This window comes from Papio anubis, chromosome 10 (genome assembly GCF_008728515.1).
Source record: "Papio anubis isolate 15944 chromosome 10, Panubis1.0, whole genome shotgun sequence".
NCBI lineage: Eukaryota > Metazoa > Chordata > Mammalia > Primates > Cercopithecidae > Papio > Papio anubis.
Genome location: NC_044985.1, coordinates 59,332,472 through 59,476,650, shown reverse-complemented (window position 1 = coordinate 59,476,650; position 144,179 = coordinate 59,332,472). Strand labels below are relative to the sequence as shown.

The following is a 144,179-nucleotide window of genomic DNA, read 5'->3' as shown; positions in this document are numbered from 1 at the left end:
CTAAAGAGAATGCCTTCTCATGCTCTAGTGCTGGCAGTGGACGGGAACATTGGTGAAAGAAAAAAACAACCTTCAACTTGAGGAATTCCCCTGGCAGCTTTGTCCAGCTGTGTTGTCCAAACCTTTGGGAAAAGGCTGAAAACATTAGGAAAAGCATGGGTCTGGCTGGTACCTGAAGGCACGCACCCCATAAACTGTGTCAGCACCCCATAAACATGCCACTTTTAATGACAAGTGCATGTCCCTATTCACCACCATCATTTATTCTACCACAAAATCTCCTGGAACTTTGTTTCCAGAATTCCTTTTATCTTAACCATTAAACCAGCCTTGGAGAGATATTGAGGTCAGTTGTCGTGGACCTGAGTCATATCTCCCCCTGACCTCACCTGAGCAGTAATCGAAATAGCCACAAAGACTGTTGAATAATGAGAACAGCCTTGTGGCAGGTTTCCTGATCGGCTGGCATATATGGAAACCTGGACCCATCAATCATCCTGTAATGGTTTGTAAATGTTCACTCTGGAATAAGGGTACCTTGAAACATCTGCTTTGGTGAGATAATGAACATAGGTAGGTGCCTAGAAGTTAGAGGTCTATTAAAAAGACAGGCACACAAAATGGGAAGAGGGTTGCATAGCCAAAGGTACACTTAAAAATGTGATGATGCTATGGGAATTGTGTCGGATGACTAAAGTTGGGAGTGGATCTAGGGTTTGCAAAACCAACACAAAACAAAGAAAAACCCAACTAAATCAATAATACCTCAGTACAGTCCTTAAGGGAAAAAAAGAAACCCAAAACAGAAAGAACAATGAAAAGGGATTTTTTGGGGGGAGGGGGTGGAGATGGAGGGGGAACAAAAAGTATGGTTCCCTGACTGAGTGGGAAGACCTGCTCCAGAGCAAACAGAGTCTTGTCCTATGAGGCTTCCAAGTTCCTGATAAGGAGAATGGTCTTCAGACAGGCAAGCCCAGCAGGCTGCTAAATGTTGTGAGAGGCAAGTCAGTCAGCTCTCAGATAAACTGCACTGGCTCAGTCAGAGCACCCAGTACTGAGTGGGAATAATTTGCAACTGTGAGATGGAGGTAATAGAAGCAGTCAGCCATTTTTGAGAAATGGTGGAGAATGGCAGATGGTCCATACATTGTAGGACCATTCTGTCTTGATTTCAAAAAAGAGAATTCTGACAAATATAGAAGACTAAGATTGATGATCTTCTGCTTAATTTTGGAGTGGATTCTAACATGGTATATGAACCCTAGAAGTAGACAAAGTCTTGTTGATTTTGGAATCACATGGACTCATAATAATAATTCATTTCAGTGCAACCAACTCTTCACCTTTCACTCTGTCTCTCTTTCTTTCTCAAGTTAGACAGATAAGGGAATTTCAGAGGTAAAGTATGCCAACTTCCTTTAAAGGCTTTTGGTATCTCTCGTTTTGTGACTAAGATGAAAATTATGAGAAATAAATTTACATGTAATCATTAGATCAATGTATTCATGTAATATATTAATATATGGTTATATTTATAATAAATAATATATTAGAACATATTGATGATAATTTAATACTATATATTTATATAAAACAATGAAAAATATTTGAATTAGACGGAAAAATATATATATAGTTAAGTGGCTAAAGAGCTGTTTAGTGGATTAACCTTAACCAGAGGAGGTGGAAGGGTAGAGTGCAGGATTTAAGGGAACCATCAAATTTGAGCTAATTAGAAGTGCAACCCCACCCTCCCCAGAATTACTGAAGAGAATCCCCAGGGGTGGAGGCTGAGAATCATCATTTTAAACAACTCTCCAAGTGATGCTTAAGCACACTCACAAGTCTGTATGTTTAGACCTGACTTCTCCCCTGAATTCTAGACTTGTATACGCAACACTTTTCAACATCTCTATGGACATCTAATAAGAATCTTCAACTTAACTTGACCCCAGTGGAATTTTTTTAACCTCTCAAAACCTCCTCTTCCTTCAGTAAATGGCATCACCATCCATTCAGATGCTTGGCCTAAACCTAGGAGTTACTCCTCTTTCCCTCAAATCCTCTGTTGGCTTTACCTATGAAAGATATCATGATTCTGCCACTTCTCACCATGCCACTGCCACCAATCCTAGTCTAAGTCAGCGCTATCTCTTCTTTGAGCTACTGCAATGGCGTTCATTGGTCTCCCTGCTTCTACTTTTGCCCCTTGTTCCTTCTTCTTAAGGTAGCCAATCTGATTTTCGATACCCTTGAATATCATCTTTCTGCAAAGACAGTTGATCCCCAATTTCTTACGTTGGCCTACAAGAGCTTCATCTGGTTCCCAGCTATCTCAGCTCACAGGTCACTCTCTCACTCCCATGTGCTAGCTACCCTGGCTTTCTTTTTGTTTTTTGAGTGCACCAAACTTGTTTCTGTCTCAGGGCCTTTGCACTTGCTAAACTCCTTTGCACTTGACATGATGGCCTCTGTTTCATCATTCAGGCTTCCCCTGAGGATCGCTTCCTCAGAAAAACCTTTCTCAATGACCCAATTCACTCTCTACCTCATTACTCTTTTATTTTACTACCTAAAATTCTTATTGATCTATTTATTTTCAGGTTCACTATCTGACTTCTTGACAGAATATAAACTCTATGTGAACAGGAAATTCGTGCCTAGAACACTGCTTAGCACATCACAGGTACTCAACAAATATTTATTGAATGAAAGAACCACTGGTATAGCAGAAGGAACCTGGACTTTGCAATCAGACTTGGGTTGAAATCTTTATGCCATCTTGGCTCACACTTCCATCCTAGTACCCCTGTGCTTTATATAACAACCTGACCCTTTTGAGGTTTCTGCTACCCTTTTTCCATCATGATTTTCATGTAACTCATTTACTGAAGACTTTATCTGCCTCATAATGTTCTTCCTGTCTCCAAGGATTGACATGGCCCTGGGGGACTTCATTGTCTCACATAGTTGAAACAGCCAGCATCATAGCACAATAGTTCTCAGCAGTGGCTGCATGTTAGACTCATCAAGGAAGATTTCAAACAATATCAGGTTTGAGGTACCTAGAATCAGATTCCTACAATAGTAAAATTCATAGAGACAGAAAGTAGAATGATGGTTTCCAGTGGCTGGGAGGTGGGGAGGAATGGGAAGTCACTGTTTAACGAGTATAGAGTTTCGGTTGGGGAAGACAAAAAAGTTCTGGAGATAGTTGATGGTGATAGTTGTACAACAATGTGAATTGTCTGAATGCTACAGAACTGTAAATTTAAAAATGGTTAAAATGGAATATCTTATGTTACACACATTTTACAACTAAAAAAAGCAAGAAACAAAATATACCTCATTGTCCAGACCCATGGGCATTGCTGGGGATAGAACTTGGGTGTCAGTATTTTTTTAAAACTCCCCAGGTGAGAATGAGGCTTCATATCCACTGTCCTCTTCTCTTGTTCCCTACCTTCATGACTCGAATGTCCTGCACCTGTCCTCCACTCCAGCCACTCGCATCCATGGCTGCACCAGGAGTCATCTCTCTGGGGCATTTAAATCCAGCTTTGTCCTGTGATATGGTTTGGCTCTGTGTCCCCACTCAAATCTCATCTTATCCCTCCCATAATTCCCATGTGTTGTGGGAGGGACCCAGTGAATTGAATCATGGGCGTGGGTCTTTCCTGTGCTGTTCTCATGACAGTGAATAAGTCTCATGACATCTGAAGGCTTTAAAAACAGGAGTTTGCCTGCATAAGCTCTCTCTTTGCCTGCTGCCATCCATGTAAGATGTGACTTGCTCCTCCTCACCTTCCACCACAATTGTGAGGCTTCCCCAGTCATGTGGAACTGTGAGTTCTCTATTAAACCTCTTTCCTTTGTAAATTGTGCAGTCTCAGGTATGTCTTTATCAGCAGTGTGAAAACGAGCTAATACATTCTGTGACTATACTTTCTCTCCTTTCAGCTCTTCTTGTACCCTCACAGTCTTAGTTCATCCATTCTCCCAGTACTGAATGTTTCTCCACATCCTCACCAGCACTTTTGTTTTCTGTTTTATTTTTTATAGTAGCCACCCAAGTGGGTGTGAATACACATTGTTTTTAAGCCCTAGTTAGTGTGGAAGAAAATGAATTTGTGGTAAGCCTCTGTGAAGTTGTACTGCTTTCTCAAGATAGGCTCAGGGGTCCAGTTGTAGGAGCAAGGAGCTTACCTTAGTTTGTGGGACCATTGGCTCAATCAGTGAATAAAGTGGGATCATTAAGAAGCAGTCATTCTGGAAAGGACTAAAATAGATATTTCTCATAGCAACCGCTAAATAAAGGATTCACCCATTTTGTAATGAGGCAGGATAAAAACACACTGTTGTTTCATTTATGCATTATCTGTGTCTGGTGCTACATGAATTTATGGTTAAGTTTACTCCAGGATCTATAAAATAGCACGTTGACTCTATTAATGGGTCAGTCTCGTAAGAGAGCTCAGTTTTTCACAAGCTTCTTTTTTGCTGTCTTCAAGAACTTTTGACCAGTGACCCCCCTTGGCTGTTGTTCAAGAGAAGTGCTGGAGTTGGATGGAACCAATGAGCATGGGTGCCAGACCAGAGCTGGTTTCTTCCAGAAAACCTGGTGGTCTTGCTCCCTATCCTCCAGAGGCTGCTGCTCTTTCCAGCATGTGACGGGGCCTCGGTGTGTGGTAGGTCTGATAAACATCACACAGGGCCCGTGGGCTACATCTGGTATAGCATCCAGATCAGAGAAGAGTCACTGCGACCAGTCTGTGCTGGTCATATTACACATGGGCTATTGGGGTTTGTGCTGAAAAGACTGTTTCAATGGGAATTTACAAAAGGAAGTGTTCCCAAAAGGGACAAATAGAAGGTCAGGGTCTAAAACATTGAAGGACAAATGATATTTCGGTTAGAGAGGATGAGGCTGGTGGGATGGGTAGGAAGGGAATGAGCTGTAAGAAAGGCCTTCAGCCCTTTAGGGGACCATGAAGTATAAGAAAACATGACAATGACATGATGCTTCAGAAAGCAGTATTGGAACAAAGGACTAAAAGTTACAGGAAAACACTTTGAGTCTGTAAGGAAGATCTTTCTGGAGCTAAAAGCAAGACGGTGAGCTGCTTCAAGAACTTTCTGCCTCTGGAACTATTGAAGATAAGGCTAACTGATCAGCAGGCAGGAAGGTAATGTAGGGCTGTATTAGTCCATTTCGCATTGCTATAAAGGAATACCTGAGGCTGGATAATTTATAAAGGAAAGAGGTTTATTTGGCTCAGTTCTGCAGACTGTACCAGCATGGTGCCAGCATACCCTTCTTGTGAGGCCTCACGAAGCCTCCACTGATGATGGAAGGCAAAGGGGTAACAGGCGCATCACAGGGCAAAAGAGGGAGCAAGAGAGATGTCAGGTTCTTTTAAACAACAGCACTTGCATGAACTCACAGACTGAGAACCCACTCATTACCATGGGGAGTGCACCAAGACATTCGTGAGGGATTCACCCCCACAAACGAGTCACTTCCCACTTGCCCTACCTCCAACATTGGAGGTCACATTTCAATATGACATTTGAAATGTTATCCAGGGCTCAACATTCCTAAGACCAGCAAAATCTGTGACAATCATAATCTAGTTCATGTTGAGGGGGACGTGACTAAACAGTAGGATCCTTAACTTCTGCGGCTAAGGAAACCAATGTGTTCAGTGATATTGCACCCAGCTTCCTGGTATATAATGAAAGGAACGCATGAAGGTTTCCACATAATGTTTCTACATAATGAAGAGAACCCATTTTCATCTTTTATTGCAAACAAGATGTGACTTTTCTCATAAAAGGGACCAACGCATAGTTTATTGACAGGGCAGACAGAGAATGTTACAGCTAGAGCCAGAAATGGCTGACCCACAAGGAAGAAGCAGAGGTCGAAAATACAGCCTCAGTCCTAAATTAGAAGCAGGCAAGCTGGAGAGCCTGGTGGCTCCATCCTAGAACATTCCATGGAAATCATCTGAAATGGCCTTGATACCTAAAGATAGTGCTTCAATAGAGTGCATGGGTTTAGCTAAAGACTTAGTAACGGTCCTCCCTGAAGCAAAACGCAAATGTCCCTTGGTAGAGGGTGTAAGGTTGAAGCCTTGTTGATGCAGAGGAGGACAAGTAAAATATAGAGTCTCCCTGGAATCCTGCAGAGCTCTATTTGAGGATGCACTGCAAAATTTCTTCATATTTGTGGTTGAAACATTAACACCAAAACTTGAGTTAAACAAAAGCACAGAGTGTGTTTTAGAATCTTTGGGGGAAGGTGGTAGGACTTATGGTAGTTTCTAACACTAGTTTTAATTTTCCTATAAAACAGAATTTGAATTCAGTTTAGTAATCCTCTGTTTTACCTGTTATCAATTCTAAGATTTACTGGACCCAGTTCAAGCAGAGAGTTGTGCTACCTACTTTTTTCCCCCGCTTTCTGGACAAGATTTTCTCTGAAACATTTGAGTGCTTTGTTAAGGGATGATATCGCCGAGGGAGCGGGGCTGTAACTAATTACCTGTGGTCTGCTTAGATGAGCAGCGACACTTCTATTTTTCTCACCCCTTCCTACGTGCCAAAAATCACTAATGAAGCTGTACAAAGAGATATGACATGCCAGTGACTCCTTTTTCAATGGTATATGGAAAGAGAAAAAAACAAAACCCTTTGTTGTTGTGAGCTCTTGCTGGATATTTTGTCACTGCTGATTGTTAATTTCTGTCAGACAGCACTTTGGATGATTAATTGACCTTTCTTAGCACAAACAATAAAGGCCGTTTAACGAATACAGCAGAAAGCAGAGAGCATGTTTGGTTGCACTCTGTTTCTATCACGGGTGATTCAACACCTTTCCAGCCGCCCCCTTTTCTGATCACACCTACCTGGGAAATCATCCTCCAAATACTTCTTCCGCTTCAACATGGATCCTCACTAGAAGGCTTCAACTCTGTTTGCAAATACTATTTTTGGAGTCATTAAGATAGATTATTTTACTCAGAAGATGTGTTGTTTATTAAGTGAAAGAAAGGAACAAAGCTCCAGCAGGAGGCTTCATTCATGTTTTCATTTCTAAATCCAATCTGGGCAGCAGTCGCTGCTACTACAGCTTGGGCGTGGTGGAGCCCAGTTACGTGAGAAACTGAACCTATTTTCCTGGTGCTGCTAGTATCTCATGTTATATCTACAGTTGGAACATTTTCTATATATGAAATGCTGTAAGATGAAAAATGAATGATTTGATCCTTCAGGAACTCGCCATGTACTTATGAAGACAGCTATATACGCAGATTTTTTTTTTTTTTAATTGTCCAGAATCCTGGCTCAGGTAGCTCATGCTCTGCCTTGCTTCCCTTGAAGCAGGTAACTCTCAATATAGAGCTCCTGCCCCAGCCTTTCTCCTGAGCTCGTGGCTCATAGATTCATCTGCCTCCTGACTATCCTGTAGGCACCTCCAACAAACCATGCCTAACAGAACTCACCATGTTCCCTTCAAATTCACTCTTTTCTTTTTTCAGAGATAGGTTCTGCCTCTATTGCCTAGGCTGGAGTGCAGTGCCAGCGCAATCATAGCTCACTGAAGCCTCCAACTCCTGGGTTCAAGCCATTCTTCCACTTCAGCCTCCTGAGTAGCCATGACTACAGATGTGTGCCACCATGCCTGGCTAATTTATTTTTTATTTTCATATTGTAGAGATGAAGTCTTGCTATGTTGTCCAGGCTTGTTTTGAACTCCTGGGCTCAAGCGATCCTCCTATCTCAGCCTCCCGAAGTTCTGGGATTCCAGGTTTTAGCCACCGTGCCTGGCTCAAACCCACTCTCTTCAACCAAATTTCTTACCTCAGCAAATGGTGCATCATGTCACCTAGAGTCACTGGGCATCTGAGAATGCCTTCTGCTTCAGTACACAATTGGACTTATCCTTGGTCCTGTCAATTATGGTCCTCAACAACTATCCTTTCTTCTTCTCCATCCCTACACTGTGGCCTTATTTCATTTCCCTCTCCATCATTTCTTGCCTAGGCTTTTGCAACAATCTCCTAACAGATTTCTTAGTCTCTGACTCCTCCAATCTACTCTTCACCTTGCCTATAAGACTAATCTCTCTAAAGAGAAAATCTGATTCAGTTACTCTGTGGGTCTTTAAAATCCTTCAGTGATGGTGGATAAAGCAAAAACTCCTTTGTGGAGTATACAGATTCCACCAGATCTGGCCTGTGCCTGCCACTAGTGTGGGACTTGGCTGCATTCTGTGTTCTGCCTCTGTGCCTGGACCTCAGTGCCCCAGCCCCCTTGGTCCTTCCCACCTCCTCCGTTTCTGCCATCTGCACTCTTCTTCTGGATACCTGGCTCCTTTAATATTTACTTACCTTTGGTCTCCCCAGTGAGTGTTTTCTGAGTCCCTGGGTAGATTTGGCCTCCTCCTGTGCCCCCGCTCCGCCCTAGACTTGCTTCCAGCATAACACCCTAACATCACATGAATCTTACCTGCCAAAGGTCTGTCTTATTGTCTGTAAAGTCCATTTTGGCCAGCTTTTATTCCAGGTTATCCCCAGCACTCAGCACTGTACCTGCACCTATGAATTCGATTACTACAGAGAAAATGAATGAATTAATAACATCTCATAACAGCCAGTCTTAGGGTAATTCTTAAATAGTTCATTTTTCTTTTTCTTTTTGCCTTCTCCTTTATTGCTTCCAAGCCTGGGTATTTTATATATTTTTTCTGGTTACATATTGTTTCTCCACTCCTACCCCCTCATGCTATGATAAAGCTGACAGACATAAGGAATAAACCCAACTCTATAAAAATAGGTATTAGAGAATTAGAATGTTTTGTTTAAAAAGATACTTATGGATATAGTTTCTTAGTTCAAAAATATTATGGACTGAATGTTTGTGTTCTCCACTCCCAACTAATATGTTGAGCCTTAACCCCCAATATAATGGTGTATGGAGAACCTTTTGGAAGGTAATTAGGATTAGATGAGTTCCTAAGGGGATCCTCATGATGGAATTAGTGTCCTTAAAAAAGAGACACCAGCAAATTCACTTTCTCTTTCCATGCACACACAAAGAGGAGGTCATAGGAGCACACAGCAAGATGGTGGCCACCTACAAGTCAAGAGAAGAGGCCTTGGAATGAAATCTACCTTGTTGGCAACTTCATCTTGGACCTCTCAACCTTCACAGCTATAAGAAACAAATTTCTTTTGTTTAATTAAGCCATCCAGCCTATGGTATTTTGTTATGGCAACCCAACAGACTGTGATAAAGGGGAATATTTTAATAATAGAATTGCGTATATTACGATAGACTGATGGGGAAACATTTTGCAGTAGCTCATCTCTGTTCACTTCCTCATATCACACCACGTAGGGAGTTACCTTGGATTACTACAAAAATCTAATGTATCTGATACAATATCTATTAGAATTACTAAATCTGGCTCAGTCCAAGAAAAAAAATAAGTTCATTCTTAAAATTCTGAACACATTTCCAGGATGGATATTTTTGCTGAAGTATACATTGAGACATGCTTTAGGAAATGCTGCTTGGCTCTTCCTACCTCTTATTCAGCTACGGGGCTGACAGTAACTTTATTTGTCCTCTACATTGACCACCCCACCCTTCTCCTGCCAACAAAACTGCTTGGGAACAGGTGATGGGCAGGGAGTGGGGCTGGGGCAGTGATCTGAGATGTCCTTTCGTGCTTCAGTGCGAGCCAAGATGGTATGCCTGACCCAGCCAGAGGCCACAGGGATCAACCCGGCTTCCTTGGGGCACTGAGGAAAAAACATTCAGTGCCAAATAACAATTGTATTCTCAAGTTCTATCTTGAAAGAGCAAATATTTATGTTATTTCAGTGGCAGAGACATTCATTCCTTTTATCATATTTAATCTTCCTTAGACTTGGAAAAGAACTCACTTCCCTGTAGTGTATTTGTTGACTGTAGTTTGTTCCATGTTTTCAGTATTGCTAGGTAATGAGTACACAAATGTTGGCAATACATTGCATACAAACAAATATACTTGTGTTTAAATAGGTGTTTACAATTTATTTTTAAAATAAACCTCTAAGCTAAAAATCATCAGGAATTACGTACCATAGCTCTATCAAATATCACTGCAAGTAATTTATTTTCACCTCTAGTTCTTTTAAACCAGTGCTAATCAAGCTATCTGTGGTGAAAAACCACAAAGGAATCCTCCCAATACTTTGTAGATCCATACTTTTATAAAATACGATAAAAATGAATTATCAGAAAAAATGAATAAAAGACAAAATACGAATACCAAGTTTTTATTCTTAGACTCAGAAGACATTGTCAAGTTGCTATAACAATTTTTTAATGCTTGCTCTCTATTTCTGTTCTTACCTGTCTTTGACCTGTAACATATGGGTAAATGGCCACACATTGAGTAGGGTAGACCAATTATTGGGTAAACAAACAGGCCCAAAAGCCTTCTCTTTGGCCCTTCCTTCAGGGCCATTATCTAAGGATTGCCTGGAAGGTTCCAGTCTATCAAAACATGGCAACTTTCCTCTGAGTTCATAATCTCTGGATCCCTCTTCCTATGGGAGGACAGTACCTTGAGACATTGCTCCAGATGAATTCCTTCACGCCAGATACTGATTTAACCAGAAAGGCAAGCTTGTAATGTCTTTTGAGCAGTGCCCTAAGGAAAATGGGACATCGATGGTGAAATGTTGGGTGGCTTTTGCTCCAAAAGATCTCTTTTGTTTATTGGAGGCTTTTCAGAATTAAGCCAAAACATACAGAAAGGGTAAAAACAGCAAGAGTTAGTAGCTAAAGGTTAGGAGGAGGCCTTGTGGGAATGGGACCCGGGTCACAGCTTGCTGGGAGACAGGGTTACCAGCAGCAGAGAAGTCAGAGAGAAAGAGTGGCGGAAAGGTCTCCGAGGAACACTTTTGTCTGGGGTTGGTTTTATTAATAAAGATTTTAAAGCCACTTCTTAATAGTTTACCTCAGTGGTATGGAAGAGACAGAGCCCATGAACCAGGCCTTTACTCATTGCCCCAACAGAAGTCCAGGGCTTAACATGACAGATGTCACTTCCCGATTGTGGAAAATAAAAAGATTTATATTAGTGTAATTTCTTTAAAATAAAAACAAAGAATTATTTATAAGAGTCATAGTATTCTTTGCTGTCCATCATTTAGTTGAGAAACTATGCATCAGTACTTTCCATGACACAGCACATTTTCTTCTTAGGAATTCCAAACATTTTCACTCATCACAGTTTATCCTCACATCATTGTTGAGACATTATTACTTATTGGCATATTCAGTCAGCAATTCTTTATATAAGCTTTCTGTCTAGCGGTTAGTAATCTATAAAGTGAGTAGGAGTCATAACAATGTCTTCTAGATTTGTGAGAATATACTTCACGAAAGAAAATATACTTGACGTTTTATATATTTTTGAGACCTAAAAATCATTATGAGCCTTGGCATGTATTCTAAAGTGAAAACAATGAGAGAACCTGTGCTCTTTCCTTATATTAAAAGGTACTTGTAATTACATCATAAGCAAGTCTCACAAGTAAATTGATAGGTAAAAGCTGTTTTTTACAATTTTTCTATTTTTTTATTTTTTATTTTTGAGACACAGTCTGGTTCTGCCACCCAGGCTGGAGTACAGTGGCACGATCTCAGCTCACTGCAACCCCTGCCTCCCAGGTTCAAGCGATTCTCCTGCCTCAGCCTCCCAAGTAGCTGGGATTAAAGGCGCCTGCCATGTGCCCAGCTAATTTTTGTATTTTTAGTAGAGATGGGGTTTTGCCATGTTGGCCAGGCTGGTCTCAAACTCCTGACCTCAGGTGATCTGCCTGCCTCGGCCTCCCAAAGTGCTGGGATTACAGGCGTGAGCCGCTGCGCCCAGCCTGGGTGTCTCTGAAGCAGTTTGCAAAATATGTGTTCATGATTTCCTGGCATTTGTTATTGATGGGGATCCTAGCAGCATAAGATCTGTCAGAATTAAGGAATTGGCTGAAACTTGTTTTCCCATTTAAGAATTAGGATTCTGTGTATGTATAAACTTGCCCTGATTCAGTACTTTTCAGCTGAGTTCTGTGAGACCCTCATCTCTATGAAATGCTGCATGTATTGGGTTCTTACCTGAAATTAGGGAGCTGAGAGCATTTATATTTAATGTGGGATCTCCCAATGAAGAGTTTAAATGAAGTTGAAATAAATGAACAAACTTTTTTCTATTCAATACACACTACTTTGTTTCCCATACACAACAGATGTTCAAGATGTATGTATTTATAATCATGAAATGAATATTTTTATTCTTTGACTTTCCAAGTCTAAATCCCATTCTGTATTTGAGAAATCCCTCGCCTTAGGAATCAGGGTGGGAAGCCAAGCCTACCTCCCACTGAGATGCTGAAAACACTGGCTACTCTTTTTCTCAGTCTCCCTAGGGTTTAGTCAATCAGATACTCTTGCCAGAGATTTTGCATTCGGAGGTAGTGGTGCAAGGAAGCAGGAGTAGTGGAGAAATCCTTGTAGGGCAGGTGGTGGCAATTGCTGGGGAAGTAAAGTATTCAATGGTTGTGGGAGAGGTGTCTTCACTGGGCTGACTCTATGTGTCATTTTGGTTCTGAACCTGGTTGTTACTGAACCCGCGTCTTTCCTGCCTGTTTTCCACATGTGGTTTTCTAGTCTTCTTGTGAGCTACCCAATACATATCTTTATGCTTAATCTCTTGAAGTTGGACTCTGGTACTTGCAGTTAATAAGCCTGACTAGTATACTTTTAAATATGGAAATTATGGGAACACCATCATTGATATAATATGTATTTTTCTAATTCCAAGTCAACTGAAGGTACATTTGCCTTTAGAGTCTTTTGTGGAAGAATTATAAGAGTTCCTGATTCTTAGTTCTGGCCATTTTAAGATGGAGCTAAGTGAGTCCTGCCAAATGTTGAACAGAGCAGGCAGTCTGTATTATTCTGGGATGCTAACACAGCCCATTGCTGGGACCAACCTGTAATGCTGCTGTCTAGGGCATCCAATAGCCCATTCAATGGCTTGGAGAATTAGAAACAGACTTCTCTTCCTCCAGATGAGCATAGCCCTGTGCCAAGGCCACTCTTGGTAAAGGGGACCTAGTGCTAGATTTTTATCCCACTTGTCCTCTCAGTGGGGACCTTGTGCAGGGTGTAATCTGCCAAACTACATGTGGTAACCACACTGCTCTCCACGGTCAAGTCCCCAGTAACTCCTTAAAAGAGACACAGATGTTGAATACCTCCTAATCTCAGATCTCAGGAAGCTTACAATCTAGTTTGAAAGGCCAGCTATAAACATGTAGAAAGGCTAAGCTAGATTGAAATACTGTAATAGCAGTTTAAGACAAGAGAACAGGGCTGTATTAGTCAGGATTCTCCAGCGAAGTGACTCATGCGATTATGAAGACTAGTAAGTCCCAAGATCTTTAGAGTTAGTCAGCAAGTTGGAACCAGGAGAGTGAATTGTTTAGTTTCAGTCTGAGTCTAAGGGCCTGAGAACCAGGAGAACTGACAGTGTAGTTCCAATCCAAAGGTTGGCAAGCTCGAAACATAGGAAGAGCCAATGTTTATTGTTCAAGTCTGAAAGCGGGACAAAAGCTGATGTCCAGTTCGAAGATCATTAGACCTTCTTTCTTTGGGGAGAATTAGCATTTTGTTTTAATTAGGCCTTCAACTGATTGGATAAGCCCTACCCACATTGGAGAGGGCAATTGCTTTACTTAGTCTACCTACACACATGTTTATCTCATTCAAAAACATTCTTGCAGAAACACCCAGAATGGCCAAATATCTGGGTACCCCATAGCCCAGTCAAGCTGACACATTAAAATGAACTATCATAAGGCTATATTAAAAATTACAGGTGATTAATTACCCAATGAATTAAACAGATGAGAAATACTGAGAGATGCCTGAGGAAGGTGAGATAGCTTCAGTCTGCAGTAGTCTTAGAAGGCAGATAGTTGAAGACCAATAACACTTATGAGTGGGAAAGTGAAGGATAAGGTATCCATGATACCCTAACAGGGAGTGCAAGCCTTGAATTTGGGACAATCGACATTCCCTTTGTCGAAAGATAAAGTCCAAGTTCCACATCTAGGATATAAAAGTCCTCACAGGTGGAGGTAAATCCCATCATTTTGGTCTCATTTCTAAGAGGGCTTTCTTTCTGAGCCATCCTATTACTCCATTCATTTCTTCAGCTAATGTCTAGTAAGTTCTACTGTGTGCTAGGCATTGTGTAAGATTTCCTAGCCTTAATACAAACTCTTCCTCTTCCAAACATAAATACAATTATTTTTTGTGCAATTCTTTTTGAAATAGCGGCAGATTAACTATTTTATCTTGATCTGTTATCTAAAGATTTTGTTCTTCAGCTTTTTGATTTTTAATATGTTTTATGTTCTTTTCATTTCTCTAACTGGATTATAATACATGAGACCATGTTTTCTAGTATCATGGTAACCCTCATGAGTGCTTTCAAAATAAGCATGTGATGTTTGCTGCTTACACTTGAAGTCTTAGCTAATGATAACGTAAGAAAAGAGCAACTTTTCCCTTGTCACAGTGTCAATTATACAGATTTGGAATTGAGATATCCTTCTAGTTGAGGAGGGACTGCTTGAGCAATATCTTCTTCTAAGAACGTAAACTAATTGCTCAGGTGGTCATAAAGGTGAATTGTAATTTAAATGCAACCTCACAAATGTGGAATAAGTGAAAGAGAGGAGCTAGGAGGGCAAATCCCAGCAAATAAAGTCTAATTGAAGTTCATTCTGCAGTCCCTTTTAGAAGCAGCAGTTCTTAATTGTAATAAATATATAAATTGGTTTCCAAAGGGACTTGAGTGCCTAGTAAAAGCTTAAGTATTGAACAGAATGAAGAAAAGGAAGCATGTTATCCTACTTTTTCATGTACAAGCAAACCACCAAGTTATTTGACATCTTTACAATTTCACTTAGAGGTCACCAATGATAACTCATTTCCTAATGCTGGTCACTTAAGTAGAAGCAGATTACTGTGCAAGAGTAGCATCAATAGTATTAGTAATAAAGTCAAGCATCAATTTTTTTTTTATTTCCAGCCTGATCACTAAACTTTCAGCTGAAACTGTACGTGATACATTGCAGGTGTCCTTATATATCAATAAAATTGATTGGAACAAATTGAATCAAACCCACTATTACAGTAAAATTGGCAGCACTAATATGTGTTAATGATAGTTGGGCCATCTAATTTTGGGAAATAGTAGCAATGAGAATGCAAGCCTGGGCAACATAACAAGACCCTGTCTCTAAAACCACAATAACAAAAAGTTAGCTAGGCCTGGGGTCACATGCCTGTAATTTCAATACTTGGGGTGCTAAGGTGGGAAGATCTCTTGAGTTGAGAGCTAGAGGCTGCAATGAACCATGATCGTACCACTGCAGTCCAGCCTGTGTGTCAGAGTAAGACTCTATGTATAAAAAAAGTGAAGTGACTCAGAAATGGAAAACCAAACATTGTATGTTCTTACTCATAAGTGGGAGCTAAGCTGTGAGGATGCAAAGCCATAAGAGTGATACAATAGACTTTGGGGACTTGGAGGAAAGGGTGGGAGCAGGGCGAGGGATAAAGGACTACACATTGGGTACAGTGTATACTGTTTTGGTGATGGGTGCACCAAAATCTCAGAAATCACCACTGAAGAACTTATTCATGGAATCAAATACTACCTGTTCCCTAAAAACCTATGGAAATGAAATATTAAAAAAAGAAAACCAAAACACCAAAACAACCAAACCAACCAACCAAACAAAATAATTAGAATACAGGCTTTGGTGCTTCTGTTGGGCTTATTGGTGAACAACCTCACTTCTGGTTTTGGCTAAGATAGCATATGCTTAGTAAAAGAGGCTCCTTTTTTGTTGTTGTTATAAACTGGAAGTTGTATTACTGCTTGAAACCGAATCTACTCAACAGATTTCTACTAGCCACAACAAGGATGGACTGCCACTCCTAATGTTTCTAGTTGAATTTTCTTTACATAATCACTTCTGCCTACATTTTATTGGCCAAAGCAAGTCATGTGACTGCTGTGGAGGCCAATGATGATCGAGATACATAATTCTTCCATGAGGAGGAGTTTTACAAGTTACATGGCCAACTCTAACATTTGTGGGCCCAGGGTGCATAGTCTTTTCACCAAGAGGGGCAGGACATGTTTTGAATAGCATAAAATCTACCATGAAACATGATCTCTACTTTCCCCATCAACCTCTCATATGCACTTCAAGAAAGATTTTTCTCAAGGCTAAAAATCCTCCATTTCTTTTATTGTTGCTCTAAGACATAGTTTTAAGTTCCTCTTCATTCTCTGAGTACATTTTACTTTACCTGCATTTTCTGGGCTGTTAAGCTTTGTGATAATAGAGACTGTGTCTTTTTTTGTTCTCCACCAGCTCTCCAAGGCCTAACACAGTACCTAGTAACTTAGAAGGCACTCAATAAATATTTATTGAAGGCATAAAATGCTTCTTTTAGATCATTGCTTGATCAGTACAGGTCAAAGTAGAAATATTACCACGCTTATTGTAGATGTTCTACATCTTTTAATATGGCTTAGAATTATGTGTCTGTGACCACATGACCCTATGAATTGTTTCTGACTCTATTGTTGCCTGAAAAATGTCTGTAGACATTGCTCTTAAACTTGGTTTCTCTCATGTATTATTGTACCATTGGCTTTTTGTTATGCAGACCTTGACACTTACCTCATTGTAACATCCTGTTCCATTCAGTCCATTACTCCAGCTTGTCCGTATTTTCTCCAATCCCGATTTAGTTACCTAATATACCTAGTGTCCATCTCATATAAAGCATTTGCAATCATATGCACATCAGGTGGATTTGTTCCAGCCAATGATAAAGGTGAGGCAGGAAATACCTTCTAAGAAATGCTTTGTGGCACACCACCTGAAATGTTTTTCCAGCTTGCCATTGATCTGTTATTGGAAACCGAGTGTTCACGGGATTGCCCAGACAAGCAACACTGCATGACCCCATGGTGCCACAGGAGCCTGAGTTCAGGCTCTGTCACATACTAACATGTTACTTTCCACATCTTTGAGCCCTGCTTTCCTCTCTATAAAATATAGGGTTGGGGGGCCGGGCGCGGTGGCTCAAGCCTGTAATCCCAGCACTTTGGGAGGCCGAGACGGGCGGATCACGAGGTCAGGAGATCAAGACCATCCTGGCTAACACGGTGAAACCCCGTCTCTACTAAAAAATACAAAAAACTAGCCGGGCGAAGTGGCGGGCGCCTGTGGTCCCAGCTACTCGGGAGGCTGAGGCAGGAGAATGGCGTAAACCCGGGAGGCGGAGCTTGCAGTGAGCTGAGATCCGGCCACTGCACTCCAGCCCGGGCGACAGAGCCAGACTCCCTCTCAAAAAAAAAAAAAAAAAAAAAAATATATATATATATATATATAGGGATATATAGGGTTGGAAACAGAGATGAAGTTGGGATTAATTACATGCAGTATGTAAACTGCTTAGCTCCGTGTCTGGTATCTGCTAGGTGCTAGAAACATGTTTCCTTCCTTTTCTGCTACCTCAAGTGTCCTGTTTGCTGCTCCCCTTGGATCTCTTTTTATTGGGTTCAGAATTAGAAGGCAAATTTGCTAAGTCCTTTGATTCAAATGCAGTCTCCACACCCAGAATACTCACTCAGGATGCTGAAACATAAATATAACCCCCACTCTCTGAAGTGGCAGCCAGGAACCTTGGAAAGGTGTAAAATTCAGAGATACAAAAGCATATGTACTACATATTCCCAGGAATATCTTTGGAAACAGCCTTGAATATTTACCTCGGAAACCAACTTATAGTTTCCCTAGATAAATATGCAAACTAATTCTAATGACACACTTGGGCCACACTTGTTTTTAGTTTTTGTTTTGTTTTTTAAAACAGATTTCTCTACCTAATTGTATTTTTGCTCAGGCACATCCAGATCCGTTTGAGCTGGGTAACAGAGAGAAACACAAGAGGAATTTGTCTCTGAAAATTCACAATGTGGAGAATTTACTTGCAGCTCATAAAGAGGAGCTTAAGTGAGAAAAAAATGCTTTGGGGATTTCAGATAGTTCCCTCCTCTTCTTTTCATCTTCAGGAAGTTCCGTTAACCTCGACTTTTGGTACACTTTTACTAATGAAATACCTACATATGTGCTCAGGACTGACCTGGAGTGTTAAATTTATGGTCTAACCATTATTCTTTACGTTAGCTGGGTATGGAAGAATGCCTATTTTAGTGCATCAAGGACATTTGTACTTCGCCTCATTTTAAATACAGTCAACCCTCTGTATCTGTGGGTTCACATCCGTGGTTTCAAGTAAGCTGTGTTCACAAATATTCAGAAAAGAGTCTGTAGTGAACATGTACGATATGAGAGTATATGCTTAGGTTACATGTAAATTCTACACCATTTCATTTCAGGGACTTGTGCATCCTCGGATTTTGGTATCTGAGGAGACTCCTGGAGCCAATCCCTCATTGACACCGAGAGATTACTGTACTGTTTTATTTGTACCAGGTTAGTTATAGCTTAGTTAAGGTCCTTGTTCTGACTGGGTTCAAAGCCCACAGCTCTGGCCAAGGACTCAGACCTACCCTGAGTCCCAGTGATAAAGACTCTTTAAACTACTTTGGTGGTGATAGTTGGTGATAGGCATTAAGCACAGTGTGAATGTGCTTAATGCCACTGAAATGAACACTTCAAAATAGTTAAAATAATAAATTTATGTTATGTGTATTTTGCCATAATAAAAATATGCTAAAAATGTGCAATATGTGATCCTCCATTGAATCGTGAACCAAGGAAAAAAAAAGTTATAAAGGACATTTTTAGGATAGTTGATAAAACTTGCCTGTGAACTATAGATTAAATAATAGTAACGAATCAATATTAAAGTTTAGTGATTTTGACAATTGTAAAAAACAAACCATTCTCCTGCCTTAGCCTCCCGAGTAGCTGGGACTACAGGCACCCCCCTACCATGCCCAGCTAATTGTTTTTTGTAGTTTTAGTAGAGACGGGGTTTCAAGACTCCATCTCAAAAAAAAAAAAAAGCAAAAATGCTTTGGCAGAAAGGCAAGACAAAAGCTGAAATATTTCTAGCTGAAAGGAAAGTGCAGGAAGTAAGTGGCTGGGCCTGAGATCACCCAGCATGAAGGCTGAAGTTTGCAGGAGTCATGTGGATGAGAAGGAAAGGAGAAGGGGACCAGTCCCCAGAAAACCTGAGATAAGGGTATGTGGAGGGAGGTGAACCCACCTGGCCCAATGTATGTTTATCCCAGCTGCTGTGTATCAACCATGTGCTATCATGTTCTTTGTGCCTAGTTTTAGTGAATTCAGAATTTTTCTTTTCTACATTTTGCAATTACCATCTGCATCAATGCTGGATTACTTTGTGAACATTACCATCTCGCTTATGTGTAGGAAACAGTATGAAGAGCTGTAGATTGCTTGAGAAAAGTCTAAGCCAGGTTACAATTGTTTAAAAACCCTTGATTTATTGTATGATACCATTTGGTAGTTGAATTTCATGAATTTAGACTCCACTAACTCAAAATTTATAAAAATTGAGGCAGAGATCTTCCTGTTTTGTCTTATATTTAAAGAAAGAAAAAGTATCTGTGAAGCAGATAAATAGTGGAAGTGGGTTTGCAGATCAACCTCATTAGAAGGCATGCTATTCCCAGTACTTGAGAAGCAAAAATTTACTCACAAATTTACTAGTATGCTAATTAAAAAACATTATTCTCTATTCATCAAAATAAGTCTGCAAGAATTCCTACTTCCAGTCATTCGTAAGCCTCTGTCCTCTACTGAGTGTAATAGTTTTTTATTTTATAGGATATTTCTTTTTAAATATTCCATAATTCATACTAAGCTATCCTTCATTTGTCTAAATCATTAAGTATTTTGTCTTACACTGAAATGTTTAGTGAGTGGTTTATGAACAGATTATTTTCAAAGAGTTCTAGGATGTGGCCTTTCTTTTCTACTGGAATAAATTCATTTGATATAGAGATTAATCCAGATAATGTAAGAGATTATGTTAAGGAAAAGGCAGCAAAACTGAGAGAGGTAAAACAGGATGGGAAGGAAGTAACCCATGTTGAGGTGATGAAATAAACATGCTAGAGAGCTAGTGAAAACCATAGATTGCACATATTTTGGTAATTTAAGAACATACCAGTGAAAAGGAAATAAACTGCCAGGCAAGAATGAGAAGAACACTGTCTGTAAGAGTACTGTCAGTCAGAGTGATAATTTTAGGGGAAAGTATTTGGTCACACACCTAGCAGATCCCTGAGATATCACATTGTAGACTCCATTTTCATCCTGAGTAATGGAGCACAGACGAGTGTTTTGGATGGTGGCAAGGGATAGAGAGGATTACATAAAGTGGTGTTATTGCAAATCTCAGTGCAGAGGAGATGTGTTCCAGCCACCCAGCTCCCATTCTGGAGGTCAGAAAAAGCTAAAATACTTCATAACCAAATGCTTAAGTCAATTGCAAATGTTGGATAGGCTGACAGATGTCAAAGCCCTCTTTTTCTCACTGAGTGAAAAGCGAACCACATGTGATAAAATCAGGACCAGATGGTTCTGAAATGAGTGTCTCCACTTCTCAGGAATATGTGTGTGTGTGTGTGTGTGTGTGTGTGTATGTGTGTGTGTGTATGCAGTCGACCTTTGAATAACATGGAGGTTAAGGATGTTGACCCTGATATGGTTTGGCTCTGTGTCCCTACCCAAATCTCAACTCGAATTGTAATTCCCTTGTGTCAGGGGACAGACCTGGTGGGAGGTGATTGGATCATGGCAGTTTTCCCTGTGCTGTTCTCTTGATAATGAGTGAGTTCTCATGAAAGCTGATGGTTTTCAAATGTGACACTTCTTCACTCGCTCTCTCTCTCTCCTGCTGCCTTGTGAAGAAGGTACTTGCTTCTCCTTCATCTTCCACCATGAATGTAATTTTCCTGAGGCCTCCCTAGTCATGCAAAACTGTGAGTCAATTAAAACTTCTTTTAAAATAAATTACCCGGTCTTCAGTAGTTCTTTATAGCAGTGTGGAAACTAATACAAACTCCTGTGCAGTAAAAAATCTTTATATAACTTGAGACTTCCCCAGAACTTGACTACTAATTGCCTACTGTTGACTGGAAGCCTTACCAATAATATAAATAGTCAATTAACACATATTTTGTATGTTATATGTATTATATAGTTTATTCTTATAATAAAGTAAGCTGGAGGAAAGAAAATATTTTAGGAAAATCATAAGGAATAGAAAATATATTACTGTCTATTAGGTGGAAATGGTTTATCATAAAGGTCTTCATCTTTGTCAACTTCATGTTGAGTAGCCTGAAGATGAAAAAGAAGAAGAAGGGTCGGTCTTGCTGTCTCAGGGGTGGCATAGGTGGAAAACATGGAGGAAGTGGCAGGGGAGGCATGAGAGGTAGACCCAGGCAGTTCAAATCCATGTTGTTCAAGGAGCAACTGTATATGTATGAATGTATATGAATAGATATGATTATATAGAAATGAACATACAGATATTCATGGCTGTGATATAGTACATAGGAATCACCATTTCAACTTTTGTTATGTAAAATTTAAAACATACACAAAGTAAACAGAAGAGTAAAATGAATTTATATGTACCAATCACTCAGTTTCAGTAATTATTATTCTTGCTTTATATTTATCTACACCCATTCCCTACCCCCTACTCAATCATTTTTAAGTTTTTGAGAGAAATTTAATGTACATTAAAAAATCTTAATAATTTGGACAAATGGATCTACCCAGGTAACCCACATCATCATTTCATTTTATCCCCCATGACTTTCTACAGATGTCTAAACCAAGACTGAAGTGCGTGGATCCCATTTTACTGTCAAGACAGGCAACCCAGTGCTAATAGCTTAGATTCCACGGTTTCTTAGTAGTGGTGATGCTGAAGGGATGGCAGTGGGAAGTAGAGGAAAGAATAGAAAGATCTAAGGAGCAGAGAAGAAAATGTACCCTGAAAGTAAAGGATTTGGACTTGGAATGGCCTATGAAAGAAAATGGGCAAGCTGTAGAGAGAGAAAAGAAGTTTCATAACTTCATGTAGTCCATGAGAAAGAAGAGAATTCCTACCTTTTGACTTTTAGATGGCAATTAGAGGAATCTCAAAACAATGTTCAAGAAGTTATCTTGACTGTCAGTGCATTAAAGCTTCTCCCCAGCCTATTGAAAAAGCCTGGAATGAAATTCTGCTCATGCTTCACACAGAGCTTTCAGTGCATGTATCCCCTTCATCCTGCACTCCCAGCCCCTTCATCCTGGGCACGCTGCCTATTCTCAGGGTGACTTCCTGTCCTGGTCATGTTGTTGATCATTATTGACATTCTCATTGCCTCTTGAATCTCACAGCATCTTGGGGAAATGAGGCACTAGCAAAAGAATAGCCCAGAAGGCCCCATGCCCACTCTAAGTGTGCCCTCTCCTTATGACCCTTCTCAAAGTTTCCTCCTGCACCAGTTCTATTTTTAGGGCAGTTTTCTAACCTGCAAGACCTACTACTTTTTCCTACATAGTGCAGCTGAAACAAACCCCCAGAGGGAATGCATAAATATGGTACGTTATTTCCTAGTGAATCAATTCCACCACCCTTGGTTTTTCCTCTGGATCCCACCTACACTTGCCAGGTGGTTTCTTCGTCTTAGCCCAAGACTATTCTGGCAGTTGGTCCTCAGTGCTGTGGCTTGGAAATATCTTCAGAACTCTATTCCAGATGGCCCTTCATCTGCTAATCTCTAGCTCTTCCTGATTCCCATGTGGTCTGGATTGGTGGTATGGGCCAAAAACCAGACTCAAAGATAGCTTATTGCTTGATAATGGGCAAGAGCAAGAATGTTTGAGCAAATGATTCTGAAATAGAAAAGCAGGCTTAAGGGAAGGAGACAGGGCCATTTTTCTGTTGATAGAATCATTTTAGAGTTTTGTTTTGTTTTTTGAAGGCATCTGGTTTCCATGTCTGTTGGTCTTCCTAATAGAAACATGATAAAGCTTTAATATAATGCCCACTATTTTCTGTTTTATGGACTGAATGTAAATCATATCAAGTTCAAAGACTGTATATTGTTTCCCTCAATGGTAGCTTTCTTTGTAGCTTGAGGAAAATTAAGCTTTAATATATTTCTTTGTGGGTGAAAGACCAATATTGATCGATGAGGTTAGGAATATTAAGTTTGTTCTATCAAATCTAATCATAGCACCTAAGCAGCATTTTGGAGGTTAGCCACAACCAATAGTAGTATGCTTAGAACAACTAAGTAGTATGTTAGAACGACTAACTACTATCTAAGTAGTATGCTTAGAACAACTCTGGTTTTCTCAAATAAACACTCACTTAGCAACTTAAATCTTAAATTCTAAAAATGAATTTAGGGAATATATATTTATACATACATTGTTGTATTAGGCCATTTTTGCCTTGCTATAAAGAAATACCTGAGACTGGGTAATTTATAAAGAAAAGAGGTTTAATTGGCTCGTGATTCTTCAGGCCGTACAGGAAGCATGGTGCTGGCATCTATCTAGTTCTAGGGAGCCCTCAGGAAGCTTACAACCATGACAGAAGGTGAAGAGGGAGCAGGCACATCACATGGTGAAAGCAGGAGCAAGTGCCAGAGAGAGAGACAAAGAGAGAGAAAAGGGGGAGGTGCCACATACTTTTAAATGACCAGATCTTGCAAGAACTCACTGTCATGAAGATGGTACCAAACGATGAGGGATCTGCCCCCATGATCCAAACACCTCCCACCAGCCCCCATCTCCAGCACTGGAGACTACAATTCTTCTTGAGATTTGGGCAAGGACAAACATCCAAACTATAGCATATGTAATGCACAGACACAATTGTTCTCAGAAAAATGAGTTCCTTTATTTTCTTTGTCTTTTTCCAAAAAGTTCCAAGAGTTGCTAGGATTTGGTAAAACAGTATTCACACTGTCTATGTTTTTGATTTTTAGTCTTTGGTTTTGTTTTTTCTCCTCACTTCTATCCCAGTCTTTGACTTTCTATATAAGGAAACCTAACTTTTTTTTTGTTGTAATCACACAGAAACTCCACTAGCTCCTTGGCCACTGTAACAAAAAATATAAATATCAATTGCATGTTTCTTTACTCTGTTGTCCTTTGTTACTCTCGTTGAGCAATCCTGAGGTTTTATTTGCTCTTTCCCTCCTTTCCTGTTCTCAGTACTTCAAAAGTACAATCAGACCTTTGCTCAACTTAAAATACATCTTCCCTCCTACCCGAGCGGTACTTCTTATCTTACATTTTTGCACCGCTTACATGTTTGTTTTTTTCTCTAAGGACTTTGAGATTCATATGCTTCTTTAATCTTCATGATATATCTTTGTCTCCTTAAAAAAATGTAGTGCTCTCTACCTCTAATTTTTGGTGGCTTGATTTTGATGGTGCTACTTTAAAAAAAATCTATTACTAAAGAACTTTAGAATTATGTATGAAATGCATGTCCAAATTTAAAAATAATAATAAATTTGCCATCAGCATGTCTTTACGGATCTGCTTTGTTTATTCCTTCCTGCAGCTGAGGACCATTGCTCGTTTGGTTTGGATTCATGGATCCAAATGAGCTTTTGAGCGTAAAATTGTATGTCATTTGGAACTGAAATGCTTTCACACACTTCAGGTGCAAAAATATGAAATGAAGAAAGTCTGGTATTGGTGTAATTACTGGAGGTAGGATTGCTGGGCTAGCTGAAGACTGGGGCTCCAAATATGCCATGACCAAACTAATCCCCTCGTTGGTTTCTACCTGTGTTACTTTTGTACTCCTGGTCACTAAAGCTATTTTAATAATGTATAATGACATTTGTAACCTGTATATTTATATATTGAATCAGAATCTATCCAGGTAGTTGGTAACAACAACGAAGATATATACTGGTGGGTAAAATAAGTTTCAGGTGATCAAATATTTGGCCAACTTCAACAGTAGCAAAACATAATTGCTTTGGGAGTCCAAGGTGGGCGGAACACCGAGGTCAGGAGATCGAGACCATCCTGGCCAACATGGTGAAACCGCATCTCTACTAAAAATACAAAAATTAGCTGCGCATGGTGGCACATGCCTGTAATCCCAGCTACTTGGGAGGCTGAGGCAGGAGAATTGTTTGAACCAGGGAGTCAGAGGTTACAGTGAGCCAAGATCATGCCACTGCACTCCAGCCTGTTGACAGAACAAGACACTGTCTCAAAAAAAATAAAAAATAAAAAATAAACCATAATTCCTATGCTTCTAGTTTAGTGAAAGTGAATGCTAAGTGAATCTGTGAAAGTGAATGCTAAGGCATGATTAAAGTCTTGAATTTCTCCATTTTTGGAGGAATTTCTCTTGAATACATTCTGTAGGCCTGTTTAACAAGAAGAATCTCTGAATGCAGCCATATTATATTCAGAAAAAGGTGCCCTCCTCCTGCAAGACTCCTCACTTGCTCTAGGAAAAAAATTTGGGGGAGAGTTTAGAGGATCTTGATATTGTTGTGGTAGGAATAGGTGTTCATGTCCTCAAAAGAAAAGAGCCTTGTTGTTCAGGCTGTTGTTCAAGGCTGGAATGGCTACAAGGCTACAAGTCTATTTCATGGCATGGATGATGAAGATAGCTGTTCTTAGAGACATGCCATTACTGAAGAATTGGCTGCTGCCACATCTTGTAGAAAAGAGAAACATCATGCTCAAAAATCCATCTCTTTAAAGAAAATTAGTCAGGCAAGGTAGCTCATGCCTGTAATCCCAGCACTTTGGGAGGCTGAGGCAGGAGAATTGCTTGAAGCCATCAGTTCTAGACCAGCCTGTGTAACATAGGGAGACCCCTGTCTCTACAAAAAATTAAAAAATTACCTGGCCATGGTGATGCACACCTGTAGTCCCATCTACAGGGAGGCTGAGGTGGGAGAATTGCTTGAGCCCTGGAGGCAGAGGTTGCAGTGAACTATGATGGTGCCACTGCACTCCAACCTGTGTGACACAGTGAGATCCTGTCTCATAAAATAAGGAAAACAAGGTATGGTTTACTTAGCACCAAGTCCACTATTTTTATTTCTTCTGAATAAAGAAGCTGGAAGGTATGGAAACTGCCATTCCATTTTGCTTTTCTTTAAATATTATATGACAGAGAAATTGTTAAAAAAACCATTTATCTTTAACCTTTCACCCTCAGATGCTGCCAGCTGCAAGGTCAGGTGTAGCTTAGTTTGTCAGCTCCCGAAATGCTATTCGGGCATGTCAAAACCACAAGAAGCAGTTGCAGCTATTGCACTCAAGTTCTTTCTTGAGCTCATTCAGCTCAAGTTCCCATTAGGAGTATGGGGCCCAGGTTGGAACAATAGATGAGGCAGTTGTTTGCTTTCATTCATATTTCATTAACTTTTCTCGGCTGTGTCCAGCATCTTTTACTACATTTTGTGTCACTTGTTATTACCCTCCAAGGTATAAACTTAATACAGACTTTGATTATGTTTATGGGACTAAGCCACTCAGAACTACAGTATTCAAAACTGCCTGGCCTTCCTCCAGAAATTTGCTGTATAACCTCCACAATGATAGGAAACAAGCTCCCAGAAAACCAAATCCTTCATATCAAACAACTGTGTCAGGTCTTTTGTTAGTATTAGCTTTTCTATTGCAGCAGATACCAGCGGATGGCAAATTAACTTAGTTGGGGGCGGGTTGGGGGTTGGTGGTGGTCCAAGGAAAACTCCATGTGATTGACAGAGGCCCACGTAGGGTTACTCAGGTCAGACTTGACATACGATCAGGTGAAAATGCAACTCCAAAAACTTGGAGAAGACCGCAGCTCCGGAAACCATTTTTAAAGAAAATTAAACTTTCTAAATGGTTTAAACACATGTTTTTAATTCTTGTTAAATGTCTTTTCTTTCTGGAAAAGACATGTTTCAAGAAAATGAAGAAATGGATAAATATTTGGCAAAACAATCTTTTCTCCAAATGCCCTTGGGTAAAAGCAAATGAAAATTGTACTCACTACCAGGCTGTTCTACACCTGTGTTTTGTTTTTTCTTTTTTCCCTCTTTATTGTATATATAACAGTTTGCTTCATATGACCCCTTAATTAAATATTTAACAGCATATAATGGTGGAGGTTGGGCGATGTTAGACTGTGTTTTACTGTGTAGCTTAGTGTGCTTATTTGTACTTTGTGGAGGTGTTTTAAACCACACAGAGGGCTCCCTTCCATGCAGGGAACTGAAGTACATCTCACAGAGAGGCCTTTGAGCTCAGTTACTGCATAGAATGAACCTCTGGTAGTGCCAACGTGGCAGTCCCTAATGCGTCCCAGCTCAGCTGCCTCCCTCTGGGCAGAGCTCCCATTTGCTTAGTGGGGAAATGATGCTTTGTTGCTTTGTCATTCCTTTTAGAAAGCCTGATTTGTCTGTATGTGGAGCGGAAGAGGGAGATAGAGATGGAGGAGCAATCTAGCAACAGGTAGAGCAAAAAGAGAGTTGATTAGTGGCAGCAGAGAAATAGTCATTGGCCGAGCATGAATCATGGAGTAGCCATCTGGGCTTGAGAAGGACTCTGCAGCTTGATATGTATGTGTTAAGATAGGTTGAGGTTGTAAGGGTGTCAAAAGCCTTTAACTGGCCCAGGAAATTGAGAAGCAGATAGAGAGTTGGTTTGTTCAAAGATGAGTTGTTGTTTGGACAGGGATTTTCCTTTCTGTAAGGTGAGCTCAGTGGTAGAACTAGGGGTATGTGAAGAGAGGAGATTATGTGGCTTGCCTAGGGTGCAGGTGAAAGAGCCAGGCGTGAAGTGAGAAGCTTAAGTGGAGCCTTCTGTGGCCTTTGGCCAAAGTCTAGAGCTGGGGATCCTGAATTTATTTAGGCCATGGACCCTTTGAGAATGTGAATAATGCTTGCTATGGACTCTCACCCTAGAATAGAGTTTCTCAACCTTGAGCTATTGACATTTTGGACTGGTAATTCTTTGTTATGGGGGCTGTCCTGTGCATTGTAGGATGTTTAGCAGTGTTGCTGGCCTCTGCCCAAGAGATGTCAGTGGCAACTCACCCAACACCCAGTTGTGAGAACCACAAATGTCTTTAGCCACCGTCAAATGTCCCCTGGGGGTGCTGGGGAGAGGGTGGCAAAATTGACCCTCGTTTGAGACCTGCTTCTCTAAAAATATACAAAGGTATTCAAAATTTCCAGTGTTGGAAAGTGTACTGACTCTTGAAAACTACTCACAAACCTCTCTAGAGTTAGCGTTATTAAAATTTGTCCAGCACCTCCTATCTGACTTCTCAGAAAAGCTGGGACCTAGCACCAACTTTCTGAAAGGTATGGAGAATTTTTCCCCATTAAGAAAGGGGATAACAGAAGTTCATAACATTTAAATTACTGACTTCTGGTCACACTTAAACTGCTTACCTATGATGTCATAGGATATAAGAACACAGATTCCTTGTCTCTTGGGAAAGCAACATATTTGTCCTGTGGTTCTAGGCTACTAGCCTATGAAACTTAGAGGAAGTCAGCATGGTTGATAAATACATTCTTACACTGCACTGCCTCTATCTTCCATCTTTCTCTTCTTTCTTGCAGACCTGAGAAGCATTTGTCTTGCCACTATTTGGAAAGCTCACCTAGTCTTCTGGATGGCAGGTATATCAGCCATTTTAGGGTGGTCGCTGTCATTCTACTTTTGCAGAAAATCTACTCCTCCCATTGCCTCTGCTGAGTGGGCAGTGGACCAGGTGTCCCTACTCTTAATTCTGTCCATGATGGTGAACACTGAGGTGAGGGAAAGGGTCTATCCCAAAGTTAACGGATGAGCTGTAACTTGAAGCCTGAATGAGGAGGATAAGCCAGGCCAATAACATTTCTCCCTTGGAATTTGAACTTAGTGCCACAGGGGGACGTGGCCTGTTGGTAGCAGAGTGGAGTTGGTAGCAGAGGGGAGTTGCAGTGGAGTCACAATCATGACAGAACTCTTTTTATGGAGGCCTCCAGCACTTCCCAGAATCCAGGATAAGCCTCCAGATTCAGCCTCGGGAACGATCAGGGTCATTGGAGTTCCTGTACTCAGTGTAACAAGAACTGTCCCTCATGGCTTCCTTTAATAAACACTCATTATACTCCACCTAGCTTGAGCAGAGTCCAGATAGGACCAGTGGGTCCTCAGGGCTGGCTACCTTTCTGTCAGATACTCCACACATACAGGTGAACGGATTTTTGGAGAAATTATAAGGATGGCCCTGTTTGTGGTCTTCCAAGGCAGCATTTCTCATAGGAGAGTAGACATCATTGCCAAGGTATTGTCTGTGGGACATGTAGGTGAGCAGATGGATGTCCAGGTCTGTTAATCAGGAGTAGAATGATGTAGCTACATGCTGCCGGCAGCCTTGTCATGAGTGGTCAGATGTGGCCAAGGGGCGGTATGTATACGTCTCTCTAGGTGTAGATGCTCTAGGGTCATTCAGTGCCTCTTTGAGTACGTAACACTTGTTGCTCTGTGAGGAGCACCACCACAGTAAATGCGTATGCTTATGTTTTGTGCTATGGAGATATTTCCTTAAAATAGTGTATTCATTCACCTAGGGTATTGCTGGCTCCCTTCAAGAGCATGGACATGATATAGCAGTGCTTCTCAACAATGGCTGTGCTGCTTCTGGGGCCAGGGGCAGGGAAATTTTAGAGATGGGGCCCAATTTTAATTGATACAATAATCAAGGAACACTACTGACATTTAGGAACAGAGACCAGGGATGCTAGATATTGAAGATTTGTGCCACAGCCCACAAAAATTTTGACTGTCTCACAAGATCTATTTACAATTATCTGAACTTTGAATCTAATTCCATTTAACATATATGCACAAATTAGTTTTGCTTGATTTTAATGGTCCCTGAAATTTCCAGGAATGCAGCTGCCATTTAATGAAGGAGAGATTGTCCTTTTTGTCTGGAAATTTGCCAAGAATTTGTTTTTTCAGAAAATCATGTTGCTGATGACAGTTGTTGATTTGAGTTGCCAGGATGCAATATATTTGTGTTAGTTTGCATGTGGAGTAGTTACATTCATGATAATTGTGTGTGTGTGTGTGTCTGACTATAAATATATAAATGTGTGTGTGTGAGTTTGTGACTATAATGGAAGGAACATCATCTCAACGTACTTCTCTAACTCTCATAACTATCTTGAATCACAAAGAAGCACTAAGGTTTGCATCACAGAGTAATATTTTGTGGTGAGATGTTATCAACTTTAGCTGTGTGTTCTGCTGTGAATTTACTTTTCTTTCTAGGGAATGTGAACATTTGCATCCTTCTTTCCATGAAGCCAGACCTTCAACTTTAACTACATTGGATAGCACAGCAGGACATTCTGATGCTAAATGAGGGGAACAAGGGTTTCTCCAGCTCAGTAGGAGGAAGTTTCTCTCTGACTTCCCTAACAAATGATTCCCTCTGTCTTTCTCTCTCCTCTTGGCTCTCTCTCCTTTGATTCATGCTGGATATGTTACATGTCTCCCTCTTTCCCAATACTTCTCCAATTCTTCATCTCCAATTTAAAGCAGATGGCCTGCTCATGTGAATTATCAAGATTATAAGAAGCAGGTTCTCACAATTCTCATATTCCTCAGAATGATCCTCCCATTAAATGTGACTTGTTATTTTCTCCCACTTAAAATTACTTAAATTCATGATTATCCTCCTTATTGGTCTCAGAGGAGCATAAATTCTTTCACTCTAGAGCATGAAGACCTCTATATTTGCCTTAACCCTTTATTTATATCAGATTTTCTTCCTACTTTCAGTGACTCTTTTACTGGCATCATTAACTTCTCCTGGATTGAGTATTATGTACAATTTATAAGAAGAAATGTTCAAATAGGATTACTTTTAGCTGACAATTAAAACGACTTTATTTCTTAGTATTTCTCTAGCAAGAATAAGAACAGCCCACTTTATTAGGTAGTTACTATATGTCAGGTCCTATTCCAAATTCTTTATAGGCATTGTTTCATTTAATCCTCATAAATAACTGTGTGAGGTAGATACTATTATTATCCCCATTTCATAGATGAGGAAGCTTGGAAAGATTAAATAACTTGCCCGAGATTTCACAATTAATAAGTGTCCTTCTCTGTCCATGAAATGTAAGTCATTTAATACCCTAAATAGAAAAGCATCCCAGAGAAAAATAAATTGAGAAAATATAAGACTAAATCCATCACCAAGACATTCCATCAGAGTAGCAGTCGTGATGAGCCTAGCTTTTCCCTAAATATTGGCTTGCAATCACATTCTCATTACTCATATCTAAACTATATATAGCAACAATATGTCATCTAGAGAAGAATGACTGTAACAGTTGATGCTAACAGATTTCAGTGTATGTCTCTGTTTCTACTTGGGCTGCTGTCCTATTTAATTGGTAAATTATTCCTCATGAAAGAATTAAAAAGAATAAATTTCAAAAGCAAGTTACTTAGCTTCTCTGAGCCTAGATATTCATATATCTAGTATATGACCCTTGCTTTGCTGGTATTTAGGGGCTGGAGGATGGAGAATAGAAGATGAGTATTGTTTGATATTAGCAAGGCCAATGCTATTGTTTTAGATTTGTTCATGTAAATTGTCTTTTTTTCCATGTGTTTACCAGAGATTATGCCCTTAATCTCGATCCTGAGCCATTGATCTTGAGAGGAACCAGGTGAGTCCATTGCTTCGACTGAAAAGTGTATCTAAGTGTTGACCTCCAGATAGATGAGCTGTGGATAGATAGATTGTTGGTTGATACTCTGCTCCTTACTACCTTTCAATTCTCTCCCATTTCTGGGATTGGAAACCTGCTTCCTACATGACTCAGACCCCCTTGCTTGCTAAGTTTTGTTGGTTGCACCAATAAGAGGCACTCAGGTGAGATTAGAAGATGGAGGGATGCTGATGTGGTTGTGCTTTAGGCAGCAACATTAGTGGGAATGTGCTTTCTCATGGGTTTTCACTCAGCAGCCATGGCATTCCGTGGCGTGAATGAGCTCATGGACTCTGAGTAACATGACTTTCCCCCTTCACTTTTCCAGTCTTAGCATTTTCTTGCAGTTATAAAGTTTTGGCTAAACTTTTTTTTTTTTTTTTATTTGCACTTGCAGGTCATTTGATATTTTTTGTAATCAATTCTCTATATTAAATCCTTACCTCCCATTTGAAATGAAATGGTTTCTATTTCCTAATGTAGACACCAACTTATAGATAGGGTGGAATTTATAAAAACCAATCACATCATTTTCACAGATAAAAGACAAATTAGATCTATTGAATTATTCTATTAATTATAAAGTAGAAATAAATTATAGCTTAAAAATTGCTTATGTAAGATAGAGCAAATGGTAAACTAAGTGTGCATAAACCAGCCCTATCTACCCTCTCTAGTCCTATCTAGCCCTAGTGGTTTATGTCCTCAGAACACAAAGGACTGCACTAAAACATAACAAAGCAAAAACAAGGAAAAAAGCACCTTGAACTGTTTTCAGTAATACTATTGTAGGCAGAAGTGTTAGTATTGTTTTCAGAGACTCTTCTAGAGTATTCTAAGGTCAAGTAAGTGAATAATGATGTTAGTGTCACTGTGTATCATGTTTTACAGAGTGAGAAATAGAAAATACAGATGTAAGATTAATGAGCTTAAGTTTAAAACTCCATAGAACTGACCTGGAATTGGAATGAACAGTTTAAACTCATGAAATATTTTCTTTAAAAATATATTTCCTAGCTCTCTCTACCAAAGAGGCCTGGAAACAATGACCAATCTATTAGCAATAAGCATCTTTAGCATACAGATTGTCATCTCTAAGTATAATTTCCCAAGACCTAGGGCTTCTTGTGGGAAATGGTTGATTCCAGGCTGGGGGCAGGAGATATACAAGATGATACTGGATCATTTTACCATACTACAGAGCAAGAAACCTATCAAAGACCATTCATGTTGCATCAGAAAATCATAGGGCCTAACTTGAAGAAGTTTCCACTGGCTAAATATAGGTCAATTTGAATATTAGTAAGAGTAATAACTGTATTGGTTTGAAGCACATAAAATATGTTTGAATATATGAGATAATTCTGCAATTACGTTTGCATCAATCTTTTCATTATTATAAAAACACAGGCAACATTATCAGCCACCTTTGAAGGATGCCCAGGAGCCAACACATTATAATTTCCTTCCTTCCTTCCTTCCTTCCTTCCTTCCTTTCTTCCTTCCTTCCTCCCTCTCTCTCTTTCTCTCTCTCTCTATCTCTTTCTCTCTTCTCTTTTTCTTTCTTTATTTTCTTTCTTTCTTTCTTGATGTGGTCTCACTCTGTTGCCCAGGCTGGAGTGCAATAGTGTAATCATAGCTCACTGCAGCCTTGAATCCCTGGGCTCAAGCAATCCTCCTGCCTCAGCCTCCCAAGTTGCGGGGATTATAAGTACAAGCCACCATACCTGACCAAACTAATTATTTTGGAAACTGTTAAATACAGTGGATGAATCATTCTTTTATTCTTTCTTTCTTACATGAACTGTATCTCACAGTAACCAAATAATCGATTAGGGAAAATTACTGTTTGTAAAACGATTCTAGATAATAAAGAAGGGAAAACAGAATTTGAATCTCATCATTCCAGGAGGCTGGGCATGGTGGCCCATGCCTGTAATCCCAGTGCTTTGGCAGACTGAGGTGAGAAGATGACTTGAGGCAAGGGTTTTGAGATCAGCCTGGGCAATATAGCAAGACCCTATTTCCACAAAAAATAATCTCATTATTCTGTAATCCCTAATAAATTAGTAGACGTAGGCAGTGTTCATTAATGGTTGCTAACATGACAAAAAGAGAGTGAACCAGAAAGTGTGGTGAAATACACAACACCACTTATGACATATTCTTGCCAAAAGAATTGAACCTGAGCCTAATAAATCCACTAGAACTAACTACCAAATTATACAGAACAGTGAACATGTTAAACATCATGGAATGAAGTCATAAAACTCAGACTGTGGATTTTAACATATAATATATAATGTGGATTTTGACATATAAGTTGTAAGAAGAAGTGGTGGAGGGAAGCCTATAGATTAAAAGACATTTGAGAAACATATTAAATAATTTCAATGGAGGGTCCTTTTTGGATCCCAATGCAAACAAAATCGTGAGACAATTAGGGAAATTTCAACACTGGCTGTATACTTAATTATGTGAGAAATTAATATCAATTTTCTTTTGGTTCAACAATAGTTTTGTGGTCATATTTTAAAAAGAACCATTATCTTTTATCTTTTATAGATAGATATTGAAGTATTTGTGGAGAAATGATATCTGGAATTTGCTTCAAAATAACCCAGGGAAGGGGGAATTATAGGGATACAGAGGATTCATGATTGCCCATGAGTTCATAGTCATTGAAGCTAAGATGGTGGGTATATAGGGGATTGTGATGCTACTCTCTCTACTTTTGTATATATTAGAAATTTTCTATAATGGAAAGAAACAAAAAGCTAGAGAAGGCTAAGTAGAAGATGTTCACATCCAGGTTTCTGGAAATTGAATGCCTTCCATTCTCAGTGATTGCTGCCTTCTGAGCTCTTTAGATATTTTCAAGTGTGCAGACTACATCAGAACTTAAGTTTTGGAATGAAACTTACACTCTTTAGCTTGGAAGAGATAAAGAGCTAGACACCTCAAAGAGAATGTTTCTGATTGCTGCTGTAACAAATTACCACAAACTATATGACTTGAAACAACATAAATGTGTTGTCCTACCATTTCAGAGGTCAGAAATTCAGAACCACTTTCACTGAGCTAAAATCACAGTGTTGGGAGGCTACACTCCTGGAGGCCCCAGGGGAGAATCTGTACCTTGCCTTTCCTGTCTCCTAGAGGCGCCTACATTTCTTGAGCCCCTGTCTACACCCCTCTCCTCTCTGCATCTGCCTTCACCTCTCCTCCAATTCTACTGCATCTCTCTCTCACTTATAAGGACCCTTGTGATAACTGTGGTCCCACCTGAATAATTCAGGATAGTCTTCGTATCTCCAGATCCTTAGCTTAATCACATCTGCCAAGCTCTTTTGCCACGTAAAGTAACATATTAAAAAATTCTGGGGATTAGGATGTGGACTTCCTTGGGGAAAGGCATTATTCTGCCTCCCGCAAAGAGAATTGAAGAATTCACTGGAGTTCTTTGGCTAAATCAGTTGCAAGGAAGTCTGGGAAACAAGGTTAGCAGGAAAAGGATGGAGAAACATTTGGTTACAAAGAGATGGTGGACAACACAAAAGACTTAAAGGACTAAGATTTGGTGGTGAAAGAACCAATGAAAAAGGCATTCAAGGGACCTAATGATTGTCTGTAGATTTACAGAAGTTATTGTAAAGAAAATGACGACAGGCTGGTTTTCATCTCCATAGAACCAGCATCAGTTAATTTAAATGAAGTAGAGGCTATGGATGGAAGATTTATGAAAATTCTTTTACCTATAAGGATTGAAATCTGAAAATACTTTAGAAAGGCTAAATGAGGAATTCCCTTCCTTAGAAATTTTGGAGGACCAGACACCTATTTATTTGCAGCTGTCGGTGGCTGTCCTATCTGGAGGTAGATGCATGTTCTATGGGGTTGGAGCTGGTCCTCCTTATAATTCTGTTTATGGTTAATGTAGCCTTGACTCTGGAGAGTAGAAAATGCCACTTCAGCTGCCTGTCTTGGATCTCAGAAAGAAAGAAAGAAAAACCTATTGTGGCGTAAGGGTGGTGAATAGAAAACAAATCAACGAAAAGATCATTTTAGCATAGGGGTTGGTGGCTTACATGAGTAAGTGATTTATGACACAATGTTTTTATTTGATCTGGCATTACAGGGATAAATTATTGAGTGCTAATTGTATGTTGATAAGCTGTTCCTGCTTAAATTTATTCCTTCCTCAGTTTGTGTTAATTGGGGCGTATTGGAACAGAAGGGAATTGCCCATTTGCTGCCTGGTTTGGTTTATGCTGTTGCTAAAATGTGGAGTTGTGATTGTGTCTTCACTGTTATTCATGCTGAATGAATAAGGGAACTCCTGCCAGTGGACTTCCCCCACCGTTATGCATATTTTTTTTCTCATAAACGAATTGTTAAAACATAATATTACTTCTATTTACTAGTTCAAGTTTACTCAAGTTGCAGCAGAAGGTAGGGTCAGAGGTGGACTGATGGAAGGCTGGGGAAATTTAAATGCATATTTTACCATTTGAAATTTAAATCTTCTTTAGATAAAGCCATCATGGGGTGGGGTGGGGGGTACTGAATGTTTCCTGTGTAGGTGGCTTTATGTTTGACTAATATTTCTCTCTCTCTCCCCTCTCTCTCTGGCATGAAGGGACATGTGTGGCAATGGCGTGAGTGAGGCCAGCAGTGTGCATCCACATGGAGATGCAGGTGTGGATGTGGGGGCGGGGGACCAGTAACTGCCAGATATTGAGGATCTTGTCTCTCAAGTGTCTCTATAATAAGTACCCTAATTCCAGGGAATCGAGTGAGTCCAGCTTTCAAGAACTCAATACAGACACAAAACAGCAAATGGCCAGCAGGATTACAAGTAGAAATGCTGGGTTGAGATTAAAGGAAATTTGCAAGGGCAGAGGAAATAGTAACATTCCACATAGGCACGCCAGATTCAGGGGACCCTAGGGCAGGCCACAGGAGTTACTACACATGGCCCAAGGGGAGGCTTGTAAACACCAAGCCCAGACACAGATGCTCGCTCTCTGCCTTGGTTTTATGAATTCCACTGAATGTGGGCAGGTGTGTACCTGGCTGTAAACCAGAGAGGGGTGGGCTCTGCAGGTGTGGGGAACTCCTACATAAGGCAGAGACGGTGGGTGCCGCTCCCCAGGCCTCTCTTCCTGGGACTCAGATTCCCCTTTAGCTTCTCTCTGCTGCCCTGTAACTCTCCTCCCTCTCTGTTTTTTCCTCAGATGTTAGGTATAATCTCTTCCCATTGATGTCCCTCAAATAAAATAGAAAAGAGTTCAGTTTAACCATTGTTCATGCAGCTTTCCTAGTCAAAGAAGAAAGAACTGTGCTGGCCTCTGTGTAGAAAGCAGAGGTGAGGATTAGGTGAATGTGGTTTGGCCCATACTGAAGATACCTCACTCTGTAGGGCTGAAGGAACCATGTAAGTTGGGTCTAGAGGTATGGATTGTGAGGGCAGAATCAGGCTGAAATTTCCGAAAGTAGCCCTAGTTCACTTATGAAGCCATTCTGGCTCTTGGCTAGTTAATTAAAACAGGAGTCATAAATGTGTATAGGAAGATTACCTAGAATGTCACTGTTACTATGATCTCTTTCCTTAAGGAAGGCAGGCTAGGGTCCTCGCCTGCCTTCTTAGAGATAATGGGAAGTAATGGAAAGAAAGCAGGAGAGGAGATAGAGTCCCACTATTGACAAGGCTCCTTCTCCCCTTTGTTTCTGAAATTTACAGGCCTCCCCAGTTCTGGCATCCAGGAATCTAGGGCCTCTCAACAGCAGGACCACCTGGAGTGCTGAGACCTGGAGGGGAAGCCCAGCCAGCGTTCAGAGGAAAAACAGGGGCTCAAATCCCAGAGTCAGAAGGCCAAGGGGAGGGTAAAAAGACTGTAAGTTCAAAGCTGATGGAAGACACTGGAAACAGCTCAGTGTGCACATTGTCAGTCTTCGGGGCCCAGACACAGAGATTAACTTTAGATAGAGCTAGAGGGTAAATTGAAGCACATCAATAACTCAGAGAGGTAAAGCAACTTGTCCAAGACCACACAGCTGCAGGTGGCAGACCTAGGACTAGATCTAGTTCTGTCAGCACCCAGGAATGCTTTTTCTGTGATAACCTTAGGCCTACCTACCACGTCAGGTCCATTTTGACCTTGGGTGAAATGGATGCAGAAAATCATCCCTGACCAACCACACAGGGAGACAGGAAACTACAATGGGGTTCCAGAGCTACTTGAACTCCGTAGTAAACTGTTTTCCTAGTTTTAAATTTGGTCAGATAAGAATTATAGGTGATACTGTTAAAATCCTTGAGGAAAAAAATGAGTAATGATTAGTAGATCCAGAGAGAAGGTAGTAGGTACTTCCTGCTCCAGAGAGCTTAAGGTTGACATCAGTACAAACACTTTTGGTTTTCTTGACAATTCTTAACCTTCTCCATTTGTTTTCCAACTCCTGATCTGTTAGGATTAAGATCTGGCATGTGTAAGTTTGCCCTAGACCTTGATTTTCAGAGAGTGGTTTCCAGAGCAGCAGGAGCAGCTTCACCAGGAAACTACTAAGAAATGCACATTCATGGGCTCCACTGCAGTCCTCTGGAATCAGAATCTTTGGGTAAGGGTCTAGGAATCTGTCTCAATAAAGACTTGATTCTGAAATGGTTGGGCCTGCCTCATGAGGTTGTTGGGAAGATCAAATGAGATAAGCAAGGAAAAGCCTGTGTGTAGCACCTTGCCTGCTGTTCAGTGGGTACTGAGTATACTTTACTTGTTATTCCTATAATTATTACAACTCCAGCTGTCTCTAGCCCTGGCAGTTCACAGTGTGAGTTCTAGACCCTTCCTTGTGCGCACTCTCTCTGTCTCTTTCTCTTAGCTTCCACAGCTCCATCCAAATCTTGTAGGTACTTTGGTGTGAGCACTGCAGGACCGGTAGCGGGTAACCTCCTGAGCACCCTTGAGAACCGACCTCCCACCCCTCCCAGGTTCCTGAGCCTCATCGCGATGACATCAAGATAGAACTAAAGCATACGTAAACCTACTTCATGCTATGGGAAACAGGCCATGGGAACCTCATATTCTGAGCCAAAAGTCACATCACATTCACAAGAAAAAGCTTCCTTAGCCAGAGAGGAAGTCCCAGACCTCGACCATTGGAACTGTCTTCAGAAATCCAAAGTGTCCAGGCATGCTGGCTTAGATCATCTTGCCTTGGCTGTTCCTGTGGCTACTGCTAGCAGCTTCCACGTGAGCCTTTTAAAGCAAGAGCTCAGCCACCACTTCCCAGCAGCTTGTGGGGCCCCCCGGCATGGCCTCTGTCTCCGCAGAATACAGAGACGAGTGGCAGGCTGGAGCAGCAGCTGCGCCGCCTCCCTCAGGGCCACTATAATGTCTCCCAGGGGGGCAGCCCAAGCTTGGATGAGCCTTGAAAATTAGTGAGCAATTCTGACTTGTTTAATTTTTCTCTCCTAAGAACTTGAGAGATCATGTCCTCTTAATCATCTTTTGAGAGGAAAGACATGAGAAAAGAAAGACATTTGAGAAAACAGAGCAATTAATCTGTTCATTCATGTTCAGTAAATGACTGTGCTCTGAGTATGTTCACTCTTTATTCTACAAACATTTGTTGGGTACCCAGTCTGCATGGAGCATTGGAAACACCAGGGTGAATTAAGAACATATCTGCTTTCAAGAATTCTGCAAGTGCATGGAGAAGGGGGCAAAGTGAACCCCCATTTTGTGAGTATTTATAATTCAATTTGCCAGGCACTGGGCTAGATGCTGAATTCCCCTAAGAACCCCATGAGGTTCATGCTTTTACTCCCATTCTACAGATTAGAATATTGAGAGTTAGAAAGATGGAGTGACTGGCTTAGAGTCTCCTATTTGGAAAGTGGCTGGGCTCTGTGAACACAAAAGCCCTTCTTTTCTTTACTATTCTGCCTCTGCAGGGGCATAGTTACTCATCTTTAGTGCAATGAACAGGACGGTTAAGTGCCATGAGAAGGTGTAAATTCAGAGGACCCTGGCAGCACAGAAGCAGAAAGATGGCTTCCGGTTGCCCCATGGGTTTGGAAGGATAGCCTAAGGGTGGGTAGAGGCTTTACAAGGTGGCTGTAGGAAATCCCTGAGCAATGCTGTAGGGAGGGATGAGTGATAGGGTAGGAGGGATAGATGGGTCCCACTGTGTGGTTCTGTTTGCCCTGAGTGTGGTCCTGCAGGAGTCCACCATGGGAAGCAGAGGGATCTGGATATCTTGGGTCTGGCTCTGTTCTCAGCATGATCCTGGCCAGTACTTGGTCATCAAGAAGGGCTGGAAGAGCCAGGACAAAACTTGGAATATGCTTTGCACTCCCATGTATTACACTTGTTTTCCTTGGCATCACCATCACCTCACCACCTCCACACACTTACAAAGTGCCCGTGTGCACAAAGCACTTGGCATAGACTCATAACATTATCTGAGGGTACTCATGCCTCTCCTTATCCAGCCCCTCTCCCTTGTCCATGTCAGTTCACAGCAGCCGACGCCTCCTGCCAACATCACATGGGAGAGTCAAGAAGAAACTGGCACTTGCCAAGAAATGAGGTCCCAGGTGCTCTGACATGCATTATTTCATGTATCCTCACAAGGCAGTGAGATGATTCCCATTTTATGGATGAGGTTACTGAGGCTCAGGGAGGCCAAGGTGTGCAAGGACCCATCTGGTGAGAGTAAAGTGGAGTACTCTCTTTCTAAAGCTGGTGACTTAGGAGTGAAGAGGGCAGTCAACAGGTTTTTTCTGGGAACCAAATAATAATCTGTGATAGATTTAGTTGATTTAAGTTAACCAATTAAAAGGTAAACAACTTGTATTGCCAAAGTTGAGGCAGTATGATAAAGACAAAAAGTGGGCTGAACACTGCAGTAGGACAGTCTTAGGTTCAAATCTTGACCCAATTTAGTCTTTCCGGGTCAACTCACTCACCTCCACTGAGCCTTCCTTTCTTCATTTGTAAAGTCAGAATAACAACACATATTTTTTAGGGTCATCAAGGCTAAGTGATAAAATGTGTGTATGATATGTAACTCTGTTCCTGGCAGATATGCAGGAACATGTCTCCTCCTCTGATTTGTCTTTTTCTCCAGCAGGTTCTTGCTTCCAGATGAACTGGTTTAGATACATGATTATTGACCATTTTGACATGCTTAGCTCAAGACTGTTTTTGTTTTTTTAATTCAGCTGAGATTGCATGGATACTAAAACACCCTGTTTTATGGCGAGGCACAATAAAGGACAATTAACATGGTGGCACAGCTCTCCAAGAATGGCAAGTGACCTAAGTCTGCATGGCTGGCCTTTTGAAATTGCCTTGGCTTCATGATTTCAGGGTCCATGGAAAGCTCATGTGGCAGGGACTCGTTGGTTGTTCAATAAACTTTATACTTTTTCCTCTCAGCTAGACTATATTTCCCATTGTCCCTCATAGTAAGGTGATTATACGACTCAGTTCTGTCCAATGAAATGTGGGTGGAAATAAAGGGGATGTGGAATGTGCGTGAAAAGCTTACCTTCTAAGAAATTCCCACAGATCCTATGCTCTTTCCTCATCTGCTTGACAAATAGAAGATCCACTAGATGAAAGAACCCTGGGTCCCTGAACGGCTGCCTGGAGCACAGTAACCATTCCACCACACAATCTGCATTAGATTGTCAGTTAGACATAAATGCTTACTGCATTAAGCCACTGGGAGTGGGGGTTACTTATCATAGCAATTGGCTTGCCCTCAAGAATACAGTTTACTTATGACTTATAGCAAGGTATTTATAGCCATCATTAATACTCTCTCTAAATGACTCTATAAAATCAAATACCCTGTAAGGGGTAATATATTGCTTTACATTGGCATAAATTAATTTATAAGCTTAGCCTGCCAAACCCAAGCAGGGCCCTAAGGGTGTATGGCACTGTTTTTGGTTGCAGGTATGGCTGAGGGTAGGGATTGCTGGCAACCTGGTATATGATGCAGTGGTTCTCAAAGCATTAGTATCATTTGCACTATTTTGGAAGTGTAAATTTGTGGGCCCCATCTCAGACCTATTGGATCAGAAACTCTGGGAGTGGGGCCCAATACTCTGTTTTCACAGGCTCTCCAGTGATTCTGATATACCACTGAGAAGGATTGAGGGAGAAAAACAGCTGGACCCTAGAGATCACATCTGGGAAGAGCAGAAGAGGATGGAGTTTCAGCAACTGCTCCATGTAGCCTAAGAGGTCTGGGTGAGTGGACAAAGGGAGAAGGACCAATGAGGAGTACTTAATTTTCCTTATGATGATCTCTTGGAACATGGCACAAAGTTTAGGGATTTGGTTTCCTACTTCATAGAGTATTCTGAATTATTTCCTACTCCATAGAGTATTTTGAATTCACACCTGAATTCTTAGACTATTTTATTAATTTGCTAGGGCTGCCATAACAATATATTGGGTTTTTATGAGTGACTTAAACAACAGAAATTTATCATCTCACAGTTCTGGAGGCTGGAAGTCAAAGATCAAGGTGACAGCAGGGTTGGTTTTCTCTGAGGCCTTGCTCCTTGGCTTGCAGATGACCACCCTCTTTCTGCCTCTTCACGTGGTCTTTCCTCTGTGCCTGCATGTCCTTGGTGTCTCTTTTTGTATTCTAGTTTCCTTTTCTTATAAGGACATCATTCAGATTATATTAGGACCCATCCTAATGGCATAGTTTTAACTTAATTACCTCTCTAAGGCTATATCTTCAAAGACAGTCACATTCTGAGTTACTGGGGGTTAGGGCTTCAACAAATGAGTTTGGGAGAAAAACAATTCAGTCCAAAACCACTATGGAACTTGTAATATTACTACTTTATTATATTCTTGTTCCTCTTGGAACCCCCTTGAATAATCCTGGAGCTAAAGCTAATTAAATGCTAAGTTTAACCTTTAGTTTGGAGTAGAATGCATGCTTCATTTTATTCTAACAGTGAAGTTAGAATGTAGCTAATACTTTTGACAGTGGGTTGGCTGATTGAAACTAGAATCATATAAAAGTAATGCAAAAGTAAAAGATGTCTGTTTTAAATAGAGCTTCAGATACACTTTGGGCAGACTGAAGTTAATTTGTGAAAAAGTGTCAAGTCTTTGGTAAATTGGGTCTGTAAAATGACCACAGAATCTGAGTGAAACTTGAATTTTGTCACGCACTGATGACCAGTTAATTCCATGATATATGGAGAAATGGTTCTTTTGATATATTGGTTTTGGTGTAAACTGGAAAACACTTTTGTTATGATAGAAAAGTGAGTTCCTCTTCTGAGATGCTTTTGAGTGCAGTTTGGCTTGTTAGCAAGCTGTGGTAATAATCTTAAATGATGACTGAATAATGCTGCAGAAATTATATATACAAAAAAATGAATGGAGAAAAGTAGACAGGCAACTCTTCTTAAAGCTCATGTTTCACAAGCTGGTATGTTTTTCCCGAGAGAATCCTCAGAAAGTCAGAGGACCACTTGCTGTTTCAATTCACATTCTCTCTTCATGCGAGTCTCCTCTTCCCTCAGCCCCCTCCCCACTTCATATTAACTAGCAGAGGTCATGGATTTGGTGCCCCAGCTGCCAGGGTGAGCTTTGCTGTAACAGCTTCAGGTAGTCTAAACTTGGGGCAATTTAGCTGCCTGTAAAATCCCGCTGAATGAACTTTCTTATCATTTGTTAACTGCCAGGGCAAAGTTCACTGAAAAACATTCTTACTTCTAGTTTGTGAAACGGGAGCTGTTGAAGTCCTATGCATACAAACACGTTAGCCTATGCTCGAAATATGCTTATGGAGCAAATTCTGATATGATTAATGTTGGCATCAGTGAGCATACATTAGGGGGATTTGCATATATATAAATTTGAATAATGTTCAAGGACATCAAATGATTTCAGATTTAATAATTATAATAATGGCTAACATTTATTGAAGTATCATGTGCCCAACACCACTTTAACCATTTTATATAATAATTTAATCCCCCCAACAGCTCCATCATTATACCCGTTTTTCAGATGAGGAAACCAAGGCTCAGAAAAGTTTAGTAATTTGTACAAGATCACACAGTGAGCTCCTGGGCAGCGAGCGAGGCTGTGAGTCCAGACAATCTGACTCCAGAGGCTGTGTTCTTATCCTTTGTGTTACACAGTGGTGGTTGTTAAACACACCAGGCAGGAAAATGACTGACTTTCCTGGGTAGGTTGGGAGGTGTACAGGAAACTGAAAACACATTAAAGCTTCCACTCTCAGATGGGGCTTCAGGAGACTGATACTCATTCCAAAGTGTCACTTTGGGGAATTTGAGAACAAAGTGTGAGTCTGTAAGACTGGGATCCTTAGTCCTCCCTTGGTCACTTTGGAGACACTAAGTACATTCAAAAAGTGTTTATTGAGGGCTGCTTGCTGGGCCCCTGAGAGCTACAGTCATGAAAGAGACATGGTCCCTGCTCTCCAGGAGCACAACAGTGCTGGGAGAGCCTGGACAGGAAGACATCATGACAAGATGATCTGGCAGCACTGAGAGTAGAGGTCAGAGTGAGGGAGCTTGGAGAGGAGACTAAGGAAGGATTGGCAGAACAGGTGCTCACTGAGCCTTAAGTATAAAGATGAATGAATAGAATTTTACCACTGAGTAAGGTGGGGAAGTGTGTGCCAGGCCACGGACTGTGGGTGAGCCAGGCCACAGAGGAAAAGGCACCAGATGCTCCTTCCTAGCAGCACAAGTGGGCGCCATGATGGGAGCTAAGGGTTGGGGCTTAGGTTTTGTCCCAGTGGGATGCAGAGTCAACTACGGGGTTAAGCAAGATAGTGCCACAGTGACTTTTTTTAAATTTTATTTTTTAGCAAGGAAAGGATTGATTTGTCCAAGGGCAATGTGGGGATTCATGAAAGAGTGTTTCTCATTCTAGGAATGGCTTTATGCTAATGCAGAAGAAGTGGCTGTCTTGATGCCACAGCCACCCCTCACGCCTCTCCTGTTTGCTCATGTTTAGAGTTCCACAGTTCTCAACTGTGGCACTGAAACATTTACTATTGTGTATGTTATTATTTATATATTATAACATTATTTATATTTATATGTTATAGTATTAAATATGTTATATTTGTAACTGTGAAACTCTAAACATTTATTATTATTGTTATTATTATTTGTTCCTTTGTTTAGATGCCATCTCGCACCACTTATAGGATATTAAGTCTCATGAGCTGCCTAAACTTGGCCACACGAGATAGAATACTTGGGCAGTTTTCCCCAAGAGTACATTTTGGTAAGATATGAAGAGGGGAGAATTGAAAGTTTGGGCACATGGAGGAAATGTAGCACTAATGTGGAGCTGATTCAAAAGTCAATTACATTGAAAGCTAATGTGATATCAGGGTGAAATTGGAAATGGTGCAGACAAAGGCCCACTAGAAGGAGTACCTTTAGCACATGCTTCTGACACTGCCCAAAAGTTATGCAAGACAATAGGGAACTTCTTAAAGCTCTGCAGTAACAATGCTACTAAATATTTGAAACGCCGGTCCTTTAAGTTCATCCTCATCTGCTAGTCAAAAACCCACACAGTTATGTTAAAATAAGGAAAACAAATTGCTTCGTTTTAAAACAAGGTTTATGCTTTAGCTTTGGACTTAAGAATTTTTCCCTTTCGTCTTTGTCTTTTTAAAAATGCCATTTCTGCCATATACTCCAAACCTAGTTAGAAATAACAGAAGCAAAAAATATATGATGTAGCAAATAGTTTTAAGGATATGTCTGTTTATATGTCTAAAAATGAAGCTGTAGTTATGGCAATACATTTTGACTTGATTGGCTCAGTCAGAGGGTCATGTGACCATGATGACAGGTGTTCATTCATGATTTGATGACTTCTCCACCTAGAATCTGGCAGCCTGACGGCCTAGCACCTGCTCAGCCCAAGCAGCGAGCAAGGAGTCCCTCAGCAGCAAGCGAAGGGATGTGGGTATAAAGAGATGTTTTATCATTCAGTATTCTTTTTGTCTCATTGTTCAGGTGTGTAAAATTCAGGCTAAAACCTTCAGATTGACCATAAAAAAAAAAAAAACCTGAATGAGGACCTCATCATTCTCCACAAGGCTCAAAGAGTTGCCGGGAAAAGCAATGTATTTTCTGCAACTTTGCAGAGGTATAAAAATGAATAGGTGTAAAGAACATTAATAATTTAGCGTTACAGTGTCTCTAAAATTTTTAATGTGTATGCCTACTTTGGGGGACTCTATCCTACAAAAATGAAAGCATCGGTACATAAGGATATATTCACAAAGATGTGTTTATTTCAGCATTGTTTGTTGTAGAGGGGGAAAAAAACCCCTGAATGTTCGCTAGTAGAGGAATGGTGGAATGATTCTGATACATTCAGAATGTTTAAATGAGGATTTATCTCTGTACGTACTGACCTGAAAGGATGTCTGCATATGTGGCTATATTTTAAAAGTTGTTAACAAAGAATGTGTATAGTATAAACTAATTTATATATACATATATTTGTACATTTATATTTGCTGTGTAAGCATTGAGAAGTATGAGGAAGAATATAAACCACATTACTACTTTTGCGGAGGGTTATGATTGTAGGGAAAATTTGACTTGTTGCAACAAGCATATATTAGTTTCGTAATTAAAATGCAATACAGAGAAAGAAATCCTACTTAACCATTTAGGATTTGGTGAGGATTAACTGAGACAATATTTATAAAATGCTTATTATAATCCCTCGTGTACAGTAGGTATCCAAGACATGGCAGATAAGATTACTTGATTTTTTTCCCCCAGGGCTGATGCAGCCTATAGCAGCCCGGCCTTTGCCTATGCCCACATTGTCATTTCATGCATTCTGCATTCCAGATGGCTTGTAGTCTCTGGGTACACCGTGCTATCTCTATATGACCCTTAGGCCTTTGCCATGCAGTTCCCTGTTTTACAATTCCTATACCCCCTCTTTCACCTACTTAGCTGCTTTGTATCCTTCCAATGTCAGTTGAAGTGCCTTTGTTGACCAAGGCAAGATATCTGTCCTCTCTGGGCTGTCCATCCTATAGCATAACACTCATCACCCTATTTGAACAGTCTGTCTTTGGGGCTGTGTCCATCCATCTTTGCACCCTAAGCACCTAATCCAGGACCATGGAATGGGTACTTGACAAAGGCTAACAAAGTAGCTGAGTGAGGACTGACAGTGGATGCATGACTATATGGGACGAGAAAGAGGGAAGACCCATTTTCTCATTAAAGCTTGGGAAGCCTGACAGGTACTGACTGTGTCATTGCTTGTTTTCCAGGGTCCTTGGGTTATCTAAGTGTAGCATTCTTCTTTCTCAGGTTTTTGCAATTTGGAAGTGGATGAAGGTGCTGATGTTTTAAAATGATTAATTTGCTCAGGTTATTATATATTGCTCCTTCAATTTAGAAGTTATTAACTTGCTGGAACAGTTCATAACTATACTTTATTAACTTTCTGCATATGTACAAGAACCTCAGTTGAACCAGTGTCAGATAAAAGCAATTGAGAAAATACATTACAAATTGGAAACTGAGACGCGATTTGCTGATAGTGATTGCAGCTGCAATATAAACAAATTGTACAGTCCTCAATGGCAGATGAGTCATTTCTTAGTCATGTTAAAAGACAATCTTAAAAATTACGAAAATCATGACTCTCACACTCTTTTGAGTGCCTCATGACTCTTAAAAGAGAATCTAAAGAATACACATGTTGTAGACAGCATTGAAATGAATGTGAAAGGGAAGGCAAAACTGGTTTTTTCATGAGGAGTTGGTGATAGGCAATTGAACATTTTTGAACAAGACAGAATTTGCAAATCTGTAGATAAGAATTATTGCACGTTGTTATCAGTTATTCACAATTTACAGAGTTGTAAATAGATCAAAGATGAGTTCAGGCTAGAATCAAACTGGAAAGGTATCCTCTAGGATCTAGACCATGGGTGTCCAATCTTTTGGCTTCCCTGGGCTACACCGGAAGACGACGAATTGTTTTGGGCTACACATAAAATATATTAACACTAACAATAGATGATGACCTAAAAAAAACACAAAAAAAATCATAATGTTTTAAGAAAGTTTACAAATTTATGTTGGGCTGCATTCAAAGCTGTCCTGGGCTGCATGTGGCCCATGGGCCACGGGTTGGACAAGCTTGATAGTCAATGCCTAGTTTTCTACTGAAGCAGAAATTTTCCTACAGTTCCCTCTATTCTCAGAACTTTGAGGCTCTATAAGTGCTACGGATGCCTCATATCAACCTAATATACTTTATATATGCTTTACTTATGATATCTCATTTAACATACTTAGTCATCACAACATGAATATGAGGTAGGTATTTTTATGGAAGAGGCAGCATGGAAAGCTTAAGTCATTCGACAGTCATTAGTTAACAAGTTAAGATGCAAACATAAGTCTCTGAACTCAGAAGTCATGTTTTTCCCACCCCATTCTGCTGCCTCTTTGTTGACCCTTCCTAGAGTTTACTTTCCTCTTCCCTCCACTTTACTTCCACTGCAGTTTTCTGCCATCTCCCATTGGAGGAAGTCCATGCTTCCCATCCTCCATTCCCTGAACCATTCTGGGCTGCTTTGCCCAGTGTTCCCAGCTCCACCCTTATGCTCCCAATATCTGCTCTGGGGAGGGGAACACTGTCTCTGTGTGTGTGCTTACCACCCTGTCCCCTGTGGTTTTCTTGATTTAAAGTACAGGGAGGGAAGGGACTCTGTCTACCAACAGAGAAATTTCATATTGGAATAGTAAAGATTGGCTTCTGGTTGGTACCACCTGGAAGACAGCATGGTCCTCCCCCTAAAAAAACAAATCTCTGTCTCTCTCTAGTCCTTCCTGTTTCTTCTTTTTGTTTGTAGACAGTTCCCTCAGGCTTTTCCTGTTTAAATTTTGCTTCACTGTTGCTAAGTGTGGATATAAGGTAACCATACAGTTGCTGTTGTCTCAACACTTTAAAACATCTTTACCATTCAAGAATCTTAAGATGTGGTAAATCCAGGTAGAAGTCTAATTTACACATTTGATTGAATTGTTGGGTATTTTGACCTCACGCTCTCTTCATACTGAAGAGTGAAAAATTACCCAGCTCCTGGCTGCCCTAACAAGAGGCAAGATCTTCAGTAAGGAAGAACAGGAATATTTACACTGAATCTGACCTTCTGTTTTAAGATTTTGAAACGTGGGTCATCTAAAACAATACCTACCTAGATGAGATTAAGCTATTGATATTCCTGGGTGAAGCCTTACTTTGTCATGATGTTTTGTCTTTTTATATTGTTGTTTGATTCAATTTGCTAAAATGTATCTAGAATTTTTGCATCAGTGTTCATGGGGCATATTGGTCTGTAGTTTTCTTATAAAGTGACTATCAAGTTTTGGTATCAGGGTAATGCCAGCCTCACAGATGAGTTGGAAATTGTTCTGTCCTCTTTAATTTTCTGGAAGAGTTTGGAAAGAATTGGTCTTATTTCTGGCTTAAACATTTGGTAGAATTCAGTAGTGAAGCCATCAGGGCCTGCAGATTTTTTTGTGGCAAGATTTTTAACCACAAATTCAATTTCTATAACAGTTATAAGGTTAATCAGGTAATCTATTTCTCTTTGAGTGAGCTTTGGTACCTGTATGTTTCAAAGAATTCATTCATTTCGTCTAAATTATTATATTTATTGTCAAAAAGCTATTAATAATATTCCTTTATTATTCATTTAATATCTATAAATTCTGTAGTGATACTCCCTCTCTCATTCCTGATACTAGAAATTTGTGTCTCGTATCTTTTTTGTTCTCCTTATCAACATGATTAAAAGTTTATTCATTTTACTGATCTCTTTGAAGAACCAGCTTTTGGTTTCATTAGTTTTCTCTATTTTCCTTTTTCCGTTTCATTGATCTCTTATCTGATCTTTGTTATTTCCATTCCTCTGCTTACTCTGGGTTGCACTTGCTTCTCTTTTTCCAGTTTCTGAAAATAGAATCTGAGGTCATTGATCTGCAACATTTCTTTATAAATTGATAAATTTCTGTTATAAATTTTGATGTGCTGTGTTTTTAATTTCACAAGTCTTTCTTAAATAATCAAATTTACAATTTTATTTCTTCCTTGACCAGAGAGTTATTTAAAACTGTATTATCTAAGTTCTAAATTTTGGGGGACTTCTCAAAGATCTTTCTGTTATTGATTTCTAATTTAATTTCATTGTGGTCATAGAATACGTTTTGTATGACTTGAATCCTTTTAAAATTATTGAGACTTATTTTATGACCAAAATTTGATTTATCTTGAGAAATGATCTGTACACACATGAAAATAATGTGTATTCTGTTACTAGGTGGAGCGGTGGGGTGTTCTATAAATGTCAGTTAGGTCAGTTTGCTTAATAGGTCAATAGTGTTGTTCAAGTCCATTATATCCTTCCTGACTTTCAGTCCGCTTAAAAATAATTACTGAAAGAAGGAGTGGTGAAATTTTTCAGCTCTGCATCATAAAATTGCCCTTTTAATCTCTGGTAATATTCTTTGTTCTTAAACGCTTCGATATAAAGCTAAATAATAAGAAAAAATCTCATATATTTACACATATAGTTACCATTTTTGATACTTTTCATTCCTTTGATTCGTATCTCTGTCTTAAATCATTTTCCTTGTTCCCAAAGGAATTCCTTTAACATGTCTTTTAGTGTGGGTCTGCTATTGATTAATTCTTTCAGGTTATGTCTAAACATGTCCTTATTTTATACCTTAACTTTGAAAAGATATTGTTGCTGGGTATAGAATCATAGGTCATCAGGGTTGTTTTTTGTTTTTGTTTTTGTTTTTTTTAATACCTTCAGCATATTACTTCACTGGCTTCTTTGCACTTACATTTTTTTTCTGACAAGAAATATGTTGTCATTCTTAGCTTAATTTATTTGTACATAATGTTTCATTTTTCCCTTGTTTGGCTACTTTTACTATTTTCTCTTTATCACAACTCTCAGCAATTTGATTATGATGCGCCTTGGTGTAGTTTTCTTCACGGTTTTTGTGGTTGTAGTTCATTGAACTTCTTGAATCTATGGGTTTATAGTTTTCATCAAATTTGGAGATTTTTCAGTCATTACTTCTTAAAATATTTTTTAATCTCCCACCTTCTCCCCTTATAGGATTCGCTTGTCATTTTAAAATTTTTATTTTTCTCTCTATGTTTTATTTGTGGATTATTGCTATTGGCTATGTTTTTAAGTCACCAACAGTTTCTTTTGCAATATGTAATCTGCCACTAGTCTCATTCAGAATTTTTTTTTTATTTCAGACATTGTATTTTTCTTCTGTGGAAGCTCAATTTGGGTTTTTAAAAAATATATCTTCTAGCCGGGTGCAGTGGCTTATGCCTGTAATCCCAGCACTTTGGGAGGCCGAGGCAGGTGGATCATGAGGTCAGGAGATCGAGACCATCCTGGCTAACACGGTGAAACTCCGTCTCTACTAAAAATACAAACAATTAGCTGGGCGTGGTGGTGGGCACCTGTAGTCCCAGCTACTCGGGAGGCTGAGCCAGGAGAATGGTGTGAACCCAGGAGGCAGAGCTTGCAGTAAGCCGAGATCGCGTCACTGCACTCCAGCCTGGGCAACAGAATGAGACTCTGTCTCAAAAAAAAAAAAATATATATATATATATATATATATAAAATATATAATATATTCCATATCTCTACTTAACTTTTTGAACATAAGGAATCTAGTTATAATTTATATTCCTAAAGGTAATTCACAAGCATAATCTTTTATTTTCTGATTTTTCTGTTAAATTTTATAAATTTGAGACTACTGCTTCTCCCCAAGATGGAGTAACAGTTACCAAACTTACCCTACCACTTGAAACAATAACAACAACAACAAAACAGTAAAATATAAGATATACATTGGTTTCAGTATCTGGACATCAGGTAATAAAGGACAGTCTTTCCTGAAAGTAGATGAGATGGTGAGGAATTCTAGTGATCAGTAACAATGAATAAAGTAACCAGTGGGGTAGGGGCAGCAGTAGACAAGAGTAATTTCATACCAAGCATATTTAAATGGCCTGAGTCACACATTGACTGGTAGAGCAAATGGTGTTGAATTGGCGAGCAGAGTGCAGACGGAAGGATTGTAAGATGAGCAGAGAAAAGGCAGAGCACAGACAAGTTACAGGAATGACAGTAAACAATCTCCCTTTGGGGAATTATTTGGAGTTCTTGCCATGTATTGGTTAGGCAAGTTATTGATCTAGTGGATTTAGAGATAAGCTGTTATAATGGTGTTCAAACTGGGATAAAGTGTGCCATGATGTCTGATATCATTCAATTAAGGTTAAATGAGCAAGTTGCACAGGTTGGCTCGGACCTCACAGACACTACATTGGAGACCAAATGACATTCACATTTTTATATTTGAGTATTCAGTTTCCTTAAAGCCTCTATTACAACATAAATAGTTAATTAAATGCTTATTACCTACCTTTATATTTCACATTTAGAAAGATTGGCATTTGGAGCATGATGTAAAGAAATGTGACATGTGGGCACCATTTGATGCCTTCTCTTCAAGCTTCAAGCCAAAACTTGCATCTATAGGTTTTATCTTTGTGTATCGGAATCTAAAAGAGAAAAGATCATCCTTCTCTTCTCTCTTCTTGATGACCTAACCTTGGTGCTTCCCTTTTCCCACTGGCTCCAGCTGCCTAAATGAGTTTAGTACTCACTGGGAGCACCCAATGGCTCTGATCTGTGAGTCATTGTCTTACCTCTCATTTCTTTTCTGATTAATAGCTTTACCCTAAAAATTTCTCAGACCAGCCCTGGTGCTCTCAGAATTCTGCATACATTGTCTTAAGAGGCTAAATCTTTCCCTTTCCTTGGTGAGTATAGTAAACAAAGCAACTTAAACACTTACAGTGTTTTTGTTTGTTTGTTTGTTTGGCTTTAGGTTTTTAATTAAATGATTTTAATAATGCCATTTTTTATATTATAGTTTAAGTTCTGGGATACATGTGCAGAACATACAGTTTTGTTACATGGATATATATGTGCCATGGTGTTTTGCTGCACCCATCAACACATCATCTACATTAGGTATTTCTCCTAATGCTATCCATCCCCTTCCCCCGCTCCCCAGGACAGGCCCCAGTGTGTGATGTTCCCCTCCTGGTGCCCGTATGTCCTCATTGTTCAACTCCCTCTTGTGAGTGAGAACATGTAGTGTTTGGTTTTGTGTTCGTTTGCTGAGAATGCTGATTTCCAGCTTCATCCATGTCCCTGCAAAGGACACGTACTCATCCTTTTTAATGACTGCATAGTATTCCATGGTGTATATGTGCCACATTTTCTTTATCCAGTCTAACATTGATGGGCATTTGGGTTGGTTCCAAGTCTTTGGTATTATGAATAGTGTTGCAGTAAACAAATGTGTGCATGTGTCTTTAGAGTAGAATGATTTGTAATCCTTTGGGTATGTACCTGGTAATGGGATTGCAGTGTCAAATGGTATTTCTGGTTCTAGATCCTTGATCCTTTGTGTATGTATCCAGGAATGGGATTTCTGGGTCAAATGGTATTTCTGGTTCTAGATCCTTGATCCTGAATCGCCACATTGTCTTCCACAATGGTTGAGCTAATTTACACTCCCACCAACAGTGTAAAAGCATTCCTATTTCTCCACGTCCTCTCCAGCATCTGTTGTTTTCTGACTTTTTAATGACTGCCATTCTAACTGGCGTGAGATGGTATCTCATTGTGGTTTTGATTTGCATTTCTCTAATGACCAGTGATGAAGAGATTTTTATCATGTTTGTTGACTGCATAAATGTCTTCTTTTGAGAAGTGTCTGTTCATATCCTTTGCCCACTTTTTGATGGGGTTATTTTTTTCTTGTAAATTGTTTAAGTTCGTTGTAGATTCTGGATATTTGCCCTTTGTCAGATGCATAGATTGCAAAAATTTTCTCCTATTCTGTAGGTTGCCTGTTCACTCTGATGATAGTTTCTTTTGCTATGCAGAAGATCTTTAGTTTAATTAGATCCAATTTGTCAATTTTGGCTTTTATTGCCATTGCTTCTTGTGTTTTAGTCATGAAGTCCTTGCTCATGCTTATGTCCTGAATGGTATTGCCTAGGTTTTCTTCTAGGGTTTTTATCATTTTAGGTCTTACATTTAAATCTTTAATTCATATTGAGTTAATTTTTGTATAAGGTATAAGGAAGGGGACCAATTTCAGTTTTCTGCATATGGCTAGCCAGTTTTCCCAACACCATTTATTAAATAGGAAATCCTTTCTGCAATGCTTGTTTTTATCAGGTTTGTCAAAGATCAGATGGTTGTAAAATGTGTGGTGTTATTTCTGAGGACTCTGTTCTGTTCCATTAGTCTATATATCTGTTTTGGTACCAGTACCATGCTGTTTTGGTTACTGTAGCCTTGTAGGATAGTTTGAAGTCAGGTAGCGTGAACCCTCCAGCTTTGTTCTTTTTGCTTAGGATTGCCTTGGCTATATGAGCTCTTTTTTGGTTCCATTTGAAATTTAAAATAGCTTTTTTGAATTATATGAATAAAGTCAATGGTAGCTTGATGGGGATAGCATTGAATCTATAAATTACTTTGGGCAGTATGGCCATTTTCACAATATTGATTCTTCCTATCAATGAGCATAGAATGTTTTTCCATTTGTTTGTGTCCTCTCTTATTTCCTTCAGCAGTGGTTTGCTGTTCCCCTTGAAGAGGTCCTTCACATCCCTTGTAAGTTGTATTCCTAGGTATTTTATTACCTTTGTAGCAATTGTGAATGGGAGTTCACTCATGATTTGCATCTCTGTTTGTCTATTATTGGTATACAGGAATGCTTGTGATTTTTGCACATTGATTTTGTATCCTGAGACTTTGCTGAAGTTGCTTATCAGCTTAAGGAGTTTTTGGGTTAAGATGATGAGATTTTCTACATAGACAATCATGTCATCTGCAAACAGAGATAATTTGACTTCCTCTTTTCCTATTTGAATACCCTTTATTTCTTTTCTTGCCAGATTGCCCTGACCAGAACTTCCAATACTATGTTGAATGGGAGTGGTAAGAAAGGGCATCCTTTTCTTATGCTATTTTTCATAGGGAATTCTTCCAACTTTTTCCCATTCAGTATGATATTGGCTGTGGGTTTGTCATAAATAGCTCTTATTATTTTGAGATACGTTCCATCAATATCTCATTTATTGATTATTTTTAGCATGGAGGAGTGTTGAATTTTATTGAAGGCCGTTTCGGAATCTATTCAGATAATCATGTGGTTTTGTCATTGGTTCAGTTTATGTGACAGATTACGTTTATTGATTTGCATATGTTGAACTGGCCTTGCACTCCAGGGATGAAGCTGACTTGATCATGGTGGATAAGCTTTTTGATGTGCTGCTGAATTCGGTTTGCCATTATTTTATTGAGGACTTTTGCATTGATGTTCATCAGGGATATTGGCCTGAAATTTTGTTTTTTCCATTGGGTCTCTGCTAGGTTTTGGTATCAGGATGATGGTGGCCTCATAAAATGAGTTAGGGAGGAGTCTGTCTTTTTCTATTGTTTGGAATAGTTTCCTCTTTTTACCTTTGGTAGAAGTCAGCTGTGAATCTGCCTGGTCCTGGGCTTCTTTTTATTGGTAGGCTAATAATTACCACCTCAGTTTCAGAACTTCTTATTGGTCTATTCAGGGATTCGATTTCTTCCTGATTTAGTCTTGGGAGGGTTTATGTGTCCAGAAATTTATCAGTTTCTTCTAGATTTTCTAGTTTATTTGCAGAGAGGCATTTATAATATTCTCTGACAGTAGTTTGTATTTCTGTGGGATGAGTGGTGATATTCTCTTTATCATTTTTATTGTGTCTATTTGATTCTTCTCTCTTTTCTTTATTAGTCTGGCTAGTGGTCTATCTACTTTGTTAATCTTTTCTGAAAACCAGTTCCTGGATTCATTGATTTTTTGAAGGATTTTTCGTGACTCTATCTCCTTTAGTTCTGCTCTGATCTTAGTTATTTCTTCCTTCTGATAGCATTTGAATTTGTTTACTCTTGCTTCTCTAGTTCTTTTAATTATGATGTTAGGTTTTTGATTTTAGATCTTTCCTGCTTTCTCCTGTGGGCATTTAGTTATATAAATGTCCCACTAAACAATGCTTTAGCTGTGTCCCAGAGATTCTGGTGCATTGTAATTTTGTTCTCGTTGGTTTCAAAGAACTTATTTATTTCTGCCTTAATTTTGTTATTTAACCGGTAGTCATTCTGGAGCAGGTTGTTCAGTTTCCATGTAGTTGTGCAGTTTTGAGTGAGTTTCTTAATTCTGAGTTCTAATTTGATTGCACTGTGGTCTGAGAGATTATTTGTTATGATTTCCATTCTTTTGCATTTGCTGAGGAGTGTTTTACTTCCAATTATGTGGACGATTTTAGAATAAGTGCGATGTGGTGCTGAGAAGAATGTATATTATGTTGATTAGGAGTGGAGAGTTCTGCAGATTAGGTCTGCAGATTAGGTTCCAGTCTATTAGGTGTGGTTGGTCCAGAACTGAGTTCGAGTCCTGAATATCCTTGTTAATTTTCTGTCTCATTGATCTGTTTAGTACTGACAGTTGGGTGTTAAAGTTTCCACTATTATTGTGTGGGAGTCTAAGTTTCTTTGTAGGTCTCTAAGGATTTGCTTTATGAATCTGGGTGCTCCTGTATTGTGTGCATATATATTTAGGATAGTTAGCTCTTAGTGTTGCATTGATCCCTTTACCATTATGTAAGGCCCTTTGTTGTCCTTTTTGTTCTTTGTTGGTTTAAAGTCTGATTCATCAGAGGCTAGGATTGCAACTCCTACTATTTTCTTTTTGCTTTCCATTTGCATGGTAAATCTTCCTCCATCCCTTTATTTTGAGCCTATGTGTGTCTTTGCACATGAGATGGGTCTCCTTAATATGGCACACTGATGGGTCTCGACTCTTTATCGAATTCACCAGTCTATACCTTTTAATTGGGGCATTTAGCCCATTTGCACATAAGGTTAATATTGTTATGTGTGAATTTGATCCTGTCATTATGATGCTAGCTGGTTATTTGCCCGTTAGTTGATGCAGTTTCTTCATAGTGTCAATGGTCTTTACAATTAGGTTTGTTTTTGCAGTGGCTAGTACCAGTTCTTCCTATATTTAGTGATTCCTTCAGGAGTTCTTGTAAGGTAGGCCTGGTGGTGACAAAAATCCCTCAGCATTTGCTTGTGCGTAAAGGATTTTATTTCTCCTTTGCTTATGAAGCTTAGTTTGGCTGGATATGAAATTCTGGGTTGAAAATTCTTTTTTTAAGAATGTTGAATATTGGCCCCCACTCTCTTCTGGCTTTGAGGGTTTCTGCAGAGAAATCTGCTGTTACTTTGATGGGTTTCCCTTTGTGAGTAACCTGACCTTTCTCTCTCACTGCCCTTAACTTTTTTCCTTCATTTCAATCTTGGTGAATCTGATGATTATGTGTCTTGGGTTTGCTATTCTTGAGAAATATCTTTGTGGTGTTCTCCGTATTTCCTGAAATTGAGTTTTGGCCTGTCTTGCTATGTTGGGGAAGTTCTACAGGATAATATCCTGAAGTGTGTTTTCCAACTTGGTTCCTTTCTCCCCACCACTTTCAGGTACATTAATCAATTATAGGTTTGGTCTTTTCACAAAATCTCATATTTCTTGGAGGCTTTTTTGGTTCCTTTTTATTCTTTTTTCTCTAATCTTGTCTTCACACTGTATTTCATTAAGTTGATCTTAAATCTCTGATATCCTTTCTTCCACCTGATAGATTCGGCTACTGATACTTGTGTATGCTTCAGGAAATTCTCGTGCTGTGTTTTTCAGCTCCATCAGGTCATTTATGTTCTTCTCTAAACTGGTTATTCAGTTAGAAATTCCTCTAACCTTTTTTCAAGGTTCTTAGCTTCCTTACATTGGGTTAGAACATGCTCCTTTAGCTCAGAGAGGTTTGTTATTACTCACTTTCTGAAGCCTACTTCTGTCAATTCATCAAATTCATTCTCCATCCAGTTTTGTTCCCTTGCTGGCAAGGAGTTGTGATACTTTGGAGGGGAAAAGACATTCTGGTTTTTGGAATTTTCGGCCTTTTTGTGCTGGTTTTTCCTCATCTTCATGTATTTATCTACCTTTGCTCTTTTCTGTTGGTGACCTTTGGATGGAGTTTTTGCTTCGTCTTCCTTTTTGTTGATATTGGTGCTGTTGTATTTTGTTTGTTAGCTTTCCTTCTAACAGCCAGGCCCCTGTGCTGCAGGTCTGCTGGAGTTCACTGGGGGTCCACTCCAGACCCTGTTTGACTGAGTCTTACCAGCAGAGGCTACAGAACAGCAAAGATTGCTGTCTGCTCCTTCCTCTGGAAGCTTCATCCCAGAGGGGCACCTGCTAGATGCCAGCCAGAGCTCTCCTATATGAGGTGTCTGTCGACCCCTGCTGGGAGGTGTCTCCCTGTCAGGAGGCATGGGGATCAGGGAACCACTCGAGTAGGGTCCGTCCATTAGCAGAGCTCAAGCTCTGTGCTGGGTTATCAGCTGCTCTCTTCAGAGCCAGTAGGCAGGAATGTTTAAGTCTGCTGAAGCTGTGCCCACAGCTGTCCCTTCCCCCAGGTTATCTCTCCCAAGGAGATGGGGGTTTTATCTGACTGGGGCTGCTGCCTTTCTTTTAGAGATGCCCTGCCCAGAGAGGAGGAATCTAGAGAGGTAGTCTGGCTACAGCTGCTTTGTGGCACTGTGATGGGCTCCGCCCAGTCCGAACTTCCTGGCGGCTTTGTTTACACTGTGAGGGTAAAACAACCTACTCAAGCCCCAGAAATGGCGGAAGTCCCTCCACCCATCAAGTTTGAGCATCCCAGGTTGACTTCAGACTGCTGTGCTGGCAGCAAGAACTTCAAGCCAGTGGATCTTAGCTTGCTGGGCTCCATGGGGGTTGGATCCACTGAGCAAAACTACTTGACTCCCTGGATTCACCCCTGTTTCCAGGGGAGTGAACAGTTCCATCTCGCTGGTGTTTCAGGTGCCACTGGGGTATGGAAAAAACTCCTGCAGCTAGCTTGATGTCTGCCCAGTTTGTGCTTGAAACTGAGGGCCCTGGTGGTGTAGGCACCAGAGGGAATCTGCTGGTCTGTGGATTGTGAAGACCATGGGAAAAGTGTAGTATCTGGACTGGAATGCACCATCCCTCACGGCAGGGTCCCTCATGGCTTCCCTTGGCTAAGGGAGGGAACTCCTCAACTCCTTACTCTTTCTGGGTGAGGCAACATCCTACCCAGCTTTGGCTCACCCTCCGTGGGTGGCACCCACTGTCTAACCAGCCTCAATGAGATGAACCTGGTACCTTAGTTGGACATGCAGAAATCACCTGCCTTCTGCATTGGTCTCACTGGGAGCTGCAGACCAGAGCTGTTTTTATATAGCCAAATAAAAACTGGGAATAATCACAGTGCTTTTGTTGTTGTTGTTGTTGTTGTTATTGTTGTTGTTGTTTTGTCTAGGCTTCTAGGAAAAATACCCAAAGCCGGGGAAGGCTTGACTACATTACAGTTTTGGTTAGGGCTAAGTAAATATAGCAGTGACTCCTGTGGTTTTCTAGTATGAGTAGTTGGCATAGGGGCTATTAAATAATCATGAACTTGAAATGATGCTGTTTTTGGAATTTTAGCCTCATCAAGGTAGGTGTTGTTATTGCCACTTTGCAGATATATTCAGTCTTATAAAGGTTAATTGACTTGCCTAAGGTCACAGAGCAAGAGAGTGGTAAAATTAAGAATTAAATTTGAGGCCTCTGTGGCTCCAAGGGCTATGTTCTCTATATCAGTCAATAGATTTGGTAGGAATGACTGACAAACAGTGTCTGTGGAAGGCTGAGAGCTGAGAGTAAATTTGTTATACCTAATCTTCCTTGATCCTTTAGTGACCTAGGTACAATGTAATCTGGGCAGATCTTGTTGCTATTTCAGGTTTAGATTTAGTGTGTAGCAAAAAAACAGAAGCACCAAGGGGGTCAGAGAGAAAAACAATGAGGAATCCAGAGAGGAGTTTCAGATGCAGGACATAGCAAAGGAACTAACTAGGTGAATGATGTAAAGAGCAGAAAAAAAATGTGCCCATGCATGATTTCTATTGATTTAGCGAGAATCCACCTTAGAGTTATTTGCGAAAATCTGTGAGCCACCCTGTGGGTGGGATGCTCATGGACACAAAGAAAGAAACAACAGACACTGGGGCCTACTTGAGAGTGGAGGGTGGGAGGAGGGAGAGAAGAAGAAAAGGTAACTACTAGGTTTAGTTCCTGGGTGATGAAACAATCTGTGCAACAAGCCCCGTGACACGAGTTTACCTATATAACAAACCTGCACATGTACCCCGAACCTAAAGCAAAAGCTTTTTTAAAAAGAAAAAAGGTAAAAAACTTAAAAACCTGAATTTGTAGCATTTTCGACTTTTACTTACAAAGAACCAAAGTATATAATTCAACGGTATTCAAACAAAAAAATGTGGAATTCTTGTCTTTACACAAATGTAAGCAGAATTCCTGTATATAAAGTGGGTAATTGTGGAGCCACTTGGAGCCTTCCCATGTGGATTCTCCATTCCCTCGTACTGCTAATCTCTGAAGCACCTCCTCAGGCTTCTGGGCTCTCAGAAACAAGTTGCAAAAGCTGGCTGGGAAGAACTAGAAGGTGATTAGACTTCAAAAGGCCTGTGTCTCTTATCTGCTCTACACACCCTGGCTGTATGGCCTTGGGCAAGTCTGCATCTAAGCCCCTTGCTCTGGAAATGGAGATGAAGGTAACTCATGACCTGCCCACCTCAGAGGGCTATTGAGATCAAGGACACTGGAGGTCCCATGTAAATATCTAATGGTATTATTTTGTGATAGCGCTCTCCATCTTGGAATGTTTTATTCCTTTTGAAAAACTTTATGCCTAATAAATTCTTTCTGATACTCAATAATTTTATACCTTGTGCCCAGCTTTCCACGATGGTTAAGATAGTTCCATTTCTCTTAGTTTGCCATGAGCTATTTCTACTTCAAATCCTATTTGATAAGAGTGTAAGGGGTCCCCAAGACTGCCTCTAGGTTTGGCGATCCACTAGGAAGACTCACAGGACTCAACATAAGATTTATTACATTGAAAAAATGCAAAACAAAATTAGCACGGGGAAAAGGTTCATGGGGCAAAATTCAAAAGAAACCAAGTTCAAGCTTCCAAGAGTCCTTTCCCTGTAATTCCTCCAACATCAACTTGTGATGCCGTGTGTGAAATGTCTACCAGGAAAGCCTAGTAAAGACTCAATGCCCAAGGATTTTACTGGGGGCTGGTTGATAGGCACCCTCTGCATAGCATATATTAAGATTCCAGACTCCTGGATGGAAAGCAGATATTAGCATAAACCACATTATTTTATAAGTAGCTTAGGCACAGTGAGACAATCATTAGTTAGGACTCGTGAGAAGTCTCCTGAAATTCTATTTGCCAGGTAAGAGCTAAGGACCCAACTTGTAAACAGGTCTTCTAAGAATAACAATCTCAGGCTTACTATGTAAACTCTTTTTCTTTTTTTTTTTCTCAGTAAGCTTCATTTTTTTCTAGATACCTGTTAAAACAATTTGTATATAAAAATAACTCAGGAAAATGCAGGAAATTTTTCCATGTTGATGACAGCATTCCTGTGATGAGAATTCTCATTCAAATCCTCAGAACTCAGACAATTTACTCTGCTTTTATAAAAGCTCACAGTCATATGATTAAATGAAATGAACATAATAGGAATAAAACAAAATCTAAAATGAATCTAGTTAACATTTAGAGTTATCATAGAAACATAACATTTTATAAGTTCTTTTTCAATGCCAGTAAATTTCATAAAAATATTTAAACCAAGTCTCTCCCCAAAGTCCAACGTTTTTGTATGCATGAAAATAATGAAAATAATTCTGAAAACTTGTGGGTTAATTAGGTAAATTTCTTTTGGAAAAGTTTAAGTTTTCCAAAATGCTAAGCTGCTATAGCAAGAGACCCAATACTAAGATAGCTTAAAAAAACAAAAATGTTTATTTCTCTCATACATGATAGTTTCAAGGTGAGAGATTCGGGTGGATGGGGCAGATCTGTCCACTTCATCAGGGACTTAGCTGACGGTAACCCTGCCACTTGCATCAGGTAGTTCTGCACAGAGTTTCCCAATTCTGGTCACTGGAAGGAAGGGTTAGGAGCTTGGAAGAAGGGTGAAGAGCAGAAGTCCAGAGCCAAGAATGCCCTCTTAAGCATGTGATGTGAAAATTGCTCTCATCAGTTCTGCTCATTGGCGACAGTCTGGTCACATGGCCACATCTAGTTGCAAGAGAAGCTGAGAAATGTAACCTAGCTCCATGCCCAGGAAGAAAAGAAGGGAAACTGTTGGTAGACTGCTAGCCATTTCCCCCGCAGCCCCCAAAAGCTTCCCATTGTAGGTGTAAACTAGGGTATTTAGCCCTTTGTTCTAAATATTTGTAACTTTCCAAGTAATTGCAGAGGAAATACAAAATATTTCTGGAATAATGTTCAAGCTATCTTTAAAAATCGGTGTAATCTGCAGTATGAGAAGCTTTCAAGATTAAAAACTCCCATATTAATTGAGGTTTTGTCAGTTTAATTAATTCCTTCAATATGTTTTGTTATTCTTGATATTTTTATCCCAACTCTAGTTAATATATTATTTCTCCTTAGTTTGCCTTTTGAGCTATATGTAAGGCTTTCCCCCCAAGCCAATTCTTAGCTAAAGAATTGAATACTTTTTAACTTCTATATTACAGTTATGATTTCAAGGTTTGTACTTCCTTAATGTAAATCTAGGGAAATTGAAAAATAAAGCAACCCACTTCCAATTTCTACATTTATACCACATCTGTTGTCTTACTTATAGATATCATATCCAACTCCTTGAGGTTATTATATTTATAATGAACTGGTTTCTGTTTTCATTCCAGATGTGCAAATGGTAGTATTTGATTGGTTAAGTTGAAAATTGCATTTTAAAATTGTTTAGAAGACTCTTGTATTGTTTTATGTATAATAGCCTATGATTTCTATAGCTTTATTTCCAGTTGGTGAGTAAAAAAGGTATATGCTAGATATTGATGACCGGTAATAAAGGTTCATACATTTCATTGTCTGGGAATGCATTAAAAACTGAGTAATTGGCCTTGGTATCTATTTTTTTTTATTTCTACATCTTGAGATTTTTGTATGGCACACACATGTGTATGCATATGTATATATTTTTCATTTTAATATATTTCATCTAAATGTTAAATCTCCCCACTTGCAGAAAAGTTTTCCATTATTAAAAGAGCAGTTCTTTATGTACTGAGATGATGCCACTATGCACAGTGATTAAAAATTTCATTTTGACCTGTTTCTTGTTGGTGGAGACAGTTTTGTACTGAATTCTTCTCACTCTTTCCCACAGTCCCTGGCACAGAACAGCCATTCACCACATGCCAAGTTTGACTTGGGCACAGAGCATGTGGTCAGAGGACAGGATGTAATTAACCCATTCATATGGAACAAACCCATGACCTAGGAGTCACACAGGACATGCAGCCAAACTGCTGCAAACAAAAAATCCTTCAACAGTGTGAATTTACAGAATACTTCAAATGTCTATTTCTCTTCCTCAAAAGTCTTACTAATATATTATCTCATTGTGGTCTCACAAAAGTCTTGAGAAGTATGAAGAGAGAAACATGACCAGATTTATTTTTCTTATATCCTCCCTCCCTCCCTCCCTCCCTTCCTTTCCCCCTTCCTTCTTCCTTCTATCCATCTTTTCAAATTCCTCCCTTTTTTCTTATTCACAGAAAGAGAAATTAAGGGGGCAGAGATGTTTAAGTAAAATGTTAGTAAGAATTCAGATCTATTAGCTGTAAACCCAGTACAATTGCTACCATATAGGGATACAGATGGAGACAGAGGAAAGTTTGTGTGTGTGTGTGTGTGTTGAGTGGAGGGAGTGAAGTAGTTCACAAAGACAGTCTTTCTACTTCAAGCTTTTCCTTGATTATTGAAACCTTTGCATCTCAGAAGGCACTCTAGGAGCTGTGTGGTTGCCCCCAGTGCTGCTTGGCACTGTTCCTTGATCTGGCTTCCTTTTGATAATTTCCACAGATGAGATGCTCACTATCTCACAAGGCAGCACATACTAGTTGGGATCATTTGTGTGGTGAGAACATATATTGGGTTAAATTTTGCCTCCCTGTGACTTCTATGCCCTATGGGAATACATAAAGAAGTGGAACCTTTTCCTTGACAAGTTCTAGTCTAGATATCCGATAACACCTCTCACGACTTCCCCAAGCTTTTCCCCTCCAGGCAAGCATCTCTGTTTCCTACAACTTTGCCTCTTGATGTTTATGGTGTCTTTTTTCCCTGTCCATCTTAAAAAGTACAGGGAACAGAGAACCAGACTCCAGCTCAGAGAACGGTGGGCAGGAACTCCCCTGGAGCTGAAAGGCCTGTGTAAGCAGAAATTCCAAATGTGGGCTCTGGGGACAGACACTGCCTTCGTCATCCTGACTCTCGGGAGAAGTTACCTACCCTTTCTCTACATCAGTTTATTAATCTATAAAACAGTGATAACAGGAATAAATAAAACCATGCTCATGAGTAATTCAGAAGAATACCTGACACATGAATCCATGTGTTAGCTGCCATTGCGTTTATATTTTTGGCAGTCATGCTACACTGGTAGTTCATTCAGAACTTTTAGTCAGATAAGACCAGGGCCAGAACTGCTAAAAACCAATGTCCCTTCTTTCTTATATATGTATGTGCAGTGTGTATGTTGTATGTATTTGAACGTAAATGATAGGACTCTATCCCTGTTAAAATTCATCTGATTTATTTTAGCATATCTTCCATCCTGTTAAGTTCCTTGAATCTTGATGATGTCATCCAACATAGCAAGTATCCCTTACAGTCTTTTTTTGTTCTCTAAAGGTTTGATAGGTACATCTTTTATGACTTCAGCCTTACCACAGAGAAAATAAAAAGCCAAACAAGACTGGAACAATTACAGAGCACTTTCGGTTTACATTATCATCCTGCCTGCATTTATTTATCTAGTCCATAATAGTACAAGCTATTGAATTTTGTGTTTGAAATTCAGATATCCATTTGGCAAAGATTATGTATTGACAACACTGATTATCCATATATTAACACAAAGAAAGGAGACTGGTTTGGCGTGACTTGTTTATAAAGCAAATTTTTGGTTTGCTCCTTCCTTCCTCCATTGTCCTAGCTATTAATGAATTACAGGAATAGGTGTGGCATTGGCTGTAATATGCACAGTTACCACCATGATTTTGCTTGCAAACCTGGCCAGAACTTATAATTTCACTATTTGAGAACCAAGTGAAAATGTGTTTCTAGCTTAGCATAAACTAATCCAATGATGGGTTTTACTTTATATGTATAAACCACAAAAATACCCTTTTTGGTCCGAAAAGTCAAAAGAAAATTATGTATCACAGCGATGTCACAGAAAATTACTTAATTCACATTACAGATAAGCAACCCCCCAACAAATAAAAAAAGAAAAGAAATCCAACTAGAAGAGTGAGTCCAGGGACTCTGTTATTTGCTTGGGATAATCTAGGAAGTAGATAACAGAACCAGTAAAAATCAGACTTACTCTCTGCCCAATATTTTTCCCCATCCAATGCTGTGTTGCTTTCAGCCCTTATGCTTCTCATGGGAGTACCTTATCAGGTGAAATTTTGACCACAGACTTCAAGGAGGTTCATGTGAGGCTTCATGTCTTTGACGTAACCAACCTCTGAATCTTTTGAGGTTCATCCATCATTAATTTGCAGGAATTGTTTTGACATTGCTGATCTCTCAAAACATAAAAAGTATTCCCTAACAATAAAGAGGCTGTGATTTCATTAAGGATTTCTTACATTTCAAGGGGGAATACAATTATTTTACGAAAAACAAAAGGAACCTTGTCATAGTCTATTAAAGCAATCTCCTAACCCCCACTGAAATTGCCTGAGGACTTATACAGTCCCTAATTACACACAGCCTACCTTGGATTTTCATGTAATTTAAATGAATGAGTCTTGTACTGAATGTCTCCTTTTTAAATTACTCAATGTCTCTTATTTAAATTGATCACACTCAATATTTTGACCTCCTTCCTCAAAGAGTCACCTAAAAGAATACAAGATTTTGGAAAAAAGAGAGCCTGTGTCTTAGAACATTTTCAAATTACTCATTATTTTTTTTTTAGACACTGACTAGTTCACATTTCTTTACTAAAAATACTGTAGAGTGTTTGCCATACGAGGAGAAAATAAGTTGAAGAATAGGCTTTTATTTTCCTAAATATTTCTTAGTGAGATTAGAAAATGCTTCTTACTGTTAACCTTAAAATCCGATGTGCAAGGTTTGCCCACTGCTAGCTACATATGAAGGAAGTAAACTGCCAGATTGTAAACACAGCTTGAGTCGCCTCCTTTCTGATGGTTTGAACTAAACTTAGGCCCCCTTGGGATCTAAATTTAGTTTTGACAAAATGCAGCTATCTGTTTCAAGGAAGGATAACAAGAAATCACCTTATAATGCCTCCTTCTAGAACTAATTGTCCTGGAAGTGGTCATTTTAATGACCTACAGTATAGCTTTTTAAAAAATCAAAATTGATGAGAATTTTTGAGTCCTTGGTTTGAGGTGAGTTCTCAATGTTTGGAAACTGATTTCAGAGATCAGTTGGCCTGAGATGTGAGGAAGCATGGGGATGGGAGAGCATCCTCACCTCTCAGGTCAACTAGAATGAGGTGTAGGAATGTTAATTATTTCCTGACTATCCCTGAAACTGTGTGGAAAAAAAAGAGAGAAAAGAAAATCAAGCTTTTGGTCAATTTAAAACATACATTTTCCATGTTATACTTCATTTTTGAGAGGTTGCTGGATATTCTATTATGCAAACCTTTCTTTGCATGACCAAGTTCAGTTACTGTCACAATGATTCTCATGACATACACAAATAGGGGTGAACAAAAATTGTTTTGGAAAGTGTTATGTGTTTTGTAAAGTGTTTTGCATGGGTCAGTAGTAAATAATAACAACATTAAAACACATATAACTCTATAAAGTAGGCTCTGTGTTTTTCTGATTTCAGATGAGGAAACTACAGCATGGGCAGGTAAGTATGCTGACCAAGTTGACTTAGCTTTTAGGCCAATACTACTCAAATAGTTTGCTCTTTCTGTAGCATGAACTTAGAGAAACAACTGTGGCCAGTAACACAATGGAAAGGCATCATCTACATTCCAAATCGACCAGACTGGAGTTGTGTCCTGCTGTGTTGTGTTAGTGGTGCCATGTCAATTCCCAATGACAGTGATTAACAGTAATGTTTGGAGAAAGGACAGTGGTGGAGACTGAGAATGTAGCTTTATCATTGTGAAGACCTGAGTCAGTAGCAAAAAGTTCCAGGATAGACTATCTGAGAAATGGGTGGGACTTGGATTTTGGCCACTCATTGATTCATCCAGAAAATGTTTAATGAACATTTACTGTGTGCCTGGCACACAGTTCTCAACTGTGGGGATCATGGTGAACACAACAGATGAAGCCCTTCCTGTAATGCAGATAACATGGCCTCCAAAGGTACTTCACATTAATAATTTTTACTCCCATTGTCTGAATTTTAAGTTGTTCACAATTCTCTGCTTTTGAGAATGTTCTTTCTGTGTTTCAGTTACTTCTCTAGGATTTTCTTCCTATAAACTAGTTTAACTTCTGAGACACAGAAAGGGACTATATTCGTGTGGTCTGTAAGATCAGGGGAGGAAATAGCTCTTGCAGGTTATTTAAAACCTGCAGGAAGATATACAGGCACGGCTTACACAGCCCTGGGCTTCAGCCCAAGAATGTGCTGATCATGTCCACAACTACAACTGCATAAAGACCCACATTAAAACAGTAATAACAGAGAAATGAAGGGGAAAAAGTCACAGAGACAAAGCAGAAAGGGTTCTTGAATTAAATCACTTTTATCTGAGCTCATTCACTTAAGGATGCAATCAACTCAGTATTTCAGCAGCTTGGGGCCTTAGAAATGTATTTCAAGATTAATTATAAAATGGATTCTTTAAAATGGAAAAATACACTACTTTCCTATTACTCTTTAACAAGAGTCTAAAGTTAATGCTTTGAAGCAGTTTAGTGGTTTGACTGCCACCTACTGTTCACTTTTTGCCATAACTCACATGTAGCTTGGGCAAGAAGTAAGAAAAATGCCTTGGGCATTTTGTAAAAAAGTATTTTAACATACGTGCTGTAATGTAACTGTTTAAACATTTTAAGGGATTGAGAGAATGTGATTGATTCTATTTCAAATTACTGTATTTGTCGTGGTAGTTTATCAGAGCCCATTGATTAAAAATGCAAATTATAAGGCATTCTAAAAATATGTGTGTGTGTGTGTGTGTGTGTGCGTGTGTGTGTGAGCACAGGGCATTTCATTTAGTCCTGACAAAGCATTATACTTGAAATTTATAACAATATGCCACAAACACGAATGCATCAACCTGAAAATATCATCTCATGAAACTGGCATCTGATCTTTAAAACGAAAAAGAGATCTCCATCATCACACTAGTGTGCTTACACGGCTTGTGAAGACTTCAAGAATATCAGCACTTATTCTGTCAAAATAAGGAGATCAAGTACTAGCCATCTCCAGCTAATTCAGAATGCCCCAGACTTTTGATAGAAATCTGTTCAGTTAACACTGCAGCAGTCATGATATTCTGTTAAATGCTTAAAGTTCAGAAGGCAGAATGGTTGTGCATTTTTTTCTCTCTAATATCTAAATTTCTCAATTCAGAGTAATAACTCATTTTCCAGATGTGACAATGCTATTTACTGTTTAAATATAGAATCTTGGTGGAAACTTTATAAACATGTTATCCCTGAGGCACATTTTAAAAATGTCTACATGAGTCTATGTGAGTTATTTTATTTTTAAAATTGTACCTTTTTAAGCCTTTGTACTAAATTATGCATATAAAAATTGCAAACTGTTTATGTGTTATTACTGATGTATATATTTATATGCTTTTGTATTTTCAAATGTGTTTGTAGATTGTTTCATTCATACTAAAATCTGGTTACATTTATTATATTTTTTTCAAGCACAAAGAAAAAGTCACCTAGAATATTCTGACATTATTAAAATGTGCCTTCTGCTAAAACTATGTTGCAGTTTTCAGTATAAAATGGTGTCAGTAAATTCCAACATTCTAGAATATTTTCAATTAACATTTCTTTTCTCTGCTAGGGACAGTTATAGAATAGTGGCAGCTTCATTTAAGACAAACTTGATGAAAGAAAACGTCAATATCCTAGTTCATTTTTTGCCATCATAGTATTTTTTTCTGATATATAAAATAGCCATCTTGGATTTCAGAATCACTGTTATTAGGCCTCTCTCTATATGTCGTTTTCAGATAAATGCACATTGTTTAAAAATGTGTTCTTACTGATGCCAATAATATAGATACAAAACAAAAGCTTTTCATGTGGCTTTATTTACAGTGATACTGATAAAATTTATAAAAATGATATGATATTGAGCAACATGAGCAAATTTGATCAAATATTCATTTTATAGCTTTCCCCCCAAGTGATTCCATGCAATAACAATGACACTAATCCAAAGCCAAAGAATAATAGTTTTACCTAAAATGTTGGCAAAGGAGCTGAAACAAATAAAATTAAGCTGACCTTTTAATAAATGTCTGGTTATTGATTTAAATTCACTTTTTTTCTTTTTCTGAGCAATGCTGACGAGGCCTGTTAGAATACAAGCATGTGTAATAACTTGGACACAACCATTTTTACTTCTTTTGTGTGTCATTACTGAAAGATTGAAGCAAGCTTCACCTAAGTGTAGTGATGCAAAAATAATAGTATCCCAGTCTGGCTGCGCAAGAGCAGAGGCAAACAAGAGCTTCATATTAAAGTGCCTTCTAGGTAGCTGACATGACGCATCTAGTCAGACGTAAATAATGACAGACGGAAACCATCATGAGGTCTGTGAAGCATCAACATACTGCTATCATTTTCTCTCTAACCTTGCCTTGCTAGCAGCTCTCAGCCTTACAGGCTGAGAGATCATTTAAAAAGCAAATCCTAATGACTCTGCCCACTGTAACAACAGTCAGCAAGATTGGCATCAATTTAGCTCAGTTTAGAAACTCAGAATAGCAGCCATTGTTGACGTGCAACACCCTAAACTCCAGTTGTTCTCCACAAATCAACTCCGTCCCCAGCGCTACCCCTTCCCCATGGCTATTTCCATGCCTTGGAAAAAGATTCTCCTTGCTGGTAGGAAAATGGTTCATCTCAGTTACTCACTTGGCACTCTGTATGTAATTTCTGAAGCTGCATCTATTTTTCTGGATGAGCCCATTTGGTACCAAATGCTTTAAACTTTCCCTCCCCGTTTTCATGCGACACACATTATTTTGTGTATATTATGTATGCACAGGGTAACAGTGGGTAAATAACATCCCAGTGTCCCTGTAGCTTAAGCCTAACATGGTTATGGTTCAGATAAACACGTCTGTACATAGCTGCCATAATCAATGTGGAATGGCAGAACAATTTTGCAGATGCAGTCCCAGGAAGAAAAAAAAAAGAAAGCTGTCTTGTCCAGATTCAATAGAATCTATTCACCAAGAAAACCTGCAATAAAGCCGTCGCACGTTTTATTTGTTAAGACAGTGATGACTTTGCAAGCCAGAGGAAACTGAAGCTGATGTACAATAGGATAATAGCATTATCACTTTGCAGATCAGCATGTGGCTTTGCTTGGGTGCCAGCAGAAGGGCACAGGGGTTCTAAGAGCTCTAGCTGGCAAGTAAGAAAGGCAAGATCAAACTGCCTGGTTGTGAGTGAAAATGTATGAGGATAAATTGCCATGAGTCTCCTTCTGCTTGGTTAAAAACAGATTGCATATGTCTGTTTTCACTGTTTTATAAGGGACTAGGAGGTGAATGGATGGGCTTGAGTTTGTGTGTGAGTATGTGTTTGTCGGGGGTGGGGTGGTTAGGAAGCAGAATAATGGGGACGCTCACAATAGCCCATCTTAATGGAGAGCTATTGATCTCATTTCATAACACTTTAATCTCCACCTAAACATCTTACTTACCTTGTGTAAAAGAGATGCCAAGTTGAACTAAATAATAAACACACAATATTTTAAGTACTTTTGAATTTTGCATGGTAATAAATATTAACGCAGTTTGTGACTCCCAAAGAAAATAGAAAACATTTAATTCTGTTGTTGAAATCAGGTACTGTGCAGGTTGATTTCCCGAGGTGAAAGTGAAAAATGCATTATTTGGACTAAAATTTAAATTTAATAAATAACTAATTTAGGATCTTGTTCTATATGCAAGGATATAATCACAAGGCATTTGTTTTTAAAAGGTTTCATTTATTCTTGTGAGCTTAATTATTGCAAGGAAACTGTGAGCAATTTGTTTTTTACCAGTGTCTGATTTCTGAGAATGGTTATTAAATATTAAATGGATGCATAATTCAGGCAATTAAGAAAGTAATCACACAAAGTAATGTAATGGAAGTTAATTATTACTGCATAAGCAAATAGTTCATTAATGCTAGTAGTTGCTATGGCTGCATTCTTAATACATGCAGAACTGAAGCATGAATCCTCTGTGTATTCAAGGAGCTGGTAGGAAGTGTGATGCTACACAGAGAGAGTGCCACTAATGAAAAACAGAAGCAAATAAGGCCATATTGACCCCTGACTTGTCTAAATAAGGTGGGATCATCATTACTTAAGAGAGTTTTATCGAAACCACGACTGCACTAGCTGCTTATAATATTTTTGGTTGGTAACACAAACCGTGACTTAAGCCAGGAGAAGCCAGGAGAAATTCAGCTTGTTAAAACAAAAATCACCAATTGTATCTCCCCTGTTTTGTTTTGTTGTTTAAAACCAACCCTTTTGTTAAACAGTTAAAGTCATCATTTGTAACTTGAAAGGACTCCATAGATCTTTTTATATATATAAAAGCATTCGAGCTGGTAACATATCTTATTTTGCTCTGCTATTCAACCCCCAGTGAACATTTTGACATTTCTTTGCTAACACTAAAGCACTATGGTTTATAAAGGTTATTTTATATTAATTCAACACATATGAGTTCCAGTGCTTTCCAGACCTGGTGTTGCTGTGAGGCATCAAAGTGGCCAGAGCAGGCCAGGCAAGGCAGAAAGGGAGGAAATGGAGCAGTGGTGAGAATTCAGCCCAGAGCCTCCAGGGCTGCACCAGGCCTTCCTCCAGAGGAGATCACCCCGTTTACAGGTTTACTTTTTAGCGACCCAGAACTACCCAGGGCTCATGCTTTCCTGCAGCATTGCCATTGCCTGCCCCATCTGGTAATAGAATTTCACATAGAGAAAGATAACTCCATTAGGCAAGGTGCTTTTCTACCATCCTAATGTAGGCATTAGTTCACCACACTCCTGAGTTATTTGCTTGTCTACTTGCAATGCCATTATGAAGCTCTGCCAACCACCTCTCAGGCTTGATGCTGTGCTAGATAGGGCATGGTGGAAGTCAAGAGACTTTGGTCTCATCAAGGGATGCTTCAATCATTTAAAGAGAGTCCAGCACTTGGCTAGCTACTGAGGGAAGTAGAAAAGATGTCCAAGACATACTCCATCTCTGCTCTAGGAAAGGAGCTTATGGGGCAGTGGTTCTTTTAACTGTTTTGAGCCATGGAGATTTGGACACTGTAGTGCACCTGAGCATTAAAAAAAATTGCATTTAGTTTTAAAGAGTTCATGGTCTCTCTCATCCTATCCATGGAACTCAGAATTAAGATTCTGTTTTGGAGGAGCTAGACCAGTGTTCTGCAGATAGTAAACATTTAGGAGAGCACCTGTCTGGATGCTTGGCATATAGACTATAAATACAGCAGAGGGATTGGTGGGGTCTGAAGTAGTTTGAGGAAAGGCTTATGGAACAAATAAGCCTTGAACTCAACTTTAAAGGATGGCTGGTATTTTGAGGCCAACGACAAACCATTTAATGTAGAACAGCATGAGCAAAGGAAGAAAGGTAAGACTTCATTTATTCATTAACACATCCATCCACTTAACAAACATTGAACAGCTACTGAATTAGATAATTATAGGAAATAAAGGTAAGGCTTAGTTCCCTGACCTAAAAGAATTTACAATCTGGAAGATGGAATACAGCAAGTGTAGAAATAACCGTGTTGCAAGGGAAAAATGTAACTGTTCTGAGAAAAATCTAAAGAACCACAGGAGAAGGATGAATGCCACTAGGGGGTTTCAAAATGCTTAACGTAGGAGACACATTTCAGCAGAACACTGTTGCAAGAAAACTGTGCAATAATATGGGCAGGTATAAGGCACCCTCAAGACCACACTTTTGGTTTCATTGTCACACCTCAGAAAGAGGAGGGAAGCAGTATAGGCAAAGTCAGGGAGATCGGGACGTATGCTGTATGTTTGGAAAACATGTTTACCTTGAATGAAGCATTCATTGAATTGGGAAAACTTTGAAAGGTGAATGAGGGCCACCATAGATGCCCTTAACTGGCAATTAAAGGAGTATAAGTAAATCATGGAGAATCATGGATTTTCCTTAATGTGGTATTTTAGAATAGGAAAGCATTCAAGGGAGCGTCTCTAGCAATGAGGAGACTTTACAGGCTGCTGCAATAATGCAGGAGAGAGCCACTGAAAGACTCTTGTTGGTATGTAGCTCAAGGAATTCACATGGTCAGCCAGAGGGGGTGGGTAGTGAAGAAGGAACCATGGGAATTTCTAACGCATGCCCACCTGCTGGAGCCAGAGGTGGGACACGACCCATGGATCACTTTCTAAAGGAGACACCATTTTTATACACCAAGAGGAAGTGGATATATCGTTATGATGATGGATTTCTATGTTGCCCCTGCCACTCTTCCTCTAAAGAAATATTCTGAGCCTGCACCTTACTTCAGAAGGACAGGCCATGTATACCAGCAGTACCATTTATTTCCCCATAACACATTTTAGTATCTCCTCACTCAGACTAGTGTTTGCCACACAACACCTGGTGTATAAAGTCAGATCATTTCTATAAATCTTTGGCCTTTAAAACACACTCTTATTCTGCCAAGGGTCAAGGCCATTTCTGTGAGTAGGGCTTAAAGCTATTACTATGTGGGCTCCTCTCCTCTCTCTGACTTAGGAAAGGGCTGTTCTTTCCCTTTTTTAAATGGAATCTCCTACATTGCCTTATGTAATCTCCACATTTGAGAAGTAAATTAAGAGGATATTATTTCTCTTTTCCAGGTGAGACTCAGAGGAGATAAATGCCTGGCTAAAGATAGCTAGTAAAAGATGACTCCAATATTAAAACCAGTTTTTCCACCTCAAGAGGGTGTCAATGTTCAAGTGAGCCTGGAGTGAAAGGTAGCAGGAGCCTTTACTTTCCAAGGAATTTCTACCAGGATTCTCAGTTCGGTTTTATCCTTTAGAGGCCAAACTCAAGTCAGGTTCAGGTAGAATACTGAAACCTTGAATTTTGCCTTCGTTTTGAGAAATATAGTACTTCAATTTCCCATTCAACATTAAATCTGTTCTTTACTCTTACAGAGATTTCTAATGGGGCCAGATTATATTCCATTTCACATTCTCTGCTGGGATGCTTTTCTCTCTAGGCAAGTCATATATCATTTCTGCATAATTCCTCTACTTTGGAGCAGTTCTCTCATTACATTCTAAGTCACTGAAGATTTTAAATGTCAGAACTCATCCCAGCAGTAAAAACTAGGCACTTGGCTTGCTCATCGGTATACCCAAGTTCTATTTAAGGCCGCAAGGCCATTGATTTACTAAGCTAACTCTAGAAGTTTCCAAAGAATCCCAATGGACTTCCAAAATTCAGCAGCTGCTTCTTCAATGATAAGGTGAAATTGTTATCAGATTATAGAATTTTGCTGTTGTTTGACATTGTTACGCCTAGTGCCACAAAACTCTTCTTTAACCCATGCCAAGTTACCTGCTGATCAGTTTCTTTCATTCACATTTTGAAGTCTTTAAACCTTGGAAAAGCAAACAGACCCAAACTAGGCAGAAGATATGTGTGCTGAACACCTAGCTGTTTGAATGGGCCTTTACATCATGTTAGGGCTGTGTTCGGATTCTCTTTTGGCAACCTTCCCTGTGATGGGGGTGGCAGGTGAGGGCAGGGTTGAAAAGACAATCCCCATCTCATGTGAGCTCAGAGCTAGTCTGCATTGCTCTCATTAGGCAGCGTCTAAGCTGCCAGAGAAAGACTCAGCTCACACTGGAGCTCTCGTGTTAAATCCTCTACAGTGGGAAAAAAACACGCCTTATGGGGACTAATGACTAATTCTCTACATCATGTCTAATGTATCCCAGGGTGCTAACTTCAGCACACCTGCCTTCACCGCTGGTAAGGTAATGAGACTGCTTGTGAGTTACTGGTCACTGACAACATTTATAATATTCTTCAACCTAATGTTATTGCATAGGTCAGTGTGCAGTGTTCACTAAGAGTGGGTGAATTCTGTCACCTTGGGAGCCCCAGTTTTATGGGTAGTTGGTTGTGGAAGTGGTTCAAAACCCTTTATAAATGAGGTGGATGCATTTGGAAAGGTTCTAGGTGTCCCATGATACCCCGTTAAATTTTGTTACTAATTACATCATCAAGAGGTAATTACAGCACTCTGAGGCCAGAGATTTTTAAATTATAACCATCCAGGAAATTTAGCCCATAAAAAAGGTATGCATTGGCCTGGATAACTAGGATGGTTGACAGAAAGCGTGGGGGTGGCATGGGGCAAGAGCTGGAAAATCCAGATTGCTTGAGTTTAGTTAGCACCTAAGTCCGTTGGTGTGTGTCACCTTCCAGTCTGTGCTACGGGCTTTGAGTGTAGCTGCATTAGGGGCACACTTCTCAATTTTAGAGAATAAAAAACTACTTAATTCACTCAGGAATATGCATAGAATAAGTATTTTATTTTATTTTCTCAAATCATGCCATTTTTGGTGGTTTTTCAGAAATCTGAGCTGACGTTCTATTTAAAGAGTGAAAAGAAATGTTAACTTCCTGTGAGCAGCATTTCAAGGTAATGTAGAAGTTTTTTGACACAAAATGGCCAAAGATAAATACAATGCAGTGAGACACTCTCCTCAAAAGAACACTTTAGACTTGGTCTCTTAGTTCCAGCTCTATCTCTCTGCACTTCTGCCGTGAAGGAACTGGAGTGAAGCGCTTACTGCCTCCTTTGCTGAGAGGCACTTGAGCAGAGTGGTTGCAAATGTGGACCCTGGAGCTTGAATCCCTTGGTTTGATTTCTGGCTCCTCCAGGGTATGCTTATGTACTAGTTAGGGTAATAATGCTGGTTGCTGTAAGAAATATACCCCAAATTATGTGTATTTTGACACAATAGAAGTTTATTTCTCACTCATATAACAATCCAGTGCTGGTGTTCCTGATGAGCAGTCTTCTATGTTGTGATTCAGAGATGAGGATTCTTCTTCTTGTGGCTCTTCTGCCTTCTACAACCTCAATATCTTCTGCATTCAATCAGCAGCTAAGTAGGGAGTGTGGAGAAGGCACAGCCAGTAATTGACTGGCTTGGGAGATACAGACATCCCTCCCACTGCTTTCTATTGGCAAGGACTAATCACATGCCTTCACCAGGAAGAACAGGAAGCTGGGAAATGTATCCCCTTGCTGGGCAGCTGCTTCTCATAGACAGCTTGATTTTATGGACAATGGTGCAAAAATTTTGGTGAAAAGTTAGCTGTCCTTGCCTCACTTAGGCAAGATACTTCAACTCTCTGCACCTCAGTTCAATTCCCTTGTCTATAATATAGAGATAATAACAATACCTACTTCTAGAGTTGTATGAATTAAATTAGACAATGTATGGAAAATGTTTGGCATACAGAAAGCACTCAAAAAAAGTTAACTATTATTTCAACCATTTGTGTTGTTATTAATTTTTCCTTGAGTTACTTTATCTCTACCCAACAGAGATAGTCATAATTAATGTCTCACATTACTCTAATTAAAATAACTGACCAAACAATATGTGAAAAGGCCCATGTTTATTTTCGAAACAAAGAAAATCTATTTGATGGGATGTAAAACTATGCGGTGTGACAGTCAGGCGGTCCCTGAAGGGTGTGAAGCCTGCCGGTAAAATCATGGCCCCTGCTCCACACCTGCTGCACGTTCTATGCACAGAAGGAGGAAAAAGTTTGAATTTTTTCAGAGGAGATGACAGAACAGTTCATCATTTCATTATCTGCATGTTATTTTTCAGCATCTGTTTCCATACCATATCCATTAGGAATTACAAGGATTTGTCTTTGAATCTATCTATATATGTGCGTACTTAAAGGACTTGAAAAGGGCATTTTCAACCCTCGATATGATTCGGCTCTATTTCAATAAAACTGCTTCATGAATAGCAACCAATTTAGTAAGGTCAATTTTCCTTCCTGCTAAATTTCTCTTTCAGAGTGCAGAAAAATTCTGCGGTCACCAAAAAGAATCCTGGCAATGTAAAAAGAAATTAATGATGATAGTCAGGTTCCCTCAGTTTTATACATGGGGCCATGCTGCTGGTTAGAGAGCTACACTCTCTAAAGGGCTATTTACTTTTATAATAATTTCATAAACTGAGCCCAAGCTAGGTCAAATCACACTGCACCTGACCTAACCCAGGTTGGTTGGAAAGCTTGATGTCAGGGCTGTATAGCAGAGTTCTTAAGCAAATGGACTCTGTTCACAGAATGCCTGAGTTAGAATCTACCTGCACAGCCTAAGGCAGGTTACTGAACCTTTCTAAGCCTTGGTTGCCTCATTTCTAAAGAGGATTTTTAAAAATGCCTCTGTTATAGGTTAAATTGAGATAATTGATGTGACATGCTTAGCACAGTGCTTGATGCATAATAACAAGAAGCACTTATCATGTGCTCTAAGAGCCTTTCTTGCATTTACTAATTTAATCCTCACAACCACCATATGACAAAAGATACTATAATTATTCCCATTTTACAGGTAAGGAAACTGAGGCCCAGAGGGGTTGAGTAGTCTCCCTAAGATCACATAGCTAGTTACATGGCAAAGTTAAAATTTAAGCCCATGTACGCTGGCTCCAGAGTCCATGCTCTTAACATCTGTATTATGCTGCTTCTCCCTAAGAACTTATAAGTGTCATCCATTATTTACATTTTTATTAAAAGATAGAGGTTCAGAATTCAATGCAGAAACGTTTGATAAAATAGTTCTTAAATTGGGAATATTATGGAATAAGGGCCTTGGGAAACTTTGCTCATCAATACTTGAGTTAGTGAATGAATGAATGAGTACATGAGTGAATAAATGAAAGTAACTCTTGCATGATTAAGGCCAGAAATGTGTCTTAGAACCATACTCAGGAAATCAGCATTGGTTAGAAGACATGGACATTATACCATTATAATGTCACACTAAGCGTAAAATGACAATTCTGTTGTATGTACTAGTAGTGTTTTTGAGACATAGGCATCTCCCTGCTGAGTCTCAGACTTCAGGTGGAGGAAGCTTACCACCCCTTGGGAAGCACCCAATGTGATGATCCTATGTCAGCAATGTGTGTGTAAAGGTGGTTTGCCAAAATCTAGCACTGGCCCTTGTAAAACACATTTTTATCTGACTTTTAAAAGCCACATTTGGTGTTCCATTAGCACTGTGTAGGAGGCCCGAGTGTCCTCTGCATTACGCTAATTGTTTAAGCATGACAGGTTATTACTTCAGTCAGAGGGGTAATGTAGGTTGGGGAAAAAAAGTAGGGCACAAACACAACTTTCTAGTTTTTGAGAAGCAATTATAAATAGATGAGAAACCATAAAAATATTACACGTGGGATGGCTCATCAGTAGGATTGAAAAGGCGACTAGAGCCCACGCAGCCAAGAGAAGGAGTGGTTCAAAGCTGACAAGTCTACAGCAGTGATTTAAAAATAGCCATGATAATTCTGCAGCAAAATAGAACAATGAAACCGAGAGTCACAGTGCTCAAAAAAGACATTGGCCCAACACAATGCTTTCTCATTGGACAAGCTATTTTCATAGCAAACCCAAATTTCAAAATGTCAGCCTGATAAATAGGGGAGATTTGAAAGGATACAGTTAAGGTGTTTTGTTTTAATACTTAAAGAAGAAAAAGAAGCTTACTCTTGTTTCTAACAATCTTTTAGAGCTTTAAGGAAAGAGGATATTGTGTTTTGAAAAGAGACCTAGTTGTATCTTGTCTAGAAGCTGTTTTAATATATACAACCATTAAGTAGGTTCAGATCATATTATGAAGCTCATTTCTTTCTCTATAATAGAGTGAATATTAGTTAGAATTCAATAACTACAAAGAGCTATAAAAGTTTAAAACATAATGTCTTACTTTTATTCCCATTTTCTTCTGAGTATAGGTACCATCTTAGTATGGTAAGATAAGATAGCATCTACTAGAATCTGGTATAATATAGAGCCTGGCAGGGTGGCTATGCACATAGACTTTAGAGTTATCTGATGACTCTGAAAACTATCTTTACTGGTTTTCAAAACCATCGGCTGGCAGATTTTGGACAATATTTAATATCTCCAAGATTTCCCTTTCTCATTTCTAAAATGAAGATAAATAGCACTGGCTACATAGGGTTATTGTGAGACCTAAATCAATGAATGCAAAGCACTTAGTACAAACTAAATTAATACTGGCTGTCATTGTGATTCCTTTTACTGCTGTTGCCTGCAATCTTGGGCAAGAAGTGTGATATTTGGCAACTCATTTGGCCTTTTTGGCGCTTGACTTTTTCGAAGGAAGGTGTTGAGCTAGGTAGCTCCAGCTCTGAGGTCTCTTGAAGTCTTGGGATCTGAAGTGTGTGTGTGTGTGTGTGTGTGTGTGTGTGTGTGTGTGGTCATACTTCATAGAAATCTCTGTGTGGATCAGAGATCCATGCAAAGTTTTCCAAGAGCAGTGTATTTCATAGGAATCAGGGATTTTCATCTCAATTGTTCCTTCTGTTAGGCAAAGATCCTCTTAAAACCAAACTTCATATCTGAGATTAAAAATGAGATACTAACAGATTTCTAGGATTAAGCAAATTGGCACAGTAGGCAAAAGCAGTTGGACTTTATATACCTCCTCTGTCTTAGGGTACATTCTTACTTACTAATCATTTAAAAATAAAGGAAAGATATTTCAGGCACTGTCTTGCTCTGCTGTAAATCCCCAGCTGAAAACACACCTAGAATTAAATAGTACACAGAGAGGAGCACAGTGCAGTCCTGTTATTTTGCTCCTGCAGCATTGTTATTTGCTCTGTGATGGGAAAGAGAAAAGCCATCCATAAAGTTCCAAGTGAATTAGAAAGTGGCGCAGCTGCAGGAGTCCATGGCTGATTTCAGACTATATTTTGACCTTATTATCCCTGCCTTTGCTATTGAGTGTCTTTCTAGTCAGTGGGATTACAATGGGGAGTTTAAGGGAGAACAGAGTGAAAATGAAACACAGATGCACAAATAAAGTAGCAAAAGGAAATACTCATGAAAGGCTCAATTAGTTTGGGCACTCAGATTGAAGGGCCAGAGTAGGACTTCTGCCAAGGAGAGTAACAGGAGTGCCAGGCCATTCTGCTGGCCGAGTCTTGCAGTTATCACAGAAAACCCAGGATCAATTTTCTATTTGCTATCTTATCATTCTCCACTTACGTTGAGGTAAAATTAATAACATTTGGAAATTGTCTTGTTTTAAAGATCTTGGGAAAAAGGACACTTATGAAGATGTGGAAGACAGAAAATTCAGCACTCAATAATAAAAACGTATTCATTTTACATGCTACTTAACATTTTACAGTACATTTCTATATATTTTATCTCCTTAAGCCCTTACAATTATGCTTTGAAGGTATTGCTAACTCCACCCTACCAGTTGGATGTATTCGGCTGCAAGTAACAGAAAACTCAACTCAAAGAGTCTTTAACAACAAGTACATTAGTCTCTCTTTATCTGCTTTTTTGCTTTCTGAAAGAGTGGTTCCAAAATAGGTGAGTACAGTATGACAAGATATTTGGAGAGAGACAGAGACCACATTCACAGAACTTTTATTACAGTATATTGTTTTAATTGCTCTACTTTGTTATCCATTGTTGTTCATCTCTTTTTGTGCCTTATTTATAAATTAAACTTTATCATAGGTGTGTATGTATAGGGGACAACATAGGATATTTAGAGTTTGGTACTATTGGTGGTTTCAGACATCCACTGGAGGGTCTTGGAACATGTTCCTTGCCATTAAGAAGGGACTACTGTGAATGCATTCTTTTAATTCAGAGCTGTGGGAAGATCAGTCTTGATCGATTTAGTGGCTCACCATTATCATCAAGACCCCCAGTGTTCCATCACAAGTGTTTCCTACATCCTCAGGCTGATAGGAAGATGGCTATGGTGGTTCCAGCCATCACAACAAAGTCCAAATATTTCTAGAAGAAAATGAAAGATTATTTTCCCCTCTCGAGTTCTCTGTTAGGAGTGAGATATTTTTTTTTTTCCATATGTCCCCCTCAAGCTTCCCTTCATGTCTCCTTGGCCAGAATTGCATCTCATTCATGAACTGATCATCGGCAAGAGGAATGGGACTACTTTTCAACCAGTCAGGCCCGTTTCTGGGGCTGGGAGCAGGGTCAGGTTTCCCTGAGGCAGGTGACTGCATGGGACACAGGCGAAGGGTATCAGAACAGAATGAGGCTCATGTTTAAAAGGAAGACATGGGAATGGATAGGGGTCGGGCCATTCAGTGTCACTCACTCCATGTGCACTAAAGTAAACAGACTCAGAATGGCAAAGAGATTGCCTAAGGTGTGGCAGAGCCTTGGTTGCTAAAAGCTGCATTTTAAAATAAACGGAGTATAGAATATTTACAGAACATAGAACATTCCGGCTGGAATGGACTTTAAAGGTCATCAAGCCCAACCCCTTCATCTAACCCAGTACTTTGAGAGCATGGTGCTTGGTATCTCTAGCTCTCCAGCCGAAAGAGCTTACTAATGTGTGCCTCTGTTTAAGCTTACCCTCTGAATCTGTTAGTCTTCCCTTTGAAGGGTAATCCACGCATACCACAAAAAAATTTTACATGTAGGAGAGTAATGTATACATTCAATGGATAGACTGGTTCCAGATTGCAGGAGTTCAGGGGGGCTTCCAATCTCTGAGGTCTTTCCTACTCCTGAGGGTGGTGCGTAGAGCAGGGAGAGGCAGGAGCATGTCTCTAGCTAAGTAGCAGCCGAGGAAACGGGGGATGTGAATGGGCAGTCTCCCCATTCACCCATGTCTGCTTGTCTGCCTTGGTAGACCCTGTGGCCCCCTTATCTCTTCTCTCTATTTCCTACAGTCCCCTCTGTCTTTTACAGCAGCCCTCCCTTCCCCAAATTTTGCTTCTCTGTCTGTTATTGCTAGGCCCAGGCAGTGAGTTCCATCTAGTTTTCCTTGGTAAACATAGAGTAGGAGTTGGAATCAGTTCTACAGGAAAGAGATCAAAAACAGTGACACTGCCTATTTTGCCTGAGGGTGAAATATCTTCAAGATAAGCAAACTTTTCTCCTGCAAAAATGGACTAACCACATACGGTATAATTCTGGTGTGTTAGTATGCTAGCTGAATCTTTGTCACTTTGCTGAACCTTATCAAATATTCCTAAGATTGTCCACCTTTTAGCATAATTGGAGAACATCTTAATATTGAAAAAAAAAAGCCCACTTTCCCCCCACCTTATCAAAGACATTTTTATCCAACTTGGCAGGGGCAAGGGTGGGTGTGCTCCTTATCGCCAAGAGTGCTGCACAGTGTCAAGCTGTTGGTCACAGCATTGTGGCTGGGCCACCACCACTGCCCCAGCCGTCTCATCTATCCTTTTGTCCATGGGTCTATCTCCCCCAATTCAAAGTCTGGGTAGGAGTGTCTGTTTGGCTGCACTGGGTCAAATGTTCTTGCCCTGGTGTGTGTGCACACATGTGAAGGGGTTAGGAGTGGGGAAGGTGAAAAAGGAGGACATTCTTGCTTCAGTTTTTGGAGTGGGAAAAGGTGTCCTATATCTCACCAAGACTAATCCAATGTAGAATTTGGATGTTGGACATTCAAATGTTGGACAGCCAATAAATGACAAATGCCCATGGCATAAATTATCTGAATTTCTAGAGCACAGAAAAGGCTCATGTGTGACAAAAAGAGAAAAAATAATTTAAAGAAAAGCCACTAATTAGCAGAGTAAATCATATAATCAAACAGGACTTAGCAAACAATCAAATATTTCTCAGAACCATTATGGCAGTGGTTCTCAAACATTGGGTGCGTCGGAATTAATGAACACTTACTTAAAACAAGTTTGTAAACCTCACCTCAGACTTATTGAATGGGACTCCACTGGAAATAGGGACCAGGAATTCACATTAGTTGTAGACTTTGTGAATAATTCTGACATGTGAATAATTCTGTCTGTAGACCTCCTCTGAGAAACACTGCTATGTGGGTATTGGAAGAGATGATCAGTGTAACAATAAAAATGGCTGAATTTAAATATGGCTTTCAATCTTAAGGATTTTTTAAATTATACTTCAAGTTTTGGGGTACATGTGCAGAAGGTGCAAGTTTGTTACATAGGTATACACGTACCATGGTGGTTTGCTGCACCCATTAACCTGTCATCTACATTAGGTATTTCTCCTAATGCTATCCCTCCCCTTGCCCCCAACTCCCCGACAGGCCCCGGTGTGTGATGTTCCCCTCCCTGTGTCCATGCATTCTCATTGTTTAACTCCCACTTGCGAGTGAGAATATGCAGTGTTTGGCTTTCTGTTCCTGTATTAAAGTTTGCTGAGAATGTTGGTTTCCATCTTCATCTATGTCCTTGCAAAGGACACGTACTCATCCTTTTTTATGGCTGCATAGTATTCCACGGTGTATATATGCCACATTTTCTTTATCCAGTCTGTCACTGATGGGCATCTGGGATGGTTCCGACTCTTTGCTATTGTGAATAGTGCTGCAATAAACATACGTGTGAATGTGTCTTTATAGTGGAACAATTTATAATCCTTTGTGTATGTACCCAGTAATGGGATTGCTGGGTCAAATGGTATTTCTAGTTCTAAATCCTTGAGGAATCTCCACACTGTCTTCCACAATGGTTGAACTAATTTATACTCCCACCAACAGTGTAAAAGCATTCCTATTTCTCCACATCCTCTCTAGCATCTGTTGTTTCCAGACTTTTTAATGATTGCCATTTAAACTGGCGTGAGATGGTATCTAACTGTGGTTTTGATTTGCATTTCTCTAATGACCAGTGATGATGAGCTTTTTTTCATATGCTTGTTGGCCACATAAATGTCTTCTTTTGAGAAGTGTCTGTTCATATCCTTTGCCCACTTTTTGATGGAGTTGTTTGTATTTTTCTTGTAAATTTGTTTAATTTCTTTGTAGATTCTGGATATTAGCCCTTTGTCAGATGGATTGATTGCAAACATTTTCTCCCATTCTGTAGGTTGCCTATTCACTCTGATGATAGTTTCTTTTGCTCTTTAGTTTAGTTAGATCCCATTTGTCAATTTTTGCTTTTGTTTTCATTGCTTTTGGTGTTTTAGTCATGAAGTCTTTGCCCATGTCTATGTCCTGAATGATATTGCCTAGGTTTTCATCTAGGCTTTTTATGGTTTTAGGTCTTATGTATAAGTCTTTAATCTATCTTGAGTTAATTTTTGTAGAAGGTGTAAGGAAGGGGTCCAGTTTCAGTTTCTGCATATGGCTAGCCAGTTTTCCCAACACCATTTATTAAATACGAAATCCTTTCCCCATTGCTTGTGTTTGTCAGGTTTGTCAAAGATCAGATGGTTGTGGATGTGTGGCATTATTTCTGAGGCCTCTGTTCTGTTCCATTGGTCTATATATGTGTTTTGGTATCAGTACCATGCTTTTTTTGTTACTGTAGCCTTGTAGGATAGTTTGAAGTCAGTAGCATGATCCCTCCAGCTTTGTTCTTTTTGGTTAGGATTGTCTTGGCTATACAGGCTCTTTTTTGGTTCCATAAGAATTTTAAAGTAGTTTTATCTAATTCTGTGAAGAAAGTCAATGGTAGCTTGATGGGGATAGCATTAAATCTATAAATTACTTTGTTCAGTATGGCCATTTTCACAGTATTGATTCTTCCTATCCATGAGCATAGAATGTTTTTCCATGTGTTTGTGTCCTCTCTGATTTCCTTGAGCAGTGGTTTGTAGTTCTCCTTAAAGAGGTCATTTATATCCCTTGTAAGTTGTATTCCTTGGTATTTTATTGTCTTTGTAGCAATTGTGAATGGGAGTTTGCTCATGATTTGGCTCTCTGTTTGTCTGTTACTGGTATACACAAATGCTTGTGATTTTTGCACATTTATTTTGTATCCTGAGACTTTGCTGAAGTTGCTTATCAGTTTAAGGAGTCTTTGAGCTGAGATGATGGGGTTTTCTAAATATACCATCATGTCATCTGCAAACAGAGACAATTTGACTTCCTCTCTTCATATTTGAATACTCTTTATTTCTTTATCTTGCCTGATTGCCCTGGCCAGAACTTCCAATACTGTGTTCAATTGGAGTGGTGAGAGAGGGCATCCCTGTCTCGTGCTGGTTTTCAAAGGGAATGCTTCTGACTTTCGCTCATTCAGTATGGTATTGGCTGTGGATCTGTCATAAATAACTCATTATTTTGAGATACATTCTATCAATATCTAGTTTATTGAGAGTCTTTAACCTGAACGGGTGTTGAATTTTATCAAAGGCCTTTTCTGCATCTATTGAGATAATTATGTGGTTTTTGTAATTGGTTCTGTTTATGTGATGGATTAGGTTTATTGATTGGGGTATATTGAACCAGCCTTGCATCCCAGGGATGAAGCCGAGTTGATCGTGGTGGATAAGCTTTTTAATGTGCTGCTGGATTCAGTTTGCTAGTATTTGATTGAAGATTTTCACATCAATGTTCATCAGGGATATTGGCCTGAAATTTTATTTTTTCCATTGGGTCTCTGCCAGGTTTTGGTATCAGGATGAGGCTGGCCTCATAAAATGAGTTAGGGAGGAGTCCCTCTTTTTCTATTGTTTGGAATAGTTTCAGAAAGAATGGAACCAGCTCCTCTTTGTACCTCTGGTAGAATTTGTGAATTAGTCTGGTCCTGGGGTTTTTTTTAGTTGGTAGGCTATTAATTACTGCCTCAACTTCAGAACTTGTTATTGGTCTATTCAGGGATCTGACTTCTTCCTGGTTTAGTCTTGGGAGGGTGTATGTGCCCAGGAATTTATACATTTCTTTTAGATTTTCTAGTTTCTTTGTGTAGAGTGTTTATGGTATTCTCTGATGGTAGTTCATATTTCTGTGAGATCAGTGGTGATAACACCTTTATCATTTTCTATTGTGTCTATTTGATTCATCTCTGTTTTCTTCTTTATTAGTCTGGCTAGTGGTCTATTTTGTTAATCTTTTCAAAAAAACAGCTCCTGGATTAATTGTGTTTTTCAAGGGTTTTTCGTGTCTGTCTCCTTCAGTTGTGCTCTGATCTTAGTTATTTTTTGTCTTCTGCCAGCTTTTGAATTTGTTTGCTCTTGCTTCTCTAGTTCCTTTAATTGTGATGTTAGGGAGTCCATTTTAAATCATTCCTGCTTTCTCCTGTGGGCATTTAGTTCTATAAATTTCCCTCTAAACACTGCGTTAGCTGTATCCCAGAGATTCTGGTACATTGCGTCTTCATTCTCATTGGTTTCAAAGAACTTATTTATTTCTGCCCTAATTTTCTTATTTGTCCAGTAGTCATTCAGGTGCAGATTGTTCAGTTTCCAGGTAGTTGTGGAGTTTTGAGTGAGTTTCTTTCTTTCTTTTTCTTTTCTTTCTTTCTTTCTTTCTTTCTTTCTTTTTTTTTTTTTTTTTTGAGACAGAGTCTAGCTCTGTGGCCCAGGCTGGAGTGCAGTGGCACAATCTTGGCTCACTGCAAGCTCCTCCTCCAGGGTTGATGCCATTCTCCTGCCTCAGCCTCCTGAGTAGCTGGGACTACAGGTGCCCACCACCACGCCTGGCTAATTTTTTTGTATTTTTAGTAGAGGCGGAGTTTCACTGTGTGTTAGCCAGGATGGTCTCGATCTCCTGACCTCATGATCCGCCCGCCTTGGCGTCCCAAAGTGCTGGGATTATAGGCGTGAGCCACCACGCCCGGCCTTGAGTGAGTTTCTTAATCCTGAGTTCTAATTTGATTGCACTGTGGTCTGAGAGACTGTTTGCTATGACTGTCCGTTCTTTTGCATTTGCTAAGGAGTATTTTATTTCCAATTATGTGGTCGATTTTAGAATAAGTGTGATGTGGTGCTGAGAAGAATGTATATTCTGTTGATTTGGGGTGGAGAGTTCTGTAGATGTCTATTATGTCTGCTTGGTCGACAGCTGAGTTCAAGTCCTGAATATCCTTATTAATTTTCTGTCTCGTTGATCTGTCTAATATTAACAGTTGTGTGTTAAAGTCTCCCACTATTATTGTGTGGGAGTCTAAGTCTCTTTGTAGGTCTCTGAGAATTTGCTTTATGAATGTGGGTGCTCCTGTATTGGGTGCATATATATTTAGGATAGTTAGCTCTTATTGTTGCATTGATCCCTTTACCATTATGTAATGCCCTTCTTCGTTTGTTACTGCCCACCCTCTGAAGACTACTTATGTCAATTTATCAAACTTATTCTCGGTCCAGTTTTGTTCCTTTGCTGGCAAGGAGTTGTGATCCTTTGGAGGAGAAGAGGCATTCTGGTTTTTGGAATTTTCAGCCTTTTGTGCTGATTTTTCCTCATCTTCGTGGATTTGTCTACCTTTAGTTTTTGATGTTGGTAACCTTCATGTGGAGTTTTTGTGTGGATGTCGTTTTTGTTGATGTTGATGCTATTCCTTTCTGTTTGTTAGTTTTCCTTCTAACAGTCAGGCCCCTCTGCTGCAGGTCTGCTGGAATTTGCTGGAGGTCCACTCCAGACCCTGTTTGCCTGGGTATCACCAGTGGAGGCTGTAGAACAGCAAAGATTGCTGCCTGTTCCTTCCTCTGGATGCTTTGTCCCAGAGGGGCACTGGTCAGATGCCAGCAGAGTTCTCCTGTATGAGGTGTCTGTCGACCCCTGCTGGGAGGTGTCTCCCTGTCAGGAGGCACGGGGGTCAGGGGCCCACTTGAGGAGGCAGTCTGTCCCTTAGCAGACCTTGAGCACTGTGCTGGGTCACCTGCTGCTCTCTTCAGAGATGGCAGGCAGAAACGTTTAAGTCTGCTGAAGCTACACCCACAGCCGCCCCTTTCCCCAGGTGCTCTGTCTCTGGGAGATGGGAGTTTTATCTATAAGCCCCTGACTGCCTTTCTTTCAGAGATGCCCTGCCTAGAGAGGAGGAATCTAGAGAGGCAATCTGACTACAGAGGCTTTGTAGAGCTGCAGTGGGTTCACCCAGTTTGAACTTCACAGTGGCTTCATTTACACTGTGATGGGGAAAACCACCTACTCAAGCCTCAGTAATGTTGGATGCCCCTCCCTCCACCGCGCTTGAGCATCCCAGGTTGACTTCAACTGCTGTGCTGGCAGCGAGAATTTCGAGCCAGTGGATCTTAGCTTACTGAACTCTGTGGGCATGGGATCTGCTGAGCTAGATCACTTGGTTCCCTCACTTCAGCTCCCATTCCAGGGGCAGGGGAGTGAATGATTCTGTCTCACTGGTGCTCCAGGTGCCACTGGGGTATGAAAAAAACTCCTGCAGCTAGCTCAGTGTCTGCCCAAATGGCCACCCAGTTTTGTGCTTGAAACCCAGGGTGCTGGTGATGTAGGTAACGGAGGGAATCTCTGCAGGTTATGAAGACCATGGGAAAAGTGTAGTATCTGGGCTGGGCTGCACCATTCCTCATGTCACAGTCCCTCATGGCTTCTCTTGTCTAAAGGAGTGAGTTCCCTGACCCCTTGGACTTTCTGGACGAGGTGATGCCCCATTCTGCTTCAGCTTGCTCTGCATGAGCTGTATCCACTGTCTAATCAGTCTCAATGAGATGAGCCAGCTACCTCAATTGGAAATGCAGAAATCACTTGCTTTCTGCATTGATCTCGCTGGGAGCTGCAGACCAGAGCTGTTCCTATTTGGCCATTTTGCCAGCCACCTATTCAGCATTTTACCCAGATTATCTCATTTCAACCTCACAATAGCCCTAGCAGGTAGCTGACTTTTGACCATTTTACAAGCAGGCTAACTGCTGCACAGAAATGTTAAGTAATTTGCCTAAGATCACAGAGCAAGTAAGAAGTAGGCACAGGATTTGCATTTCACACTGATCCCAAGCCCACATTTTTATGCCTAAGCAGAGGGTTTCCTGGTAAGGACTAAGAATTTAAATACTGATGTTTGCAGACCTGGGTCTTACTGAACTCTGTGGATCCTAGGGATTGGTCCTATGGAGAACACAGAAACAGAAAAATGATAATCACATCCAAAGAGGATGGGAAACTTGAAGATGAAAACACTAATGTGATCTCAATGGCTACTATGTTGTGGCTTAATGTCTATTAACAGTCTAAAATTTGGTGCAATAATCTTGAAATCAGAAAAGAGGGGATACATTTTATATGGCATTAGCAAATTGTATTGTCTTGATTTCCTTATTTTTATGGGAGTAAAATTAGCTAAGATCTAGAATTTATCCCAGATTCAACTAATAGCAATCTTCAGACAACCAGATTTATTCTCTCTGCTTTTTTCTGGGGGTGGGGGGTGTGTTGGGGGACAAGGAGAGAGGACAAATGATAAAATAATAGCCAAAGAGTACGGTTTTTTAAAATTACCTTCTAGGGCATGTTCTCAGATTAGTGCTCACTGAGCCCAATATCCTATATGTTCTTTATTTGTGTCGAAATACCACCCAGTAGGACCTGACATTTTGAAAAGATGATCGTATGGCCCTGCAAATCACAAGTCACATGAAAAGTGTGTATGCACTGCACTGAACTTGTTAAGGAATGAAGACAGCTTGAAACACAAAGGTCTAATTTTAGTTGACCAGAAAATTCAATTAACCAGGGAATCCTTTTTGTTGAAAATTCAACATTTTCCCTAAATAGAGTGGTTTATGTATCAGTGTAGGAGGAGGCTGGGGGGAGTTTTAGGGAACAGGGATGGGAGAAGGTCAGTCTCTAAGGCACACACTATTGAAAGGAAAGGTGTAATCAAGTATTCTATATATAACAAAAAGTATCAGTCACCTGAATGAGTTTGGATTCAACATAATGAAAAACAGAAGCGTTTCAGAAAAAGAAGAGTAGCTTCCTGCCAGTCTGAGTGGTGGGTCCCATCAGGAGGCAGAGAGATACACAAAAGTCTGCTTGTATCCATGATCCTTTGATCCTTTATTTTTATAGGGGATAAAACAGTAACTTTTCTACTGACCCACAGAAAGATTTCTAAGAGAAGTCCAGAAACAGCCCTGGATTATGGTGAATTTATAAAGTTGGCAGAAAGCATATATAAAGATGATTTCTTTCATTTTGCTTTATATATCACTTTCCACAAAAAACTTTATGAAAGCAAATATTATCTTTTCTTTTTCATCCTACATCCTTACAGAAGAGATACTGTAAATATTGCATATTAGGTGGAGAGTCAGGGGAATCTACTTGACCTTCTCAGCTAGGACCATAAAGAGAGATCAGAGGCACAATTGAAGGGTCCTTTGCTGCCCTCCCATCCATATCTTCTTTATTAAATAACTCTACCTTTTATTAATCGTCCATCATTAGCAATGTGGCCTGAAACTCTTTTCTGCTTGAAGTCCCACCCCATCCCATCCCCATCATCATTGTAAATAGTATCTTAGTCAATAAAAATGATTTTGAAAATTTCATCTCTTTTAATAGAATTGTAGAAACAAGTAATTTCACTGTAGAAGTAAAAGTTTCTGTTTGAAGGGAGGAAAAAAAATAAAGAAAAACAGGACAGACATGTTTCATGTGGCATGTGCTGTGTGCTTGTCCTCCATTTGCAAGGCCTGTTGTGTGTGTCTCAGAGCCTCCATTGGATTTTCCCATCTGTCTCAATGGGAGTTTTTGAGATGTAAGAGAGAAAGAGACTTGCTGACCTTTAAAAAGCAGCTGATCCATTTGTAGCATCTACTGTCGACTTTGCGGTGACTTCAATATTTCAGTGGAGGTTTTTAATAGAAAAGAGGTTCATGAGCCACACGTTTTATTTCTCCTTGGCCATTGGGAATTACCATATTTCACCATTTTGGAGGTGTTATAAATGCTCTTCAGTGTCACTTTACTACATGGTAGTCAAATAACAGAACTTTTTCTGAGTAGGGCAGAAAATGGTAGTGGTGTAGGAACTAGCTGATATGGAACAAAAGAGCTACTAAAAAACTAGTTTTTCTATGGAGCTAAAATAGACAAGTGAGTCTATGAATTCATGGCCTTTTACAATCTACAAATGGCTGGCTTTCACTTGAGAAGGGTCAGTGAAGGGCAATAGTGGAATAAAGGGTGTTCATGCAGTCTTGGCTAGGATAAAAGCTGCTCCATTCCTATATTAGAAAATTTGGAACATTTCCCTTAAGGTTTACTTTTAGTGTTCTTGTTTCAATTAAAGAACATGGAGAATTTTTGTGGTGTTCCAAGAAGCGCAAATGGGATAGTAAAATGCAACTGTTGGGGCCTTCATGCCCCTTCCAACTAGCCAAAGTAGAGTCCCTTGATGATTATAGATGGAATATCCAGAGCTTTTGAATGGTTGCAAAGATAATGTCAGAAAAAGCCTTTAACTAGAACTAGGATGGTGGAATGTTGTAATTATCCAAGGGAGATAAGATCAGAGCCTAGCCCAAGGAATAAAGAAAGGGAAAATATCAGAAAGATAGCATGGAGGTGCCATTGGCAGTGTTCTCAAAGAGAACACAATGCTGAGTGGAGGAGGTGGAAGAGGTAGCAATAATTCTGATATTTTAATTTTTTTACTTGAGAGTCTACAATTCGGCAACATTGCCTAGTACAGTGGGTAAAACAAGATGAATATGCTGTTTGTTAGCAATTATGATTTACTTTGAGCCAGTCTTGAAAGCAAACTGGTACGTGCACATAAACCAATGAGGACAAAGAGACCAGGCAGATCCATGTGTCATCTGTATCTGTTTCTAGAGCGACTTGTGGCTCCTACAGAGTGGATAATTTATGAAATGACTGGAATGGGATTGAAAAACATACCTAGCCACAGATAGAGTTAAGTAGCACAGTATATTTTGGAATATGTTTCCCAAATGTTTTAGCAAACCCACATAAAAAGTAGTGAAAAAGGACTAAGCAACATATGTTGATTGACCAAAACATGATTGAATGTATTGAGCCAGTGCATAATTATGTTATGAGCAAGGTAAGAAAGATCTCAGTGCATAAATGTCTTCTGAAAATTGTATTATTTTGAATTCAGGTTATTTTTTTTTAAATCCCAACAACTTTTACTACACTGCCAGGGGAAAAAGTATTCTTCAACTTTGTTCACCCACTATAAAAGATACCAGCTTTACATAATAAAAAATTAGATATGTGAAAGTTCCAGTGTATTTCTTAGCATAAAGTTAGTACTTTATAAATGTGAATGTGTTGAATCCACAATTAAGTGATATTTCCACACAGTTTGAGTTTTATTGCTAAGCTACTTTATCCTTTCAGTTGAATTTGTATATATTCCCCTGTAATGACCTTCATCCCCCTTCTACACTTCTTAAAAGAATTGTCTAGCTTTGTCATATCTGTTTTCTCACTTTCTTCAAATTACTTGGCTTTGCCCCCACAAACCCTCGGCTCAAACTAACCTGGAAGAAGTTACTAATTGTCTAATTCAATAGCTTTTTCAATTCTCATTTTACCACATGTCACTGGAATATTCGACACCACTTTTTCTTTCTTGCATCTCTATCCACCTTTGATTTCCTGAACCTATCCCTTTCCCAATTTCCCTCCAATCTTTTAGACTGACTCTTTCTTAGTTTCCTCTGAAGATTGTACTTCCTTTCTCTAGCCCTATAAATGCTGTAGTTTCTTATGACTCTATCCTCCCACCCTCTGTCCTGTTCTCTTTACATTCATTGCACTCTATTTTAGTACAGAAATACATGCATGGCTTCTACTACCACCTAGCCAGTGATTCCAGATCTGCATGTGCAAATGAGGCCTCTATCTGGAGCTAGCGGAGTGATGCGAACTCCCTGTGAACACTTCACTGGGATGCCCTGGGCAGCACAACATTATCACATCCAGAATTGAGCTCATTTTGACCTACTCCTATGACTTAACACTAATACATAAGTCTTATCAAGGCCTTTACAATGTGAACCTTTTTTACCTCTCTGAAGTTATCTTACTCCCTGTGTAAGTACTAGAGTCCCCCAAATTTTCTCTCACTCACACACACACACACACACACACACACACACACCCTTGCTGCTCCCTCTGCCTGGAACTCTCTCTCCCTTTACCTTCACCACTTTCTTAGTCTAATTCTACTGATTTGGCCCAGGCATCATTTCCTCAGGAAGGCTCCTTCATTACTCTTCCCAGCCTGTTTTAGGTGTCCCTTTTAAGTGCTTCTGGTATGCTCTATGCTTAAGGTCTTTACTTGTTCCACACCTAAAATATTTCTTGTTTTGTTTATCTGGGTTCTCCACTAGACTGTGAACTCCTCCAGGGCAGGGGCCTGTTTAAATGAATAGTTTGTCTTCTAATTCCTCCCTACCCTGCTGCCAATTTCATGTCTAGTCAATGGAAACAAAAGCTTGAACAGGATTTAATGGTTTGACTGAGGTTGATCTTAAAATTAATTTGCCTATTTTCCCTTTTTCTTTCTCCTCCTATGTGTACATGTGTGTGGAGGGTTGGTTGCATAAAGCTTTTTGGAAGCTGGGAGTGACTTCATTTGAAATGGGAGAAACCTGCTTAAGGGTAACCCTCCCCTCGAAGAGGAGAAGGAAGAGACTACAGCAGTGTTCTAGGTACTCTTATAAGTCTTCTTCTGTACAATGTGCTAAAAATCTAGCAACATGCTCCGTACATTGTGTCCTTTGGAAAACCCTTCTCATACCCAAAGGCTCAACTGAGCCATTTAATGTTCAGATCTTCACACCATCACTTAAAATACTTCCATGAGGCTGGAGGTGCCCAGCCTCTTTAATGGGCCACAGAGAACTCTCTTCTACTTCTTTGACTTCATCTCTTATAGACCATTTTGCCTTTTCCTTGGCATGCTTGTTCTTCTCACTAGCCCAAATTGTGTCTCACCTCCAATCCTCTGCTCCAGCTATTTTCTCTGCCTGGATTGTCCTCCCTTTCTTCCTGAAAATGCGAACTCCATGCATTGCTTCAGGCCTTTGAAACTTGACTGGAGTCTTCCTTCTCCCAGAACTCTCCTTTCAGAACCTCACTGGTGGTGCTGACTGTGGCTCCTCCATATTTCCCTAATACCCTGTGCTTGGCTCTCTTGTCACACTTGCTTCAGCATTAAATAACTCATCTTCCCCTGGGTCAGCTCCTTAAAAAGTAGGGACTGATCTTGTTCATCTTTGAATGCTCATAATGCCTGGCATATGGAAGGTGCTCAAAAATATTTTACTGAATTAATGAATAAGTGAAATATTGAATGGTAATGCACTCAAAAGTGTACAGACTACTACACAAATTTTGTTTGACTCACTGTGAGAAAGTCTGCCACATTCTGAATGGGACAGATGTTCTTGACTCAGGTAAGAGTTTGAAGTTGCATCTCAGGAACCAGCCCAATGTTGGAGGAGGAGGTAAGACAGATAATCTCTTTATTTAAGCAGAAAGTTGTGTTTAATAACTGTGAATATCTCCCAGTTTTTAGCACAGCCAGAGTTTCCTGTCATGCCATATCACTTCACAGAGAGACTTGGGGTGCTCACTTTGGCTCCAGAGAGTTATCATGTGCCTGGAGAATAACCTGACATCCCAGGAGCTCCTCTACCTGGAGAAACTCAACCAGCTCATTCATCAACCTAAAGGCTCTTTGGTTGAGGTGCTACTATCTATTTGTGTCTGAGACACTTGGTTGTCGTCCTTCCAGATTGGGCCTCCTGCTTTCTAGGTGGAAAAGTTGTTAGAGTTTCATGCATGTAGTTGGGGTCCCAGTTGGTGCTGAAAAAAAAAAGACACTTAGAACCTGTGTGGTCTTGGATAATTTCCCTAACCTTTCTGTGCCTTAGACTCTCCGTAAAAGGTGTGACAATGTGTATGTTGTAGGATTATTGGAATGATTAAATTAGATAAATTATGTAAAGAGTTTAGCTGAGGGCAAGGTCCACAGTAAGTGTTTCATAAATGTCTGCTATGGTTATTATTATGGTTAAGTGCCTTCTGACCTATGGTGTCTCTAGAGAACAAGCCTTGAGAAGAGAGCTTGGAGAGAAAACATCCTGAAGGGAAACTGAAATGAAAATGTAAAGCATAGTCTCCATGTTGAAACTCAGAGTCCTTTCATGGAAAAAAGAGTATGTCTCATGTCATTTAGTTATCTGAAATGAACAAAAAATTCCATAGTTTGCATGAAAATTTTGAATCTGTTTTCATGTTGTATGATTATTACTACTTTTTTCTATTTCTCCCCTCTTGTGCTATCACTAAATTCCCTGTGCAAAAGTCGCCTCTTGGGTCTCTCACATCGATTTGGCTCAATTATCTTTCAGAGCCGCTCTGACCTACCTATTTATGGGAAGTGACAGTAGCTTTCTTCCTCCTCCAGGGATTTCACTCCTCTTTTCACAGAGGAGGTTCTGACAGAAAGGAGTCCTATTTCTTTTAAACCCTGAGCTCTCTTGCCTACCTTAGAATTTGTGGCTGGCATCATCCTTCTGATCAAGGGGCTGTGTTTTCTACCAAGGAAGCTTGAGATGAAGGAAAGGACAGGTAAAAGGCACAGCTGGAGAACACTCTAGGTCTAAAGGAACCTCAACAGGAGGGAACACTGGGGTCCAGGGTGCAGATAAGTAACTATTGCACCAACTTTGCTTTGCATGTTTGTGACATGCTCATTTTCTTCCTACCTTTCTGCCTGCTGCTTTTCCATCTTCTTCGATGGCTTCTCTGCCTCTACTGCTCTTCCAGTGCTGATGTTTCTCAGGGTTCTGTTCAAGGGCCTGGGTTCTAGCTTCTTTCTTTCTGTTGTTTTTTTACTTTGTTTTGTTTTGGTTTTTTGAGACAGGGTCTCACTCTCATCACCAAGAGCCAAGGTTGGAGCACAGTGGTGTGATCATTGCTCACTGCAACCTCAACTTCCCAGGCTCAGATGATCCTCCCACCTTAGCCTCCTGAGTAGCTGAGACTATAGTTGCACGACACTTGGCTAATTTTTGTATTTTTTGTAGAGTCGAGGCCTTGCCATGTTTCCCAGGCTGGTCTTGACCTCCTGGGCTCAAGTGATCTGCCCACCCTGGCCTCCCAAAGTGCTGGGATTACAGGTGTAAGCCACCATGCCTGGCCTAACTCTTTGCTTTTCCTGGACAACCTCAACCTTCCCAGGGCAATAGGAACTAGATCTGTCTCCCAAGCTCCAGACAAGTCCATCCTACTGCCTTCTGGATGGTTACTACATGGATATCCCACAGTTTACTAATACTCAATATGACTAAAATCATACCTATAGTCTTTCTGTCTCTATCAGAGTTGCTTCTTTTCCAGTATTCCTTATCTTGAAAAATAGTACTACTCCCTAAGCCATTGCCCAAGGTGAAACCTGAAAGTTGATCTAGACTTTTGATTTTCCCTTTCCTTGCCCATTCATTCAATTACTTATTCCTATCAACTCATAGTGATGCACCCTTCCCCTCCCCAATGAGGTGGTATCAGAGGAACTGTAGTTCGGGAGTTGGGATTTTCACTATCACCCAGTAGTAACAAGGCCAACTTGATATCCAATTCAGTGTCAGTAGAGTCCATGTGGGAAGGCAGAACTGCCATTCTTACCCAGTACTAAAAAGGAGCTTTCCCAACTCCTCATATGGCAATGGAGGCTGAATGGGGAACCTAGACTTCTACCTCCACCTAATGAGTGGACAGTAATGAGGCAGCCCCCTGCCAGAGTGAAGTCTGAAAAAGCCAGCTTAAACAGAAAGCTCAAAAAAACCCCAGAGCCTCATCACTTATAAAAATGTTCAGGTTCCAACTGAAAATCATGAAGAACCAAGAACCAAGAAGATCTCAAATTGAGTGGAAAAAAGACAATAGTTGCTGTGTTAGCTTCCTATGGCTACTATAGCAAACTACTGTAAATTTGATGTACAATAACAGAAGTGTAATCTCCCACAGCTCTGGAGGCCAGAAATCCAAAATCAAGGTGTCAGCAGGACCATACTTCCTTCAAAGTCTTCACAGGAGATTTTGTTACTTGCCTCTTCCAGCTTCTGGTGGCTCCAGGTGTTCCATGGCTTATAGCTGCATCATTCTAATCTCTGCCTCCATAGGTGCATGCTACCTCCTCTGTATTTCTCTTACAAGAATACCTATCACTAGATCTAGACCTATCAGATAATCCAGGATGATTTCATCATCTCATAATCCTTAATTTCCAGAATATGGAAATACAACTCTCAGTGATGGGCTCAACAGCAGAATGGAGGGTACAGACCAAACAACTAAACAGAGCCTCAGCGACCTGTGGGATTATAACAAAAGATCTAACATTCATGTCATTGCAGTTGCATAAAAAGAGGAGAAAGGCAACGAATGAAGGCTAAAAGAAATAATAACCAAAAACTTCTCAGATTTGACAAGAGACAAAAACCTACAGATTCAAGAAGCTCAGAAACTCTCAAACAAGAAAAGCCAAAGAAGTGCATGCCAACACACATCATAATGTCTGAGAACTAAAGAAAAGAAAATATCTTGAATACAGTCAGAGAAAAATAACATCTTAATTAGTAGGAAAAAAGCAATTTGAATGACACTGTATTTCTCATCATAAGTCATTGAGAAGGAAGTGGCACAATATTTTTCAAATATTGAAAGACAACTTTCAATTCAGAATCTTGTACTCAGTGTGAAATACCATTCAGGAATGAAGGGGAAATCAAGACATTGTCAGATGAAGGAAAACTAGGCGAATTTGTCTTCAGCAGACCTATATTAAAATAATAGCTAATGGAAGTTCTCTAAGCAGAAAGGAAATAATACAAGAAGGAACCTTGGAGCATCAGAAAGGAAGAAAGAACACAGACAGCAAAAATGTGGGCAAATACAACAGGTTTTCCTTCTCCTCTTGAGTTTTCTAAATTATCTTTGACAGTTGAGGCAAAATTTATACTAATCTCTAATGTTATTCCAAATGTATATAGAAGAACAAATACAATGTAAAGAGAGTTAAGATTTCTGCACTTTAATCACACTGGTGAAATTAAGACACCAGGGGACTGTAATAAGTTGTGTGCATTTTATGTAATATTGAGAACAACCACTGAAAAAACTATGCAAAGAGATACCCTCAAAAATACTACAGAAAAATCAAAATAGAATTCTAAAAATACATCCAAGAAACCCACAGGAGGGCATAAAAATTAAAATCAAGCAATAAAGAAACAAATAAAACCAGTGAGAATAAACAGAAAAAAATTGAAATAGCAGAGTTAAGTCCTAACATATTAATAATTACATTAAATGTAAATGGTCAAAATACACCAAGTAAGAGACTGGCAGATTAAATTAAAAAACATGATCTGACTATATGCTGCCACCAAGAAACACATTTCCAATGTAGTATAGACAGCTTTAAAGTAAAAGAATGAAAAATATATCACTAATCAAAGGCATTCAGAAGTACCTGTATTAATAACTGATAAAGTAGACTTCAGAGCAAAAAAAATTAAGACAGAAAGAGACATTACATAATTATAGAAGGGTCAATTCTCTAAGAACATATAGCAACCCTAAATGTTAATTCAGCAAACCATAGAGCTGCAAAATATGTGAAGCAAAAACTTCTCAATTCAGATAGGTCTAAAAGGAGAAACACAAAAATCCACAACTATAATTGAAGAGGCCAACAGTCAACTCTCAACAATTGATTAGAACTAAACAGAAAGTCAGCAAAAATATGAAAGAACTGAACAACATCATCAGTCAAGAGGATCTAATCAACATTTATGGAACATTCTACCCAAGAGTAGAATACATATTCTTTCCAAGTACCCTCAGAACATATGCCAAGATAAGTCATACCCTGAGATATATCAAGTTTAAAAGAAATGAAATCATACAGAGTGCTTTCCCTAACTACAATGGAATCAAAGTAAAAATCAATAATAAAAAGATCACAGGAAAACTCGTAGCTCTAAATGTATAAGAAAAGTTGAAAATTCTGAAATCAACAATCTAAGCTCCTACCTCAAGAACCTAGGAAAATAAGAGCAAAACAACCCCAAAGCAAGCAGAAGGAAGGAAATAATAAAGGGCAGAAATCAATGAAAACGAAAGCAGAAAAAAATAGAAAAATAAGTGGTACAAAGAGCTAGTTCTTTGAAAAGATCAATAAGATTGACAAACCTTTGCAAGACTGACACAAACAAACAAAAAGGAAAGGCACATATTACCAATATCAGCAGTGAAACAGGAGCTATCACTATAGGTGCTGCAAACATCAAAGATGTTAAGGTAATGCCATAAACAATTCTATATGCATACAATTGACACCTTAGATGAAGTCATCTACTTTTTAAAAAAACTTCCACAACTCACCCAGTATGAAATAGTCTGACTATCTTTATTATTAAAAGATTGAATTTGTAATTTAACAGCTCCCCAGATGAAATCTCTAGGCCCCATAGTTTCATTGAAGAATTCTGCAAAACATTTAAGGAAGAATTAATACCAGTTCTAAACAATCTCTCCTAGAAAATATAAAGAGAGGAATACTTCCTAATTCACTTTATGAAGCTGTTAGTAATCTGATATCAAAGTTAGACAAAGACAGTACAACAAAGAGAAAAGACAAAGAAAACCACAGATCAATATCCCTCGTGAATATAGGTACAAAAATCTTTAATAAAACATTAACATATAAAATTCAGCAATATATGAGAAGAACTGCATAACAATATTAAGTGGGATTTATTTCAGAGATGCAAGTCTGGTTCAATATTAGAAAATCAGTGTAATCTACCATATTAACAGACAAAGGGTGTGGGAAGGAGGTGGGTTTGGCTATACAAGGGCAACATAAGAAATTCTTGTGGTGATGAAAGTCCTCTGTAACTTGACTGTCAACGTCAATATCCTGCCTATTATATTTTACTAAGTTTTGTAAGATGCTTCCCTTTGAGATAAACTAGGTAAAAAGTACATGGGAATCTCTCTGTGCCTAGTACCCAGTAGTTATTTTTTCTGCTCTTCTCCCTCCTCCCACTCTCCACCCTCAGGTAGACCCAAGTGTATGTTGTACCTTCTTTTGTATCCATGTGTTCTCATCATTTAGCTCCCACGTATAAATGAGAACATGTTGTGGTTTTTTTTCTGTTCCTTTGTTAGTTTGTTAGGAATAATGGCTTCTAGTTCCATCCATGTTCCTGCAAAGGACATGATTTTATCCTTTTTCATGACTGCATAGTATCCATGGTGTATCTGTACTACATTTTATTTATCCAGACTACCATTGATAGGCATTTAGGTTGATTCCACGTCTTGGCTATTGGGAATAGTGCTGCACTGAACTTACTCATGTGTGGTCTTTATGATAGAATAATTTCCATTCCTTTGAGTATATACCCAATAATGGGCTTGCTGGGTTGAATGGTATTTCTGTTTTCAGCTCTTTGAGGAATCACCACACTGCTTCCCACAACAGTTAAACCAATTTACACTCCCATCAACAATGTATAAGCATTCCCTTTTCTGGGAAACATTGCAAGCATCTGTTATTTTTTGATGTTTTAGTAATAGCCATTTTGACTGGTATGAGATGGTATCTCATCACGGTTTCAGTTTGCATTTGTCTTATGACCAGTGATATTGAGCTTTCTTTTCATATACTTGTTGGAAACATTCATGTCTTCATTTGAAAAGTATTCATTCATGTCCTTTGCCCACTTTTTAATGGGGTTGTTTGTTTTTTTATTGTAAATTTAAGTTGCTTATAGATGCTGGGTATGAGACCTTTGTCAGATACATAGTTTGCAAAAATTATCCCCCATTCTGTAGGTTGTCTATTCACTGTTGATAGTTTATTTTGCCATACATAAGTTCCTTAGTTTCGTTAGGTCCCATTTGTCAATTTTGCTTTTGTTGCAATTGATTTTGGCATCTTTGTCATGAAATCTTTGCCAATTCCTATGTCCAAAATGGTATTGCCTAGGTTGCCTTCCAGAGTTTTTATAGTTTTGGGTTTTCCATTTAAGTCTGTAATCAACCTTGAGTTAATTTTTGTAGACTCTGTAAGGAAGGGATACAGTTTCAATATTCTGTATCTCAATGATATTGCTTTTTCCTATTCATGAGCATGGAATATCTTTCTATTTTTTGTGTCATATCTAATTTCTTTGAGCAGTGTTTTGTAATTCTTACTGCAAAGACATTTCACCTCCCTTGTTAGCTGTATTCCCAGGTATTTTATTGTATTCGTGGCAACTGTGAATGGGTTTGCATTCCTGATTTGGCTCTTGGCTTGGCTGATTTTGGTGTATACGAATGTTTGTGACTTTTTACATTGATTTTGTATCCTGAAACTTTGCTGAAGTTGTTTAACATATCAGGGTACTTTTGGAGAGAGACTATGGGGTTTTCTAGATACAGAATCATGTCATCTACAAACGGAGATAGTTTGATTTCTTCTCTTCCTATTTGGATTCCTTTTATTTCATTCTCTTGCCTGATTGCTTTGGCCAGGACTTCCAATACTCTGTTGAATAGGAACAGTGAGAAAGGGCATCCTTGTCTTGTGCTAGTTTTCAAGGGGGTTGCTTCCAGCTTTTTTCCCATTCAGCCCACCCACATGTTGGCTGTGGGTTTGTCACAGATGGGTCTTGTTATTTTGAGGTATGTTCCTTCAACACCTAGCTTGTTGAGAGTTTTTAACATGAAGGAATGTTGAATTTTATCCAAAACCTTTTCTGCATCTATTGAAATAATCATGTGATTTTTGTCTTTAGTTCTATTTATGTGATGATTCACGTTTATTGACTTGTGTATGTTGAACTAAACTTCCATTTCAGGGTTAAAACCCACTTGATCATGGTAAATTGGCTTTTTGATGTGCTGCTAGATACAGTTTGGTAGTATTTTGTTGAGGATTTTTGCATCAATGTTCATCAAGGATATTGCCTAAGGAGTTCTTTTTTTGTTGTGTCTTTGCCAGCTTTTGGTATCAGGATGACTCTGGCCTCATTTAATGAGTTAGGGAGAAGTCCCTCTTCCTCAATTTTTTGGAATAGTTTCAGTAAAAATGGTACTAGCTCTCCTTTGTACATCTGGTAGAATTTGGCTGTGAATCCATCTGGTCCTGGGTGTTTTGTTGTTGTTGTTGTTGTTGTTGTTGTTGTTGTTGTTGATAGACTATTTGTTACTGATTCAGTTTCAGAACTCATTATTGGTCTGTTCTTGGTTTACTCTTGGGAGGGTGTGTGTGTCCAGAAATTTATCCATATTTTTTCTAGATTTTCTAGTTTGTGTATGTAAAGGTGTTCATGCTATCCTCTGATGGCTATTTGTATTTCTGTGGGGTCAGTGGCAATATCCCCTTTGTCGTTTCTTTGGATCCTCTCTCTTTTCTTCTTTATTAGTCTAGATAGTGGCCTGTCTTATTAGTTTTTTTAAGAAAAGCTCCTGGATTCATTACTTTTTTTTTTAAGTTTTAATATTTTCATTACGATAGGTTTTTGGGGAGCAGGTGGTGTTCTGTTATGTGAATACATTATTTAATAATGATTTCTGAGTTTTTAGTGTACTCATCACCTGAGCAGTGTACCCTGTACACAATGTGCAGTCTTTTATCCCTCACCCCCCTCCCACCCTTTCCACTGAGTCCCTAAAGTCCAATTGTATCATCCTTATGCCTTTGCATCCTCATGGATATTTGGTTTTCCATTCTTGAGTTATTTCACTTCAAATAATGGTCTCCAATTCCATCCAGGTTGCTGAAAATGTCATTATTTAGTTCCTTTTTTATAGCTGAGTAGTATTCCATGGTGTGTGTGTGTGTGTGTGTGTGTGTGTGTGTATCACAATTTCTTTATCCACTTGTTGATTGATGGCTGGTCCCATATTTTTGCAGTTGTGAATTGTGCTGCTATAAACATGCATGAGCAAGTGTCTGTTTCATATAATGACTCCTTTTCCTCTGGGCAGATACCCAGTAGTGGGATTGCTGGATCAAATGGTAGTTCTGCTTTTAGTTTTTAAAGGGAACTCCACACTGTTTTCCATAGTGGTTGTACTAGTTTACATTCCTATCAGTAGTGTAAAAGTGTTCCCTTTTTACCACATCCATGCCAGCATCTATTATTTTTTGATTTTTTGGTTATGGCCATTCTTGCAGGAAGTAAGGTGGTGTTGCATTGTGGTTTTGATTTGCATTTCCCCTATCATTAGTGATGTTCAGCATTTTATTCATATGTTTGTTAGCCAATTGTATATCTTATTGTGAAAATTGTCTATTCATGTCCTTAACCCATTTTTTGATATAATTGTTTTTTTCTTGCTAATTTGTTTGAGTTCCTTGTAGATTCTTGACATTAGTCCTTTGTCAGGTGTATAGGTTGTGAAGATTCTCTCCCACTCTGTGGGTTTTCTGTTTACTCTGCTGATTGTTTCTTTTGCTGTGCAGAGACTCTTTAGTTTAATTAAGTCCCATCTATTTATCTTGTTTTTGTTGCATTTGCTTTTAGGTTCTTGGTCATGAAGACTTTGCCTGAGCCAATGTCTAGAAGAATTTTCCTAAGCCAATGTCTAGAAGGGTTTTCCTGACATTTAACTTCTAAATTTTTATGGTTTCCAGTCTTAGATTTAAGTCTTTGATCCATCTTGAGTTGATTTTTGTATAAGGTGAGAGATGAAGATCCAGTTTCACTCTTCTACATGTGACTTGTAAATCATTCCAGCACCATTTGTTGAATACAATGCCCTTTCCTCACTTTATGTTTTTGTTCGCTTTGTCAAAGATCAGTTGGCTGTAATTATTTGGCTTTATTTCTGGGTTCTCTATTCTGTTCTATTGGTCTATGTGCTTATCTTTATACCAGTACCATGCTTTTATGGTAACTATGGCCTTAGAGTCTAGTTTGAAGTCAGGTAATGTGATGCCTCCAGATTTGTTCTTTTTGTTTAGTCTTGCTTTGGCTACATGGGCTCTTTTTTGGTCCCATATGAATTTTAAGATTGTTTTTTCTAGTTCTGTGAAGAATGATGGTGGTGTTTTGATGAGAATTGCATTGCATTTGTAGATTGCTTTTGGCAGCCTAGTCATTTTCACAATATTGATTCTACCCATCCATGAGCATGGGATGTGTTTCCATTTGTTTGTGATTTCTTTCAGCAATGTTTTGTAGTTTTCCCTGTAGAGGTATTTCATCTCCTTGGTTGGGAACATTCCTAAGTATTTTATTTTTATTTTTGCAGGTATTGTAAAAGGGGTTGTGGTCTTGATTTGATTCTCAGCTTGGTTGTTGTTAGTGTATAGCAGAGCTACTAATTTGTGTACATTAAATTTGTATCCTGAAACTTTCTGATAGGATTGCTTGTTGGTTTCTTGCTGATTTGTTCAAGTTCCTTGTAGGTTCTGGATGTCAGTCCTTTCTAGGAGCTTTTTGGATGAGTCTTTAGGGTTTTCCAGGTATAGGATCATATCACCAGTAAATAGCAACAGTTTTACTTCCTCTTAACAATTTCGATGCCCTTTATTTCTTTCTCTTGTCTGATTGCTCTGGCTAGGACATCCAGTACTATGTTGAATAGAAGTGGTGAAAGTGGGCATCCTTGCCTTGTTCCAGTTCTCAGGGTGAATGCTTTCTACTTTTCCCCATTCAGTATTATGTTGGCTGTGGGTTTGTCATAGATGGTTTTTATTACATTAAGGTATGTCCCTCTATGCTGATTTTGCTTAAAGGAATGCTGAATTTTGCTAAATGCTTTTTCTGCCTCTATTCTGATGATTATGTTGTTGTTATTGTTGTTGTTATTATTATTATTATTATTATTATTATTATTATTATTATTATTTTGAGTCAGAGTCTCACTCTGTCACCCAGGCTGGAGTGCAGTGGTGCAATCTTGGCTCACTGCAAGCTCCACCTCCTGTGTTCACGCCATTCTCCTGCTTCAGTCCTCCAAGTAGCTGGGACTACAGGTGCCCACCACCATGCCTGGCTAATTTTTTGTATTTTTAGTAGAGACAGGGTTTCACCATGTTAGCCAGGATAGTCTCGATCTCCTGACCTCGTGATCCTCCCGCCTTCGCCTCCCAAAGTGCTGGGAGCCACTGCCTGTAATCCTAGCTATTCAGGAGGCTGAGGCCAGAGAATTGCTTGAACCCGGGAGGTGGAGGTTGCAGTGAGCCAGAATCATGCCATTGCACTCCAGTCTGGGTGACAATAGCAAAACTCCATCAAAAAACAAAAACAAAGACAAAAAAACTCCCCAAAACAAAAAACTTGTGGGATGCAGTAAAAGCAATGCTAGAAGGAAATTTAAAGCATTGAATGTATATATTAGAAAATAAAAAAGATCCAAAATCAATCATCTAAATTTTCACCTTGAAAAACTATGAAAGAAGAGAAAATTAGATCCAAAGTATACAGAAGAAAAGAAATTAGAGCAGAAACCAATGAAATTGAAAATGACAATCAATAGAGAAAAACTGATGAAACTAAAAGCTAGTTCTTTGAAAAGATTAATACAATTAACAGGACTTTCCAGGCTAAGAATAAAAAGAGTGAAAACAAATTACTAATAGTAGAAATGAAGGAGGGAGCATCACAAAAAATCCCATGGACATTAAAATGATAGTCAAGAAATACTATGAACAATTTTATGCCCACAAATTTGATAACCAAAACCCCCAAAACCTGCCAGAACTAGTAAGTGAATATGGCAAGGTCACAGGATGAACTATTAATATTTGAAAGTTAATCACTTTCCTATGTACCAGCAATGAACAAGTAGAATTTGAAATAAAAAATACAGTATCATTTATATTAGCACCCTCCCCCCACCAAAATGAAATGCTTAGGTATAAATTTAACAAAGTATGTTCAGGATCTATAGGAAGAAAACTAAAAATTCCAATGAATGAAATCAAAGAACTTAGTAAGTGCAGAGATATTCCATGTTCATGGATAGGAAGACCCAATATTGTCAAAATGTCATTTCTTCCCAACTTGATCTATAGATTCAGTGCAATCCCAACCAAAATCCCAGCAGGTTATTTTGTAAACATCAACAAACTAATTCTAAAGTTTAAATGGAGAGGCAAAAAAAAAAAAACCCAAACAGCACAATATTGAAGGAGAAAAACAAAGTTGGAGGACTTACTATAAAATTGCCATAATCAAGACAGTGTGGTATGGGCAAAAGAACAGATGAACAGATCAATAGAAGAGAATAGGGAGCCCAGAAAAAGACCTACATAAATATAGTCAACTTATCTTTGGCAAGAAAGCAAACGCAATACAGTGAAACAAAGATAGTCTTTTCAACAAATAGTGCTGGAATAACTGGACACACACAAGTGAAAAAAAAAAAAAAAGGAGAATCTAGACACAGACCTTAAACCCTTCACAAAAATTAATTCAAAATATACCTAAATGTAAAATGTAGAACTATAAAACTCATGGACAATAACAAGAGAAAGCCCAGATGACCTTGGGTATGTAATTGACTTTTGCTACAACACTGAAAGCACAATCCATGAAGAAACAATTGATAAGCTGGACATTATTAAAATTAGACACTTACTCTCTGTAAAAGACAATGTCAAGAGAATGAGACTATAAACCGCAGACTGGGGGAAAGTATTTGCAAAAGACACACCTAATAAAGAACTCTTATCGAAAATATACAAAGATCCCTTAAAACTTAACAATGAGAAAATAAATGACACAATTTAAAAATGTGTCAAAGACTTTAATAGACACTTCACCAAAGAAGATAAATAGATGGCAAATAAGCATATAAAAATGCTTTAGGCGAGGCATAGTGACTCATGCTTGCAATCCCAGCACTTTGGGAGCCTGAGGCAGGAGGATTACTTGAGGCCAGGAGTTTGAAATCAACCTGAGCAACGTATCAAGGCCCTGTCTCTACAAAAAATAAATAAAAATAACTGGGTACAGTGGCACATGCCTATAGTCACAGGTGCTCAGGAGGCTGAGGCAGAAGGATCACTTGAAATGAGCAGTTTGAGGGTGAATTGAGCTATGATCGCATCACTGCACTGCAGTCTAGGCAACAGAGAGAGACACTGATATGGTTTGGCTATGCCCCCACCCAAATCTCAACTTGCATTGTATCTCCCAGAATTCCCACATGTTGTGGGAGGGACCCAGGGGGAGGTCACTGAATCATGGACCTGATCTTTCCCGTGCTATTCTCGTGATAGTGAATAAGTCTCATGAGATCTGATGGGTTTATCAGGGGTTTCTGCTTTTGCTTCTCTCTCATTTTTCTCTTGCTGCCACCATGTAAGAAGTGCCTTTCACCACCTGTCATGATTCTGAGGCCTCCCCAGCCGCGTGGAATATAAGTCAAATTAAACCTCTTTTTCTTCCCAATTTTGAATATGTCTTTATCAGCAGCATGAAAACAGACTAATATGGACCCTGTCTCGAAAAAAAAAATGCTCTACATTATGGAAATGAAAATGCAAATTAAAACAATGAGATATCACCACACATCTATTAGAATGGCCAAAATCTGGAATGCTGACAACACCAAATGCTGGTGAGAATATGGAGCAACAGGAACTCTCATTCATTGCTGGTTGGAATGCAAAATGGTATGGCAGCTTTGGAAGACAGTTTAGTAGTTTTTTTGTTTTTTTGACAGAGTCTCACTCTGTTGCCCATGCTGTAGTGCAGTAGCATGATCTTGGCTCACTGAAACCTCTGCCTCCCAGGTTCACACAATTCTCTCTCTTGGCCTCCCAAGTAGCTGGGCTTACAGGCACCTGCCACTACGCCTGGCTAATTTTTGTATTTTTAGTAGAGACATGGGTTTCATCATCTTGGCCAGGCTGGCCTTGAACTCCTGACCTCATGATCAACCCACCTCGGCCTCTCAAAGTGCTGGGATTACAGGCATGAGCCACTGCACCCGGCTGTAGTGTCTTAAAAAAAAAAAAAAAAAAAAAAAGTAAACTTACTCTTACAACACAATCCAGTCATTGTGATCTTTGGTGTTTTTTCAGAGGAATTGAAAATTTATGTCCACACAAAAATCTGCACCTAGTAGTCTTACTCATAATTGCTAAAACTTGAAAGCAACCAAGATGTTCTTCTGTATGTGAATGGATAAATAAAATGTGGCATATACAGATGCTGGAATATCCTTTAGTGATAAAAAGAAATTAGCTTTGTGAATGGCTTCATACAGCCAAGAAAAGACCTGGAGGAACCTTAAATGCATACTACTAAGTGTAAGAAGCCAATCTGAAAAGGCTACCTATTGGATGATTCCAACTCTATGGCATAGTTCTGTAAAAGGCAAAACTATAGAGTCAATTAAAAAAAAAAAAGATCATTGGTTGCCAGGATTAGGGGCAGGTGAGGTGAGGAAATGAACAGGCAGAGCACAAAAGATTTTTCGGGCTGTGAAAATAATCCTGTGATACTAGAATGATGGATACACATTGTTACACATTTATCCAAACCCATAGAAAGTACTAAGAGTGAATCCTCACATAAATTACGGACTTTGGGTGATGATGATATGTCTGTATAAGTTCATCAATAGTAATAAATGTATCCTTCTGGTGGGGGAAGTTGATAATTGGGGAGGCTATGCATGTGTGGGGTTATATGGGTAATCTCTGCATTATTCTCTCAATTTTGCTGTGAACCAAAAACAGCTCTAAAAAATAAGTTTAAAAACCCACTAAAACCACAATTTAAAATAATTTTATTTAACACTTTCAAGATAATAATAAATATGGTTTGGATCTGTGTCCCCAGCCAAATCTCATATCAATTATAATCCCCAATATTGGAAGTGGGGCCTGATAGGAGGTGATTGGATCATGGGGGAAGTTTCTCGTGAATAGTTTAGCAATATCCCCTCGGTGCTGTTTTTGTGATAGTGAGTGTGTGAGTGAGTAACTGTAAGATCTGGTTGTTTAAAAGTGTGCAGCGCCCCACCCCCTGCTTCCTCCTGCTTCAGTCACTTGAAGTGCCCACTCCCCCTTTACCTTCTGCCATGATTGTAAGTTTCCTGAGGCCTCCCCAGAAGCCAAGCAGATGCTGCCATGCTTCCTTTACAGCCCACAGAATTGTGAGCCAATTAAACCTCTTTTCTTTGTAAATTACCCAGTCTCAGGTGTTTCTTTATAGCAATATGAGAATGGACTAATACAGTAATACATAGAAAAATTAGAATAGGGCCAGGTGCAGTGGCTCACACCTGTAGTCCCAGTACTTTGGGAAGGCAAAGTGGGTGGAGCACTTGAGGCCAGGAGTTCAAGACCAGCCTGGCCAGCACAGCAAAACCCCATCTCTACTAAAAATAAAAAAAATTAGCCAGGCATGGTGGTGGGCGTTTGTAATGCCATCTACTCTGGAAGCTGAGGCATGAGAATTGCTTGAGCTCAGAATGTGGAGGTTGCAGTGAGCCGAGATCATGCCACTGCACCCCAGCCTGGGTGACAGAGTGAGACTTTGTCTCGAAAATAATAATAATAATAATTTGGGTTACGTTAATATTAACAGAGTTAAAGCAATGTAAGTTTTGATGGTACAAGATTCCTTTGATCCATTTAACTTACTATTTCTATGAGGTAAATTCCTGCCTATTTCTGCCTATGTTGGTTTTTAAAATTCTTTGCTTAGTTTTGTTTGTTTATTTTAAGAATCCCTGTCTTTAAAAATCTAGAGTAAGATTTTTTAGGTACAATGTAACATTTGAAGAAGAATCATGCTTCTTGAATAATTTGAATTATAACTTGTCTCCATCTGCCCCAAATAATACCTGTGTTAAGGAATTCAGAAAGAATATTCACAGCTTGGGAAAGTCTATGTTCAAATAATGGTACTCTTGGCCACAATGGACTGTAGCTTTTTTTACAAAACAATTTGTTCTTGAATATTGGAGTCAAAACACAGAAAACCCCACTATAATACCCTTGCTGTGTCATGAATGGGGTTTCACTGTGAGTAAATCATATCCCCTGTGTAGATATTAGGGAGGAAGGTACATTGTGCATTGAGGCCCTGCAGCTTTGTGACAATGCTAGTTTTTCAGTAATCAACAAGAACAAGACTAAATCCCAACTCTGTTCCATGTGAGCTCCTGCTAGGCCCACATAGTGAGTTGAAAGCGCATGGACCTTGGAGCCACAGAGTCTGCATTCAACTCTACCTCTTTCATTTACAAGCTGCAGGACACTGAGAAAGTCATTTACACTGCCTGAGCTTACAGTTTTTATTTGTAACAAAATTACACCTTCTGTCCAGGATTATGAGAAATAGAGATACAATATAATATATAAATAGACCTGCAGATATTATGAGCTCAAAAGTGACCACTCTTACTATCTTTACCACTCATGATTACTAAAAGTGAACACTATCACTATTGTTATTTGGCCTTGAGATATGTTATGTTGGATTCCTGTTTACCTTTGATTTATCCCTCCAACTGAATAGTGATTGCCTGGAGGGCAAACATGCCAATGCCTTCATCTTTATAATCCTTACAGCCCTCGGGATAATGTCTTACACTCGATAGGAGCTGAGTAAAAATATTTGTTCAATGAAGATGACTCTATAAGTGGAATGATTGAAAGGTGATGAATTATGTTGAAGTTCCTTTAACACAGTCATGCATAAGTTTTAGTGCATTGGAGTGACCTGGGGAGCTTCATAAAACACAGATTTCTGTACACCACCTCCCACCCAAAGAGATTCTGATTCAGTTGGCCTAGAGATAACATTTTAACAAATTCCCTGGGTAATTATGATGCAGCTGGTTCATGTGTTGATAACATTTAGAGAAATCGTGCTTTGCTGGATACATCCATATCATGCTGTGTCCTGTTGTAAAGAGATGCCCATATAATATGTAAAGTAGGAATTGATAATTGTTTAAGTGAAAATTTGGTCTGCAGGGTCATTCAAAAATTCACTTTATCATTCAGGTGCCAAGCAGATATTATAAAACTAATCAAAACTTATTTTTCAGAAGTTAATTAACATGTTTTATGTCCTAGTTATCTTAGCCAAAATTATATATGAACATGCTGTCTTTTTGGCTCCAACTTGCCATGTGAAAAGAAAATAGAAATGGAATAAAATGCCCAATGGGCATTATACTGCAAATACATTTATCCTGCAGCAAAACATTAATTTATAAAGATAACTATACTGCATTATGCATACAATTCATCCGCAGTTGCCCCCAAATTAAACTCTTAGTGAGACATTTCCTTTCTCTAGCTGCCGCTATTTAGGGCAAAGGCTTAGAACCAGTAACAAAATAATTGTACTTTCCAGGAGTGGTGCCCTAAAGTACTTCTTTTTAATATTAAGAAGAACTGAATAAAATTAAGAAAACTGATGCAAGAGTTATATCATCCTTCCAACATAGGGACATAGGGACAATTTAGAGACAGTCAAATAAGATTTTTTACTTCATGAGAACAAGTCATATAGGGAAGAACTGCAATTTACTTTCAATTTTCACCCAACGACTTCACAATATTAAGAATAATGCCTATTTTCAGGTGAATAATATTTTAAAAAGAGAAAAGAGGGAAACATTTTCTAGTTTAGGCTATAAAACTGAAACTAATGATTTTGATGTCTCCTCTGCTTTTATATATTTACAAAACTGGATCTTTAAATTATCAAAAATAAGATATAAAATTAGTTTACTAACAAATCAAAGTTCTGTAAAAGTTATTAGTGTATCATATATGTATTCTGGAACTCAATGAATATCCAACAGTCTCAGACACTACCATGGGTTCTACACTGAAATTAACATAACTGGCCCTTATTGTTACATCTATTGTAGCCCATCTCAAACATTTCCCATTCTGAGAATATGAAAAAAATTAGACTTTGGGGAAAAAGTGTATTCTTAGATCTTGATTCTATTCCAACTCTGAAATAATTACAGTAATTACAAAGATAAAGGGTAAAAGTCACAAAGTGCTGGCTGGGACATTCCAGAGCAGGAGAAAGCTTGGCGCCATTTTTATAGTTATGCCTGTTAAGATTTAATAGACGGAAAGTTTCATTAGTGAGCTGTGCTGCAATTAACTTCAAGGAGGTTCCAGACTACTGTATGTTGCTGTTACTGACAGAAAACTGTTTAGATTTCCTTATTGAAAGAGTATATTAGATTTTCAACACTTCAATTATGAAAACTAGTAAGAGGCGCAATTTTAAAAAATTTAGTGTACAGGCTAGTTTTTTCTTATCACATAACACATGGTAATCATGGGTTTTTATTCTTCAATGGACATGCCGATTGTTGACTATCTAGGAGTAAGTTGCTTTTGTGTATATTAACTTAGACATAATTCTCCATCTCTCTTGCTAGCTCATAAAATCATGTCCTAATTTGAATTATGACAAAGTTGGAAACATTTCTATAAATCAAATAGTTTTTTGAATCACATACTCTACATTTAATATAAAACGCTTGCTATCAACTCTGACAATTTTGGCAAATACTACAGAATAAAAGCTATGGAATCTAGTGACTTGCTTTTCTCCTATCACCAGAATTCTTGCTGGCCAGATTCTTCCTGGCTAGAATTCTTGCTGCACCAGAATTCTTGCTGGCTAGCTTGGAATCTAGACCTTAGAGATATGGGTAGGTATCTGCAGATTCCTCCTCAGTGGAAATGAAACTGTTGCTCCCCTTTATCTGTGCAAACCATCCAAAGTCATCTGAGGCTGCTCGTCGTAAAACTACTACCATGGTCTAGGTTTTTTGCCATTCAGTAGACTTTCTGAATTCTGCATGTTAATTTCTGTACCCTACTATATGACTAAACTGCTATGATCCTCACTGTTATATTTTATTGTATTAAACAATAGGTTCACTACAATAAAATAGGTTCAGAATTTTTAATGACCTGAAGAAAAAACCCTGCATTTTATGACTTTTAAAATCTGTCTTGATGCTCTTTCTTCTGGTTACAACCCATCCACTCCCTTTTATTCTACACATGTTTCTATTAATAGACTGCAGACTCTTGTAAGTGTGGTAGGCATGTAACCATGATAAGTACTTTCAGAGAGATGATAGCCCTTTCAGACCAGAAGAATACAGTTTGGTGCCTAGGAACAGCAATTGAGTTTGACAAACAGCTATGGAGTGCCAGAAAGACTAGAGTTTTCATCTACATGGAATTATCCCATGGACCAATATGTGGGCTGCTGTCTGCGCAGCACAGATGAATCCATTTTGCACTACTTAAGAGTGAAGTGTGAAGGTGGGTGACATATGATTTTTGCCTTGTATCATGTTGTAACATGCTGTTGCAGAATTGTGAGTGGTTGGGAGGCCGTGGTCTGACTACCGGACTAAACTTTCCCTGACATTGTTTCTGAAGTACCACTCTCTTCCCAATACATGATTTTCTACAAAGTTCTAATGCTCCTTATTTTTCTTGTCCTTCTTTAATTCATTAGACTTGGCCACACTGTCTCAAAACATGACAGGTGTGGGAAGAAAAGAAATATGGTGTCATGGCAGGAAGCCATGCTTAGAGATTCTGCAGTGCCCTCAGGAGATGACATGACTGGATACAGATCATGTTGTGGGGACCATATCACAACTAGACTCCACAACCTTTCCTACACACCACAGTTTTCTGTGCTTTGATGTTTTAGTAAGTTAGGTTCTGTTCCTTGGAAAATTACTCTTGGTTTAGTTTTGAGAAATCATTACTACTTGGATTAAGTTTGGGTCAGAGTTTAAGAGATCAGTATGTTTATTTGGGTTTTATATATTTATGGTTAGTTCTAGTTTCTGCTCTTAAACACCAGCAACAAATTCTCTGGGTTTGATAAGCATTGCATCACATTTCTTTATGTCTCCTTGTGACATGGTGTTTGGAACGTGGAGCTAGAAATCAAGCTTTAGAATTACAGTCTTTTGTCGCAACTGAATGAGTTCTGACTTCAGGTGCAGCACCTTGGCATGATGTTATATATTTTTTAACTTCTCTATTAATCAATCTGTTTGTTTATCAGTTCTCTCACAGGAAGGTTGTTAGAATTAATTAATCTTTAAAATGAAGATAGGCAGTTTAACATTATCAGAACTGGTTTGTGGTGTGTCATATGGATTGCTACATTTTGCATATTTAGCTATCTTTTATTGGTCTGCATTTTCATTTGAAGAAACATTTAAATTTTTATAAGCAAGGACAGTATAATATACAATACTACTAAGCCTAATATTCAAGAATGTTTTCATACATGTCTTAGTATTAATTAGGGAGCAGTTCTTGTTTGACATGTTTACTTTTAATTCTTAATAGGTTTCCAAGTGGGGTAATGCAGTAAGTACCCAGAAAAACTAACAATTATCTAGTCTAAAGAGCTTTGTATTTCACTGTAAAATTAAAGTTGTGGGGAAATTGTGTTTTCATTCTACTCATATTAACCTTTTCTTATCCATATTAGCTAAAGGTTAACTTGTTCTTGCTATTTTTATGAAGTGAGAAGCAGGAACTTTGTCTTTTTATGAAAGGAAGCACAGGAGTGCCAAGCATTCATTAGAGATTGAAATTAGAAGCGACTGTGAGATTAAGTTAGAATGTAGCTCATTGTACAAGCCCAATTTGGACTTTTGGAGGTGCCGGTATTAGGAAGAGTGAACATAATTGCATATATGAAAGGTACCTTCATTCCCGCCCCCCACCCACACCCCTACCCCCCCACCCCGCCCACCCCAACATCCCTGGGCATGATGCTAGTGCGTTTGGAGACAGATCTCCGTGACTTTCTGGGACATGACTTTCTGGGAGGAAAATGCATCTCCACAGGTGAGTGTCACTCTCTCCAGGCACCTGAGTCCAGGGATCTGTTTTAAGTATAGCCCAAGGACCAAAAGGGAGTCTTCCTGTTTTCTCTTCTTTCTTTGTTTCTTTTTTAAAAAAGTTTCTGGCCCCATTACTATGTTCCCAAGTAGCTAACTCAATTTCTTTCTCTGCTCACACAATTGCACAATACAACCAAGGGAAATATTATTAGTATCTTCACAAAATGGCACAGTGGAAAATGATGGTTGGGTTTCCAGATCTCATTTCACAAATATGCAGGGAGCGGGAGAGCCTGAAGAGGAGGAGAGGGGTCAGTGACTGGCTTTCAATAATGGTAACTTCTCCCAGGAATCTGAGAAAATAAAATGGGAAATAACTCATGTTTATTTGATTCTTTAAAAAATTGATTGGAAACACTTTTAACCTCCCTGAAAGAGAAAAAGAGAACCCCCAATGTTTTAAAACACTAGTCTCCAGCCAGTGGGGTGGACATTTTGCTAGAATTCGGCTCATAATTTCTAAATGAATGAACAGAAATAAGAAAGGTATTATACTATTTTATGCTGAATTAACCTCACTATATACTGCTAAAGATCTATCTCTGGAGACACATCATAAAAACTAAACACTTTTACCACCATGGCAGTATTAAAAAGTATTTCATATTTTACTATTTGGGTGTAAAATTACTAATCAACGGTATGAAACGACCAGAAGAAAACAAGAGAAAAAGAGACTCATTGAAACATGCTGAAATATTCCCAAGCTTTCACTGAATGCCTTCACTTGTGTTTTTTCCCTTCATTTTTAGGGCCAGCATCTTTCAAATAAAAGACAATCTGTTTAGAATAATAGAAGCAGCATAGTAAATAACTGCTGCAAATGAACAAATTCTATTTTGCCCAATAGGATCATCGAGGCAGAAGAGCTTCTCTAAATGCGTCATTTATTTCAATGAAGGTCAAACGTTTTTTTAGGTTGTGGACTGTTTCTATATTGGAAAATTGCTTCCCCTCGTGCCAACACAAAAATGTATTGCCCCAGAATTAAGTGAATGGATTATATTCTCAAAGGAGTGGATGTCTGAGTTTTAGTTAATACAAATAAATATGGGTTTGGAATAAAGAACAAACATGGCCGTATAATTTTTAAGTCATAATATTCTGGAGAACGTTTCACAGACCCTTGGGATTGCCCAGTATTTCCCTGGACTATGCATAACCAGCCCCTCTCAGGGAGAAAAGTGAAAGACAAACACTTGCATTGCAGTTTGAGTGTCATCTTGTTGTGTCTTAGGCAGGCTTCTGGGACCCTCTAATCTTTCATTTTCCCCTCTCTATGCTATGCTTCCTTTCCTTTACATGGCAAAAAGGCATTAGAAGATTTAGGTGATGAAGGTGAATTCCTTCGTTTCTCATGAATGGTAGCTCTGGAGTCAGCTCACATTCAAATCCCTCTTCTGCTACTTACAATGCCTCAATTTTCTCATCAGCAAAGTGGGGATAACAATAGTTTTTTTGTCATGTAGGGATTTTGTAGGGATTATATACACACACACACACACACACACACACACACACACACAAAGTATTTAGTACTGTGTCTGGTACAAAGTAATTGCTAAAGAAATGCTATTGTTGTGCGTATTTTTATCCTTCAAATATCAGCACAAAGGCTGCCTCGTCTCTGAGCTTTCTTGGTTCTCCCAGGCAGTTTTGTACTTTGTGCATAATTCCAGTAGAGCCATTTGTTTTGTTTTATTTTTGTAGCAATTTTTAAAATTATTATCAGTTTGTTCCTATGTATGTTTCCTCAAAGACTGTAAACCCCTTGAGGTAGAACTAGAGGATGGTGCTTTATTTGTATATCCCTAACACTAGCACAGTGCCTGGCATCCAGTGTTTATGGCTAAATGAATTATTACATGGATGAACGAATGAATGCATGTTTTGCTTGTTGTTTCCCAATGTGCAGTCTCTCCTTCTTTCTTTAGTATTTCAAAGTCTAGCAGAGCATGTGGCTGTCCAGCTAATGATCACATTTCCCAGCCTCCCTTTAAGCTAGGTGTGGCCATCTGTGGAAGTTCTGGCCAACAGGAAATGTGTAGTGTTCCATTGATGGATTATTCCCTTAAGAGAAAGAGGCATATCCTCCATTTTCCATTTTCCTGCTGTCTCTGGATGGAATTGGTTGAGATGGTGAGATCTGGAGCAGCCATCTCAGACTGTGAGACAGATGGCACTGGTTAAGGGTGACACATGTTGAGGATGGCAGAGCAAGATTTAACAATCTCTGGGTTCCTAACGATGTGGAGCTGTGGACCCAGCCCTGGGTTGCTTGCGTTCAGACTTTTAAGTAAAAGAGAAATTTCTCTCTTGTTTGGAGCACTGTGTTGCTTTGGTTGTTTGTATTGGGCTGGGTGGATGATGAGTCTTTGTTTCAGTAGCTGAGCCATCTCCTAATACACTGTCCACAGAGCTGCATTTACTTAAGCCTGGACCTTTGATAGATAATTTTCTGCTGTAGATACTATTGATAAAAGTAAATGTGAATTAGATTACACTGCTGGTTACAACTGAGTAAGTGTGTGGATTAAATACAGAAACAAAGGCTTTAGTTTAGCTATTTAAAAAATCATTTAAACTTTATTATCACTCTATTCCCAGGTGCCTGATAGTTACTCCAACTGGTGATGGGGGAAGAGGAATAAAATGTTAGACACACCCTGTTACAGGACTGAGGGCAGGGAGCAGTGCCTACCCTAGGAAGTGTTTCTATTCAAATCTCGTTTAGGTGGGCAGGAAGGACAAGGTTTTGCCAGGCAACTGCTCTCATCTCAGCAAAACAAGCTTCCTCCCTACCCCATTCTCCTGTTGGCTAGCACAGTGCTTGTCCTGAAAAACAGGGTCCACAGAAAAAGAGTAGCAGCCCCTTTTGATCTCTGCTGTTTATTTGTAATAAACTGCTTTTTGACCTTCTAAGCAAGAGCTACTACACAGAGAGCTGTTTGAGTCTCTGGATCAGGAATTCAGGCTTGATATGTGGGTTATAAGTTTTCTGATGTCAACAAAAATTTACCTAGAGATTTACCAAGATGCTGTTCCAGAGATTTTCATTGTAAAGGAAATTACTCTGGAGAAAATTAAAAGGTATAGCAATAGCCTGATGTTCACTTCTGGGAAAGTATAGAAAATAGTGAAGAAACACGACTATACAGGTATATAGATACAGTTTTGAAACTTTGTTAAAGTATAGCATACATACAGGAAAGTGTCTAGACCATAAGTATACACTCTGATGAATTTTCACAAGCCAAAAACTTCCATGTTACAACTTATGAATTAAGAATTATGAAAATTCAAGCATCTTGTGTTATTCCTCTTAAATATTTTGGTTTAAAATTGAGCCGAAATATTTTAGAATCTAAAAATCATGACTACCTCCTATTTCCAACTTACAAATGTAAAATTGTAGAAGCACTGAATAAACGCTTGTTATTAATAAGAAATGTTATTATTTCAGCATTTTACCATGTAGCTCCAGATGTTAAAAATGTATGTTGCACATTCTTGGTGTTGACACAACTGTCACATAGATCGTGAGAATTTAGAGCGATTTGTCTCAGCCTCCTCTGTGCAGTCTCCTGGTAGGTTCCACATATGCTCTATTTCTCCTTAGTGCTTCTCTGGCATTTCAGGCACAAGTAATGACCCTCTGAAGGCCTCGGTTGTCACAGCTGTAGATGGGGCACAATGACTGTACACACAGGATTGTGCATATTAAACTATAAAATGTATATAAAGAGGTGTACATGACATTTGCATGTAGGAAGACGTTAATAAATGTTGTTTGTTATTATTATATTATGAATGCCAATATCAATTAATGCCATTGCTTCTGGGTTTGGGGAAGCAACAGAGATAGCCACATAATTGTACTGACTATGTAACGTTCTTTTTCAGGACAGCCTAGGCCTGAAGTAAGGTTGCCAAAGTTATGTTCTTTATAGATGGAATATGTTTCCTCTAGTGAGAGGCAGTTTGCATGTAGGCTTGTGGTTATGAATGTTTTTAACTGATGAGTTATCATGTTGGAATTGGTGTATCTCTGCAGAGAATATCTCCAAATGGTCTTAAAGGAATGTCATGTAGCATTTATTAGAGTCATTGCACTAGGGACACCTCCCACCTGCTTTGATTTAGTGACATTACTTCTGGTTAAAAGCCTTAGGTAAGGCCACACACGGTGGCCGGTGATTTGGATAATTGGAAGGAATGGCAGAGGCCTGTCTCTTTACAAGGAAGTTAGCAGTGACATGCAATTAAAGCAAACCTTGGGGGGAAGCCAGGTACCTCTAAGGATTATAGTAGATTGGGTCAAGTCAAACAATATTTATAGAATTCTCTCCTTTCACAAAGAATTTCTGCTTGATTGTTTTTAAGAAATAATTTCAGAGATAATGATGTTATTTTACATAAGTGGAACAAGAAGAAGAACATAACTTAAGCTTTATTTTTCTCATAACTTTTTGTACTACATAGGCCAGCTGCGAACTGTTCACCTGGCGGAGCGTCTGAACCTTACATTATCATGTATGTATTGGTGTGGTGTCTTCTGCTTTGAACGGTGCTTTCACATCCATTACCTAGTACAATCCCCACAAGTATAAGAGGCAAGGGAAGGAGTTACTATGATGTCCTCTTCAAACAAATAAATGGAAGCTGAGCTCTGATAAGGCATTTATCATAGTCCTTTTATGGTTGAGGCAAGACTAAAAGTTGAGTTTTATGACTCATGGTGTAATGTAATGGTTTCCAACACATGGAACTGTTTTCTCAAACATAAATGTATGTTCTTACTTTCTGTGCTTTCCAAGAGTACAGTTTTCTTTCTCTCCCTGATATGCTGGGGTGGTCATGAGTGCCTTGGAGAATAAGCTGAAAGTCCTAGACTTTGTCTTCAAAGAAAAAAAATGTACATACACACACACGTAAAAAATTACATTCACCTTCAGGCCGTCTCCTAAAATCTGCCTGGTAATAGAATAGGGTGTCTGGTAAAATGCTAGCCTGGGCTTGACTCCAGCTGGGTGGGGGCACCTGACATTCTCAGGAGAGAAGACAAAAGCAGGAACCAGGGTACCATTAATGTTTACTTAGCCCTTTACTCAACACTAGGTGCTGCACTGCACACATCATGTTGGTTCAAACCCCACAACAACTCTTGAAGCTGAGTGTTATTACTGGATTTGCTTTATAGATGAGGACACTAAGAACATCTCACCTGAATTCGAAGCCAGATGTCCACTTTCCCCCACTCTGCTGCACAGCCTCCTGAAGTGACAACTACGTGTCAGTGGTGAGTTGTTTTGCTGGTCGCCAGCCCGTGCCTGTGTGCGGTGGTGTGGCTGGGAAGGTGGAAAGGGGATTTTTTTGAAGCTTTTAGCAGTAAGTGTTCCTTGGGGAAATTGTTTTCTTGGGGGTGCCAGGTTAGAACTGTTAACAACTGTAGAAATGTGAAGTGTGAAAAGTGTTCAGATACAGGGACAGAAAAGAACAGGGCAGCATCCATTGGGTGGTCCATTTCTCTTGGGACATGTGTTGGATGTTCAACTGTCATATTAATGTTTATGTATTCCATGCTCCATGTTCTCGCTGACTTGGCAAATGATTCAGAAAGTTACTGAAATGAATGAAGTAAACTTCTTATGGGTAGAGCTGGGGCTGGGGAAAAGGAAAAGGGAAGTCCCTACATTTGGGGTTTCCTGAACCATAAATAATGATCCTGTTGCCATTCCCAGCAATATGCTTCTGTCATTAATTAACTTTTATGGAAAGCTATGGTGTTCATGACTTTGGCCTCTTCCCACTCTTGATCTATGTGGTGTTATGTGGTGTAGACAGCAGTGCTCACAGGTGGGATTTGTCTGACAGGGGGATTTGAATTAGTCTGATGTAAAGTGCCTGCTAATATATGGCATGCCACTGCACTGGGTGAGTAGGAAGGGAGAAAGCAATGATGATGTTCCCCTCTGTTGCCGCTGATTAGTTTTCCAGCACATACACATGGAATCAGAATATCCTGTTCTTCAGAATATCCTGTTCTCTGTTAGGCTTAATTTTAAGGTCAGATTTTTTTTTCTGGTGTTGTTGAGAGAGCTGGGCTGCCACTCAGATTCAGTGGTGTGGTGCTGTGTACTTCAGAGAAGGGTCCATAAAGTTGGGAGGAGCAGGAGACAAGGGCCCCTCCGCGCTTGTCAGGCTCAAACATGTTCAAGACTCTAGCAAAAGAGATCTGAGCGGTGCTTTTTGAGGTGGCCCACATCAGTGTCAACAATGCTGCCAAAAAATTCTCTCTTACCATTGAACTAAAGCCCTTCTGCTAGGTTTTCAGAGCAGTGGTTTTTAAAATATTAGCGTACATCAGATCACCTGGAAGGCTTGTTATAGCACAAATTGCTGGTCCCCCTGCTCAGAGTTTCTGATTTCATAGGTCCAGGGTGGTACCTGAGAATCTGCATTTGTAACAAGGTCCTAGGTGATGCTGATGGTGCTGTTTCAGGAGCCAAACTTTGAAAACTACTGCCTTAAACTGACTATAAGGATAGTAGTTAATAATACGGGTTTGGGAGTTACACAGCTCTGAATTCAAATCCTGTTGTGCCGCTGTGAAATTCTAGAAAAGCTGCCAAGCCCAGGCTTCCTCACCTGTAGAAAGCGAATTACAAACATTTTGTTTGTTCTGTTTTGTTTTGGTTTGGTTTCATGAGGACCGAATGAGATAATCTATGTGAAGTGCTTAGCACAGTGCCAGGCACATGGAGGTGACATTACAGATGTGAGCTCATGCTATTGATATATTCTGCCTCTTAGAGCAAGGCCTCCAGTAATGCTGGGCCACATGTTAGGGCAAAGACACCAAGCTTAAGGAATCTCTTTAAAGTTAAGAAGGTCAGAGAAAATATAGGAGAGAATAATCAGTAAAGCAAAGACCATGTGACTTCTATTCCTTAAGGCTTTCTGATGTCTTGGGAAATAGAAAAGAAAACAAGCAAAGATATCTATTTTGTATTAAGCAGTGAGAAAGTCACCCTCCACCAAGAGATACCTTAGGAAGATGGGATTGAAATGGGAATCCTGAACTGACCATTGGGGCTATTAGCATTTCACATGTAAATTCCAGTAAAGTGTCAGATATGCAGAGGTGAGTGGACTTTTTTTCTAAATGGGCTTAAGTAAAAGGATAAAGGTTACACAAACCAGGGAGAGCAGCATACAATGGAAGGATGCAGCATTTTGTACAAGTGTGTTAGTCAGTGTTCTCCAGAGAAACAGAGCCAAAGGAGATAGATACATATTTATCTATGTAAATACATAGACAATATATTTTTGGCCCATGCCTTATTCAATTATGGAGGCTGAGAAGTCCCACGATCTGCAAGATGGAGACCCAGGAAATCTGATGGTGTCTTTTGAAGTCCTGAGAGGTGGAGAGCTGTATTGCCAATGGTGTAGATTCCAGTGTCAGTCTCAGAGCCTAAGGACCAGGAGCGCTAAAGGCAGAAGAAGATTGATATTCAGCTCAAGCAGTCAGAGAGCAAATTTAACTTTCCTCTGCCTTCTTTTCTATTCATACACTCAACAGATTGGATGAGTCCTGACTACAATGGGGAGGGCAATTTGCTTTCCTCAGTCTACCAATTCAATCTGATCTCTTCCAGAAACACCCTTCCAGGCATAGCCAGAAATAAGTTTAACCAGCTATCTGGGCATCCCTTGGCCCAGTCAAGTTAACACATAAAATTAACTATCACAACATGAGACATCTGTTTACAAAGATACTGTGTGCTGGGGCCAGTTATGAATCAAGTAATGTTTGTCATCCTGGAGCCAACTCACAACTGTCTTGATCTTATTTCTGGATTTTGATGGGCTCTTTGCTCAGTGGAGTGAAGTGTAACTTTCTCTCTCTTCAAGCTCTACCCCACTCCACTGGCAAAATAATTACCAAGAAAATATTTACAAAAATTAATTGCTAGCTAGTGTAAATTATATCTTAAACTATGACTACTCCCTAGGATAGCATTTTCCAAACTGTGTTTCCAGGGACTATGAATAGGTGATGGGTAGAACAGACATTCTTGAGGAAACACACAAACGTTCTTGTCGAGAACACCCAAGGATCTCAGAAGTCCTGAAGTTTTTTTTAAAAATCTGCTTAATTTTGATTAACTCAGTGGTGGTTTTCGCTTTTTAAAAATTGTATCTGTATTTTAAATTTTTTTTCTACAATGAGTTAGTATTACTTTTTAAAGAAAATATGGATCAAATTTCATTAGAATAAAAAAGAATAAAATTTAGGCCACCAAATGTAGCTTCTAGCTTTCTTTAATCTCCACCCTATTCTTCTTTTACTTCTGTGGGAGAACTAAGGACAGCATGATGTCAGATTCGAAAATAACAAATGCTTCATAAAATTTCCTTTTTGAAAAGATAACTCAATTAGGATAGTTTGTATAACCATTGAATGATTCAGATACTTGCCCTTTTGGGAATCCCCTTCATCCCAGTTAAAGGCATGAAGCAACAAGGCATCTGTGCAATTAACTGCTCAACCTAATTACTCTAAAGAAGTGAGTCAGCCAAATCCTGGGACATTAAAAACTTCCAGTGGACAGGAGTGCCACAGAATCTGGGAACCACATTCAACTTTTCCAAGCTTGAGCTTAGACAGCTGGTCAGAGACATTAGGCTACATTTGTAGGCAACAACTCAGGGAACTGGCTTTTCCTGAAAAAGGAGATTTTCTCCCAAGATCGCTTTCAGAACAAACCGTAAAGGGATAACCCCATATCCTTTGAAAATCTTTATTCCTGGGAAGTATTCAAAATTTTTCAAGTGGGACATGGTGTGATGTATAGGCTATTCTTCTCAAGGAGGGAGCATTTGGTGTGTGTGTGATACCTTGAGGATAATCAAGGACCCAACACTCTTAGGTGAAATGCCTTTGGAGAGAAACTGAAGTCTGTTACAATTAGATTAGAAAGAAACACATGTTTGACATTCTAGAAAGCTTTGAAACTTAGACTGTTGAGTCCAACAGTATGGGACAATGTTTCCAATTGGCAATGAAGAGGCTAAATGATTCTTGTTTCTCTTTGGTGGAAGTGAAACAGAATACTAGTTGAGTAAGTATCACTTAGATAAGCAAAGTCAGTTGGACTTCAGTCTCTAGTGGGTTTTGAGGTTATGACTACACTTTGAGCTCCTGGAGGGGTACCACTCCAGGTAACAATAGGCCATTTGGGCTTTCGTGAGTGGGGACCTTCAGGCAGAATAAATTCAAACTTAGAAAAGTCAGGCAGAGGAGATACTGTGCTGACCTGTCCAGAACACTGATGACTTAATGACAAGAACTGGTAAGTGTAATTTTGGTTAAAATGTAATTTCTTAACTGGAAAAAAATGGCTTTTTTCTTAACCACTTTGGAAATTTAATGAAAAATTCAATATTCTTCATTTTTAAGTAGTTTGCCCTTTAGTATAAAACGGCCAAATATCCCCTACCAAAAAGAAGAACAAGGAGATAGAGGAAAAATGAGAGGTGGGCAAGGACCACACTATCACGAATGGTACACTGAGCACCACTGCAGTGCCCATCGCATGCCCTTGGCCAACAGCAATGGTGGAACCTAGTACCCCGCAAAGTGCATGCTGAGCTTTCTTCTGCCTCGTGGTACCTGAAGCAAGTTTCAGTGAGGCACGTTCCCTCTCATTCCTTGGGACAAACTGTCCTGGTGAGGGAAAGCTCTAATACTCATGCACAAGACATTCCATGACAGTAACGATAGCACTTACTCACATTTACATTTATATGTCTGGTCTTTTCTCAATCTGTTTCTCGGAAAGAAAACTCAAATACCGGACTGTCTAGTTTAAAACCAGACACATGGCAACCCTATTTACTGAAACTTTACTGCTGGGCACTGTGCTATTTGCTTTCACATATATTGTGTCTTAGTCAATCCTTGTAATGGTTCTGTGAGTAAAGTAGGATTCCTATTTTACAGATGAGGAAGCTAAAGCTCAGAGAGGTTAAGTGGTGTGCTTACAGTCACCTAGATTGTTATTGGATAAGGTACTGTGACCCCTAGAATATTTGACCTTACATTTCTTTATTTTTCTTTGATATTTGATGCATTGAAATGATTCAAGATTTCTTAAAATCTGTCATCAAGTTTTTCCTTGGTTGAAGTCTGGATATGGAACACTTCAAAACATAATAGCACCCTTGGGATCTCAGAAAGTATGCTGCCTATGAAGTATTAGGAAAAGATTTGGAGAGTGGCATCAATAATCAACTGTTAATAAATTTGAAAGAGCCACATTTTGCAAAAAACAAACAAACAAACAAAAAACAAAACAAAACAAACAAAAAAAGAAATTCCACCAACAAGACCATGAAAGACTGAAAGAATTACAAGCTTTGACAATGAATGGTGTCCCCATGGCTTGGTCAGGAGCCATCTCAGAGTCTCATCTTAGTAAGTTGCAAAATCTGCCCAATTGCTGTCACCTATTGGCTATTGGATACCTAGTTTGATCAGATTTTCAGGCTCTTTATTAGTTTCCTTTTAAAACTTTCAAATGATTTTATGCAATGAATGGAACCAGATGGAAAGACACTGATACCTCTTTCATCTTCCTAAGCAAATGCCCAGGGAAATCACGTGACAGTTTTCCAATTGCAGATTTTTCCAATGGTGTGAATCTTTTAGGCAAGGATTCCTGGAGGTGTGAGCCAATTTTTTCCCAAGAGACTTTTCACTGTCCCTTATGCTGACAAATTGGAGCTTCCTGTGAAAGTAGCATTTCACAACAAAACTTCAAGAACTATCAGCTGTACTACTGATACAAACTTGATGAACACGTCTCTGTTTCAATCTTGGGCAACAAAAAGTACTTCTGAAATGTTGTTTTAAAAAGTGTCTTTATTCATTGTAGAGTTGACTTACGGTTGCATATATAGCCATTTCTATTTTCGGGTTAGCCACAGGCATTTTTTTCTTGAACTTCTGAAGATGATACAACTCCTAGATTTTACTATCATAGTGCCAGGTTGTGGGAACTCTTTCTTGACTTCACTTTAATAGGTGTGAAGAGTGCATGACTGTTCTGCTTTCGAATTTGCACTCTGAACTGTTGAATTTGTATGCAGAGCACCAATTAAATTCTTGGCAGCATGAGTAGAAGTTGGTTTATCCACGATGATAGGCAGGCTTTCTGGGGATGAGTATTTCCTTTTAGTAAGAGCAGACAGCCCATCTATTAGAAGCTGCCCCCTAGTTTCTGAGGCACATGGACTAGACTAGGGTATTTTATTGGGTCACTAGAAATGTAACATTTGGATTGGCCAACAGGCTCAGAAATCCTCCAAATTGTAGGGTTGAGAAAAGGGTGCAGTTCTTGGTAGTGTAATACCCTCATCAGTCTGTGAATTCTTTTTATGAAATTTAAGTTCCTTAACAATAATTGATAGAGCAGATAGTAAGCACTTTTGCAAACATTCTGATGTGTTATCAAATGCCCTTATCTTAAATGAAACAAGAATAGTGAGAGGCTTTAGAAGAACATATGTTGTGCCTCACAGATGTTCAGGGACACAGCTGGAATGTGTTTAACGTAACTTTATCTTATATGCTTCAGAATACTAGAAACCTCTCAGCATGTGTAAATGCTGAAGACTCTTTTATTCACAAGAATAGAAATCCACCTCAAATAAACAAGAGAAACAAAGGAAACTTGCTGGAGTATAGATCTGGGGAAGCCTAGGGCTGGAGCTGTCTTTGTAGACTACAGCAATCCAAATGATGTTGTTGGCTTTTTCTCCCTCTTTTGCTTGCTCTTGCTTTTCTCCTTCAGCCCAAGGGCTTCCTTCCTTCAAGTAGACAGCTTTAGAATTACATCATCCAGTTTAACAGTCCCATGAAGAACTAAAAAGAACTTCATTCTCTCAGAGTCTTACATAAAATCTAAAAGGACTTCAATTTGTCCAGGAGTGTTATATGCTGAACACAAGCTCACCATTTCAATAAATGTTTAAGACACTGGTTCAGGCAGTATGAAGAAATTGAAAAATATCCTTGATCTCCCACAAGAATGTAGAAGGTGTAGGACATTAACAAATATGTAATTTGAGGCAGCAGGTGATATATAGAGAAGAGACAACTAAAACGATGGAAATCAGACAGATCAGCTGAATGTGACACACGTGCTTTTGTTTGTTTGTTTTGTTTTGTATTGCTTTTGTTTAGACGGAGTCTTGCTCTGTTACCAGGCTGGAGTGCAGTGGTGCAATGTTGGCTCACTGCAACCTCTGTCTCCCGTGTTCAACAATTCTTCTGCCTCAGCCTCCCGAGTAGCTGGGACCACAGGCATGCACCACCACGCTAATTTTTTGTATTTTAGTAGAGATGGGGTTTCACCATGTTGGTCAGGCTGGTCTCGAGCTTCCAACCTCAGGTGATCCACCCGCCTCAGCCTCCCAAAGTGCTGGGATTACAGGTGTAAGCCACCGTGCCCCACCCTGCAAGTGCTTTCATGAAGAAAAATAGTTAATGTTTTTTGAAGAGTAACTTCTATTTTAGTGATGGAGAATGAGGGGTAGGGGGAGAGTCATTCCAGGAAGAAGCCATGGTATAAAGATTGGCAAAGAAGCAGAAAAAAGGGAAGAGTTAGGAGTTTGTTTTGAATAAAATATAGATTTTGTTTTAAAAAGAATTCTTAGCTAAAGTTAGAAATGTTGATATTAGATCATAGAAGACTTTAAGTTTTGAGCTTTAACCTAAATTATTTCGACTTTTTCCAGAAGGCTTTGTAGCGTCAGTGAAGATTTTAGAGCAAGCAGAGACAGGATCAAGTAATTTATCAGAGAGTTTCGATGGCAGTCATAAGGGGGAAGGACTGGATGGAGAATCTACTTAATGCAATTTCAAGAAATGAAACCTAACTATAGATAAATGGGAGATAGCAGGGCATCCTGAATGTGTGACTAGAAGGAATGAGATTGCTTTTTTTTTTTTTTTTTTAGACAGTCTCACTCTGTCCCCAGGCTGGAGTGCAGTGGCACAATCTCGGCTCACTGCAGCCTCCACCCCCAGGTTCAAGAGATTCTCCTGCATCAGCCTCCCTAGTAGCTGGGACTACATGCATGCACCACAACATCCAGCTAACTTTTTGTATTTTTAATAGAGATGGGGTTTTGCCATCTTGGCTAGGCTGGTTTTGAACTCCTGACCTCAAATGATCCGCCCCTTTCAGCCTCCCAAAGTGCTGGGATTATAGGTGCAAGCCACCGTGCCTGGCCAAGATAGCTCTTTTTAAAGTAAAGCTCTAAGTCTCTTACACAGGGTTTTGGGTGATGGCTACAAATTGGAAGCCAATATCAAACTTTATGTGTATTACATGGCTGTGTCTTATTTTCTATGCTCAGATCTATGTATTTTAACCAATGGCTGGACATTTCCTTGTATGTCCCACCACCGCCTCACACTCAATACCTCCTTTCCCCTCCTCTTTTTGTGAAGGCATCATTAGCAATTCAGGCGTGGTCATTCCTAGGAATAGATACCAACTTGGGTGAATCGCAATGACTTCCTCTAATTCCAGCATTTTTATGTGGGTAGAAATCAAGTTAAAATGAGCATGGAGGACAAACTGGGAGGGGAGACGAGGCACACAAAAGTCATCTGTAGCCTTAGGGCCTGGGTTCAGAGGCACAGGCAGCCTGCCCTCTGTGCAGGCCACGTGAGCCGGGTGGAATGAGCTAGAAGTCCCAATGCGGACAATCAGCAGACAGGAGACCCAAATCTTTCGAGCAGTGGCTGGGTGGAGACTCTTCTTTCACCTCTAGTAGCTGAGACATGTCCAAACACAAGCCCTCATTTTGTAACTTAGAAGCCTCCACTAGGCTTCATCTGCATCCATGTGTATTAATTTAAATACAGGTCAGCTGCTATAACCAAGACCCCAAAATAATAGTGACTCAAATCAGATAGATTTTATTTTTCTCAGATAGTAATAGGAACATAAGCAGCCCAGAGCTGATGTGGTCCCTCACAATATCAGCAATTTTAGCTCCTTACACTATATCACATGGTCTCAGTGCGTCCATGGTCCCACTAGCAGGAAGAAGAGGGGCCCTCTAAGGGTGCAATCTGAAAGTTGTACACACTGCTTCCTCTCACATCCTGTTGGTTAATACTTGGACAAAAGCTACACATAGCTAGAAACGCTACAGCTGTGTGTTCAGCTCGTAACATAGCTGACATGTACATAGCGCTCCCTGGGAACCAAGCACTGTTCTAACAGCTTTATACAAACTGACTTACAACAACTCTATGAGGTAAGCACTATTGTTATTCCCACTTTTCAGGTAGGGTAACAGAGGCACAGAGAGGTAGAATACCTCAGCAAGGTCATCAGATAGCAATTGATGGTGGTGAAGTTCAGACCCTCACAGGTTGAATCCAAAATTTGTGATCTTGACCATTCTGCAATGCTGCCTCTAAAATCCAGGGTTTGGTTACTAAAGGAAGAGGGAGAGAATGAAAACTGGAGGACGACAGCTAGCACTACTATTGCACTCCAGCATCCACATTTGTCACCCACAGCAATGGCTCCAAGCTTTGGGATTCTCTCCCTTGTCCCTCCATTCCTTCTAGTTTTCCAGCACACTCCTATTCACAACAGCCTACAGCCCCTGCCTCGCATCCCTGCAGAAATGGCTATCAAGGTAACTTCTGGTCTAACCTCCTGGCTGTCAGCTTTTCCATACTCCAGCCTCCCAGATACCTCTTGGCCAAAGGAATCTGCCCCAAATACCACTTTTGTCATGCCATGCCCCTCTTTAGAAATCCCCAGAGGAGAAGCACCACTTAATTGGATCAATTTCCTTCTAAGCCTGGCCTTCAGGGCCCTTCATCATCTGGTTCCAAACATATATTTCAAACTTACAGATTTCTCCTCAGGACCCACACGAAACTCTCTACACCTTTCAGATTGATCTAATTATGCCACGTGTACTCGTGAAACTCAGCTGTCTGGATAGAAAAGGAAGAGTTGGATGGGCGCGGTGGCTCAAGCCTGTAATCCCAGCACTTTGGAAGGCCGAGACGGGTGGATCACAAGGTCAGGAGATCGAGACCATCCTGGCTAACGTGGTGAAACCCCGTCTCTACTAAAAAATGCAAAAAAAAACTAGCCAGGCAAGGTGGCAGGCACCTGTAGTCCCAGTTACTTGGGAGGCTGAGGCAGGAGAATGGCATAAATGCGGGAGGCGGCGCTTGCAGTGAGCAGAGATCCGGCCACTGCATTCCAGCCTGGGCGACAGAGCAAGACTCCGTCTCAAAAAAAAAAAAAAAGAAAAGAAAAGGAAGAGTCACTTATACATTGACACAGGCATTTTGCTTAAGTCATTACCACTGAGAATGGCCATGTCTTGCCCCTGTTTGCTTGCCTGAACTCTACCCACTCCAGCTTGGTCCTATCTGCCTAGGGGGTAACTCAGAGTTCTGCACCACTTGCACTGAATGAATGTGTACTCAGTGGTTCGCCTTCCAACACAGTGGTGCTCACTCCTCCCCATGTCCTCACTGCTATTCCCCTTGTCTGGCCAATGGTGTTGGCCCTCTTTCTGTGTATGTCACCTTGCAGCTCGTGGAGACAGAGGCAAAGTTTTATCCTATTGTGATGCCCCCACTGCACTGAGACACTTAATATACCTTGTTGATTGGCTGATAATTTGTGCTAAGCGGCTTCTTTAGTCACCCTTGAGAATCCCTATAAGTAACATAACTTGAAAAACAATTGTCCAGCTAGTGGACAATTATGCTACATTAGCAGGCAGGCAGGATTGCCTAATGTTAAAAGTAAGAAACTAAGAATCTTTCCCCTCTTTCTCTGCTGTGGATGTGCATTGTCCATCTTATATCAGTCAGAGAAGGTAGTTATGGTTTTAGAAGAATATTTGATTCTCAGAAGAACACCTTCCTGTATTTTGTATAAACAAAATATTCAGTATCTCCCCAATTACTTGCAGCTATCTTTGAGCTCAAATTGAGCACTAGCTCTCTCTTCTCAAGCACCCACTTTAACATAGGGGGAAGGAAGCCAATGGGCATGAATGGAAGAGCTTGATTTCAGAAAGGATGGGATTATGTGCTTCTGGAACGAAGGAGGAGGAATGTGCTTTTTAAAGGGACACCTTTCACAACCCTTGTTTGTGCGCTTGGCTCCAGAGTAAGAGGGAAGAGATGGTGACAAGAATATATTTTAAAGCCAGGGTGTTGTTAGATTGTCTTAGACTTCTGAGCTTTCAGAGTGTTTGTTCAGGAGGTGGTTTCCAAGGTTTTACAACTTTGCTAAAAACATTTGGTCTCCTCTTTAGATCTATTCGGCTGATATCATTTTTAGTGACTTCCGAGGCAGCATTGTTGCTAAGAATTGATACAGCAATGAATCTTTACTAGTGCCCATCAAAACTGGACTTTTGTATCTCACATTTTACTTTGGCTATTTTTTTGTCTTTTTTAGAAATTCCCCGGAAACCGGTTTTGTCTTGTCAATTGAATAACAAGCATGGAATTTATATAATCACTACCTTGTCACAGTACAACTGATTTGCATCTTCTGGTTAAATGCAAATTGTCCATTCTTCAGTTCAACGACATTTGCCTCTCTTTAAAGGAACAGCACTAAAGTGACTTGTAGACATGACTGTTTGTTTAGCTTGGTTTCTCTCTTTGATCTCATGTTAACATACCTTAATGGCAGGTAATGATTGATAATAGAGTATTGTAAAGTTCAGGTAATAAATACTGCTTAACTCATAATAATGCTGAATAATGTACTTTTTATGACTTGGTTTGATGGAAAATTTCCTTGTCAGCTTGGTCTAATTGTCCAAACAAAACCACCCATTACTTGAAGAAATACATGTCCACCCTAGACACATTAATTAGGGTCATGGCTGGGCTGCACGAAGGAATATAGTAACACTTTAGTTATCTTTAAATGTAATCTTTGGACAATCTTACTAATGCCAAACTCAGGTTTAATGAGGAACTCTTGTTTACACTTGCCCTTTGAGGCTCACGGGCCTAGGTTGAAATCTCTGGTGATGGCTGTAGCCACATGTACACACACCAGGGTCTTTTCTTTGAGGTTACCAGAAGTCATCAATTCTAGTGGTTTGAACATAGAAAATCACAATAGGAAGTTATCTTTATCTTGGCACAGGGGATGAGGAGGTTTCTATGAAGAGAAAAAGGAATATCTTTTTAATTGTTTATGACTGGATATCTGAAGACAGTAAACATCAGCTAGTATTGAGTTTAGAGTAAAATGGGGATTTGGTGTCTTGGCAGTGACAAGCTCAGGTGCTGTATATTAAAGTGTTTAGCCAAGTCCTACTTGCCCAAGTGTGGAATTTCCACAATGTTTAATTATCTTGGAAGTCCCAGGAATATTCCAGAGGAAGTCCCAGGAATATTCCAGAGAACATTAGAAACCCAGGAATCCCATTTACAATAGCAAAAAAATAAAATAAAGTAAAATAAAATAAAATACTTAAGAACAATTTTAACCAAGAAGGTGAAAGATCTATACACTGAAAACTGTGATATACTGATGAAAGAAACTGAAGAAGACACAAATAAAAGGAAAGATTTTCCATGTTTATTGATTGGAAGAAATCATATTGTTAAAATGTCCATACTATCCAAAGAAATCCATAAAGTCAGTGCAATCCCTATTAAAATTCAAATGACCATTTTTTTGTAGAAAAAGAGAAAATGATACTAAAAGTCATATAGAACCACAAAAGATCTCAAACAGCCAAAGGAATCTTTTGGCAAAAAGAACAAAGCTGGAGACATCTCAAAATTTGCTACAAAACTATAATAATGAAAACAAGATGATACTGGCAAAAAACAGACATAGAGACCAATGGAACAGAATAGAGAGCCTAGAAATAAATCTACACATCAACAGTCAACTACAAGCAACTTTGACAAAGTTGACAGGAACAAATTATCTTCAATAAATGATATTGGGAAAATGGGATACCACCTGCAAAAGAATAAAATAGGACCCTTACCCCATAAGAAACACAAACTTAAAAATGGATTAAAGACTTAAAATTAAGAACTGAAACTATAAAACTACTAGAAGAAAACATAGGGAAAATCTCCATGACATTGGTCTGGGCAATAATTTTTTGGTTATGACCACAAAAGCATAGGCACCAAAAGCAAAAATAGACAAATAGGATTGCATCAAACTAAAAATCTTATGCACTGCCAAAGAAACAATCAACAGAGTGAAGAGACATCCTATGGAATGGGAGAAAATATATGCAAACCATACATCTGATAAGGGATTAATATCAAAAATATATAAGGAACTTAAACAACTCAATAACAAGAAAACAAATAGCCCAGTTTTAAAAATGGGCAAAGGATCTGAATAGACATTTCTCAAAAGAACACATAAAAATGATCAATAGGTAAATGAAAAAATGTTCAACATTACTAATCATCAGGGAAATGCAAATTACAGCAAAGAGCTATCACCTCACACCTGTTAGAATGGCTTCTATCAAAAAGATGAAATATAAGTGCTGACAAGGATGTGGAGAAGAGGGAACCCTTATATATTGTTTCTGGAAACGTACATTAGTACAGTCATTATGGAAAACAGTATGGAGTGATATGGTTTTGCTGTGTCCCCATCCAAATCTCATCTTGAATAATAGCCTCCATAATCCCCACATGTCATGGAAGGGACCTGGTGGGAGGTAATTTAATCATGGGGGTGGGTCTTTCCCATGCTGTTCTCATGATAGTGAATAAGTCTGACGAGATCTTTTGGTTTTATAAAGGGCAGTCCTCCTGCACACACTCTCTTGCCAGCCACCAAGTAAGATGTGCCTTTGCTCCTCCTTTGCCTTCCGCCATGATTGTGAGGCCTCACTACCCATGTGAAACTGTGAGTCCATTAAACTTCTTTTTCTTTGTAAATTACCCAGTCTTGGGTATTTCTTCACAGCACTATGAAAATGGACTAATACAGGAGATTCCCCCCCAAATTAAAAATAACTACCATATGATCCAGAATTTTCGTTTCTGAATATATATCCGAAGGAAATGAAATCAGTATGTTGAGGATACATCTGCATTCATTTCATTTGAAATGTTCATTTTGGCATTGTTTATAATAGTCCAGATATGGAAGCAACCTAACTGTTTGACAATGAATGACTGGATAAGGAAACTGTGGTATATACGCATGATGGAATACTATTCAGGCTTTATAAAGTAGGAAATCTTGCCAGGTGAGGTGCTCCTACCTGTAATCTCAGCTATTTGGGAGGCTAAGGTGGAAGGATTGCTTGAGACCAGGCATTGGAGGCTGCAGTGAGCTATGATGGCACCACTGCACACCGGCCTGGATGACAGATCAAGATTCTGTCTCTAAAAATAATTTTGTAGAGAATAAAGTATCCCTTTTATTTGCAAGAACATGGATGAACCTAGAAGGCATTATGCTAAGTGAAATCAGCCAGGCACAGAAAGAAAAATACTGCATGATCACATTTATATGTGGAATCCAAAAATGTCAACCACTTAGAAGTAGAGAGTAGAATGGTGTTTACCAGGGTCTGGAGTGAGTATGGCTGGACAGATGCTGGTCAAAGGGTACAAAGTTTCAGTCGGAAAAAAGAAATAAGTTTTTGTTTTTTTTTTTTTTACAATAGATTCTTTACAATAGATCTATTGTAAAGTATGGTGAATATTGTTAATAATAATGTCTTGTATACTTAAACATTACTAAGAGTAGATTTTAAATGTCCTCACCACAAAAAAATGGTAAGTAGGTGAGGTGATGAGTATGTTAATTAGCTTGATTTAATCATTCTACAATGTCTACACATATCAAAAATCACATTGTACCCCATAAATATATAAAATTTAAAAAGTATTTTAAAAATATAAAATATATAAAATTAAAAAATATATAAAATTTAAAAAGAAAAAATAAAATTAAATTAAAGAGATATTTGCTGGCCAATTTTGGGAAAAAAAGACAAAGAACTTCAGGAGATGGCCATGTGTAGACTTTTAACAAAATGACCAATGTAAAATCCAAGGTTTAATCAGGTATTTGAGAAAAGGTGTTTGACTTTAAAGTTTGGAAATGATTCCATTCATGATTCCAAAGAATAATAATTACCAGACTCGATTCAGGAGCTAGTTTCCTACATATTATTAAAAAAGAGGATGTGTTTAATTTTTCAGATTTGAGCCAAATTGTCATCTTGTTGAAGATAGGTTTGTATGTCATTTAATACCCACATTTTTAAGGAAACTCACAAGAACCCCGCAATGGTAAAAATTCATTTCCATATTGTTGTAATCACGTTATTTTCTTTCCTGACAAATAAAGGACTTGTTCTTTAGCTGTTATACACTCATGGTTCTGACTGTCATTAGGTACCCAGAATGGCTCAATTTGATGAGTAATGTTGTCCACTTCACACATATTACTTGCTGCCTACCATGAGTCTTAATTTTTTTAAGAGTAGGCTATTTCTTACTGGCTTTAAGACAAAATCTGTTTCTCCTTAACAATTTTGCCCTTTTATCCTGATGATTCACTTCGTGTTTTACTTTAGTCGGTTTGGACTGAAATTTTTGGAAGACTACAAAATAAAAAATGCCATTTTTTAGAACTTCGGTCTACAGATTTATGCAAAGATTGGGGTCTTGATGGGTGTATCAGTCTGTTCTGACATTGCTATAAAGAAATACCTGAGACTGAGTAATTTATAAAGAAAAGAGGTTCAATTGACTCATGATTCTGCAGGGTGTATGGGAAGCATGATGCTGGCATCTGCTCAGCTCCTGGGGAGACCTCAGGAAATTTACAATTATGGCAGAAGGCAAAGGGGGTGCCAGAGGTGAACGGGTAGCAGGCCCCTCACATGACCAGACTAAGAGCAAGAGAGAGCTCGAGGGTGGAGATGCCACATACTTTTAAACAACCAGATCTCACAAGAATTCACTCACTATCGCAAGAACAGCACCAAGAGGATGGTGTTAACTAATTTGATTGTGACAATTATTACACATATAACAAATCATCACATTGGACACTTTGAACATATGTGATTTTTACTTGTCAATTAAATATTTAAAATTTAAAAATAGTTAATAATAATAATGTGGCATGTAGTATATAATAGTTTTTATTCTTTTACGACTGTTTCCCAAGCTGTATTCCAAGGACAAGTTCCAGAAGATGTTAGTAGATATTGTACTAAAAAATAATTCTATGGTTCAGTAATTTTGTATATAAAGGAATAAATAGACTTCTTTACTCAAAAAATTCTCAGAGCCTTTAGTATGCCAACATACATTGTGAATTTTCCGGAGCACATTGGATGCAGTGGCTCTCAAACTAATTTGACTATGAAAATGAGTTTTGTTGTTGTTATTGTTGTTTTATATATATGTGTATATATATATATTTTAAGTTCTGGGATACTGTTAATTTGTTTTTTAAGAAATACAGCCATTGTCATCCAGGGACAGTCTGTTTCGTTAGATGACTGATGACGTCTAGTACAATAGATTATGAATATGAAAGTTCCCCCAACAAATGGCTCTCCATCAGAAAAGAAACACTCGTGAAAGTAAACATAGATATTTGTAGTTTACAAATCGCATTTGTGTAGCAAGCGATAACTTATTCCAGTGCATTGATGGGACACAGTGAATTACCCTGTTAAGCTGTGTATTGTGACCTAGAGAGGCCTTGAACATGCATGGCCCTGATCTACCTAAGAAGAGCCTGCAGCCCTGGGGCTGGTCTTCTCCCACTTGAGTCCACTCTCCCTTTTCAGCCTTTTGAGTTTTGTTAACACTCTTCCCTTTTCTCTTCAGCTGCTCCCTCTATCTGTGGAGAGTTGTAGACATACAGACATTTAACTATGAAAAAGGTAAAAGCAAGCACAGTGGGAAAAGACTGGCAAAGAGAAACACAGATGGAGGTGAGGAGTTAATAGTAAAGACAGAGGAGAGAGACACGCTGACCACAGGCCTCTAACAACCATCTTTCAACATGCATGCCGTGATTGTTTATTCTGTGGTCAGATGACATATCATGTGGCATGCAAGTCACTTTAAGCCCTGACATCAGAAAGATTCCTACATTGCAAGGGAGGGTTGGCAATAAAGAATAGCATTGTCTGCTTTCTTGCGATGAGATGAAGACAATTTTGGAAGCTCCTTAGGAAAGTTCTAAACAGACAAGTTTTTCCTTTTCTTTGTCATATTTCCCACTGTCAGACTCTATGCATCTACAGTCTTAGTTTATATTCCTAGCAAGAGCAAAACTGTATTTGACTTCCTTCTGTAGACATTCTCACTGCATTGTTAATAAAGAAAAAGGGGTATGAAGAGAAGAAATGAGCTCAGAAAACACTCGATGGATGAGTGGAACACAAGACACTGCAGACAGAAGTGAGCAAATTTCAAAAGAAAGCCTTCTGTGGGTGCATTACTTAGGATTACCTTCAGATGTGAGTGACGAAGAACCCATGATAACAGTGGTTTAGATGAGATTGAATTGTATTTCTCTCTCATGTAGAAGTGCAGGTAGGCGGTCTGGGGCTGATATGGTGATATGGTGTTCCACACACCTTGTTTCTTTTCTATGAGGCTGAGACGTGTAGCTTTGACCACCTCATGCTTCAAAATGCTAGCATCTGCATGCTAAGGAATAGGATGAAAAAAGCAATTGAAGAGAGGAAGAGCGAGAAAGGGCACATGTGTGCTGTCCTCTCAGGAAGGTTTCTGGAACAACTATACAACCTTCTATTTACAACCCATTGGCCAGAACTCACATAGCCATACCTAGCTGCAGGAGAGTCTGAAAAAATCAATCTTTGTTCTGGGAAGCTGTTTGTTCAGTCAAAACCTCAGCTCATTTACTGTGGTAGAATGAGACAACTGATATGAGGGAGGATGCCATAGACTGTACAATTCTCACAAAAATGTTTGACCCCTCATTTGCCAGTATCGTCATATTTGGCCCTGTGATTTGCTTTAGACAATGAGATATAAGGCAAAGCTTTAAGAGCTGAGTGATAGTTTACCATGTCCTCTTTCCCCCATGCCCTGAGATTGGCAACACGTCAGAGGCTGTTTGGTCACTCAGGTCCTGGATACGATGACGTGGAGCACAGCTGCCGCTGGCCTATCACAAACATGAGACACCAGTGGAAAATAGAGCTTTGTGATTGGAAGCCACTGAGATTTGGGGTCATTTGTTACTGCAGCATAACCGAACTCCGTGATTCTCAAAGTGCAATTCCTAAACCATTAGCATCAGCATCACCAGGGAATTGGTTAGAAATGCAAATTCTCAGCCTCATCCTGGACTTACTGAATTAGAAACATGAGCAGCACCCAGCAATCAGTGGTTTAACAAGTCCTTCCTTGTTAAACTAAGGGAGATTCTAAATTGCGCTAAAGTGTGACAGTCAGTGCTCTGGCCTATGTTGACAGATACAGGGAGGACTGACTATCTCTATCACATGTGAAGGCAAAAATAGGGAGAAGGGGTTCCCATCTATTCCTCCAGAGAGGAGAGAGAGAAGCAGCAGATTCAGTGACTACAACGGAGGAAGTGGCATCTTCCTGTCATTTGGTATGAACTTAGCCCTAAAGGAAGAGACCACAGCTATAGAAGTTGTGAATCACAATTCTTCATTCCAGTGAGAAAATCAGTTATTGCAAGAAGAGAAACAGTTGCTCCCATAGTCTTGAAGCTGCAGGAGTGGAGCCATACCTTAGAAATCTATGTCTTACTTCTTTGAACTTATGGCACCCTATTGTTATAGCTGGAGTGCACACAAAGCACTAAAACAACATATCTTGAACATGAGAGTAACTTGCCCTATTAAATGGCCTATATCTGACTTTTTCCAGATACTACCGCCTCAAGAGAGTTGAGACACCCTAGGTTTTCCAAAACATGGCTGACACGTGGGTCAGCGTACGATGTCTGCATCCTGCTGAGAGCAGGATCTGAGGCTGGCCCCAGAAATTTCCAGGGTGCGGCTCTGCAGGGCTGCAAATGAGCAGTGGATGCATCCTCACAGAAAGCCTTCAGTGCCCATTTTCCACTCCCTGTCAGAACGTCCACATTGTCTGGATTACTCTGATCTATCAAGCAGAACTCCATGCTCTAGATGTTTTCTAACTATCCACCTTCCTCCCACTTCTCACTCTCTCAAGACTCCAGGTGGGGAGTCATGAGGGAAATAGGCTGAAACCAAGATGTATGCTGCGTGTGGCTCTTCTAGATGTAGGGTTTTCTCAACCCAGCCAACCTGTAAGTGTGAGTGCCCTCTGCACAGGTGTCAGGAGATGTTCATAGGAATAAGCCTTCCATAGGCCATGACAGGAAATCCAGTCAAAGCAGGGTGTGGTGCTTGAGCCCAGAAACCTTGGCATGTGGAGGAGAGGTGGCACTGATATCCCTCCTCACTCCAGGCAAGTGACTGTATTTCCTCCTCTGAGTTTGTGAGAAATTCAGGTTTGAAAAAAAATACCAAATAACCCTAATGAGGCAGCAATTTACCTTGAATCGGCAATAGTCTACATGCATTTGCCTCACAGTGTGAACCAAGCAAACCTCTCCATCGAGTGAAGGAGCAAGCACCTCATTTGCTGCCTTGGGCTGAATAGTTGCCATATTTAAAAGAACAAACACAATTTCCCCAGGATACAACTTTTCATGTGCTACGGTCAGCTTTCAGGCTAAGCTTTTCTATTAGTTATCTGGTACTTTCCTTAGAGCCCACATGGAACCCGCACTGTCTCCATCCTACTGAATGCTCCTTGCAAAGAAGCCAAATGTCCTGAATGCCATGGGGGAAAAACACAGAAGAAACAGCTCCGGGCCTGACCCCTGAGCCTCTGTCCAGAGACATCTCCAGGGCAGTTGCAGGGCCCAGAACAAATCATCCCCACCATCCCCTGATATTTTTCTATAAAGGAAAATCAGATTTGAGGGAATGTCAAGGGCAGTAATGAAGGGGGCAGAAAACCAGAAGACGTCACACAAGCACATCATGAGGTTGACAGTGGGAACAAAGGAAGCTGGGCTGAAGGCAGGGAAGGAACCCAAACCAGCGTCTCTTCTGCTTGGGGGTCCGAGAACTCCCGGGGTCTTCTGTTTAACACTGGTTATGGGCCTTGACAGTGACTTTCAAACCTTTACTTTAGGTTCTTTCTTTCCTTGGGAACAAACGGTATTGCTCTAAACTATTTAGCAGCTGTGGGAAGACTAAGACAAATAAGACAAAGGCAAGCAGCGTTTTGAAACTTCTGTCTGCCTGAACGTATTGTATGTTGAGACCGAGGTGGGGGTCGGGGGGACGTGCTGGCTTACTTGGCTTTATTGGGATCAGTTCATAGAAATTTCTGGGCTCTGGGGCTGATGAGCCAACAGAGGAGGGGTTCCTCCCAGAATTCCGAGGTGAAAGAGATCCCTCAAGCTGCTCTGTTTTGGGGTGGCTTGCTGCAGTGACCTACCCAATTAAGCATGGCCATGCTATGGAAAGGGGTGCCCACAGCTGGCTGATGGCCCCCACATATCTGACCTCTTGCCCATCTGTCCCTGCCCTTTTCTTCCCCCAGGTTTCTATATCCCTATCTCTTCTTGAACTGATGTCTACTCACTCTTACAGACAATTTTTGGGGTCATTTCTCAATTGATAACCTAGGCTGAACAACTGCAGTGACCTCTGTCACCACCATGATTTTCTGCAGCTCACATGGATGATTTAAAAACTACATACCTGGGCCGGGCACAGTGGCTCACGCCTGTAATCCCAGCACTTTGGGAGGCTGAGACGGGCAGATCACAAAGTCAGGAGATCGAGACCATCCTGGCTAACACGGTGAAACCCCGTCTCTACTAAAAATACAAAAAAATTAGCCGGGCGTGGTGGCAGGCGCCTGTAGTCCCAGCTACTCAGGAGGTTGAGGCAGGAGAATGATGTGAACCCGAGGGGCAGAGCTTGCAGTGAGCTGAGATCACGCCACTGCATTCCTGACTGGGTGACAGAGGGAGACTCCGTCTCAAACAAACAAACAAAAAACAACAACAAAAGAAACTACATACCTGACCAGGTCCAGAGGCTCACACCTGTAATCCCAGCACTTTGGGAGCCTGAGACAGGAAAATCACTTGAGACCAGGAGTATGAGACCTCGTCTCTACAAAATAAACTTAAAAAAATTTTAAACTATACACATATTCTAATAAAGGAAAATTATTTTCTGTTTCTTAATGTTTATACTTACAGTCAAAACTTTTAAAAACACCACAAAGGTAGAATTCAGCTAAAGATATTCACCTCCCATCTCCATCTCCACTAACCTCCCCCAGGCCAACTCTTCTTATCCTAATAGGGTCTGATCAGTTCCCATGCCTGGGAGGGGTTTGGATGGCTTCCCTCCACAGCATTGTGCTCAGTCCTGTGGTGAAACCCTCAGTCTAGCCTCCACCTTGCCTTTTGGCTGAATTATATTTTCTGCTAGAAGAAAGTGCATGCTACCACTAGAAGCTGGGCTGCCCGGGCCACTTCTGCTTGCAGGAAGAGTGAACATTTTTGTATTGTCCCTACCATGTGGGTAAGACCTCTGCCCTGTTTTCTTCTCAGCCTTGGGAATTAGCCCTGGTTGCTCTGGATGTTCTGGCTCAGAACTGCACTGAGGTGTGCTTTGTCCTCTCTGGTATTTTCTTCTCTCCTATTCTCTCTCACTTTTCCCACCTTTTTTGTCTCTCTGCTTCATTCTCCTGCCCCTTGGTAAGCTATTTCTCACTTCCTGTCTTCCTCTCCTTCCAGGTCATTCCCACCCCTTATTCAAAATGTTATCATTAAGCAAAGAACAGTAAATAAGAGAAAGTTTCCAAACAGTGAATTTTATTTTTAAGAAGTCCATATTACTAGCTGTGAGTCTAATTGATTTTATTTCTGACTTTTTATTTTGAAAAATTTCAAACCTACTGGAAAATTGCCACAATGGCACGACGAACACACATACATCCCTTGCCTATGTTGATCAGTTGTACACATTTTGCCACATTTGTCTTCTCTTTGTGTATGTATTTTCATTATTTTTATCTTGCTGAAATATTTAAGAGAACATTGCAGATATCATAACCCCTTATTCCTAAACACTTTCAACATGTATTTCTTAAGAACAAAAACATTCTCTTGCATAACCACAATATGATTATCAAATGAAGAAAATCTAATAGTGGTACAATACTATTATCTAGTGATCTAGCCCTGTGCATCTATTTAAATATTTGAAGGAAGAATTTGCATTTGGCTTTGGTTTACGTAATCTGAAATAGGATTTTATTGCAGTTTTACCAAAATCCTCCTCAATAGGAATGGGTGGTGGCCTCAAGGAAGTGCTTTTTACCCCTTATTTCTTAATTTATAGTGTACAGATAACACCAATAGCATCTATCAACCAAAGGCATTTAGTTGATGAAATGTATTTTCAGCATGTTAAAATAATTCAGAAAGTCTCCAGGCACATATTCTATACTCACAAAAACCAGTCCCTAATTTGGAGATAACTTCCACAGACTTTACATGATATTTTGATACAAATTAATTTTATGAGGACTCATATTAAGGAACATAACCAATCTAGCTTTTTCCACAAATTTATTCACATTAGGTAACCCGTTCAGAACAAGAACCAAGCTGATGTTGAAATGGAGCTGATAGCTCTTTGTTGTGTTTTAAAGGGAGAGATGTGTGCTTACACTGTACATATGTCAACAAGCAAGCATACAACGTGCAACATTGCTGGTTTAAGAGCATCTGTATTCCTGAATCCCAGACAAACAGCTCTGCCTGACAACAGCTGAAGTCCAAAGTTCGACCCCAGATTGATTGTACCAACATGATTGGAATAAACCAAAAAAGAGATGCCTTCCTGGTGACTCACCAAACCCAAACTGATGCTTCTGGAATTTGTACCTTTCCCAGTTTGGTTGTTCTCCTGCAACATTAAGAGGCTATCCAGTCTCTTGCCAAAAGGGATTTGTCCTTTTTATCTAGTCAGAAGAGTGCTTCAGCTATTTGCATTTCTGAATTGCTTAGCTGCCCAAGCATGCTCGGTGTGTGCTGTTTGAAATGTGTCATTGAGGCACGTGACTGCTGTTCTCAAGCTGATGTTGGACTTTCTCCAACAAATATGGATTATGTTAAAGTCGGTTCTGAATTGACGAGGATATGTTAATAACTCCCAGATGGGCATCTCTGTGCTCTCCAGCAGGGAAATGCAAGCAGTCCATGGCAGGAGCAAGTGTTTGGCAGGTCCATCATTCCGTCATTAAAGGCCACATTATTACTTACAACTGTGCTTGCATGACAATGGCTGCGATGAGCCCAGCCTCGCAGTAATGAGCACTAGGAGTCTGCTTTTAGGTAGATTGTTTTCCAGGTGGTGAAAAATATTTTGTTTGAAATTTCCCTCTTCCTATTGCCAAATAAGAAATTACGAATGAATCAAAGGGGCAAGGTGGGAGGTGGAGAGGGGTCTGCTGTTCCTCAGAGACCAGGACAAGGCAAAGGTGTATGTCCAGGGATAT

General features: G+C 39.5%; 1 long non-coding RNA gene across 1 annotated transcript; it reads left to right on the top strand.

The window, feature by feature from the left end:
- Positions 1–36,481: 36,481 nt before the first annotated feature.
- LOC103876335 lies at positions 36,482–133,809 on the top strand. The gene is made up of 4 exons (XR_002516166.2): positions 36,482–42,195; positions 119,972–120,022; positions 120,690–120,788; positions 132,022–133,809. It is a non-coding gene; the product is annotated as an uncharacterized LOC103876335 (long non-coding RNA).
- Positions 133,810–144,179: the final 10,370 nt, after the last annotated feature.